The sequence below is a fragment of the Syzygium oleosum genome, unplaced genomic scaffold, assembly GCF_021117445.2.
Source record: "Syzygium oleosum isolate NSW1041296 unplaced genomic scaffold, Sole_v2.1 Sole_v2.38, whole genome shotgun sequence".
Lineage (NCBI taxonomy): Eukaryota > Viridiplantae > Streptophyta > Magnoliopsida > Myrtales > Myrtaceae > Syzygium > Syzygium oleosum.
The window spans coordinates 373,783-517,961 of NW_026607522.1; the positions used below are offsets into that span (position 1 = coordinate 373,783).

At 40.3% G+C, this 144,179-nt stretch overlaps 9 protein-coding genes, 1 long non-coding RNA gene, 1 other non-coding gene and 1 pseudogene across 14 annotated transcripts; 9 read left to right on the plus strand and 3 right to left on the minus strand.

Annotated features, from left to right (window-relative positions):
• Positions 1-17,405: 17,405 nt before the first annotated feature.
• LOC115676116 (uncharacterized) lies at positions 17,406-19,469 on the minus strand. Its single transcript, XM_056305630.1, has one exon. It carries the CDS (start codon positions 19,446-19,448, stop codon positions 17,406-17,408), a length of 2,043 nt encoding a protein of 680 aa, XP_056161605.1. The 5' UTR covers positions 19,449-19,469.
• Positions 19,470-43,564: 24,095 nt separating this feature from the next.
• Positions 43,565-44,347, plus strand: LOC130135833 (uncharacterized). The gene has a single exon (XM_056305631.1). The coding sequence runs from the start codon at positions 43,565-43,567 to the stop codon at positions 44,345-44,347; it is 783 nt and encodes a 260-aa protein (XP_056161606.1).
• A 3,750-nt stretch (positions 44,348-48,097) lies between these two features.
• LOC130135834 (putative disease resistance protein RGA4) lies at positions 48,098-49,889 on the plus strand. The gene is made up of 4 exons (XM_056305632.1): positions 48,098-48,388; positions 48,486-49,137; positions 49,366-49,593; positions 49,675-49,889. Exons 1-4 carry the CDS (start codon positions 48,098-48,100, stop codon positions 49,887-49,889), a joined length of 1,386 nt encoding a protein of 461 aa, XP_056161607.1.
• Positions 49,890-54,117: 4,228 nt separating this feature from the next.
• On the plus strand, positions 54,118-55,546 carry LOC130135863 (sodium/hydrogen exchanger 3-like). Of its 3 annotated transcripts, none has more exons than XM_056305676.1 (5): positions 54,118-54,534; positions 54,671-54,808; positions 54,897-54,959; positions 55,144-55,221; positions 55,306-55,546. In XM_056305676.1, exons 1-5 carry the CDS (start codon positions 54,256-54,258, stop codon positions 55,336-55,338), a joined length of 591 nt encoding a protein of 196 aa, XP_056161651.1. In that variant the 5' UTR covers positions 54,118-54,255; the 3' UTR covers positions 55,339-55,546. The 3 variants fall into 3 exon arrangements, with proteins under 3 accessions (XP_056161651.1, XP_056161652.1, XP_056161650.1); XM_056305675.1 differs by having other exon boundaries at positions 54,128-54,534; positions 55,144-55,224; XM_056305677.1 differs by lacking the exon at positions 55,144-55,221 and having other exon boundaries at positions 54,122-54,534.
• A 69-nt stretch (positions 55,547-55,615) lies between these two features.
• Positions 55,616-56,313, plus strand: LOC130135865 (uncharacterized). The gene is made up of 2 exons (XR_008815050.1): positions 55,616-56,147; positions 56,256-56,313. It is a non-coding gene; the product is annotated as an uncharacterized LOC130135865 (long non-coding RNA).
• A 5,467-nt stretch (positions 56,314-61,780) lies between these two features.
• LOC115691372 (acyl carrier protein 1, chloroplastic-like) lies at positions 61,781-64,940 on the plus strand. Its single transcript, XM_030617980.2, has 4 exons — positions 61,781-62,109; positions 63,434-63,547; positions 63,946-64,068; positions 64,630-64,940. Exons 1-4 carry the CDS (start codon positions 62,044-62,046, stop codon positions 64,756-64,758), a joined length of 432 nt encoding a protein of 143 aa, XP_030473840.1. The 5' UTR covers positions 61,781-62,043; the 3' UTR covers positions 64,759-64,940.
• A 1,502-nt stretch (positions 64,941-66,442) lies between these two features.
• LOC130135862 (classical arabinogalactan protein 26-like) lies at positions 66,443-67,069 on the minus strand. The gene has a single exon (XM_056305673.1). It carries the CDS (start codon positions 67,058-67,060, stop codon positions 66,587-66,589), a length of 474 nt encoding a protein of 157 aa, XP_056161648.1. The 5' UTR covers positions 67,061-67,069; the 3' UTR covers positions 66,443-66,586.
• A 6,178-nt stretch (positions 67,070-73,247) lies between these two features.
• On the minus strand, positions 73,248-73,319 carry TRNAP-AGG (transfer RNA proline (anticodon AGG)). Its single transcript has one exon. It is a non-coding gene; the product is annotated as a tRNA-Pro (tRNA).
• Positions 73,320-74,158: 839 nt separating this feature from the next.
• Positions 74,159-79,794, plus strand: LOC130135861 (uncharacterized). 2 transcript variants are annotated; one of them, XM_056305671.1, is made up of 8 exons: positions 74,159-74,439; positions 74,815-75,240; positions 76,251-78,400; positions 78,480-78,749; positions 78,831-78,911; positions 79,008-79,119; positions 79,214-79,280; positions 79,560-79,794. In XM_056305671.1, the coding sequence occupies exons 1-8, from the start codon at positions 74,313-74,315 to the stop codon at positions 79,654-79,656; spliced, it is 3,330 nt and encodes a 1,109-aa protein (XP_056161646.1). In that variant the 5' UTR covers positions 74,159-74,312; the 3' UTR covers positions 79,657-79,794. The 2 variants fall into 2 exon arrangements, with proteins under 2 accessions (XP_056161646.1, XP_056161647.1); XM_056305672.1 differs by lacking the exon at positions 74,159-74,439 and adding an exon at positions 74,688-74,742.
• Positions 79,795-83,051: 3,257 nt separating this feature from the next.
• LOC130135856 (peroxidase 3-like) lies at positions 83,052-85,921 on the plus strand. The gene is made up of 4 exons (XM_056305666.1): positions 83,052-83,330; positions 83,844-84,035; positions 84,597-84,762; positions 85,391-85,921. Exons 1-4 carry the CDS (start codon positions 83,115-83,117, stop codon positions 85,792-85,794), a joined length of 978 nt encoding a protein of 325 aa, XP_056161641.1. The 5' UTR covers positions 83,052-83,114; the 3' UTR covers positions 85,795-85,921.
• Positions 85,922-91,860: 5,939 nt separating this feature from the next.
• LOC130134685 (DNA topoisomerase 2-like) lies at positions 91,861-100,276 on the plus strand (annotated as a pseudogene).
• A 7,702-nt stretch (positions 100,277-107,978) lies between these two features.
• LOC115667147 (probable LRR receptor-like serine/threonine-protein kinase At3g47570) lies at positions 107,979-120,323 on the plus strand. Its single transcript, XM_056305633.1, has 6 exons — positions 107,979-108,245; positions 114,363-114,469; positions 115,726-115,848; positions 115,973-115,992; positions 117,155-119,764; positions 119,926-120,323. The coding sequence occupies exons 1-6, from the start codon at positions 107,979-107,981 to the stop codon at positions 120,321-120,323; spliced, it is 3,525 nt and encodes a 1,174-aa protein (XP_056161608.1).
• The last annotated feature ends 23,856 nt before the right edge of the window (positions 120,324-144,179 follow it).

The following is a 144,179-nucleotide window of genomic DNA, read 5'->3' on the forward strand; positions in this document are numbered from 1 at the left end:
GGGTCACTATTCTTCTTTTTGCCACAAAACAGGGACATCAGTTGATTTGAAAAATATTTAACAGAGAATAATAATTTGAGAGCTTTAGCATTTTGCAATACGTAATGACAATTGGCAAGCTATTTAGACGTCATATGTAAATTTTGACCATCACAAAAGAGACGAGATGTAACGTCCCGAAATTCGACTCACTTTCGACATCAATGAAATTGATGTATTTCTCATTTCATTTTAGTAAGTCTCGCCCGGAACTGATCATTCTCGGGATACTGACCAGTAGGGAAAGGCTAACTAGGAAAAATGGTACGTGGACCCAAGAACTCGACCGTGAATTGGGTCCGATCCTGAGGTACGACAAGTGAATATTTTGTGCCAATGTGGGCCGGTCTAAGGAGAGTGACGGATGCGGTTCGACCGACGACGTACAACCGGATAGCGGGTGATTCCGCATGACCGAGAGTACGCGCGACGTACGATCCCGAACTTATTCCGGAACGATCGCGACCCCTGGGACTAGCGATAAATCCTCGTGTTCTCTGGGAAATCGGGACCGTCACGACTCGAGTAGCCTTAGGTCGATACGCGTAACCCCTAAACAGCCGCCCGTTAGTGAGAAACGCTAAAACTGCAAATTGAGTGAAAACGATCGTGGAATTTAGTGCGAACTTCGGCGTCAATTTTCGTGGGCGTGTGCGACTAATTTTCAAGGACGACGTCATTTTTATGTGGTCACGCATATTTGGGATCAATAGAGTCAAAAATTGGAAATTTGACTCGGGACCGGAAAATTACCGTTTTGCCCTTGTACCCCTAAGTTGGAATTCCGAATTTTGGAGATTATTTTAAGGTTAAATATTGATTTGTTTCAGCCCAATAATGCTGGAAATTGAAGACCAAAATGCCCCCAAGAGTTTTGCCAAGTTTAAACCTCAACCTTTGTTTTAGGGGCAAAGTTGGCATTATGAATAATTGGTCAACCACTCCACTAACTCACTCTCTCTATAAACCCTCTAATCTCTCTCTCTCCTCTTCATTTCTTCCCTCACTCAGCCGGCTACCCCTCCCCCCACGACAGCTTCATCTTCTTCTTTTTCCCTTCTTGTTTGGGCCGTGGAAGGCCAAGCTCGCCGGAGGAGCTCCGCCGCCGCCGGGGCTGTTTCGCCACCACCGCCGCCTCGCCTAGCACCATCCAGCCGTCCCACTCCTCTCCCTCTCCCTCCCGTCCGCCGCGACCAGCCGCCCCTCCGCCTAGAACCGCCGTTGCCCTCAAGCCGCCATCGCACGCGCGCGACGGGAAGGTCGCCGTCGCCGCCGCTGCCCCGCCGCTGCCCAGCCTTCCTCGTCGCTTGTTCAGCCCCATTTCAAGCTTAGGACTTCAAGTGAGTTTGACCCTAAACCATAATTAGGATGATTTGCATTTCTAGATGGGTTTTACGGGTTAATTAGGGTAATTTTGGGGGTTAAATTGTGGAGGTGATTAGGGGCTGTTATTGTGGTCGATTCGGTGAATTAGTGTGATGAATTAGTGGAGGATTGGTGGCCTGAGAGGCGCTGTACATTGGCTGGACGGGTTTGAATCGGAATGGCCCGAGTTCGGGAAAGTTCGGGTTCGAGATGTGGATTATAGTACGCGCCTTATTTGATCTTGTGGTGGCTGATTAGAATGGTGTTTTGGGGAGTCTAATGGGGCATTTTGAAGATATTTAATGGCCTAGAATTATCGGACTAGTGGTTGTCCATGACGGGAATCGATTTGGGCGAGGCGCGAAGGACTTGAGGTTTAAGTGTGCAATTGCCGGAAATGGTCGCATTGATTGAGTAATTTGCTGAATAGTCCTTAATTGTGATGGACTTGGTGATGTCGTGACATGTTTAGTGTGGCTAAGAACGGAGTAGCTTGGCGAGCCTCAATTGCGCGGATTTATGTTGAGCTATTTGTGTGACTTATATGAGCGAATTGTGTACCGTGCATGAGTGCTTGAATTGATTCCATGGTTGTGCTAATATGTGGTTGGGCATATTAGAAATGTGGATGGTACATGTTGCGTGACGAATTGAACAAGTGGTGTAGTGATATTAAATGCTCTTCGTGAAATGCGTGATTGCCCAAGTGTGAGTGTATAGCCATGAATATGCATCGCGAGCATTGGCACGGCATGTGCATTTACAAGTGTGCCCGAGTGACATGTGCATTGTGATCACCTAAAATGCCCCGATGCGTTTTACGCGGGGTTCAGATAAAAATTGATACTTGTGAATGTGTGATCACAATAAACCCTGATGCGTTTTACGCGGGGTAGTGAACCCGTCCTGAGGCGTGTTACGCGGGACGATGCCCGGTTTACTGGAAGATGACCAACTTGAGGCGTTTTACGCGGGTAACGTGTCATGAGCCTGATTCGTTTTACGCGGGCCAAAGATCGATCTCGAAGTGGTGGACCTGATGCGTTTAACGCGGGTCGGAGGAGAAATTGATAAATGGCAAGAGTGCTAGTATGCAAGTGTGTGTTAATGCATTGATGAGGCATGAACATGAGCGCGAACATGAGCATATGCATTACACACGTTGGGACTGAGTGATATGTGTATATGTGCCGCGATTTAATTTCTATGGTACTGTTGTGATTATATATATAGAATGCCTAACTTGCAGGGTCAACTAAAAATTAGATTTAGGCCCGAGGGCCTGAGTTGTTTATGTTTCATATTGTGCTTTATTTAGTACTCGTCAGGAGGTGCACGTTAGCCTAGTTTAGGTTTAGGGAACTACTCACTGAGATTATTCTCATTGTTATATAAAACCATTTTTCAAACCCTCAGCCCTGAGATGCCTACCATTCCAGTGCGTTTTGGGATTCCGCATCACGTAGAGCGGACAAGGATGACACACCCCGTAGGGAACGGGGAGTCATATATTAGATATTATACCGTAGTTTGGGTAGACGCGGGGGAGTCATATTATCAGACTCATGAGTACGTGGCTTGGTGCTTCAGGGACGATCTCGGAGAGTATGGTCCTCTCCGTACTTTTGACGTCCCATTTACCGGGTTGGGCACCCGGTATCCTCTATGCCCTGATGGCGAGGTGACCGACCCTGGCTCTTCAGCCGAGGAGAGTGCAAGCTCCGACGGTGTACCAGTGGAGTACGAAGTAGACGAGTTTGAGCCGATGGACCTAGAGCCAGACGACGGGGACGCCGTTCCGGAGCCGATGGAGCCGGACAATGAGGAGATAGAGCCGATTGAGGAGGATCCCGTGCCGGAGGCCAAGCCTGAGGATATGGTCTCGGAGGAGGAGGCTGTAGAGGCCGAGTCTGAGACGGATTCATCAGGGTCCGAGGAGGAGATGCCTGACAGCTCTTCATCCTTGGAGTCTTCTGATTCCGACCCAGACTGGGCACCGTAGGAGTTAGTATCTGCCTTAGTTTGGTAGGGCCAGTACCTTTTTGACCAGTGCCCCACCTTTAGTATTAGACTGACCCCCGAGCCACTTACCCCTTTTTGTCAGTAGTGGCCTTTGACCCGTTTTTGGTTTTTGATGATCGGGCTGTACATGGATATTGCATATGGTTCCTAGTAGTAGTGCAAGTGTTTACTTTACAATTGCTGTTGTTCGTAATTGTGGCTATCCTTGGTTATGTGTATAATTTTATCCGGGTATTGTATTGCTTCCACGTGTGCTTTAATCTCTGTGTTGGGCGTTGGGTCGGCGACGCGTCTTGGGACGTCGCACTCGAATCGACCTTTGCGAGGGATGTAACGTGCCGAAGAGTGCGGGGCGTGACATGAGACACAAGACAACATAAGAAAAAAGACAGAAGAGTTAACTCATTGATAATAACGACGAAAACATCATTAATTTTGCCCCCCCCCCCCAAAAAAAAACTCCTAAATTGACAGAATTTAATATTTTCTATTTGTCCTTAAATCATGTTGGCACTTAAGAAATCGTATCAATAAAAGAAGTTGCATTCACGTTGCAAGTTTGAAAAATAAGTATTATTAGTAAGATTTCGATCAACTCTGCTCAGGATGTAAAAATAGCTATGAGTAACGCGAGTACTTAAAGCTACTTAGTAGAGGTGGCCACGGGCCGGTTTTGGCCCGGAACCGGACCGGAACTAGCCCGGTCAAACCCGGGCCCGGCCCGTTGACCGGGCCCGCGGTTCGGAACCGGAACCGACCCGTGGCATACGGTCCCGGTTCCGGTTCCAGAAAAATTTGAACCGGCCCGGAATCGCCGGTTCCAGGCCGGTTCTGCGAAAAAAAAATTTAAAAAAAAAAAAAGCTCCAGGCTACGCCACGACTGCGGTGCAGGTGGCTGCGCAGCCATGCCGCAGCTACCGCAGCAGCCTGCAGGAGAACGGGCCAACGGCCCAACAAAAAAAAAATAATAATAATAATATTTATCCGCAGCAGAGCCTGCAGACGTGCAGGCCCTGCTGCAGTGCTGCGCCGCAGCACCTTGCGCCCGTTGGGGCAACGGCTACGCCCCAACGGGCGTTTTTATAATAAATAAATAAAAAACACATAACCGTTGCAATTTATTGCAACGGTTATGTTTTATTTTTTTTAATTCTAAATTTTCTTCTATTTTTTTCCTATAAATTCTCTCAAATTCTCACAATACACACACAATTCTCTCAAATTCTCTCCAATTCTCTTCTCTCAAGTCTCAAATTTTCTCAATACTCGAAATTCTCTCAAATTCTCTGAAATTCTCTCAATTTTCTCAATCCACGCAATTCTTTCTTAATTCTCCCAATTAATCCGCTCAATTCTCTCAATCCATTCGAAAAATGGCAAGTGGAAGTCGAGTGCCAACTGGCAAAGGTAAGAATATCGCGACGGAATCCCATCATTCTTTTGATCCTCGTGAATATGCAGATTTTCAAGATGATGAAATCAACATTTTTCACGATGTGGAGCGCGTCCCGACGCAAGAAAGTTTTCATCCTCCTGCTGAAATATCTACAACAAAAGAAGCGGAACAGGAATTTACATCCGACATTTGGAATCACTTCACGAAAATGGAAAGGTTTGATATCGGTCAAAAAAGGTATGATATAATTTGTAAATATTGTGGAAAAATATATAAATATACAGGTGGACAAGGATATGGAACATTTAAACGACATCTTATGAGCAAACATCCAACCGAAACGGGAATCGATATCGGGCAATAACAAATTTCCGGGTACGTCAATCCTAACACTTCCCCTTTATTTCGTTTTAATGAAAAAACTTATAAGGAAGAATTAGGCAAATTTATTTCCGTTGAGCATTTAGCATTTAATTTTGGAGAAAGATTTGGTTTTAATGAATTTGTACAAAAAGCATGTGCTCCACAAGCAAAACGTGTTTCTAGAAATACAACTAAACGAGTAATTAAAGATCTTTACAAAAATGGAAAAAATGATTTACAAAACTTTTTTATGCAATTTAATGGATGCGTGCATATAGGTAGTGATATTTGGAGTGATCATTGGCAAAATCATTCTTACATGGGCATAACATGTCATTGGATAGATGATGAGTGGACTATTCAAAAAAGAGTTATTGCATTTAGAGTTTTCGATGATCATCATACGGCAAATAATATTTATAGACTAATTAGGCAAGTTTTAGAAGAATATTATTTGCTTAACAAAATTTTTTCAATTGGTTTTGATAATGCCGCAGCAAATCCCGCATCAATTGTCGAGTTAGAAAATATTTGTAAACCCGCTTTTGGCGGAAAATTTTTTCACGTTAGATGTGCTTGTCATGTTTTAAATTTATGTGTACAAGATGGTTTGAAAACTCTTGATATTTTTCTTCAACCAATAAAAACGGCGATTCAATTTTTATGGAAACATCCCAAAAAAATGAAAGAATGGGGTAGATTTTGTAGAGATAATGGCAAAAAGCCAAAAAGATTTCCAAGAGATGTTCCAACTTGTTGGAATTCTACTTTCCACTTGCTTAGTGAATCTTTAGCATATAAAGATTTATTATGTGCATCCATTTCTAATAATATACCTGAGATTAATTTATACCCACAAGAGTGGCATATTTGCCAAAAAATTTTAGATCTTTTAAAGGTTTTTAATGATGCAACTTATACTTTGTCTGGTGTTTATTATCCTACTACACATTTATTTTTAGTAGAGTGTACTAATATTGTCGGAACTTTTGATGAATATGAAAATGATGTTGAATTACAACATATTATAGTTGCAATGAAAATGAAATGGCTTCATTATTATAGTGAAATTCCCATGATTTATTTAGTTGCTTGTGTTTTTGATCCGTGTTGCAAATTGGATGGCTTAAATGATTTTTTGCATACGTATTATCAATGTTTACATTATGATGTGACAAATGTTACAACCATAGTACGTGAGGTTAAAAACGTAGTAATAGAATTATATAATGAATTTTATACTAAATATAATTTAGGTGATATTAGATCTTCTCAATCTACGGAGATACAAAATGACAATACAGGTAAAATTAGTAGAGAGTACCAACTTTTATTACATAGACAAAAAAAAACAAAAGGGAGTAATAGGAAATATTTCTGAATTAGAGAGTTATCTAACCATTTTATTTGAGTTTACTGAAGCCGAAGGTGGTACATATTTTTTTATTTTGGATTGGTGGAAGAGGCACGCAAGCCAATACCCAATCCTTTCTCTAATTGCAAAACAGATTTTTTCAACCCCTTGTTCCACAGTTGCGGTTGAACAAGCATTCAGTGCCGGAGGTAATATTTTGAACGAACATCGTTCAAGATTATATCCAGAATCAGTGGAGATGCAAGCTTGTGTTGCTGATTGGACGAAGGCTCAATACCGGCAACAAGAGATAGATCGGAATAATGAATCCGAATTCTTTAACGACGGAGATACTACCGCTACCACTATCGGTACTGGAACGGGTAGTGACAATTGAGGGTAAAAGAACTATTGGAGTTGGCAAATATTTCGGGAACTCTTGTTTCTCATACCGGGTACGCCCACGTGAGCTTAGGGAAACCGAAATATAATCCGACGATATGTGACCTCTGGTCCCCTGCGCACGGAATGCTTAGGTTTTGGGATAATTTTAGGGTATATATATTGTACTCTTTTTTTTTTTAAGATCGTTGTAACGAATTGTAATGTGCTTAATGATAATTTATTAAGTTGAAGCCCTCTCTTTCTCTCTTGTCTTTTTGTCCCCAAATTTGAGTACAATTTACATTTTAATCACAATTTATATTGAATAATGTTCTATCACAAGAATAGTATTTTTTTAATTTTTTTATTTTCATTTCTGTTTTTCCTTTTCTGTTTTTCTTCTTTTTCTTTTCCTTTTCCTTTTCTGTTTTTCCTTTTTCTCTTTTGTCTTTTTTCCTTGTTTCTGTTTTTTAAAATTATAATTTATATTTTTTTTTTTCTTCCTCCGCGCCGCCGGCCGGCCATGGCCGGGCCGGCGCGGAGGTCGCCGGGCGTCGGGCGAGGGCGGCCCGCTGGGCCGGGCGAGGCCGGCCTCGCCCCCGACGCCGGCGAGGCGAGGCGAGGCCTCGCCTCGCAACGGCGAGGCTCGACCTCGCCGGCGTCGGCGAGGCCGGCCCTCGCCTGGGTTGGGCGAGGCCGGCCTCGCCGACGCCGGCAAGGCTCGGCCTCGCCTCGCAACGGGCGAGGCTCGACCTCGCCGGCGTCGGCCGAGGCCGGCCCTCGCCCGGGCTGGGCGAGGCCGGCCTCGCCCGACGCCGGCGAGGGCCGCCTCGCCTAGAGGCCGGCGACCTCCGCGCCGGCCCCGGCTATGGCCGGCCGCGGAGGAAGAAAAAAAAAAAAAAGGAAAAGGAAAAGAAAAAAAACAGAAAAAAATAGGAACCGGACGGTTCCGGTTCACACTTGGCCACGAACCGGAACCGCCGGTTCCGAACCGTGGCCACCTCTACAGTACTTAGTGATTATGTAAATGAATTTCTCCGCATGTTAGCTATCTAAGAGTGAACATGCAAATACAATCTATTACAAATATCACTTGACTTATGAAATCAATATCAATATGTCGAAAGGAATAGTAGAAAAGTATAAAAAATAATAATATGAAGCAAGTCCATGTTAAAAGAGAAAAAAATAGGACATTAGCTTATTTGAAAAATATTTTGTAGAGAATCACAAAGTACTACCATTTGCAATCTTTCTTTTCAAAAGAAAACTGTGGGAAGAAAATAAATAGCATATAGACAACCTATTGAAAAATAAACTGATTCTATTAATATTTAAACTTTTCAATAATACATTTAAGGGAAATTACAAAACTCATCCTACTACTATTTGCTTGAATCCATTTTTGGTCAATGTACCATCTTTCATCGATGTTTTGTCTCCCAACTTTATCTCTAGTAACAATTTTAGGACAAAATTCAATTTTGCGTTAAATATGTACAGGACATGCTGAGTTTGTAACAGCCTGAATTTTAATGTAATTCCGGGATCAATAAATTGACCATATTTCGCATTTCATTTTAGTAAATCTCACCCAGAGCTGATCACTCTCGGGATACTAACCAATAGGGTATGGCTAACTAGGAAAATGGTACGTGGACCAGGGACCCGATCGTGAATTGGGCATCGATCTCGAGAAATGACGAGAGAATATTATGAACCAGTATGGACCGATCTTAAGGAAAGGTAACGGATCTGGTTTGGCCAAGGCCAACGATGTACCATCGGATCGCAGGTGATTCTGCAAGACCGAAAGTACACGTGGCCAACCAGTCTTGAACTTGAACCGAGCGATCGTGACCTCTGGAACTAATGATAATTTCTCATTCTCTCAATAATCGAGACCATTACGATATGGATAGCCCTAGGTCGATACGCGTAACTCCTAAACAGCCGCCCGTTAGTGAGAGACCCTGAAATTGAAAGTTTAGCGAGTTTTGTTCACGGAATTGAGCCCGGATTTCGAGGTCGATTTTCGAAGGCTTAAGAGACTATTTTTGGGAATCTGACGTCATATTACGCTGGCCACACACGTTTGGGGTTAGTACGAGTGAAAATTGAAATTTCGGTCCGGGGGTGAGAAATTACGGTTTTGCCCCTATGGGCACCGAGGCCGGATTTGGAGGCCGTTTGAGGTTATTTTTCGCGGCCAATGTCATTTTGGGGTGGCCACGCACATTTAGAGTGGTTTTGGCCAAAAAGTGAAATATCGACAAAAATTGGAAAAATAATATTATTTTATTCCCGAAACTTTGCAGTCAGTTTTCGAGGACTTAAAAAGTGAATTTTGCGATTCCGACGTCATATTATGTTGGCCACGCACATATGGAACGCGTGTGTGCGAAAATTGAAATTTTGACCCGGGACCGAAAAATTACCAAAATGCCCTTGGACCCATTTTTGGTAATTCCGAATTTTGGATTTAATTAGGGGACTAACCAAGGTGAGTTAGGGCTAAACCAGGTCTGGTCAGCTTGGGTTAAGGATCAATGACCATTTTACCCCTAAATTATTGGATGAGAAGGAAGGATAGCCCTTGGATCAAGGGCAAAATTGTCCAATAGCCTAAGATAATGACACTTGGAACCCACTAAATCAATTGTTGACCCTTATTTGACCAGATCACTCTCTCTCCAGCAGACCATTCGGCCAAATCCCCCGAGAATTTCCTTCTTCTTTCCCATTTTCTGTTCTGCAGTTCACGTTCTGCTCAAACTGGTACTGTTCACGCCGGAACAGTACCAGCCGGAGCTGTCCCCGCCGAGCCAGCACCACCAGCAGCCCTTTCCGCCCAAGAACAGCCACCCTCAGCCCATTTCCAGCACTGAACAGAAGCAAACAGCAGCAAATCGCCGTTTCCGTCGTCGCCGCGGACCGCCGGCTTGCATCGGAACGCCGCCGTCGATCCTTACCGTTCGTCGGTGATCGACCGCCCGTTCCCGTCGTCCCGAGTCGTTAATAGGCGAGTATAAACCCCAAACCCTTAATTAGTCTAATTGTGTCCTTAGGGGGTAATTAGGGGTTAATTAAGCTCATTTAGGACCTAATGATGTTTATTTGGGTGTAGGATGATTATGATAGGTCATTAGGGCTTAATGAGGTTATTTAAGTGTGGATTAGTGTTCAAAACAGCCCCTGTTCTGGTACTGTTCACAAAGTACCGAAATTGTGCATATTTGTCTAAGTTTTGCACTAATTGAATTCAATGATTCAAGGCTTGAAATTAGACAATTCAAGTGTTAATTAAGCTCATTTGAGGCTTAATTATATGTATTTGGTGGTTGGATGTTTGGGGTAGGTGATTAGGCCTTAATGAGATGGTTTAAAGGTGGTTTAGTGCCTAAATGTTAATTTTTCCTGGTACTGTTCATTCAGTACCGAAAATGCCTAATTTGTGCCCAAGTTGAATATTCTAAGAATAATGGACTAATGACAAGAATTTAGGCATTTTTAGGGGATGATTAGGACGTGTATAAATCCTATTGAATGACCCCGAAGTGGTGAGTAAAATTCGTAAACCCGGATTAGGACTGTTAGTGCGTTTTTCTGGACTGGTTTATGTATTATCGGTACAATTTGGACTGGCTTAGATAGTATCAGTGTGTATTTCGGACTGGGTTGAGGACGGATTGGTAGAAATTATCATTGGGAAATTTAGTGGATTAATGAGAATTATTTGGGGAGATTAATTGGATTAAATGACCAATTTAGGAGCCCGTTGGAAAATTACCGGGTATGTCCGGGTTGACTGATTGTACGTCAATTATGCTTAATTGTGGTTGATTTCGTACTGCTATGTCGTATGTGGTGTGGCTGATTTTATGGAGTGCGATTGGCCATTGTTTGGTTTATAATGATTTACTAATTTGTGAATCGCACATTAGGCCACACGGTATTAATTGGGCCAATTAAGCACGTATTGTGACATTGGGTGTCTGAATTATATTGGTGCTCGTGGTGCATTGCATTGCATAACATGGGCACGCATTGCGTATGCCAAGAGTGAGGCATGTGATGAAATTGTGCGAGAATGCGTGTCCACCATGAGCATGTGATCACCTAAAATACCCTGAAGCGTTATACGTTGGGTTCAGATAATAATGAGTTGTGTGATCACCTAAGAACCTTTGGGTCATGACCTTCGGGTCGATACCGTCCTCATGCACTTTGAAGCAGGACGATGCCCGGTACGTCCGGAAGACGACCATCCTCATGCACTTTGAAGCAGGCTCTGGTTCGTAAGGAGATCAGTGTTGCGCCTCATGCACTTTGAAGCAGGCTAGAGACACTGGGCCAGATCGGTTGCTGCGCCTCATGCACTTTGAAGCAGGCTAGATGCACCGGGCCGTGAAAAATTGATGACTCGAGTCGTAATAAATAATAAATTGGGCGATTGCCAGTGTGCCAGTGTGGGCCAGTGGGCCGGGAAATACACGTGACATGTCGACGACATTTGCATGCATGAACATGCATGGACTGGCATGCGAGTGTGTGAGCCTCGGTGCATGAGCATGTGATTGGCGTACGTGTGATAATGTGTGCCACGTACGTGCCGTGATTATTATATATTGAACTGCCTAACCTGCAGGGTCAGAGGATTATTTGATTGTTGTTGCACTATGGTTTCACATATTTATTTTCCGGTCAGGAGATTGCATGTTAGCCTAGCCTAGGTTTAGGGGGTCATACTCGCTGAGATTCGTCTCACGGTTGTGTAAACCGAAACATTTTCAGACTCCCAGCCGTAGGATGCCGAGGACACCACCACTTTTTGGGATGCTACATTTCATCCGGCGGTCGTTGAGCGTGCACCCCTGTGGAGACGGAGCAGATCGGAGAAGTGGCTGTTTGGTTATTCCTAGGAGTTGGTGTTTTATTTGAGTTGTTGGGAGCACTGTAAAAAGAGTTTTAAAATAGTGATATAAGTATGTACATATTTTCTGCGTTGATCGTTGTTTATTGCTTGGCTATCCTTAGTCTCATGCGATTTATTGTATGGGTGTATATATTTATTTATATACGTTGCTTCCGTATGTGTTTGATCTCTGATTGGGCGTTGGGTCGGCAATGCTTCCTGGGAGCGTTGCACCATAATTGACCGTCGCACCATAATTGACCGTCGACGGGATGTTGCGTTCCGGTAGAGTACGGGGCGTGACAGAGTTGGTACTGACAAATCGACACGTGGCACTTAAATGTACGAGTTTCTTATAAATTTATACTTTTAATCCTCGTACCTTTAGAAATGTTCAAATTTAGTCCTTGTGCTTTGTTTTATTAACATAACAAGTCCTTACATTACTTTTCCATGAAAATCTAATTTCTTTCATCACATCTCCATTTGAAATCTTAGGAAAATGTCAGATTAGGACCAACTACAAATTGGCGATTCCTACGCTGACAGGTGTGCCCAATCTGACTGATAGTCCCATTAAGATTATTTTAATTATATGTAGTAATGGCATTGTCGTTTTCAGTAGAGATTCATACATAATTATCTAGGACTACTTTTAACAAAAGTAGATAAGTTTTACTTATTCAAATGACAGCTTTAACTCGCTATCCTGTGGACAAAATGTTATAGACGATTCATTCATAACTTCATATCGAATCTTGTGAAAGGAACAAACGGTTGCAAATGGTAGGACATTTGCAAAACTTTTTTTTTTTTTTTTGCAAATGGCCATTTTTTATGCAATAAAAAAGGATGCCTGAGTATTGAGCATCATCATCTCTTTTGTGATAAAAAGAAAAAATTTGATTGGGACTCGTAGATGTCTCCGTTGCCCTCCTAATATGCTAGCCCTCGTCGAACGATTCATAAAGAAGACTTTTTACTCTATGCCAGGACAACATAAAGATCAAACAAAGGTCCATCAATCATTTCTTTCATAACATCAAAACATCGTCGAAATTGTACCGCAATCGGTATGATGTGAATCTCTCTCGAGCAGCTGCCCGGTATGGAAGAAGGCTTTAAACATGAAAAGATCAAACTCTGTATGATAGGCATTTTATACAAAAACAGGGCTGCTGTTTTGATTAAGTTTTACACTACTAAACAAAAAGATACGTGCAGTGATGCAGATCCTTTGTTTATTTCATTGCAGAATCGTGGGAAACTTCACATCTTTGCTCGGAAAAGTACAAATAAGACTAGCAATATGTCATAAAAGTTAGAACATCGGATAAGAGCCCTGGATTACCTTTAGCATGTCGGTGATCCCGTAATTGTTGCCCTTGGGGTTGCAGCACAATGCATTTAATGCTTATTCAGAATATCACCTCCTCCCCAAACGACAATTTACAACCAAATGTGGAAGTTTTGTCGTGGAACTTGGTATGACACTGAAATCCTCATCATATTCAAATGTAAAGATCAAATCACATGGAGAATGATTAGAACAGTCTGCATCAAGATGGGAACATTCCTATGAGAACCGTCACGGGACATTCCTCGTACTCTTTCTGGATGTGTTGTTCTGTCAGCACTTTTTTTGTTTTTTCTCCGCATTATTTAGTAGCTTTATGTTTGTTATGCTATTCTCTTGCTCTCCTTCACATTAGGTAGCTTTCTAGAAATTGCTCATCGGTAGCATCCGATAACATGTCACCCGACCGCTACGTGTAAGTTACCATGTGCACAATTAAAAGATGTGCATGCGAGATAAAATGACACTTCACAATCCCTCGTTAACAAAGTTTCTATATCAATTTTTCGCATTTGCATAATTAAACAAGTTAAAGATTTCATAAGGGTAAGAAGATTTGGATAAATGCAGCATGCACAGTTATCATGATGAAATAGGAAGGATGAGAGTATGAACAGTATCTGGAAAACAGAGTAAGATTCAAAATTAGTACAAAACAAGTATCTAAATCGCACCTGAACGATGTCGATCTTCCATGCACCACTCCTGGTAAAATTTTGTGCAGCCTCCTGCAAATTGAGAGCCGCATTGGCCTCCATTGGGGTTGCAGGTGAAGAAAAGGCCCAAAAATTAACTTCGGGTTGATGATCATCTCGTGTTCTACGTCATATTGTGGCTGAACCTCTGTCTTCGTGCATTCAATTCAATTTTTCACTCGTTTTCGGAGAAAAATTTTGCGGCTTCATCGTGACGAATCAGAACAATGGCCAAATGATTCCTTAAGCTATTGCTTTTCATTCATGTCTACGATTTACAGAATCGAATTCCGCTCGTGACACATCAATGAGTAGGCACTAATCGGACATAGAGACGCCGGCGATAGCTTATCCACCGACTTAAAATACAATATACCCAGAACTCTTGACTTCACTTATCCACCAATTTGTACCACTCATCCACTAATCCACAAGATGATAACTATGCACTATTTCAGGACAAGTTGCTACAAACCTCTTATTTCATGATGCCTTATTATTAAAATTTAAAATTCAATTTACTATGTGAGATTTTTCCATGATTCTCGCATGCTCAATTTGATTGTTCACATTTACGAGCGCACATATTTTTTCGGACGCAATATTGAGCGAACTTATTGTTTTACAATACCAAAAAGAGCATGAAAGGAACGCGCGCACTCTCCATATCTAATACACGCTATAACAATTTATGAACTATTAACCCCACCTCATGCAATAAAATCTCAAAAAAAAATTATTTTTTTATTAGTTTAATATGAAAATTGACTAAAGACAATGGGGATAGAAAAAGGAATAGAGAAAAGTAAAGGAGAAAAAAACGAACGAGAAGAAAACAGCATTTCTTGGGCCCGGGCAAATAGTTGCCCAGCTCCATGCATATTGAGGAATGGGCCCATTTTCCCATACCCATTATTGTAGAAAAGCAGGCCAGTAGGCCTACATTAGTATTTGCCATGTCATCGTATAATGCCACGTCATTATATTTATCACGTCACCATACTTGCCACGCCATTGAATTTTATTATGTCGTCAAAAATTGCCCCTTCATCTTAGTAGCTCACATTATCATAATGTGTCACTTTATTGAAGTTCCCACGATATTACCATATATCTAGACAATCACACAAACAATTCTAAACATATTGTATAAAAACCAATAAAAAACTAAACATTTCAATTGAAGCGATGTAGTCCTAATTCTTTGAGGGAAAAAACGTAATCAAGTCCTTTTAACCAAAATTCGCCGAATTTTTCTGACGTGACACCGACCGTGCTATGTTAATTTGTCTCCACAAGGTGCTGCGGGCTGATAAACTGGTTTATTTTTTATGACTCAGTGGAGGCCAACGACAAGACAACCACCCCGAGTCATGCCTCGAAAATCAATGTTAAGAAAATTTTCGTTGAATTTCTTTTTTAAACTTGTTAAAATTGAAAATGAGACACAACAATTCATTCTTTCAAATTATGTTATTATTGTTAGATTTATCCGACGATGCAGAAAAATTGTTGCACGTTCACCGTTGAATGAGCGACGTGTATGTTTAGAGTTAATTTTATAATCTAATTGTTCCACATGTCAACAATCTAACGATGAATGTGTAAGACGCTAACCGTGGATATAATAAAAATCCGAATTATACCCACCTGAATTAATTCAGAGGACTTTGACTTCATAGCAATTGAACAACGCAAAATCTATATGTTTAAGACAAAGCCAGTCAAATTTCTGGCCATGCACGTTAGACTTGATAATTGAACTGTTTTTGGGAAAGAAATTGGAAGGTGTTCTGATGTGAGAGTAGAAGATGATCAATATAGTTGGACATTGGAAAAATCAACATCCCAAATTACTTTTAATTAGGATATAACCGTATCATGTTTGATAATTTCATTATTGTACAATATATTGACACTCAATTTGGGGCTCAACTAGTGTATTTTATCATTTACCCAACCAAATGGACGATGAAGGTAAAATTTTGAAGCCGCTCCCAACTTAAAATCGAAAGCTCATTTAACATCTTAGATGAATGCGTCGTCTAGCACTTAACTACTCTGAATTTTTCAATACTCTAAACTCCCCCACACATACAGAAAAGTATTTCATGTGACAGACATGCCAAGTGAAAAAACTGACCAAAAGAAGGAGAATTCTTAAGTTCAAACATAAATTTAGTTGGAATAGATGTGATTGGTTGATTATGCCTAGTCAGTTGTGTGTCTAACAATGTAACTTTTTCATGCATGTAAATCCTTGAAAGTCTAACGGAAAATGGGAAGATGAATAAGGGATGTGAAAGATTAGATTACTAAGTCTCTTACCCAGCCCAGCACGATGTAGAATTTTGGGAAATCACCATCAAATTATCTAAAAACTTAAAATTATTGGACAAAAGCATGGTTCAATATTTCAGTGCAAATTGAGGAAATTACCCCAAAAGTTATAAAATTGTTGTATGAATGCAAATCCAGTCCTAAACTTTCTAATTTAGCTAATATAGCCCTAAACCTTTTGACGATTTCCTAATATAGTCCATCTAGTCAATTTAAATTGCAAATCGCTAGCATGGTGGTTTAGTTATGGCCAGTCGTGCTACGTGGCATGGCCAATGCCTGACGTGAAAGAAATGAATCGAAACGATGTTGTTTTGCAATTTTAAAAAAAAAATCAGAATTTTGTTTTTTTTTCATTTTCTTTTCTTTCTTTTTCCACACTACTGTTCATCTCCCTTATGTCTTCGTCAATGTTCATCGCCGAGGCCGGTGGGGGTCGTCGGCGCCTGGGCAAGGGCTTGCATGCCCTTGCTCGCCATTTCTTTGTGGATTGGTCTGGTTTGCACTAAATTACAGAATGCCATTTGCAGTACATCTTTGCCTCCGATATTTTTGGAAATCTCTTCCTTGGCCCTTACACTCCACATCTTCCCTTATGAGATTACTTTTGAATGTGTTGTCCCACGGCTGCTTCTAAAGTGCGAGTTTCCGTTGTACGCGTGTGATAGATAGCAAGGCATATTCAAATGCAATGTCTTTGGACTCAAATCAGAGTAGATAAGCTGTCAAAATTATATCTAGTGTTAAACCATTCATGATCACTCTTGATTTGATCAGGATACGAAGCAAAACACCATTTACAATCCTTTTAGACTAGAACATGTTTCAAACGAAGCAACGGATATTCTCTTATTTTGACTTAAAAATGCGAGTTTTTTTATTACCGGTACAACATCAAACTTGCGACACAAATATTAAACCAGTGCAATCAGGTGTATTTTGGGTGAGCTTCTCTCATTTGGTTCAAAGAAGTGCACAAAAGCGCAGGATATTAGAGAAATTGAACAGCTAGAGTTTTTAGGGGACACTTAGCATTGTGCGGGAAGAGCAAATAAGCACACTTGTCACAAGAAGAGAAGAAACAAAGGTGTAATCAAAGTGAGATACCTACCAAGAGATTTTCAATGGAATTTGCTCGTAGGAGCCTCATCTTTTGCCGACTTGGCGACTATCAATCAGTTCGCGAAAGCTGTAACTTCACCATGTTTTATTTGGAATTGTTCGCTCAAGCCAAGTTGTGCCATCAATAACCAAACCAAGGTGACAAGTTCTCCCCCTTTACTAAGTTGTCGAGCGTGCATGAACGGTTGGCAATGAATCGCAGCATACGCCAGCAATTCCACCCAAACTTCACTCATGATGTCCCACTTCTTGTCATGAAATTTCCGCAACTCTTTAGCGAGAATACACGCATCAAAGAGAGCAGACTGGCTTCTGTCTCCTTTCACAAAACCTGGATTCAAATCTGTAGGAACAGAAAGTAGGTTTTGGCAGGCGCTCCTCTTATCAAAGATAGTTTCATCGAAGAACCTGTCTGCCTCAGCACAAGTGTCTCGAAACCTTATTTGGCCAATCCCAGCCACTGCAGACATCATATCTGGTTGTTTGATCATAAGATGAAGCATGTAATCTGACAAGACCTTACTGGTTTTACGGTGGTCGTTTGTACTTTCATCAGTGTTGTAACAGAGTTCGGTGGCGATGTGCCACAGTAAAAGGCTCTTTCCATAATCAACATCACAGACGAATGGAAGCAATTTTTGGCAATTTTCCACTGATTTAGTATGCTCCAGAGCCCATTTACCTCGAGAAGCACAAATCTCATTTGTTCTTCGCAAAGATGCTTTCCGTTTCAGCTCATAAAAAATCAGTTCACCTAATTTTTCACTGTATTGTTCTACTCGTCCAAACTTCAAGTCATCAAAAAATTCCCTCAGATATATGAGACCAAGGAGTTTCTCAATCCATTTTGGCCACTTTCTCAGCTGGGTATCTAAAAAATTGTACTGGAAGATAGATTTAGACCATCTAGCATTTAGTATATGCAATGCAAATGGTGAACTTTCAGATTTGAATTTGAGGAGGAACTTAATGAAGATGCTTCCTTTAATCAAACTTCTACCAGGTTCCTTCTCAGATGCAGCTATTTTTGCAATTGTCCAGTCAGAGCAAATGAGCCTAACAAAACCTACAAATTCCAGGCCAATAGCTCCAAGAAGCAAGGTGTATGTAATCTGTATATCATATTCATGAAAATCATGCTTGTCCAGGACGTAGAAACTTGCAAAAGCTGAAACAACGGAACCAATTGAGATAGCTCGGAAAAGGTACCCTGTTGGACAGCGAATAACGGCAGCCTTGGTATAAAGAACATCATAAAAGAAGTTGAGCTCAGCCTCTATGACTCGAAAAGCATCCTTTGCGGTTCTGCCCCTGAAAAATTGATAGCTGTCTGCGACTTCATGAAAGCCGAAGATGAGATCCACAAGGAGGCCTTTGAAGGTTGTGAAGTAAAAAAACGCCTCTTTTATCGCTGTTCTGTCGTCCAAAATGTTTCCATCTTCCGCTCCAACATGTGACCAATGACGTTGGCCCTCTGGTAACATACGCAACATCTTGGTGGTATGGTATTGTCTGGCAACCTCGGGATAATTCGGTCCAGCATCAGCAGGCGGGAGCAAGGAGCCCCGGAATTGACTGAAGCTGGCGAGGTACAGAGCACGTGTTCGCTCTATGTATTTAATGGTTCCTCCAATAAATACGAGGATGGTTGGGACAATCAGCTTGCTACTGGGGAAGGATTGATAAAATACATAGCCTGCAGCGCCTAGCTGGAATAAGAGATTAAGCAAGTGCCTACGCCACAGCTCGTTATCCTCGAGCGCGAAAGCGGTTATGGTGTCTGGTCCTCCGAGATGCAGCAGAAGAAATGGAGCCCAAAATGCCAAAAGGTCACCATAGGCATCAGCCTCGGAGTCTGAAGTACCACCAGCGAATTGGGCTCTGGAAATGAGTCCAAAGGCATAGTTAGCGACCGAGTCGGCGACCAAGTAAGCTGACCAGATGAGCACCAAGATCCACCTGTGCGAACACCTCTTTCGAATGGGTGCCAAAAAAATGAGAAAGACTTGCAGAGATAGGCTCGTAAGGATCGCCCCTCGGACATTGAATTTCATCCACAAATTCTTGGCTTCTGCAAGGATTTCAATATTTCCCATTTTATCGTCACCGTCTCACCAGATCCTGGAAGGAAAATATTTTAGTCAGCATGAGTATTACAGTAAGGCAACAATTATTGAATAGATTCTAAAACTGGAGAACATAATTACAGAAAGGTGACTATTGAGGGCAGAGAGTCAATTATACCTTGAAATTTATTTATGATTAGATAGGAATAGATGTCCTGCTTTAGGCAACCGAGTGTCTAGCAATGCGTAGCCATAAAGGAGTTAGAGTCCGCTTGAAACCCGTGGAATGTAAAATCGAAGTACAATAGATACGCGATGGAAAGTGTAATATTTGGTAGGGGTGGTAAAAAAAGAAGAGGGAAGTTGATTGGTAATGTCACACCCCGAACCCGAACGAGCGCGCAATCATCCCTTTGTGGTCGTAATGTACGCGACATCCCAGGACTTATCGCCGACCCAATCAAAACACTAACGAGCAACGCATGCGGAAGCAACCTCGAACTCTCCAAACAACATATAAACAACGGGATAGTAAAGAGACAAAGAATACACATTAACAAAACACTTTTATAAACATAACATCGATTACAACACATACATTTGCAAGCCTTCTACGAGGCCACTATCTAAGAACCACGCACAACAACAAGGATCAGGTGGTTGGTAAGCTTAACTCCTTTACAAAAAGAGGCACTCAAAAGATGAGCTAACTCGACCTATCCTCAATCCCCGTAGTATTCTGGCAGCGTCTCCGGGTCAATCACGGTCGCGGGTCTGAAATGGTTTGGTTATACAACCATGAGAACACTTCTCAATAAGCAACTACCTAAGCCTCGCTTAGGCCAAAGCGTACCTCTGAACAATTCTAAACATGCAATACCGACATCCAACGTGTCATAACAATCACATGCGCCCTTACCTCGCCTCGGCACATACACAAGCCCTGCACGTTAGAATATCGCCATAACATGGCCAATTGCTCATCAAGCTTGTACAACGCAATTCAAGGTATAATCATGCATAATACGGTTAATAACCCAGACGTGCTCAACATTAAATTCAATCATGGCATTCTTCAATGCATAGCACACGTTTATAAATGTCCAGATTATTAACGACCCCTTGGGCCACTGAACTCCCGCCGGTCTTCTGGCGTAACCAGGCATCGTCCCGCTACGTCGGCGACGGCAACGTTGGGGATCGAACACCCCCCGGCAAGCCGGGTACCCAACGGCATTCCACTTAGGAGCATCGATCCGGCCTCCACCGCGATCGGCATCGTCTGGGATCGAACACCCCCCGGCAAGCCGGGTACCCAACGGCATCGTCTAGAACTCCCGCCTAGACGGAACGTGTCGTGACCATGCACACACCTCAGCAATCATTATCAATTTTTATCTTTGTAAATTAGCCCAATGTCAACTAAATCCGTCAAACGCCACGATAACATCGAATAGTCCCCGAGAGAGAGAAAACCGGATTTGCACACATTCGGGCTATTCTGGGCAGTTTGCGCAACAACCGAAATTTCTTTGAAATAAATATTAATTCAACTCCAAAAATTCTGAAATTTGCATATGTTATACAAAACATCTTGATGAACATTTTTCATGAAGAACACAAGATCCATTTCTGTCTAGAACCACCTCTTTTTGTCATCCAAAGTCGGACATAAAACATTTCATTCGGACTGGCCATCCGGCTTCCAAAATGCGTTTCAAGTAGTAACAAAATCTCCTTAGAACGATTTGAAATTTTTATATGTCATAGCCAAAAATGTCTCCAACAAGTTTTGTGAAGGAAGTATTTTGAAAATAGGTCTATAAAAATTTATAAAAATTCGAATAGACCCGAAGATCGGAGGAACAGTGTTTCCGGCAGACTTATTTCGGTCAAAAGATGGACTTGCGAATGGCACTAAATGATCTCCAAAAATTCCAGATTTAATATATGTCAAACTTCAAGATGTTATGAACAACTTTCATGCAGAACACTTCCTCAAATTCGTCCCACACAAGTCACAGTAAAAATAGCAAAATCCAGCGACACAGCAGCAACCTTACCGAAAATTAACCAACAAGCACCACCAAGCAAACCAAGCACAACCAGCCACTAATCCAACTATCCACAGTCCTTAAACCATCTCTAACATGTCCATTAGTCACCCCTTAGCCTAGTCAAGGGTTAGGAAGCCACTTACTCAAGGCCTAAGCAAGATTTTCAAGCTAGGGAGCCTAACAAAGCCAAGCCAAGCAAGCAGCAGTTGCTCCGGCGGTTGGACGGGTAGCTCGGCGATTTCCGACGACCTGGACAGCGGCGAGCGGTAACCAGACGGCTGAGGTGGTTGGCTGGTGGAGATGGACGAAGGTGCTGGTGATGCTGAGTGGTGGTGGTGACGGGATGGACGAATGGAAGGAAAGGAAGAGAGTGAGCTCGGTGGTGGTGTGTGGCTGAGATGAGTGGCGGCGGGTGGCGGCGCTCACGGCGGCTGAGGGTGGCTGAGCAAGGGAGCTGGTCGGTCTGGTGAGCAGCAGCAAGAAGAAAAGCAAGAAGCAACGAAGCAAAATGAAGAAGAAAACAGCAGCAACAGAAGTGAAGAAGCAGCGTTAAAAGGGCAGAACAGAAGCAGCATGTGAAGTTCATCATGGGCAGCAGCAGCAAAGGCGTGGGCAGCGGCAGGTCAGCAGAGGAAGTCAGCAAGGAGGAGAGGTCAACAAGTCAGCAGAAGAAGGGGTGTCAGCGGTTAGCAAGCAGAAGTAATCAGCAGCAGCAGAGCAGCAACGTGGGGAGTCAGCTGAAGCATGGGGGAGTGATGATGGCTGGTGGAGTTGGTGGAAGAAGTCAGCAGCAGCATAGGCAGAAACAACGTGGGGGAGGGCAGCGGGGAAAGAGGAGGAAGTCAGCGGCGTGGGGCAACGGCGACGTGGGGGAGGAGAGAGAGAGAAGAAACAAAAAGTCAAACGCACTTTAGCGCGATCCGACGATCCTCGTTCAAATCCGAAAACGATCCAACGGCCCATGAAAAACCCTAATTATAAATTAGAAAAAAGGCCAAAAGATAATAACTAAAACACATTACGAGAGAGGTCTACTAGTCCAAATTCACACCCGGTCCAAATTTCACTTTTCACTTATCCCGGGTAATATTGACACTGGCCACAATAATATCGACACCGTCCAATTAAATTCGTCACGAAACTCCGAGAAATTTGACACCAAAGTCCGGGCTCTAAATAATGGCCAAATTCGATCGAGTGCGATTCTAGCAAAATCTCTAATTTAAAAAAATAACCCGAGAGTGATCAGTTCCGGGCGAGATTTTATTATAAGCGCACTGACGAATTACACATTTTATAAATCTCAAAAATGGGTCGAAATTCGGAATGTCACAGGTAAAAAGGGACCAACAGCAAAAATATAAAGGGAAAGGATTGTTGAATTGTGTCTCGAATTTGAGCTTTTTAAAAAATCTGATCTGATTATATAAATATCCAAGTTTCAGCACACAAATAAATTCAAGAAGGGCAGCTTATGTTACGGTCAAAACAAAAGGGAAAAATTTTCTGGCAAGACAAAATTAGGGGCTCACATATTCTATTTCATAAATATATATTTTATTTTTTATGGTGTAGAAAAGTCTTTGTGAGAGAAGGAAAGTAAAAAAGCAAGGGTTTTGTTATTATGCTTCTAGCCAGTAGCCGCACACAAGGGAAAAGAATCGTGGGTTTTCCTTCGGTGAAAGGAACCCCGCAAGCCGAGAAGCAACATAGTATTTTAGAAAAAAAAAAAAGAAGAAGCAACATAGTAAGGGTGAGCCGCCGCAAGAAGAAAACGCGAAGAATGTACGACCGTTCTTGAGTCAGCCGTGCGAAGAGTTTTATTTTGGCCTTGAACATTAGGTGATTTTGTGCAATGCGTTTTACATCCAATTTAGTTGTTTGGCTTAATTTAGGTGTGGAAAACATTCAAGCGTGTCAGTGATTGTATCCGATTTTAGTGGATTATTTACCGTTGACTCTCTTCGTAGATGTAGGTACCACCACTCAGACCGAATCACGTAAATCTCTGATGGTCTTTATTATTCCTCATTTATTTTCCTGGTGATTTCGCTTTGACTTAAATTGCAAAATCATGTTAGTTTCCGCGTTAATATTTTTAACAATTGGTAGAAGAGCTTGAGGATTGGATTTTTTGGATAATTATTTGGGGCTTTTGCTTGTGTGATTATTATCTGGAAATTATGTTGTTGTAATTATGTCTGGAGCAAAAATAGAAATTGAAAAGTTTAACGGAAAGAATAACTTTGGGTTATGGAGCATCAAGATAGAGGCGCTATTAACAACCCAAGATTTGGTCGAAGCATTGGAAAGTTAGGATAAGTTGCCCAAAACAATGAAAAATGCCCAAAAGGACGTGCCAATGAGGAAGGCAAGGAGTATAATCATGTTGAACCTATTGGATGAGGTGTTAATAGATATAGTCGAGGAGAAGAATGCTGCGGGGTTGTGGGCAAAACTTCAGGCACTCTATGCAACGAAGGGTTTAAACAATTACGTGTACATGTTGAAGTGGATGTTTCAGCTTCGACACACTGAAGGTACGTCTATTAGATCCCACCTAGATGAGTTTAATAGACTCATGATGGATTTAAAGAACGTCAGTAAGATTTTAGATGATGAAGAACATGGCATGATGTTTTTAGCTTCTTTACTAAAGTCATGGGGAGCACTTTATTGATTCACTACTACATGGGCACACTACGATTACCTCAGAAGCATTAAAGTCCACCTTATTTTCTAAGAAGTGGCAAAAAAAGTTGCGAGATGACAATTTAGTGCAGGATATAACGCGGGGACAAGTATTACTTGATCTCCATCATCTACTACAGAGTGGAAGACTCCTGAGGAAGTATGATCGAGGAAACCTGTTAATTACTCCGGACGAGTATTCGAATGTCCTGTGTATGGTAAACTTGAGCCAACAGCGAAGAAGTACATATTTTTGGGTAATGTACATGGGGTGAAAGGCTATCGGTTATGGTGCACTGATCCCAAATCACCCGATTTTCTAATTAGCAGAGATGTGATCTTCGCCGAGACTACAATACATCAACAGAGGAGTCCTAAGAAACAACTAGCAAAGTAGACAGATCATGATGTCAGTAGTGAGGTGGAGCTTTAGGTAGAGACTCTGGAGACCTCGGAGGTAACACAATTAGAGACTACAAATGAGGTTGTGGTTCCTAAAGTCGGTGATACTGAACAACCAGTATAGCCATAGCACATTATAGCCGCAGGCAGACAAAGAAGGAAAATTAAACCATCGGTATGCTATAGTTATACAAATATTGATTATGCATTGACTGTAGCTGATGAGGTGACAGATGGGCATTCATCTTACTCTGAGACGATTGCTAAGAGTGAGTCGTCCTAGTGGATAGGGGCTATGAGCGAAGAGATGGAATTACTCCATCGTAATCAGACTGGGAGCTTGTCAAAATACCAAAGAGCCGGAAGATTGTCGAAAGCAAATGAGTTTACAAATAGAAAGAGGGCATTCCTGGTGTCGAGGCAACGAGATATAATGCGAGACTTGTTGTGAAGGGGTATATACAACGGGAGGGCATTAACTACAATGATGTGTTCTAACTAGTATTAAGGCATACTTCTATTCGTATATTACTTGCTTTAATTGTTACACAGAATCTCGAGCTAGAGTAACTAGATGTGAAAACAGTGTTTCTTCACGGTGAGTTGGAGGAGCTGATTTACATGAAACAGCCAGAGGGATTTGTTATTCAGTGTTGCTTATTAAAGAAATCTTTATATGAGTTAAAACGATCTCCTAGGTAATGGTATAAGCGTTTTGATACTTTCATGGCTAGTTAGGACTATTCGAAAAAGTCAGATGGATAATTGTGTTTACTTTAGGAGATTGAAGCATGGGTCTTTGATATATATGTTATAACGTATAACATGTTGATAATAGCTAAGAATATTTTTGATATTGATGTGCTAAAAAGGCAATTAAGTGCTGAATTTGATATGAAAAATTTAGGTGTTGTAAAGAAGATATTGGGCATGGAGATCTTGCGTGACAAGACTGTAGAAGTTTTACATCTATCTCAAAAGAAATATATTGAGAAGATTATAGCACATTTTAATATGCAGTCAGCAAAATCTGTGAGTACACCTTTAACGAAGCACTTTAAACTTTCTGATAAATTATCACCACAAAGTGAAGAGGAGGAGGAGGAGTGTATGTCCAGTGTTCCTTATTCTAATGCAGCGAACAGTAGTATGTATGCTATGGTATGTACTAGGCCTGACATTTCACAAGTTATAAGCGTAGTTAGCCGTTATATGAAAAGTCCTGGTAAAGCTCAATTGGGAAGCTGTGAAGTGAATCCTCAGATATTTAAAAGAGACAACAAACGTTGGTATAGTATATCGGAGGGACGGCAATGGTAGTGAGACTGTTGGTTATGTGGATTTAGATCCCGCCGGTGACTTGGATAAGTGTAAGTTTTTAGCAAGGTACATGTTTATATTAGCAGGTGGTGCAATGAGTCGGAAGTTGTCTTTACAGGATTACATTCCCTTGTCTTCAACTGAGGCAGAGTACATGACACTAACTTTTATAGCGAAGGAGGCAATATGGTTATAAGGTTTGCTCTCGGACTTTGGATTGGATCAGAAAAGTGTTGATATACATTGTGATAACCAATGTGCTATATATCTGGTATATAATCCGGTGTATCACAAGCAAACAAAGCATATCGATATCAGGTACCATTTCATTCGATATGTCTTTGCGAAAGGTAAGGTTGTTGGGAAAAAGATTGTTACAACAAGAGAATCTCGTAGATATGATAAGTAAGCATATTCCTTTAGTAAAGCGCAAGCATTGCTTAAGCACAATTGGTGTCTGTAGAGAGAGTAAGCGCCCGTCGAGGCATTGGAAGAGGAGCATGGATGACGAGCACTATGACTTAGCTTCAAATGTCCAACCAAGGTGAAGAATTGTTGAATTATATTTCGAATTTGAGCTATTTATGGAACTTGATCCAGTTGGATAAATATCTAAATTTAACTACACAAAAAAATTCAAAAAGGGTAGCTTCTATTACGATTAAAAAAAAAGGAAAAACTTTGTGACACTACAAGACAAAATTAGGGGCTCCATATTTTATTATACAAATATATACATTATTTTTATGGGGTGGAAAAGTCTTTGTCAGAGAAGGAAAGTAAAAAAGCAAGGGATTTGTTTTTATTCTTCTAGCCTGCAGTAGCCGCGCACAAGGGAAAAGAATCTTGGGTTTTCCGTCGGCGAAAGGAGTCGCACAAGTGAATAGTTGAGAAGCAACACAGTAAAGGGTGAGCCGCCACACGAAGATGGAGCAAAGAACGTATGACCGTTCTTGAGTCAGTCGTGCAAACAGTTTTGGTTTGGGCTTGAACACCTAGTGATTTTATGCTGTGCATTTTACATCCAATTAAGTTACTTATTTGTAAACACTTTGACTGCATTTGATCGTCCGGATTTCTAAATAGGATAGGACTGGATAGGATAGGATAAGAAATCCTAGGATTTCTTCATATCCTGTCCACTGTTTGATGGACTACGGATTTATAGTCGGATAAGATAATTTTTTTTTTTTTTTTTTGCTATTCACGAGTCCGGAGGAGTCGGTGAAGAAAAAAATGCTGAGAAATTTTTTTGGTGAAAGCGCACAAGATGTGGGGATAAAGATGACGGCGAGTGGAGCGTAGGGTTTCTGAAAAAATAAGTATTAGAAATCCTATCCGGGTCTATCCCTCCCCCCCTCAGATTTTTTTATCCGGGCTATATCCGGTCTATATCCGACTTTATCCTATCCTGGACCACCACCAAACACAGGATAGGATAAAACATATCCTATCCTGGCTTTTATCCGGTCGACCAAACGCAGCCTTTGGGTTTGTGCTTAATTTAAGTGTGAAAAATACCGGAGCGGGTGAACGATTGTAACTCTAATTCTCCGATTATAATGGATTATTTGCTGCTAACTCTCTTGTGGATGTGGTTCCGCCACTCAGATCGAACTATATAAATCTTTGGTGTCATTTATTGTTCATCGTTTATTTCTCTGATGATTTTGCATTAACTTAAATTGCAAGATCGTGTTAATTTCCTCATTAATATATATAACAAGGAAGAAGAAAAGAAAAGAAAGAAAGGGAAATAATTGCAGCAACTTGAAGAGGTCTCCAATCATGAGCTTTTTGAGTTTGGCAACATATATATGTGCAGTTCCTTCACTTGCTTAGAGATAGAATTTTCATTAATTATGGTAAATTCAAAATATTTCAAAGCACTAAACTTATCGGTACCTTGTTTGTCAGTATTATATTTAGTCTCCAAGGCATTCCAAATGTCTGTGGGATTTGTGTAAGATAAAAAAAAATTATATCGACAATCTGACATAACATTGAGAATTCTTGCTCAACATCTCCTTTCATCATCAATTGCTTCTTTCCAAAATGATGCATGTCTTGATGACATTGCCTCACTGAACGTTCTCAGATTTTTATCGAAGTGAAATTACATGGGTAATTTATTCACAAGATTTTTCATATCGTCTTCTGAGAGTTACAAAATCAGAATCGCAATCCTTCGTTTTCTTCACTTTTGGACTTCTCCTCGGCTCACTTGGAGAATCAAACAATTTTTTTTACTTGATGAAAGATATCTTGCGTCAATTGGTGTTGGTGAATATGCTAAGGTATCACTTAAATCTTTAAGAAATTTACGTTCAAGAAATTCGATATCTCTTGATTTCACAACAATATTAGATTTAATATCTAATAATCGACAAGCTCTAGAGTTTTCAACATATCCAACAAACACGCTTTTTAATTCCATTGATCCTAATTTGGTTCGCTTAGGCTCGGGAATTCTATAATACTCAAGGCATCCCCATACTTTAAAGTATTGCATATTCAGTACCATTCCTTTTCATAATTCATATAAAGACATCTTAAATTTCTTTGAAGGAATTTGGTTGTGAACATAACATGCAAGAAGTGCTTCTCCCCACAAATTGATTGGCGATATGCTTGTAAGATCATGAAATTAACCGTATCTACCAAAATTCGATTCTTTTTTTCTGCCATTCCATTTTTTTGCGGTATATAAGGTGCACTTGCTTGATACACATTACCATTTTCTTCACAAAATGCATAAAAATCTAACGAGAAGTATTCTCCTCTCCAATTACTTCTCAAAACTTTGATTTTTGCATCCTTTTGATTTTCAACTACAACCTTATATACCTTAAACACATCAAAAGCTTGATCTTTTGACTTCATAAGGTAAACATGAGTATATCTAGAGTAATCATCAACAAATGCAATAATATAACGATTTCTACCTCTAGTTACTATACCATTTAATTTACAAATATCATAATGCACTAGTTCAAGTACTTTAGTAGATCTTTCTACATTTGAGAACGATTTTTTAGTCTTCTTTTCTTGTAAACTTAGTTCACAATCCTTCTTATCCAAATCTTCACATGATATCATACCACTATTCATATATTTCAAAGTACTATAGCCAACATGTGATAATTTATTGTGCCACAAGGAAGATAACTCAAGCATATAACCAGTTGAACAACACGCTCCTGGGGAGAATGCCGATGCAACATTAAGAAAATTTGCTAGAATGAAGAAATCAGCAATTCCTAGTGATTACATTGTGCATCTACAAGAAACTGACTATAATGTTGGAGCTGAAAATGATTCTGAAACATTTTTACAAGCCATGAGTTGTGATATATCCAATTTGTGGTACAATGCCATAAAGGAAGAGATAAGTTCTATGGCATCTAACGATGTTTGGGATTTGGTTAAGTTGCTAAATGGTGTGAAGGCCGGTGGTTGTAAATGGGTCTTCAAAACTAAGAACTTATTGGGCAATATTGAGAGAGATATAAAGCTGGACTCGTTGCCAAAGGATTCACTCTAAAGGAGGGAATCGATTACACGGAGACTTTTTCTCATGAAAAATTCTCTTCGTATTGTTTTGGCATTGGTTGCACATTTTGACATAGAATTACATCAAATGGATATGAAAATGACATTCCACAATGGAGAACTAGAGGAGGAGGTTTACATGAAATAACCGTTCTCCTTTAGTAATGGTGAGCATTTGGTGTGCAAGCTTAAGAAATTTTTATATGACTTGAAACAAGCATCTCGCCAATGGTACTTAAGGTTCCATGATGTCTTCTTTGATTTAGCTAGCAATGATCACCTAGAGGAGGGGTGAATAGGTGATCTTAAACAATTTTTATCGATTTAAGCGGAAATAATTGACCACAGTTGAGTCTGAATAAAATTCAGATTCAAAACAGTTTATATAGACAGTGCTCTAGATGTGCAGTATGTAAAGTAAGAGATAAGGGATAGAAAAACTGCACACAAGTTTATAGTGGTTCGGCTTATAGCAAGCCTACGTCCACTCTCCCACGCTGACAGCCTACTGGCTAGATTTCACTATGTAATCAATGAGGAATTACATCTTTAGAGTGACAGCACTCTTGTGTATGATAGGACTCTCTATCTCACACTATCACCCTTACAAAGTATCCCTCAAGATCTTAATTTTTGGCTCAGCAAGACAAGAGAAAAATGATCGGAGTATGCTCAGACTTTGGACTTGTTGATTCTTGATTTTGTGCTTCCTTCTGCTGCTCGTTGATCTCCTTAAATACTCCTCTACTTCCAAACTAGCCGTTGGACAGCTATCAGAGGATCATCTTTCAATCTTCACCTTAGACAGATTTGTATAATAAGGATTGAGTAGCCGTTGGATGACTGGTCCGAATCTCGATTCTGGTCGCCCATACAATCGAATCTTGGTTTTCATAAGTAGAGTTTTATCCGTTGTAATGCATACTTGTCATAGTATTTGATTGTCAATCAATTATAATTATAGCCTTAGATTGAAACAATCAAAACTTTCCTTCTGTGAAATCCATACCAGATCACTAGCTGTTATGTTTTGTTCTGAATGAGTTTTGCTTCTCGCGTCTCGAAAGACTTCGCATCTAACGTCTCGCATAACTTCTGCGTGCCCGCATCTACATAACTTCGCATCTGCAAGGTACTGTTTGAGAACTTAGATTAGTGTGAGGTCTTCGGTAAAGTCTGAACTTCTCAATCTAAGTTTGAACTTTCTCGTTCTGAGTCTGAACTTCTCGTTCTGAGTCTGAATCGCTTTTGCTTGAAGTTCTTTCACAATCTGGACACGAACTAGATCAAGACTGACATATGCTTTTCTTCCAAAAATAACTTCCTGAATCAAAATACTTAAAAGCATTTATCAGACTTACAAAACACTCATGGACAGTTTTGTCAACTTCAAAATCTATTGGGAATTTTCCTTAACAATCTCCCCTTTTTTATGGTGACAAAACTTCCATGCAGATATATAGATTTTGAGATAATTTTGAAAAATATTATCAAGCATATAATGTAGCAGATATTCAAGATATCATATATGATCAGAGTAATTTCATATGGGATTTTTTATACTCAATTTTTGAATAAGACAAGGAGTATGACAAAATCTGAACCGTAAAAGAAATGAATCACAGTCTGTCTCCTTTTATTTGTATCCAATAATCTGCATATCAAACCAAATCATATCTGCATATTTCTCCCCCTTTTTGTTAGCATCACAAAAAGATATATGCATAAAATTCGTTAATGATTATGACAATATATGGAAGTATAATCACAACTCAATATTATGCATCAATTAAGTAGAATTAACCACTAAGCACATATGCATATTTACAATCTCTCCCCCTTTTTGTCATAATCAAAAAGTGATAGTAATGGAAAGGGTATCACGTAGAGAATATAATTTTAACTCATCTTCACATACTATCTTCAAAATATATTTGGCATGAAACACAACCTTCAAAAATATCATCTTTCGCGAACATAACATATATTCAATATAGCTCATGTTCTGAAGAATCAAATATCATATATATCAACGAACTCGTATGCACATAATAAATTTCACAATCTTTTTGTCATGAAAAAACGATAATATAAATAAGAGATTCGTTAATGACAAAAAGTAAGAAATACTAACCCGGATTGTGTAGAACTTAGCAAGTTCTAACATACATTACCTTTTCTTTCATAGTAATCAAGAGTGGACAGAAATTAAGTTGACTTTCATACTTGATTTTACGCTCCCCCTCAATTTGATACCATTTTGAGACGATTCTCCCCCTTTCTATTGCATTTTTTCACTTTTTGTTTTTCTCCCCCTGTCATCAAGACAGCTTTTGCAAATAACTTTCATTGCAGCTTGTGCACTTTGAACAAATTGTTGTTCCTCTATTTTCTTTGTAGCAGCAACATCCGCCACATTTGTTTGCATTTTGAAATTCGAGAAAGAAATTTGTTTTCTTCCATCAAGCTCGTCTCGGATTCAAACTGCATAAACTCAACAAACCTTTTGCACAAATTTGCAGTTAAAGATATAATATCTCACATAATATGTAATGCCTTTTCTTTAGCAATTAAAATAATATCAAATATTTAAACCTGAAGCAACTTATCCTTTCGTACGACGCATTAAGCGTTTGCTCATCGTGTTTTGACATGCCTCCAATAATTTGTCAGAATATTGCATAAAGAGAAATTTTCGTTCCTTCGGAAATGTTGCAGAATCTCCCCAATTGTGGGATCAAGCTTTCCAAACTTCACAAGGAAAGATTCTTTTACATCCTGCAAATACTTGTAAGAGAGATAATAATTTTTGCAAAATATAGAGAATGTCACGTACATACCTTGCTCTGATTTGCGGATCAAACTTGCTAATTAAAAAAAAATTCTAAGAATATAGCAAGTGATTCAAGATTGTAGGAATTTTCCTTAAGCGTGAATCTCATAAGCATAAAGATTATATGACATTAACGAATTTCGCAAAAGAAATGTTGCTATTAAATATATGCAATATCTTACACACATGGCAACAAATATTACCAATTTGTATCTCAACATGCATGTTCAGAATATACCTTTCCTCTTTAGAAAGAATTCATCACTTGAGATCCTTCGTTGATTGCATCATGACTTGCGTAGGTTTGCATTCATGCTTCCTTTGTATAATTGTCTGCAATAAACTCATTTCCTTTCTAGTATCCTTGTATTTGGATCCTTTCTTTTTGTTAGACGCAAAATAGGAAACTTTCATAGAAGCCCAAGGATACTTTCCCAACTCATCTCAGTAGAGTATTTAAGGGAAATATGCATAATAAAACAATATCTCGCAAAAAAAAATTTCTTTCTTTGTAAGGCATGACAATATCGGAGAACACATAATGAGTCCATAAAAAAATATTTCATTTCCAATAAGATATCAAACAATCTCTTTTATAAAATTTCATCTAAAAAATCCATCAAAATAAACTTGACTTTTATTACGACATTTCTAACACAACCAACGATGTAAAACATGCCATTTCAAGTCAAAATAAAGCAGAGCATGGAGATAAAATGTTAAGTCCAAAGAGAATTCATAGATATTTAAAGTACGTATCCAAAGCAAATTTAGAATTTGAAAAATATACCTTTACTTACCAAATTCTCTTTCCTTATTCCTTGCAAGAAAAATAATCTCATTTTTTCTTTGGTACCCAAATCTGCTTGGGTCCTTTTTGGTTAGAAGAAGCATCAAATCTCCAATTGATTATCTTGGATTTCTTCCAATCAGTTGGACATTGTTGCTTATAGTGATCACTCGAGTTCAAGCAATTATAATATTGAAATCCAATAGGCTTGACAAATTGCTTACCAAAATGATTTCTATAATACTGGATTGAAGGCCTGCGCTTTAATCTCTCCTTGACCTTCGGAAAGTCATTCTTGATCTTACTTTCATTTTCGAAACCGAGGCCGGATTTGTTGTGATAGGGGACTTGAATGGATAGAACATGCTCTAATGTCTTTGAGCCAAGAGCAAATTTTTTGCATATCTTCGGAATTTCTTCCTTATAGGAATCAGCTTCTTTTTGCAAAATATCCTTCTCTTCCTTGACAGAGGAATTCTCCTTTTCAAGCTCAATGATCCTTTTCTCATTCGTAATATTTTGTTGCTTCAATTTAGAGACTTCCTTTTTCAACTCGGACATCTTCTTCAACGCATTCTCATGTTCCGTGCATAACTCTTCAAAAAGATCATCATCATCGAGAATAGGATCTGAACAAATCACCTCATCTTCTTCGGATTCAATGTCCGACATTAAGCATACATTTCCTTGCTCAAGGATTTCATCATCGCTGGATTCAGACTCTGTGTCACTCCACGTTTCGGCCTTTAGAGCTTTCTTCTTCTTTTCGAATTTCCCTTTCCCTTTCCTTTTCTTGAATAAAGGACAATTGGGTTTTATGTGACCCATTTTCCTGCACTCAAAACATATCATATCCTTACTTTCATTGTCGTCTCTGTTCTTAAAAAATTTTCTTTCTCCGGATTTCTTTGTTGGCTTCTTCTCTTTGGAGTTTCTTCTCTTTCTCACAAGGTGTTGAAATCTTTTGATCAGCAACTTCATCTCCTCATCGTCGTCTTCTTCATCTTCTTCAGAATCTGTCTCATCAGAATCAATGTTAGATTTTAACGCAATTGACTTTTTACCTCTAGATTCATTTTCCTCATTCGGTTGTTCGGTCTCATATGATTGAAAAGTTCCAATTAGCTCATTCACTGATAGAGGCATGATCCTTTGAGTCTCTCGAAGTGATGTTTTGATATTATCCCACTCGCTTTTGAGCCCTCTCAAAAGTTTGTTGACTTTCATCGCATCTCGAGACCGGGTTGTCCTTGATATGCAAGACCGTTTACCATGTCGGCAAATCATGTCATACATATCAAGAATCGATTCTCCGGACTTCATTCGAAGGATTCATATTGACCAAGTAATAGATTGATCTGAGTTTCCTTGGCTCGATCTGTTCCTTCATATGTGGTGTAGAGGGTGTCCCAGATGTCCTTTGCTGATTCACAAGAAGCAATTTTCTTATACTCAACAGGTGATAAAGCACAATAAAATGAATAAATTGCTTTTGAATCTAAAGCTTCTCTTTTTGTTATCTCAGTTTGAGATAATGGAGGATCTGCTGATTTGTTTTCATCTTGCTTCTCTTTTGAAGCAGACGTAGAGGGTGTAGGTTTAATTCCTCTTATGACAACATCCCATTGCATGTGATCAATTGACTTGATGAATGCTTTCATCTTATTCTTCCAGACACTATATTCCTTGCCATCGAAATACGGTGGTCTGTTGTTGCTTTGTCCTTCAATGAGCCCTGGAGCACTCAAGCTAGCCATATAGATCGTTAGCTCAGAAGTAAAACACTTCAATGAATGAGCAACCTGCTCTGATACCAATTGATGTAGCTAGCAAGGATCGCCTAGAGGGGGGTGAATAGGTGATCTTAAACAATTTTTATCGATTTAAGCGGAAATAATTGACCACAGTTGAGTCTGAATAAAATTCAGATTCAAAACAGTTTATATAGACAGTGCTCTAGATGTGCAGTATGTAAAGTAAGAGATAAGGGATAGAAAAACTGCACACAAGTTTATAGTGGTTCGGCTTATAGCAAGCCTACGTCCACTCTCCCACGCTGACAGCCTACTTGCTGGATTTCACTATGTAATCAATGAGGAATTACATCTTTAGAGTGACAGCACTCTTGTGTATAATATGACTCTCTATTTCACACTATCACCCTTACAAAGTATCCCTCAAGATCTTAATTTTTGGCTCAGCAAGACAAGAGAAAAATGATCGGAGTATGCTCAGACTTTGGACTTGTTGATTCTTGATTCTGTGCTTCCTTCTACTGCTCGTTGATCTCCTTAAATACTCCTCTACTTCCAAACTAGCCGTTGGACAGCTATCAGAGGATCATCTTCCAATCTTCACCTTGGACAGATTTGTATAATAAGGATTGAGTAGCCGTTGGATGACAGATTCTGAATCCCGCTGATTCTGGTCGCCCATACAATCAGAATCTTGGTTTCCATAAGTAGAGTTTTATCCGTTGTAATGCATACTTGTCATAGTATTTGATTGTCAATCAATTATAGCCTTAGATTGAAACAATCAAAACTTTCCTTCTGTGAAATCCATACCAGATCACTAGCTGTTATGTTTTGTTCTGAATGAGTTTTGCTTCTGCGTCTGAAAGACTTCTGCATCTGCGTCTGCATAACTTCTATGTCTCGCATCTCGCATAACTTCTCTGCCTCATGCTTTTTGAACTTAGATTAGTGTGGGTCTTCGATGAAAGTCCGAACTTCTTAATCCGAGTTTGAACTTTCTCGTTCTGAGTCTGAACTTCTCGTTCTGAGTCTAAATCTCTTTTGCTTGAAGTTCTTTCACAATCTGAACACGAACTAGATCAAGACTGACATATGCTTTTCTTCCAAAAATAACTTCCTGAATCAAAATACTTAAAAGCATTTATCAGACTTACAAAACACTCATGGACAGTTTTGTCAACTTCAAAATCTATTGGGAATTTTCCTTAATGTTCTTTTCATTCAGTTTTATAGAAAATGTCATAGATCAATGTATATACCAGAAGATCAGTAGGAGCAAAATTTGTTTTCTTGTCCTACATGTGGATGACATTTTACTTGCAACTAATGATAAGGGGTTGCTACATGAAATGAAACAATTTCTCTATAAGAGTTTTGACATGAAAGATATGAGTGAAGCATCTTATGTCATTAGTATTAAGATCCATAGGGATAGACCTCGAGGCATTTTAGGACTATCTTAAGAAACCTATATCAATAAAGTCTTAAAGAGATTTCGGATGAAAGATTGTTCACCAAGTATAACACCTATTGTGAAGGTGACAAGTTCAATTTGAACCAGTGCCCAAAAAACGATCTAGAAAGGGAATAAATGAAAAACATCACATATGCTTCTACTGTCGGAAGCTTGATGTCTACTCAGGTTTGCACTCGGCCCAACATTGCTTTTGCTGTAAGAATGTTAGGAAGATATCAGAGTAATCTAGGTATGGACCACTAGAGAGCTGCAAAGAAGGTGATGAGGTACCTTCAAGATACAAAAGGTTACATGCTTATGTATAGATGGACTGACAACCTAGAGGTAGTTGGCTATTCGGATTCAAACTTTGCTGGTTGCGTTAATTCTTGAAAATCAACATCTAGATACATTTTTATGTTTGCTGGCGGAGCCGTGTCCTGGAGGAGTGCAAAGCAGACTTTGATTGCTACTTCCACTATGAAGGCTAAGTTCATTTCCTGTTTTGAGGCCACCTCACATGATGTGCGGTTGAAGGGACTCATATTAGAGCTTAGAGTTGTGGATTCCATTGCTAGGCCATTAAAGATGTTTTGTGACTATGTAGTTGTGGTTTTCATGGCTAAAAACAACAAAAGTGGTAGTCGAAGCAAGCACATCGACATCAAGTATTTAGCTATAAGGAAACATGTTAAAGAGAATAAAGTGGTCATAGAACACTTTAGCACTAAATTGATGTTAGCTATTTCTTTAACTAAAGGCATACCACCAATGAGTTAAAAGGATCATGTGGTTAGAATGGGAATTGGCTCTATCATGTAAATTTTCTTCATATGGACGAATTTGTGAAACTCTTATTCACTTGTAATGTTTTTCTCAAATATGGTGTACACATTCATTTATTCTGAGAATAACAATCATTTTTTACCTAGAATAAACATAAGGTTAATTCATTAAGTTATGTTATCACATATGGACTGATTTTGAATAGATAAGGTGTATTTTGATACATGGAAGAGAATACTCATTCTAAGAGGACTTATCGCCATAATTCATGTGTTTTATCTTCAACATGAAGTTTTTATGGATTTGGTTCAATATTTCGTTTGATGAAATGTTGGGATCAAGTGGGAGAATGTTATCATACCGATCGATAATGTGATCCCACATTTAGTTTATTATTGTCCACATTAATTAATTTCGTTGATGTTTTATTGTTCGTATTAAGCTGCGTGATATCTATGGTGATCGCCCAATTTTAAGATAATTGTCTTGATGGAAGACGATATCTGTAAGGGTGCGAATGAGAATATAAATAGGTCTAAGCCAATTCCTTCAATCTACAGAAAAGCACACCATCAACGTTGAGAGGGCAATTGGCTAGAAATACCCATTCACTGATCGTCCAAGTCTCTGCATATATGGTTTTTAACTTCGTCAATGGCTGAAGGTTAGTACATAATTTTTCATGTTTTCGCATTCAATTCTGATTATGCATGCATGGTTTTTTTCATCCATCAGTAGTCAGGATCTTCAGTCTTTCGCCAAATTCTCTAACATTTATAAGGTGTGGAAACTTCGATGTCAACTCTGTTCCTTCAACATGGCACTTAATGGGATGTCCCCCAACTAAGTGCTCGCTTCATCCGACTCCGAGCTCATTAAATCTGCCTCGGGACTCATGCTGTAGTTATATTGTGAAATCTACTTATTTGATTTTACAAGAAGTAACATACCTACACAGAGTCCGATAATTCTGGAAGTTGATAAGGAAAACTCTTATTAAATGAAGTGATGAAATGTTTCTTCCGAAAAAGGGTTCGGGTTTGCTTCCCTGAGAATAACTTTGTCTCGATTTGTTCACATAGAATTGGTATTTTTTATATTATTAATTGCGTGATGAAACCGAAGAATCATATGTTCACGGCTTTAAGGAAAGGATTGCTTGTTTGGTCGTCGGGCCTGCTTGAACTTGGTATAACTTCAACGAATGCATTTGTTTTCACGTTGCCTTGGTTATTCTTTGATTCTCTGTTTTCCTACTTTTCACACTGACACTATTCCTCAGTAAATAATTACTTATATTATAGTAATTATTCGAAAGGAAGCAACTGGTTGTGCTACACATCGCAACAGGAGAACTTACATTTATGCTTGATCTATATCACTAACTTATATATGGGTTTATCAAATGACACCCTGATTTATTTAACTTATATATATTTATACTATAATAAATACTAGAAAAATGAAAACTGACAACGACAGGCAAATCCATCTCTAAAAGCAAAAATCCACATTAAAATGGGCATAAGCGGCGGCTCTAAGTTTGAATGAATTTGGGGACAGCTTTGATGCATCTACATTCGATCTTCCATCATGATTACCCTGTAATGGGCTGGATAAATATTTGTCCCACTCCATATGTTGCCTAACAACTATTGCCGAACATATCGCTCGGAAGTACAAATCTACTTCCTTATAGTTTAACAATGGGCATCCTGGAGTTCCACTAGAAGTTTATTCTTTTAAGAGTTGTGTAAAATGCCGACTTGAGATGAATGTTCGAGTTTCAGACGTTATTTATGGTGATAATTGGCAATGGCCCCCTGCCAGACGTTGAAATTTTAAGCAAGCTTACGTGATTCAATATTGCCATGCTCTAACGCCATTTGCTGATGCTTGGGAATTAGTCAGAAATAGGGGTCCAAGTTGCTACGCCATAGACTTGTGGTTCAATCCTAATGGTCCAAAATTTGGATTAATACCCTGAACAAGCTGCTTACTAATAGACTCAGCCAATTTTGTTGTACAAGCAGCACTTGCTATCTATGTGATGCTTATCTTGAATTTAGGTGTCATCTTTCCTTTGAGTGCTCTCTCCCTAAGCCAGTTTCGGGAAACATTCTACCTTTTTGTGATGCTGACAGAGCTATTGGATGTGGGACATTGAACATTCTATCAGTAGGCTTTTCAATACCTTACAAGGGAAACTGTTTGGACAGAAAGGAACTCTGTGTTTTATGATGATCCTTCCCCTTCTACTAATTGGGTGATTAGTTATATAATATTTGCTATTACAACTCAAAGGTAACATTTTATCATTGACCATAAACTGATATTGTCCTCTGAACACTCGGGATTGTGCAGCCATTGGGGCATTTCGTGTGCTACTGTCGTTTTCTAAGCTGCGATGAGATAGTTGCAGTGTAGCCTTTGTAAGTGGATGGCCATTCTGACCTGTCGGCCAACGGAAATGAAAATTTGTGGCTTTGCTTCACCGAGACGTTATCTTGCCCTTTTTCTGGTCGCCTTTGGAAAAAAGAGAAGTTTGTAAAAAAGGAAAAGGGAAAGAGATGACACATCAAGGGCAATGATATGGTTCACCACGTGAAGTTCAAGCTTTACGCTTTCACAAATCTCAACAAAATATCTAAGGGCTGTGTGGATAGATCTTTATATTTTATTTTTGTTTAATCTAATTATGTCTCGACAAGTTTTTACATATATATTTTTTTGGGTTTGAAACATGTGAAATTTTCACAACTGTTAAATATTTATATGTAATTTATACATAATTTTGCAAAATATTTTAATATTTAAATTACATTTTTAACTTTAACTGGAAAGTGAAAAATTGTTTTTGCATTATAAAAAGCATAAATAAACAAGTTCTAAAAAAATTCAGTTAACCTTGATCATCATGATTACCTTCTTTCATTCTATTTTATTACGTGTAATTTGTGAAACCAAACTAATGCATATATATATGTATATATATATGTATATATATGCACACATATATTAATAATGAGAAAGTTAGGTAGAATGGAACTTAATAGTTGAGCCACATCATTACAAAATCCCATTCCTTCCCACTATCCTTAACATTATTTAGACATATTGCTTTACAATAAAGCAAAAAACCGAATCATCTCAATTAAGATAATGGTTTTAGAATACATCAACATCAACTTACCTTATTTATTAAATTAGATGTATATATATGTATATATATACATATATATATATATATAGGTTTTGCAATTGGTGTTTATCATTTAAATATTTTTTATTATCTACTATTACTGTACACTTACATAGAGAGTTTTTATACAATAAATGAGCTGGGTAAGTTTCATGTAATAAATGAGGGGATTGGCCATCAATTTCTAGAGTTCCAAAAGCGCCTCGTCTGTCTCTACATCTCCCAAAAAAGTGAGGAGAAGGAGAACCAAAGGAAAAGAAACAAAATTAAAGTGATGGTCAACAGTTAATCATGATGGAGTTAAGTTGCTTTCTAGCCATGTCAGACTTCTTAGTCATGTGGAGTACGACTTAATACGCATGACCCCTAACTTTAACTCTCTCCTCTCTCTCTCAAATTGTTACTCCGTCTCTTTGCGAAGCGCAAAAGCCAAATCTCATACATGTGACACTAGCACCCCCACCTTTCAATTCTTTTACTACTCGGCCGCGTGCCCAATGACAACTTTGTATATTACTTGTATTGTGTAACTTTTTGTTTTGTTTTATTAATTTGAATAGTTGATATATGCATATCGCTCTTTCCTTTACTTAGATGTTCTGCATAATAACGACGTGTCAAAAGTAAGGGCATGTGCTCAACAAAAGGATACAACTTTTTAATATCCCACCATAACAAAAATTATAAAAGATTATATGTAAAATCACGTGTCAAAATTTATACATGTTAAAATTTCAGATGTTACGGTCAGGAGGTAGATCTAAATCGATAAAAGATAAATCTGACAAACAAGGCAGTTGGAAGAACAAACAAAACTTATTTTCCAACAACTTTTTACTTTCCAACATAAAATTTTTTAAGAACTATTGTGAAAGACGCTTTGCGTAATCTAGCCAAATCTCAAGAATTAGTACCACCATCCACCATTAGACCTTCGAAATACGTTCGTAGCAGTGACAAGGTCTTCTCGGCCTGGTGTCGCTGACTAATAACTAGTGCCCAACTAGGAATTGCTAGGGTCTTGCAAATACTATTAGAAAACATCTACATGGAAATTCGGCAAAGATTTGATTGTGTATATTGAATAGAGCTAAATTAGAAGAATAATATATTAGGTGATAGAAATATGAGCCAGGCTTAAAAGATGAGAGAGATAACTTGTCTTATAGGAATTGATTAAAAAAAAAAGGGTGATAAATTTGAGCTAAAGGGTATTCCAAACTAATCGATGTGATTGCAATAGGAAACTAAAATGGTAAAAAATTTTGTATAAATTGTATATGCCAGAAAAAATTGTGTATGTCCGTCATTTTGCCCCTACATAGGAATCCTTTTGAAATTTATGAAAAAGGAGTGACGTGCATAAAATGCCTACATATTGGATTTTACATTGCATAAATGTTCAATTTTCACTATTGCCTAGCATGGGTAGAGATATTTAAGGCAATTTATTTATTTATTTAGAGAATAGGAAAAATAATGGAAGAAAGAAATAATGTAGAAGCATTATAGTAGGAGCAAATGATTTTGAAAGATTAGTAAGGAGAGTGAACTTCCTTAATCAAACAATTACCTTTCAGTAAATAATAGCAATAGGGTCACGCGACAGTATGAAGGAGAGTTTTGAACTTAGAGGTATAGTGTTCGCATCATAATGTTTACAAATCCATTATGTTATTTACGCATATATAACTTTCTATTTTCATGAAAAGAAATTCTATCCTAATGTATACTGCATATGTGTGTATATATATACACATATATATTACTTAATAGTTAATCGCAGCTCATATCTCCCAGTGCACGCATCGAAGCAAACTAATGTTCCCTAGATTTGTGACGTACCCTTTGTTGTCAACTGTCATACATTAAATCCACCCCAAGAATAGAAACAATGATTGGTCATCTTTTGACAAAAAAAGTAAAGCTTGATCCCACTTCCGTTTACCCGTGATTGTTCAGAGCCCCTCTACTCTATCCTTCTCTGTGGGTGAGCTGCTTTCCTCCGATATGTTTCGATCTTCCTCTGTTAGGTGCGGCGCTCATTGTGTTGTGCTTCCTTTCACTGGGGTTTTCTCTCTGCTTATCTTATTGGCTTCGTTCCCCCCCTTCTTTCCTTGTCGTCTCCTCTCTCCTTCTTTTTTGCACATAAGGTGTTTGTTGTTTTTCCCGAGTGAGTTTCAGTGTGTGTTCGTGTCCTTCGTTGCTGCTCATCCTCTCCCAGCCCCTCCTCACTGCTGTCTTCCTTCCCTTCATTGCTGTCTACTCCTTTGCTGTTGCTCTATCCCTTGCTCCCCATCTCGTTCGTATCCTTTAGATTTCCTTTGCTCCCCATCTCTCACCTATCTCTCACCCATCCCTTGCTCCTCTTTTCCCTCGCTCCCCACCACCTTCCCTTAGTTTTCGACCCCTTTCACTCCCTCTTCCTCTCTCTTTTCTTGAGCGAAGTTCTCTGTCCATTTCGCCTTTCTTTGAGCACATCGTCCTCCCCCAACACTCTCGCAGCCTACCTGCGTGATCGTGTCCCTGCCCAGCTGCTCATGGTGTGTTGACGCTCATGGTCCAAGTCCTCGAGCGCATCGATCCAACCCCTTCTAGCCGGAGGCAACGTTTCATATCGCCAGGAAAAACTTCGAAAATGGTGGTTAGAACGCGACGCAATAGAGGAGGCTCTGGGAGAGCCTCATCGTCGAACACAACAAAACTCAAAGCTCTATCCACCGAAATAAAGAATAGTCTCTTCAGTTCTGAAAAAGAGAAAGAGCAGCCTCTCCAGGGGCTGAAACAGGATTTGAAGCGGGCTTGCCAGAAACACTTTCTGTCGCCCTCCCTAATTGTAATGATGATATTTTGGCTGAGGTTACTTGTACCGTTGGAGACGCTGAATTGGGAGATGGAAATCTAACCGATGTTGTTGATGGAGTTAGCAATTGTACTTCTAATTCTAGAACAGCGGCTGAACCTACACATGTCCAGGCACACTTTTTGGTAAACTCTATTGCTACCACATCATGTATGTCTTGGAAAAACATTGCTATGGGTAATTTTGCCCAGTCTGCTGAATTAGAATTTCACCCACCAGTCAAGAGTGGCGATAAACTTATCGCCGTTCCCCCACCCGAGGTTCTAGACGAGGGTAAATCTCACTTTCAAAACTGCCTAGTGGGATACTTCCTCACCGCAAAAATATCATTCTATCAAGTCAGAGGAGTTATAGAAAAATTATGGGGCAAAGAGAACATTCTCGATATTACAGCCACGAAGGATGACTTCTTTTTTCGCTTCTCCAATATTGCGAAAATGGTGGAAGTGATGGAGGTCGGGGTATGGGACATTGCAGGAAAACCTATGTTTTTGCAAAAATGGCATCCCCATATAAGATTAGAGAGAGCGAAGGTCACCTCTGTGCCTATTTGGGTCCGTCTTTATAATGTCCCCCATGTTCTCTGGACCAAGAAAGGTTTAAGTTATGTCTATAGTGTTCTTGGTAGACCTTTATATATGGACTCGGCCACTGAACAAAAACGGCGGTTGTCTTATGCGAAAGTATGTATCCGAATGAATGTAGATAGCTCGTTCCCAAGGAAATTCGATATCGACATGGGTAAGGGTGGCTTCTTTGAGGCCACGGTTCACTACAGCTGGTTACCTGTTAAATGCAAGACTTGCAATATCTTTGGCCACAAAGATTGTAGAGCTACAGGTAAAGAAATCTGGGTTCCTAAGACCCAAAAAAATGTTGCCCCTCCTAACTCAGTGTCAACTCATCGGGGGACGACAGCTACCGAAGAAGTCGAACGGGTTACTCCGGTTCCATCGAATCCATCTCCCACCCCGAAGAATATTGCTAACCCCATGGTTACCCAGTCAAATGCCCATGCTGATGTAAGGTATGATCCTTCTTCCTTACAATATATGCTAGTTGGTAGAAAGGAAAGAGGATCAAACAGTAGAAACAAAGATGACAACAATACAGTGCCTTCTGATAATAGATTTGCTCCTTTGGAAGTGGAGGCTACTTCGGATTGTTCCGTGGATACATTGGGGGCGTTGGGGGATGTAACGGAGCCTCCTGATTTATGAATATTGTCGCATGGAATGTAAGGGGCCTTAATCATAGCCCCAAGAGAAGGGAACTGGTGGACTTTGCTCTATCCCTAGATTCCCAAATTCTTCTTTTGTTTGAGCACAAGATTAAAGAAGAGAATGCTGATTTTATAATTGACAGTAGTTTTAGAAGTTGGAGTTATACTCATAACTATATGTACAGCAACTTGGGTAAAATATGGATCCTATGGAAACTGTCCACGCTTAGTCTAACCGTTTTGGAGATTTCTGCCCAAGTCATACATTGTCTCATTGAAAAACCTGGGGTGGAACCTTTTTTGCTATTTGCCATCTACGGGTACAATACCGAAGTTGAGCGGAGGCTTCTTTGGCGTAATATTTCAAATTTTTCTTTTGGACAAACAAGAGACTCCGCCTTGGTTGTTAATGGGGATTTCAATGAAACAAGGGACACAAGCGAAAGGATTGGATCGACGTTCGTTGGACCTGCAGTGTATGGAGGAACTAAATACCATGATTGAAGAACTTGCACTTATTGAACCTCCGTCTACGAGACCTTTCTTCACATGGACAAACAAAAGCATGGGAGATAATTTCAAAGCGAGCAAAATTGACAGAGTCCTGATTAATGCAGAATGGCGTAACAAATACAACCACTATTCGATCGAATTCCTACTTCCAGGAGTTTCGAGACCACTCCCCATGCTTGGGTGCGACTTGACACCACATATAGGAGAAGGAAACCTTCTTTCAAATTCTTTAATTTCTGGACCACTAGCCCGGGTTTCCCGCCTTTGGTGTCCACTTGTTGGCAACAGGTTATCAAAGAATATAGAATGTTCACAGTGGAGGCAAAGCTCAAAGCACTGAAACAACAACTCAAGAGACTGAATAGATCTCAGTTTGGTGACTTACACTTAAAGGTCAAACAAGCTAAGGAGAACCTAAAACAACTTCAACAGGAGCTTGTGATTGACCCCTTTAATCCCATTACTCGGGCGGAAGAAAAGGCGCAACTGGAGGAGTTACTTGTTCTTAGTAAACATGAAGAGGTTTTGCTTAAGCAGAAATCTAGAAATCTATGGCTGAAGGAGGGTGACAATAATAGTAAGGTTTTCTTTGCCTCCATGATGCGGAGGAGTGCCCAGAACAGGATCAATCATATCAAACTCGAGGATGGCTCTACTATTACCGAGGAGGGTGCTCTCAAGAATGCAATTATAACGTATTATCAGCATCTCCTTGGAAATCCTAGTCTTACTAGCATTCCATACGAGAGATATGCTTCTTTATTTCATGAAGATATCAATACTCTTGTTACCTTTCCTGTAGTTCAGAGATCAGAAATCCTCAGAGTCTTAAAAGGTTTCAACGACTTTAAAGCTCCGGGTCCAGATGGCTTTAATAGTCTATTCTACAAAAGCGCTTGGCACATCATAGGGAAAGACATTGAGGAAGCTATCATGGAATTCTTCTCGTCAAAAAGAATGCTGAAGTCTATAAATTCCACGTTGATTACACTCGTACCGAAGGTTCAGAATCCATCTTTCCTCAAGGAATTCAGACCCATTTCTTGCTGCAATGTCATATACAAGATCATATCTAAGCTTCTTGCAGAACGGATTAGTTGCATGCTTCCGAAGATTGTCGGCCTCAACCAAACTGCTTTCATCAGCGGACGACAGATCTCGGAGAATATTCTGCTATGCCAAGACCTTCTACACAACTACCACAAGGGAGGAAATGGTAAACGGGTGGCAATAAAGATTGACCTCATGAAAGCCTTTGACATGGTAAAATGGGATGCAGTCCTCGGGGTTCTCAAAGCTATAAATACTCCTCACGACTGGGTTGCTCTGATAGCTTAATGCATTACTACTCCGACATTTTTAGTGAACTTCAATGGTGAGCAGGTTGGCTATTTTAAGAGTACGAATGGGCAGCGACAAGGAGATCCACTTTCTCCATACCTTTTTGTAATGGTTATGGAAATCTTTAACAGAATTGTTCGTGCGAAAGTTACTGCTTCTTCTTTCAAGTATCACTGGCATTGCAAAACGCAATGAATCACACACGTATGCTTTGCAGATGACTTGTTATTATTTTCCCATGGAGATGTAGATTCCGTCCTTTGCCTTGTAGACGCCCTAAAAAAATTTGCAACTCTCACAGGACTGCGTTTCAACCCGGACAAATATCAAATCTTTTTCTCTAGGTTGAATGAGGATGAGAAGCACCTTATATTGGACCACACGCCTTTTTCTATAGGTACCCTCCCCATCGATACTTAGGTATCCCCCTTGTTATCGAAGACTTACCGACACGCATCGTAAGAGTCTTACCGATAAGATCTTCAAGAAAATTGAAAATTGGGGCATGAAGCATATCAGTTATGCAGGGCGTCTACAGTTAGCCAAATCAGTCCTCATCTCCATATGCACCTATTGGATGCAAATGTTCCTACTTCCAAAGCACACTATATACGAGGTTGAGAAGAGGATTAGACAATTCTTATGGGCTGGTAATTCAGCAAATCATGGCTCGTACAAGGTTGCATGGCAAGTAGTATGCTCACCTAAAAGGGAAGGAGGTTTAGGATTGCCTAATTTGAACTTATGGAACAAAGTATTGCTAGGTCGCATGCTGTGGAATCTTATCAATCTTCCATCCTCTTCCCTTTGGAGTACTTGGGTTCACAACACCAAATGCAGAGGCACCCCAATTATGCAGCTCGACATCAAGGGCAATATGGCTTAGAGCTGGAGATGTCTCCTCAAACTGCAACCCGTTCTAACATCGATTATACCAAGCCCAAAATACTGTTGCCAAGATATATATGATGAACTCAGACATGTGAGACCAGCCGTGGAGTGGTATAACCTAATTTGGACCAGCGGCATTAGCAAACACAATTTTATTGGTTGACTAGTTTGCAGAGATAGACTACCTACAGCAAGAATCGTCGCATAATGGATACCTTCAGTTGATATTCAGTGTAATTTCTGTAGGGCTGGTATTGAAGACAGAACACATTTATTCTTCGAGTGTGAATGGACAAACAACATATGGCGTTGTATCCTAGCACAACATGGGATCAGGCGCCTTTTAGAAGGATGGAATGAAGAACTTCAATGGATGATTAGGGCAATAAAAGGCAAAGACTTGGCAAAGACTTGGCCGCAAGACTCCTCAAGTTGTCCTTTCTAGCAACCATATATTGCATTTGGATGAAGCGCAATAGCAGATGATTTCAAAACAAGTCAACTGACTTTCATATTCTTTTGGCTAAGGTTCATAAAAATGCCAGAGGTAGAGCTTCGCTCTACCAAAAAATTAAACTTTCCCAAACAAATGTTGTATTAGCTACTATATGGAAACTTCCTACCTCCATCTTTTTGAATTATTAGCACTTTTTGTAATGCTGGGAGATGCCCCTAAGCTGCTGTACTTCATCCGGTTTATAATACTTACATTCACACCAAAAAAAAAAAAGCCTTCGAAAAAAGAAGTGTTCTTGCAGGCATTGGATACGACCTCGGTGGGTCCCAGTATGGATTATTGATTTAGGCTTGCGTGGATGATCAGAATTCCAATCTTCAATAGCTCCAGTCGGTCATTGATGTTGATAATTAGATTCATCGGGCTTTGGATTTGCCAGCCTCAGGTGAGCATCAATGTTTACTTGTTATCCATGTTGTGAGAAGTCTCTAGCTTTGGACCGACTAGACTAATATCTTTTGATCCACAGTGAGACAGAGAACAAAAATGGCAAAAGCTGTTATCGGTATAGCTGGAAAGATTATTGCTAATCTGGTTCCTGAAGCAGTAGAAAAGGTTGGAAAGTTATGTGGCATCAAGCATGAACACGAGGCACTCAGGGACACAGTCTCCACTCTTTTGGCTATGTTGGACGCTGCAGAAGAGCAATACCACCAGATGCAAGTTCGGGTTGATCAACTGATAGAAGCTTTCTACGATGCACATGATGTGCTTGAAGAATTTAATATAGAAGCTATGCGACGAGAACTGAGGGGCCATAGTAAAATGATGAAGGAGGTAAGGACATTTTTCTCAAGTTCAAACCAGCTTGGTTTTAAAATGAAGATGAGTTGCAAACTAAGAGCAGTGAGGGAGAGAATAGATGCCATTTAAGGCTGATAAGGGGTTCCACTTTGACGAGTACCCCAAGGGAGAGCCGAGGAAAAGAGAAGAGACGCATTCGTTTATACGTGAGGGAGAAATTAGAGAGAGAGATGAAGATAAGAAGGCGGTCATGGAATTTTTACTGGATTCAGATGTGCAAGAGAACGTTTCCATTCTTCCAATAGTTGGTTTTGGGGGGATTGGAAAAACAGCTCTTGCTCAATGTGTGTATAATGATGAGATGGTTAGTAAACAGTTTAACTTGAAAATGTGGGTTAGTGTCTCTGATGACTTTGACATGAAAAAAATAGTGAAAAATATGATAGTTTGTGCAAAGAAGAAAGAACCAACTGAGGTTGCGATGGAACAGTTGCAAAGTGAGCTAAAGGAAGAGATTGATGGAAAGAGACACCTATTAGTTTTAGATGATTTGTGGAATAAAAATCGGGAAACATGGCTGCTCTTGAAAACTTTATTGTCGAGAGGTGCTAGAGGAAGCAAGATCCTTATAACTACACGCCTTCGTTTGGTTGCGGAGATCACCGGCACTACGCCGCCTCATTTTCTCAAGGGCTTATCTGAAAGTGCGTCTCTTGATTTATTAATGCAAATGGCTTATCAAAAAATTGAGGAGATACAAGATCTTGACATGCTAGCTATTGGTAAAGAGATAGTTAGAAAGTGCTCTAGGATTCCATTGGTTATTCGAACTGTTGGGGGTTTACTCTTCTTTAAGAAAACTAAACTCGAATGGTTACTATTCTAACAATATGAGCTCCCAGATGTGTCTCAAAGGGAAGAAAACATAATGTCTGTTCTTCAGCTAAGTTATGATCATCTTCCTTCACATTTGAAACATTGTTTTGCATTTTGTTCATTGTTTCCAAAAGATTATGAGATCAAGAAGCAGACTTTGGTCAATCTGTGGATGGCAGAAGGATTTTTTGAGCCATCAAAGAGAAGTCAGGATCTAGAAGACATTTTTCATGGATATTTCATAGATCTACTTTGGAGTAACTTCTTCCAAGATTTACAAACAGATTCATTCACGAACAAGGATACTTGCAAGATGCCTTCTTTGATGCATGATCTAGCCTGCTCAGTTGCAAGGTCCGAGTGTTGGGTGGCTTGGGTTGAACCTAAATTTATAAATAAAAGAATTCATCATATATCTCATGGTTTAATTTCCAATTTGATAGGTGACCCTCGAATCTCACACTTGAAAGCAAGTTCACTGAGAACGTTTCTTTCTGTGCCTACATCTCACGAAATGGAACAAAGAGATCCAACAACTGAAGTAGATCTATGCCAGCTCATTCAAAGTTTCAAGAGGCTGCGCATCTTGGATATGGATGCCCTAATTGTCAAGAAGGTGCCAAGGTCCATTGGTAGGTTGAAGCATGTCGCGACCTAAATTTCTCAGGCTAATGGATTATTAAGTCTCGACTTAACTCGGGCCCTCCCAAGCCCTACCAATTCGCAACTTAGGGTTTAAGTTTTTAACATGCAAAAGTTTTCATGCTTGGAGTCGCCACTAATCTATTTGTGGTAGATCGATTAGAAACCTAAATAAAACATAGGGAGATATGTTTTATTCATACGAACCAGAGATTCTAAGCTCGGGGACTTGGTTACGCTAGATCTAGTCTAACGCCCTTCGGCACCTTTTCTTTTCAAAAATATTTATACAAACAGTCTGAATCCATTTTATTACCTAATTACTAACATGTGAGGAGTTCATGCAGGTGCGCAAATCACCAATTTAACACCCAAGAAAGCAATAAATAAATTGCAAGATTAGGAGAATGACGTACCTTAGAGCAATGCAAGCATCTGCATTGTTAATAGAAAATCACACAGACAATACTAATATGATTTCTAATTAACAAAGCAAGGCATTCAAGATGTTCTTTAGGGTTTGAGCTTTATTAAAATGCAAACTAACATATATGCAATGACGTGCAAAAAATGACATGCGATTAATGCAACCTAACATGCGAACTATATGTCATGCGATGACGTGACCTAATTCTAATGACAGACAAATGATTTATTTTTAGTATTTTTCCAATGAAATTCGAAATAAAAAAAATGTCTAAATTAACATGCAATCTATCTTAATCTATCCTAAAGTGACTCATTTTTTTTGGGATTTTCATGGAAATTCGGAATCTAAAAATAACCTAAATAATCTATTAGGATTAGAATAACACCTAATTTAAACTACGAAATAAATTATCTCAAGTCCTAATTTAAATTAAATAATTATCCTATCTTCTAGATACATTTAGGGTTCCCTAAACACGCAAAACTTCTAATTTAAATCCTAACTAACATATTTTTGGATTTTCTTTATTTAAAAAAAACAATCAAACAAAGATAACAACCACATTCAAACAATCCACGCAATCCGCAAGATTCTTCTTATCAAATTTGAATTAGGAAAAGAAATCAAATTAACAGTTATATCTATAGGGTTATAGATATCGATGGAAAACTGATTATTCGAATTTGGAAAGCGAATAAAATCTATGATCGTATCCAAGTGATTATGGATAAGATAATGATTTTCCGTATCGCCATGTATTGTACCTTAGGGATAAGGTCAGATAGTCGCCCAAATACATTGCCAAATTAGAAAAAATTCCTAATTTAGGGTATCTTAGAATATTGCGGATATCGCAAATATTATCCTAAGATATCTGATCAATCACGCAAGATTCACGGAATATTCAAACTAAGAATTTAAATATTTTGAAAATATACCGGATAGAGATTTTTACCTAATTTGCGGATTAGTTTCCAAATTTGAATCACCGGCGGATCAAGATCGCGGAATGGCCAATGGCGAGTGACCGACGGCGGCTCAAGGTGGTGTTCTGGTCAACCGGGGGCGCAGTGGAGGACTCGCAGCAACTATTGGACACTCGTGCTCGAAGAGGATTCACGGCAATGATTGTCGATCTTGGACCACGATGAACGCTTTTGCCCTCGCGTTCTCCTCGTTTGTGAATGATTCAAAGTGCACCCCTTTAGAACCTTCTCGCCACTTCACTCACGAATCACACCTGCACACAACGGAAATTTCTTTCGTTTTTCTATTTTAGTAACAACCCTCCAACGGACACGACACCCAAAGATCTCCGGCACAACTTCGTGCTATTGGGATTGTCCCAGCGATTGGTTCGGTGAAGCTCGGCTTCGCCACTAGCAGCAGTGGGGAAGAGGCTGATGTTGATCTTTTGCCAAGGAAGAGCTTGCGGTAGTGAGGTTCTCGACGGCAGCAACTCGTCGTTGGTGTAGCAGGAGTGTCGGGCGTGAGATGCTTCGCGACCTGGCTGCTTCGTTCTCGGCCAGGGGTGCAGTGACCGTGAAGGTTGTTGGCGACGGTGAAAAGGCACGCCGGTGTGGAGGGTCTGCTTGGTCGTGAGGCTCAGCTAAGGGAGGGGCCAAGACTCCTCTTCTCTATTTCGATCCCTCCTCTCAATCTCTGCATCATATTTTTTGTCGTGCTTTCCCTGAACGTGGCACTGTCTCTCTGAATCGTGAAGCCCCTCACGATATCTTCTTCTCCATGTGCCAAACTCTCTACTGTGGCCGTGTATGTAAGTGGTGTGGCCTCCTCCTTGTGAACCCTTAACGAATGTATTTATAGGTAAAGTGTAGGGTTTTTTTTTGCTTGCAATTATTTCCTATTTTGATTCAAAGGAAATATTGCAATATCTCTGTGATAATATCAATTCATTCAATTTGAATCTTGATAATGTCAAGATTAACAAATCAATATTTTCCAACTCGACATTTTCCAATAAAAATTTTAGCTCTTATAATGTTCATAGGCTTGGCCAAGAATTTTCTTAAATGCAGGCTTAGTCCAATTTTATTAAGTTCAGAGCTGTTCACTTGAGTCCATCCGCCGCCAGTCCAATGCAAATGCAGTTATATAGACCTAAATACTAATTCAAATGCTCCTAATCTATATGCGATTTAATTAATTTTTTGTCTAGGGACTAGGATCGATTCCTAATTTTTTATGCAATGAACGACTAACTGGGTCTCCAAAATTTAGGTGTCAACAAAGCATCTCACGTATCTCAATTTCTCTCACAATGATGCACTCAAAAGGCTTCCTAACTCCATTACGAGATTGCAAAATTTGCAAACACTTAATCTCCAAGGTTGTTCTACCCTTGAAGAATTGCCAAGGGGGATAAGGAAGTTGGTCAGCCTTCGAAATCTAAACATAGATTATTGTTACAGTCTTAGTTATGTGCCACATGGACTAGGGAAATTGAGTTCTCTGCATAGACTAACACGCTTAATTTTGCCCAAAGGTGAAGCTCTTGCTAAGAATTATTGTGGACTTAGGGAGCTAAATGGGCTTAAAAGCATCCGTGGAAGCCTTAGCATTGAAAATTTGGGACACTCAAGACATGCATTAGTAGAATCCAGGGCGGCAAACTTGATAGAAAAGCATTCTCTAGAATCTTTGATACTTAAATGGGGCTATCTCATCCTTACCAAAAAAAAAAATGGGGCTATCTCGATACTGATGATGCAGTAATTGGCAATACAGATGAAGATATATTAGATGTACTGAGGCCGTACTCAAGTCTGTAGAAGTTGACAATCGACAGATATGAAGGTAAGAGCTTTCCAAAGTGGATGATGGATAGCGTCTCCTTGCAAAATTTAGTTGAGGTACACTTCCGGAGATGCGGAAGATGTAAACATCTCCCTCAATTGGGTCGACTACCTAACCTCAAGTCTTTAGCGATTTGGAGGCTCCCTGAATTGGAATACATCGAGTCAGACCATTCCTCCACTTTTGAATTGGAATCCATTGAGTTAGACTATTCCTCCACTTCAACAGCATCATTTCCGAATCTATTGAGATTAGAGATCCGTCACTGTGAAAACTTGAAAGACATGCCACCAACTCCATATCTTGAGGATTTGATTCTGAAGAAGGTCAACCAAAAGTTGATAAATCAGATATTTGGCCATAATAAGTTGAAGAGTACGGATATCTCGCAGATGGAGTTTCTAGATTGTTTTGCCGAGGAGTGTTTGCAAAGTCTCACTTCGCTTGAATGTCTTGGCATCAGTGAATGTCCTCGGTTAACTTCCTTCTCACACGGCATGCAACATTTGTCGAACCTTGTGCATCTCTCTTTTTCCAACTGTGAGGAGCTCGATTTATCCAAAGATGAAAGCGACAACATCTTAGATTTGCAAGGACTTAAGAGTCTCCGGTCCGTGGACATCCATGGTGTTCGCAAACTAGCATCTCTCCCACAGTGGCTTCTACAGGCCAGCAATCTCGAACATCTTTCTATTAAAAAGTGCTTAAATCTGAAGGCTTTACCAGAGGAGATCAAGGTCCTTCAGTCACTTCAAAAGCTTGAAATCTTCCGGTGCCCCTCGCTGACATCATTACCTGAAGGAGTGCAAGGGCTTGCATCCCTTAGTCACCGAAAAATAGCAGGTTGCCCAGAATTGGAGGAGCGGTGCAAAGAAGATGCAGGCGAGGACTGGTACAAGATTAAGCGTATGCCACACATAACTCACAAGCTCGAATACTATGAACGCCACTTATGACTAGAAATTCTCCACTTTTCTTTTTGTAGGTATGTGGACCATTTCTTCCCAGTATTTACATAAGTAATTACTTTCGAATTATGTTTCGATACTTGATTCAATTGGGGGACATGGACAGATAAAGGTTTGGACACATCGCTGGATGCAGGTACTTACAGGGCGTGGAAACATTGACATCGATGTGGCTGTTCCTTCAGGATAGCCCTCAATGGGATGTCCCTAAACAAAGTGCTCGCTTTATTCCCAAAAGTGCAAGAAAAACAAAGAAAATTCATACTTCTCATCCAACTCCGAGCTCATTAAATCTGGCTCGTGACTCATGCTGTAGATATAGTGTGAACTCTACTTATTTGATTTCACAAGGAGTACAAAACCTGCACAGTTCAATGATCTGGAAGTTGACATGGAAAAGTCTCACAGATGAAGTGATTAAATGTTTCTTTGGAGAAGGGCTTCTGGTTTGCTTCTCGTAGAAATAACTTTATCGCAATGTGTTCACATAGAATCAATATTTTTTCATCAACTGCATATTGAATACAGAAATCAAATTTCTATTTCCCTGATGTTTCGTCATTCTTTTTCGTTCATTTTCAGTCCTGGAAATCGATCAAGGTCAGCTCGACATTGTTGGGCTTCGTTCTGATTGGAAGAGCCACCTTCGTTTTTCCCCTATTATTCTTATCCAACTTGGTTAGGAAGTCTAAGTACGAAAAGATTGATTTGGAGCAGCAGGTTGGAGATTATAATTTTCTAGTTGAATTTTCTGCGTATGAGGTAATCAGCATGATGGATTTTCCTAATTTAACTCTGATATGTTCAGGTCACAATTTGGTGGGCCGAGCTTATGCATGGCGCTGTCTCCATGGCACTCGCTTATCACCAGGTAAGATGATCGGATAATGCACATTCCGGGAGACTTTCCACAAGGAATTCCATAAGATTCTTTCTATTCCTAGCAATACGATGAATGTGGTCGCCAGAGAAGCCTTTTTTAAGAGGTTTTACTATGTTTCCTCGCCTTAATCTGACACATATAATGCTCTGAAGTTCATTTTCTGTGCGCACAGTTTACTCAGTCCGACACGAAATTGAAAGGCAATGTGTTTATGATCGCAAGAACCATCACGGTCATTCTGTTTAGCCCTGTGGTAAGATGGCGTTTCATATGCCGAGTCTAATTGGTGGCATAACATGTACCTTATTCCTCAAGGTATCATTCTTCGATACAGGTGTTGGGGCCGTTGACTAAGCCTCTAGTGTAAATCTTGCTTCCCACGACCAAATACTTTGCCAGCACGAAACCTTCCAAGCCATCAAGTCCAAAATCCTTCACTCAGCCACTGCTCAGTAACGGACTCAACTTGGAGTCTCACCAGAACGGCAAAAGCATACTCCGACTGACCAGTTTGTGCAAGCTCCTGAGCACGCATTCTCACGCAGTGCACCATTACTGGCGAAAATTTGATGATGCCTTCATGAGGCCCGTGTTTGGCAGGCGAGGTTTCATGCCTACCCTTCCATGCTTGCCCACTGATCAAGACGATCATCAGTGGCTCCTACGAAAGCCTAGGATGAGATCAAGAACTGACGATTTTGTTTGATGGTTTGTAAATAGGACACAGATACACTGGTTTATCCAAGTGTGAAGCTTCCACGACTTTGACAAGACTGATGGCGTATACGGACAGTAGCGGCAATTTGTTAGGTGGTTTGTAAATAGCACGCCTTCTTTTATTCTTTCACTTTCATTTGCTAACTGCCGCAGTTCATTCTTCCAATTATTTGCGAACGTTTTTCTTGTCTTTCCCCCAATTTTAAAAAATACAATTGGTCCTTGTACTAATTTTTAGCAAACGACAATTGACTTGGTCCGCTAAGTATGTAGAATCCTCCTACTTTCGGTCTTTTCCTTGGACATGATTCCTGTAATTCTCGTGTCAGCTAATGTTCACATCTTTTTGCCATTGGTTGCAGGCATGTTTTTGCCACTTTGTCTTCTGTCGCCGAGATCTTCATCTTCCTTTACGTTGGAATGGAAGCGTATCGAGAAGTGGGGAGTTGTCAGCAATAGGTAATGACGAGTCTCTGCTACATTCTACATTTGCGAGGCGAGGTTGAATGACGGGAATCGAATTTCCGTCTTCCTGATGTTTCGTGTTTCTTCTTTGTTCATTCTCAGTACTGGAAAAATCGATCAAGGTCAGCTCGATGTTGTTGGGACTCTGTTTCGATTGGAAGAGCTGCCTTCGTTTTCCCCCCGTCGCTCTTGTCCAACTTGGCTAGGAAGTCTAGGTACGAAAAGATCCATTTAAAGCAGCAAGTTAGAGATTAGAATTTTCTTGTGGATTTTCCTGCGTATGAGGTAGTCGGCATGATCGAGTTTCCAAACTAAACTCTGATATGGTCAGGTCACATATTGGTGGGCAGGGCTTATGCGTGGCGCTGTCTCCATGGCACTCACCTAGAACCAGGTAAGATGATCGGATAATGCTCTTTCCAGGAGACTTACCATACGCAATACCATGAGATTCTTTCTATTACTAGCAATACAATGAATGTGGTCGCCAGAGATGCCTATTTTAAGAGGTTTTACTATGTTTCTTTGTCTTAATTTGACGCATATGCTTGCTCTGCAGTTCATTTTCTGTGTGTCCAGTTTACTCGGTCCAGTGTGAAATTGCCGAGCAATGCCTTTATGATCATGAGTACCATCACCGTCGTTCTGTTCCGCACTGTGGTAAGACGGCATTTCATATGCTGAGTCTAATTGATGGCATAACATGGAGCTTGTGCCTCAAGATATCCATTCATCAACAAAGGTGTTTGGACTGTTGACGAAGCCTCTAACAAGAATCTTGCTTCATTCGGCCAAATACTTTGCCAGCACGACATATTCCAAGCCATCGATTCCCAAATCCTTCAATCAGCCACTGCTCAGCAGTGCAACTCAGAGCCTCACCAGAACGGCAACAGCATACTCCGACCGAGCCGTTTGCGCAAGCTCCCGAGCACGCCTTCTCACACAGTGCACCATTACTGGCGAAAATTCGAGGATGCCTTCACGAGGTCCGTGTTTGGCAGGCAAAGTTTCATGCCTTATATTCCATGCTCGCCTACCGATCAAGACGATCACCAGTGGCTCTAAAGAAAGCCGAGGACGATATCAAGAACTAATGATTTTGTTCGGTGGTTTGTAAATAGGACACATTGATACACAGGGTTCTTTGAGGGTGAAGTTTCGACGACCTTGACGAAATTGATGGCGTATACAGAGAGCAGCAGCATTTCATTCGACGCAGCTACTTTGCATTTTTGTGACAGAGAGATCCAATTTCTTCTCCTTGTTTTTCTTTTTTGTTGTTTGTTTCTTTGGTCTTGGACTTGTATTAAGAGAGTGAATGGCTTTTGTAGTCTCCCCCTCACTTGTTGATATCAGAATGTCTGAAATTCATCGCTTCATCGGCTGCTTCTGATTTCCTTTCCAACACTATGAGCTTTTAAAGCTGTCAGTGTTTATGTGCATATCCATCCACCGGCCCGGCGTCGCGTTTAGACATCGATTTAAATGCGCACCGCGCCATGAAGTCGATTTTCCATCGATGCGGGGCATATCGCTATTCTAGATAGTAGTTAGGGAGTGAAGGATGGCAAATTTTGTCCGGATTTTCAATGGAACTCTCGTTCCACAAGTCACATAGTTCCTGGTAACCTAACTACAGCCATTCCTTTCAGCACAAAATGGCAAGCCATCGACATTTATGAGGCTTAGCCAACAAATGAAAGTTGGGATTTTGATCTTTAACTCCTTTTCCAAACTCGCCTAGTTCACATTTATGAAGTCACATTTAGACTTCTCTCGATTATAGTCTAAGAGAGAGACTAAAGAAGGGATACGGATACTTACCAAAAAAAAAAAGAAGGGATACGGCTAGACTTAACCTTGTTTTAAGCAGAATTGAGGCATCTCAAGTTATAGGGATCCATAATTTGAAACTAAACATTCTCACTCCTAACCCTGTGAGAAGATGGAGAATCGAACTCCCCACCTCTCCTTTTCAAGTAGGAAGGGCAAAAAGGCAGGGCAAAAGTTCGAGAGTTAGAGTAGGACAGACAAAAAAAAAAGTTATAGTCAAGGACATGAAAGAACAATGCAACTTCTTGTATGCTCCGCAAGTTAAGGATGCATTATTTTATTTTCATACTTTCTTTGGTATTTTTTTTTTTTTTGGCTTGAGGCCACTAGCTATGAAATAAGGATACAGTAATTAATCCATATAGGGTAGAGATGTAATTGTAACCTTGAGCTCGCGGCAACCATGGTTGCTTGATTTGAGCCCGCGGCCATAACCGCTCAAATTGGTGGTAGTGAGGAGGTAGGAATTTGAGCTCTAGGTTATGGTCGCTCAAGCTCAAGCTTAGAGCTTGTAGCGGCAATGGATGCTTGATTTTAGGTCGCGGCGACCATGACTATTTTAACTTTATGGTTCGAAACTCAACTGGTCATAGCCACCGCAAGCCCAAGCTCTCGTGACCATGCGGCCTCGAGGTTCGCAACTCAAAAAGATCTCACGGCCATGACCACGAGCTCAAGTGACCGTAGCGTCCATGAGTATGAACTTGAGCAACCATGGCTGCGGCAAGTTTAGGGTTTGAGCTCCCATTATGGTGGTCGTATTGGACTCCTCTCTCTCTCTCTCTCTCACACGCAGTTTTCTTTTTTTCTTTTTTATTATCTGATGTGATACACGTGGGATGACACATTGGAACTTTGACAATATTATTACATAGAAACTTAGTAGGGGCCAACTTTAAGTGGCGACTTAAAGTGGATACAAACGAAAAAAAAGGTTGGAGTCAAAATTAGGACCCGAGCCAAAATTGATCATTTCAAGGAGAATAGGCCCAGTTTCCAAATCCATTCGACCCCATTTCCATCTACAGTGTCCAGAAAGACCATGGAGCTTTCTACTCATTCAAATGGCTTCCACCTCGGTTACCAAACATGCTTAGGGAGCATATCCTCCTCTCTTTTCCCTTTTCATCGCCACCGAAAGAATCACCAGAGATAAAATTAGTAGTGTCATCAACGCCATGAGAAATGCTTTCCAATGCTTTTTACTGTGTTGCGTGAATATCACACGATAGTTTCCTGGTAATGTGAAAGCTTTAGCTTTTTTTTCCAATATGTAAATGATATTTGGCAATCTATTCAGATGCCGCATGTGAATTTGACCGTCATAAAAGAGCCAATGCTCAAGACAAATAAGAATAAAAGTCAAAAGACAATTTAACACAAAAACAGAATGATTGATTTTGGCCCAAAAAGATAAAAATCTTCATGTGATAGAATATAGTTTTATTTAATTGTCCTGATTTAGATACATTAATAACAAATTAAATTCCTATAAATAAAGTTCTATTACATGTGATCCCCATTGTTATCATTGGTAATTATTCAATCATGAAAAAGCATAGAAGTAGATCTACAACATCTGAGACTTGGAAATTTAAAAACAAAAATCTGAAAAGATTGATACACTTATGGTGTGAAAAAAGTTACCTGTCATTGTTGGGCGAGTACCACGTGTGCTTCGAGCTATTTACGAATTACGTAATTGAATTTTTCTACGTGTCAATTATCTAAGGGTGATCATGCAAATAAAACCTCTTATAAATATTATTTGGCTTCTGAAAGCAATATTAATATGTCAGAATGAATAATGGAAAAGTAAAGCACCGAGAAAATATACCAGTTGATGATAAAAGGGACAAAGAAGGAGGGTCGCTAGCCTTCTTCATACCCCAAAACAAGGACATCAGTTCATTTGAAAGATACTTAACAGAGAAGAATAATTTGAGAGCATATGCATTTTTCCATTATGTAATGACAATTGGCAAGCTTTTTTTAGATGTCATACGTGAATTTTGACCATCATAAATGGGCCAAAACGCAAGACAAAAATAAGGAAAAAGATTAAAAAAAGTTAAAGATAATGACGACAACATAATTAACCTTGTCACCGAAATATAAAGCTCATGAATTGATAGAATATAGTATTCTGTAATTGTCCTAATTAGATAAATTAATACAAAAGAATACCTATTACACGCGATCCCATCATAAAAAACTAAGAAGAAAATTTTACAATTTAAGCACTTAAGCAATAACTTTCGAAAATACTAATATAAACATATCATGCACAAGAAATCGGGTTAACAAAAGTAGTTGCATTCGATTTGCAAGTTTGAAAAGTAAGTAATATTAGTAAGATTTCGATCGACTCTACTCACGGTGTACAAGAAATTACACGTCGCTGTTGGAGGAGTAACATGTATACTTAAAGCTTTTCAGTGATTGAGAAATGAATTTACCCATAGGTCAATTATCCAAGGGTGACCATGCAAATAAAATCCATTACAAATATCTATTGACTTCAGAAATCAATATCAATATGTCGAAATGAATAGTGGAAAAGAAAAAAAAAACAATCTGAACCAGTACTCAGTCCACGTTAGAAGGGAATTATTAGGACATTAGTTTATTTGAAAAACGATTAGTAGAGAATTACAAAGTGATAACATCTGTGGGAACAAAAAATGCAAGGCATATAGCTATCTATTGAAAAGTAATTTGATGTTATTAATGTTTAAGCTTTTCATCAATATATTTAGGAGAAATTACAAAATCCATCCTCATGCTATTACGCGAATTTTATTTTTGTCCATATACTATCTTTCGTGCACATAACAATATAAGTTTAGGGTTGTAACAATTTAGTTTGTTCCTCACGTGCGAAATTCTTCAAAAATTACTGTTATTAGGTCACCAATTTCTGCACTACCCTACATGCCAACCTTTTGCACTTAGTCAACATCTTTTGTTTGCATTTCGACACAAAAATACGAAATTTGGCCGAAAATTAAGACTGAACATTAGTCTATGGACCGAATCAATTTAAGCATGGAGTACAGGGACCAAAATTAAGTATGGGCAATAGTACTGGGACCATTTTTAATTAATAAAAAGGAATGGAAAGCGACGACCAGCACTAGCAATCCCGTTTGGGCCTTAATCTCAATACTCGATTTGTCTATTCCAATTCAGCACCCAAGAGGTACAAAAACACAAAACGTCCTGAAATGTGCCCAAAAATTTTAGTTTTGGGGCCAAATCTATCACTTAATAAAGTACAGGGGCTTTAATCGAACATAAGTAACAGCACAGGGATTGCTTTTGTAATTTCCCATATAATCAGCATTTCATTCCCATGGCCATGGGCCATGACAATTGACAAGTACACAGTGATAATTATGATATCTTGTTTTTATTTTTTATTTTTATCTATCCTACTCTGACTCTCAACTCATTTTTAGATTTTTGCCTTACATTTTTGCAGAGCGTAAAAGTCAAAATTCACGTCTGAAACTATAAACGTCCCCACCTCTAGCGCAATGAAAATGTGAGAAATCGAATTTCCATCATCATCATCATCATCATCATCATCATCGTCGTCGTCGTCGTCGTCGTCACCATCAATTATGATATCTTGGTTTAATCCCCCTTTTTTTCCCAACTTCCCTCCCCACTGCACCAAACAGTAAACACAAACCGTGTCGGAATAACTCAAACCCGGAGCCGGGACACATAAAAATCCGAATCCAAACACTCCCAATTCGATACGAACAAGGAAGACAGGAGACAAGCCAAGTGTCTGCAGTGTGGAGCCAACGATTCTCAACAACGCACGAACGAACGCTGCCCTACAGGGGACAACCCAGCACGACACATCCTCTCTTCCTTATATAGCTCTCTCATTTTGCATCCCTCTCTCTCTCTCTCTCTCTCTATACCTTAGCGCGATTCATCTTTCAGGAATCTCAGATCTCTTCCTCTCGCTCTCTGGGTATATCGTTTCTTGATTCCAATTCTTGTTTTTTCCCTCCGTGTCGTTTCTTGGTTCGAATCGATGGCGTCTGCTGCTGGAACCTCCCTTCGCATGAAGCTCGTGTCGTGCTCTTTGAAGCAGACCCAGGTATTAATTTGTCCTTATTTTTTTCCGGGTATCAGTTGATCTGTTGTTTCGTGGCGAGATTCGCTGCTCTTTGTGTCGAAAGCTTTGATTTTTATCTGTTGGTGTGGATGAGCTTGGTTTCAGATCGATATCTTCGATTTGTGTCGCTGTTTCTTTGATTCAGTAGGTGGCGATTCTTGTTCTCTGTCTCTGATCTACGTTGTCCGTGGATATTGTTGTAGATGAGCCCGCTTGTTACGCTGTATCAAGATTCGAAATTATTAATATGAGATTTTGGCGGCTGGAAATGTGCTGGACTTTTAATAAAGGAACAAAAAAGATTTCCTATTTCACCCAAAAATCAAGAGTTTGTCTTATGAATCGAAATGTTTGCATGGGGCATTACTGATTATTCTTGAAGTGCTTATAAAATATTCACGATAATTGTTGTTTACTTTAGCCGTGATTAGTGGTTTATGTTTTGTTGCACTTTAGGATGACCCAGTATTTTTTTAGGCATGTAGATGAAGATTAGTAGTCATATGGTCCGGAGATATTTCTTGGTACATGACATGAGAGAGGATAGATTCTATTGGATAAATAATTTCATGAGACCAAGATTGGCTTGGCACAATGAGCTATCTATCATCTTTAGAGCCTTTGCTGCATGAGTCTTGTTCTTCCTCTGCCCTTGGTAGAAAAATCTTCATTTTTGCGCCAATGTCTACTAGCAACAGCTAGAATTGTACATAAGTCTAGGTGAGGTGAAATTTCTTGAGAGGCGAAATGAAGAGAGAAAAGTCCTGCAGGTCAATTCTCCAATCATGAAATGGGCTAAGAGTCTTATGTAGCTGATGCTGATGATTTGCTGTGTGTGTTGGCACTTATAAAAGAAATGGTTTTGTTCGTGGAATGCAGCTTTCAATTAACAATACCATTTTAAATTTTCTATTAGATAGCTTTTGTTAGCATGATCAGATTCTTTTTGTTAAGTGCCTGCCTTGGCATGATATAGAGTCTAATGAACCTTAACACATTTTAGCTGAGTGTTGTGATGAATCTGGGGGCTCATGCTTTAAATAAATACTTCCGGAAAAAATCTTGCTGAAGTGCTACTCCTTACTTGTTGGTACTATATGTGTCCTGCTCTTTTTTGGTTGCCGACAATTTTAGTGGCTAACTGGAGCCAGCAAGACTTATATTTATGACTCTACGTTAGACTTGTCTTGTTGTTTGTGGATTATTCTTTTTCTTTTTTGCTAAGCGTGGATTAATCTATTTTGCATGTGAGAGATATGGCTTTATCTTCTATATATTTACTTTTCTTGTCCGATGCTTTTTGTAGCCATCAAACAGCGGAATCTCAAGTCTGAGATCAGTCTCAATACCCATCAGTACGAAAGGCTATCCGTCTCTTGTTTCACGCCGAGGGTCTTCCCGCCTTCAGGTTTTCTGTGCGGTATGCATCATATTCTACTGTTCGTTTGCCATGTTCCTTCATTAAGGGGTTCAATATAGTCTACTTGCCATGATAATAAATGGAATACGTAATTCACTGTTCAAATGCTCTAAATAAATGGAATACATATGTCATCATTTCCCAGCTTCATGTAAGATTTTGGGTTTATCATGGATTTAGATGATCTCTTTCCCCTCTTTTATTAAAAAAAGTGAATGATATTCATTAAGTTGCCGGAATTTGGGGGATTGTAGATATCTAATTTGTCACTGGTGTCATGTTGCTTATGCTCCAAATTTGTGAAATCTAGTAACTTTTACTTGTCAATTCTGTGTTCAAGCAAATCGGTTCATTGATGTTGCTATTAGTGAGATTTCGAAATATCCATGTATTAACAGGCCAAGCCCGAGACAGTGGACAAGGTCTGTGCAATAGTGAGGAAGCAGTTGGCGCTGCCGGATGACTCTGCGGTTACAGGAGAGTCTAAGTTTGCAGCACTTGGAGCTGATTCTCTTGATACGGTACCTCTCTACTAACTTCCAATATGGTTTCTTTGCTTTAATTCTGAAATAGAATTAAGCATGATCCCTTCAACCTTTTTGGTGAACATCAATGCCCTTGGCACCGTTTCATCCCGACACTTGTCGTGTTCATTGCTTGCATCATGTGTGCATTAACGTTAGCTTTCTTGCGCTCCCCTTAGAAACATCTACATATTATTTGACAGTTAGTGAAGTGGTCACTTAAATATTGAGAGACTAGAAACCCGTGGCATTGGATGGCTATAAAATTGATCGTTGCATTGATTGCGGTCCATAATTGTCTCTTGGACAACTCCAATAGTTCGTTCTGTTCTTAATTAGGAAGCGTAACTTACATACTCAAGGGTCGAAATCAAATCTTAAAAAGATCATTGTCAAGCGTAGGTTGTTTTCATACCTCGAAATGCTACAGTACTCTACAATGAGATTTCCTCTCGGAGAAGAAAGTTATGGTGAAAAATCCGTCCTTTATGCGTATATATGTAATGTGTGGGCTCTATCATGATAGCTTTTCGTGGCTCACAAGTTCTTTTGGTTCAGGTGGAGATTGTGATGGGCCTTGAGGAGGAATTCGGGATCAGCGTGGAGGAAGAGAGTGCTCAGAGCATCACCACTGTCCAAGAGGCTGCTGATATGATTGAGAAGCTCATTGGGAAAGATGCTGCTTAAGAATTAGCTTTAAAGACTCCCCTAAGAACCAAGTACTCTTATGAAGATGATGTTGTTGGTGACTCTTGTGTGGCTTTGCCATGTTGAGGACTATCTACTTACTAGATATATTTGCAAGTTTTGCAAGGGATTTTCATCCTAAGTTATTATTTTTGGCCTGAAATGGAACTCTGCTGCTTGTGTATTGGGTTGTCTTTTCCTTCATCAGCATCCGTTGGCATCGTGTTCGTCAAGCATGTCATGAGCCGTAGGCCTTTGGAACTCATTTGAAACGCTTCTTATGCTCTTAATGCTACGATGGTCGGTGTGTTTCGAGCGGCTAGACTTGCTTGGACTCTGACCTGAGCCGACGAGACTCGAAGCACAATTTTGCCTTTGAGCATATGATAGTCAGCTTAACAAGCGGCACTAGTGCAATGAAATGCTTGCAGTTGCCCTGTGCTCTCCTCCTCTTTCGACATGCAAATACCATTGCATGTTTCACTCACAACTGGACCTTCTATGACTGTTTGCTCACAACTCCTCTTCAAAACAAATAATATGGTACGCATCGAATGCTGACTTTGACACCCAAGGTAGGAGGAGAGCGAAAGATAAAAAGCGTCCATCTTGAATAACTGAACAACGAGGCATATGCCGCAACGGAGGATAAGATTCTAATCTTCTCACCATCGGTTTAGATTTGAGATGATTTCTCCTTTAAATGGTTTGTAAATTTTTTTATAGAGCCAAAAAAAAAGACTGTAGTAAATCGTGTGACCTTTAAGGTTGGCGCAGTTAGTTAAGACATCGAGTCTCGGAATTGAAGACCACCCATTCATATCTCATCATTTGCATGCAAGCCATTCTGGGTCATGGCCTTTTGCACAGGCCAAAGGCTAGTCTTAGCTGGGCAGCCACTCGTTGATATCTCATCAACTGGGTACAAACTGTTCCGGGCTCAGAGCCACCTACATAGGCCGAAGGCTGATCGTAGCGGGTTTATTCGGCTTGCTGTAGGGTACTGTGAGTATTTAGGTAATCGGACTTCTGCACCCGTGCCTTTGGAATATCGAGAGAGATCGAGAGAGAGAGAATTCGGGTAATCTCGTGATCCTCTAAACCTATGGTCACACGCACACACCCCACATTGTGTTCCTACCGCTAGCTCTTTCACATGACATTTTCCATCGGCCCGTGCAATAATGCAGCTAGGCACCTAAGTCATAGTATCCTTATTGGATCACATGACCACCGACTCCTTTCTAAATCCTAAAGTATAAATATTGATAATAAAATCACGGTCAAATCCAGTTACCCAAACCTTGAATTATCGCTCTAATCATTGCACCAAAACAACTTTGATTAGGTAATCCCCACATGTGACCGACTGATTCCCCCTGCTTTATCCGGTCACCTAATTCACCCTCGCTTTCCCCCTTGCTCCCCAAAAAATGACCCTCAGGAATCTTAGCAAAAATTTTACCATGAAGTGCAAATTTTGCCTCGAGAACCGCGAAATCCCGGATTTGGTTTCTTTGATGATACAGGCGGACCTAATCGGGTGCCCGAAAATTAGCCCCGGCACCGCATCGTCGCGACTAAAAATAGACTCGAAAAGAAGTATGTGATTCGACAAATACCGTAGAACTTTTTTGTTTCTAAAAGAAGAGCAAATTACTGCACAAAAGAGGGAGTAAATGTACATGAAATCTGAATTACATCATAAAGGTAATGAATGTCATCGCTTTCGATGAACTGGTGCGCACCCACCATGCCCATATCAATTTAATTTTCCTAGTAATTACCCGAAAAGAGAAAAAGAAAAAAGAAAGAAGAAAAAAGAAGCTCACATTTTCAGAAGCTGCATTGCCCAAAGTGCTGCCCAAATGGACAATGCCACCACATTCATGGCCTCAATTGGCTTTGCGGTGATTGCGAAGGAAGCCATGAACGAGCTCTCCGGCGCGACCGCGGAGTCCAGGCCGAGAGGGTCCTCGTCCGGGTTCGGCGGGCTCGGGGTGGAAGGGATGGTGGGCATGGAGGAGGAGCCGCCGGAGGCCGGCGCGGCGCCCCCCGGGGAGGGCAGGAGCGGGGCGATGTCCGGCGAGAGCTCTTGGAAGGGCGGCACGAGAGGGTCCGACGACAGGGCGGGCGAGGACGGGATCGCGGCGGCTGCGGCGGCGGGCGGCGTCGCCGGGCCGAGCCCGGAAGGCAGGGAGTGCGAGGGCAGAGCGGCGAGGGACACAATGATTGCTGACGACACGAGCCAAGGAGACACCATGCTAATGATCAAGAAATGATGCCTTTTCTTGTTGAACATCCCTTAGCCGTGGAGGAGAGTGTCGATCGTTTCTTCTATCTTTCTTGAGGTCGAGCTTAGGGGGTGTGCTGGTGGGGTTTTGAGCCATCATGATCAAAACTCAAAAGGGTGTGCGACCGGGGAAGGGGTGGGGGCACGGCGCCACGTGGCGGGGGATCATTGGGCTGTCATGGGAGGATACAGGTTGGCTAGGTTTGGAGGGAAGAGAGACAAGGGAGGATGGGAGAGGGTGGGACTTTTGTTGTGATTCGGCGATTTCTCTCTCTCTCTCTCTCTCGCTCTAGCCACGCATGACCCGTGATGAGAGAAATGATAGGAGGATCGAGTCGAGGACAATTATTTGAGTTCAAAATGATGCGTTGGATCATGGGGGGATGTTGTCTGAGGGTTTTGTCTCTTCTTTGCATTGTCATCTCCCGAAGAGGTAATCATCCCCATGTTCGAGGGGCACAAGTGAAGCTTGCATTGATGATGATGGGTTTCATAAAGGTAAGATTAGTATAGTGGTTGCGCGTAATAACGGGAGATCCTGTTGATACGTGTGATTAACCAATTCGAGAATATTAATGAGGAGCTTTAATTACGTAAGATCTATGAATTATGCCTAATTTCATGCAACTCCATTTGGGGGTAGCTTGATCGGTCCGGCCAGGCCATAGGGCATTACATCTCGTGAAGCCGATGGAGGGCTAAAACTCGACTCCTTTGAGAATGTTAGTGAAGGTTTTTCCTTTATGGAAAAGCGAATAAGTGTGAGAATTTCGGTCAATCATACAATTGAGCATGGATGCAAACAAGAGTTTACATAGTTCTAGTGTTGTTCAGAATTCTACTGATGGTAACATTTTACTGCCGCGTTACTCTTTTTTAAGGAGAAAACCCCAACAAGATAACAGAGCAAGAAGGAAGCCATGGCTTCTCCTTCCTCTTTTTCACTCTTTCCCTTTTCCCTCGCCTTATTAGCTCAATATAGCCATACTAGTCCGGCTGGCTGACCAAATGCAGATGCTTCGCTTGAATTGAAGATTTCGATCCCAATGCTCTCTCCTTCACTTTCGTCTTCTCCAATCCTCGATCCAATCGTGCCGAAATTACTAGCAAAAGCACCGTGCTTAAAAAGAAATGATCTCTACTCAAGGATCGCAGCCATCGATCGACTATATCATTGCCTTCAGAAGCAATTGTGACAATGAGATGTAATTATGGTCAATGTTAACGCAACCCTTTGATTCTTCATAACTACTCTTAAACATGAATTCGTATACGACAAACAAATTTTGGCGATGAAATACTCATTGTTACTCAATCGATGACCGGGAAGGTAATTGTTATCACTGAATGCGTCAAATCAAACCATCCAAAAATAAAATATCCCATAGATAGTCCACATTCTTTAGCAATGACCAGTCGATCCAAAAATACAAATATCCAAGCAAGTACAAATGTCCAAACATTAATTCGTAATCAAGTTTCGATGTGCGGATCCCTAGGATGCCTTCAATAATGAAGGCGCGACTGAGAATATGTTCCACCGCGAATCACGGGTTCCAGCGAGCCAACCCATGAACAGACAAAATTCCACCCACAGCTTAAAGACAATGAGTGAGAAAGAGAAATTAATTCCATTATATATGCGTATATATTTATATATTTATCAATTATCGTTCACAGAAATTAAAATTTTCAAAAAGCATTAGACCTGATAAATGGATAAACCGACCCTCGTGTCGGAACAATATAAATTCCCAAATGCGGAAAGAAATTTATGAATATTTTTCGTTAGATCTATGAAACAGATTGGCCAGAAATTGCTCTGCCTAAATTGACTCATTTTTATGTAATACAACTTCGCAACCCGTACTGGACCTGACCCGACCCAATTTTTTCCCGTGAATATGAAATGTTTTCGTGTATCTATATGCTTGACTAGCTTGAGTGACCAAGTCAAGATAAATCGAAATTCTATATTCCCACATGAATTAATGTCTCGCACCAAATTTTTTTTTTTTTTTGGTTCGACCTCTCGCACCAAACTTTGGAAGCAAGGATAGTGACAACATTGATCGAGTGAAGAAACAATTAAATTTTTGCGGGGTCCTGCATGTGCATGTGTAGTTCTATTGCTTTTGCGTACTGTCTTCACCAAATAATGAATGTCAAGCAAATATTGATAAAAAAATAAGACGTTGGCACACCAGCCAAAAGGGTTGCATGAGACGCGACATCAGTCCATATTGGAGTGACTTACGAAGAAGGATCATTTGAGCAAATTGCAGATTTTTGGGTCTAGTATTATGGTTCAGGAAAAATTACCTAAAAAGTTTCAAATCTATTACATTTTTATCAATTTAATCATAAACCTTTTAATTAGAGGAGAGCAAGATGGACCGCCCAAACGGGGACCGGACCGGACCGACCGGTTTGGTCCGGTTTTTGGGAATATCGGTCCGGGTCCCGATTCCTAAAAGTGGAACCGATTTCCGAGTGGTCCGGTTCCCGGTTCTAAGGTGAGAACCGGACCAACTGGATCGGACAAGACCAGACCGACACATTTCAACAGTTTGCTTTATGGACCCTCTTGTAAAAGATGAAAATAAGCTGAAAAATTTTCAATGCACATGGCTTCAACCGAAGCTGAAGTGCAAGATGAGAACAGAGAACGGTTGGCCAACTATTAATAGATGCTAGTTTTCCTTGATTAATCGTGTTCTTTAAATACGTCAATCACAATCTATTGCCGATTTTACGTGATTTTCCCATATGACTTATGGAGAAAAAAAGATTAATTGATCCGATGAATAGCTCGGCTTTTCCTTTGCTTACTAGTATGAAAACCAAGAAAAAACTCAAAAACGAGATGGAGAAACGAATTGAGCCCAGATTCAATGGCACTTGACTGAAATGCATGTCCGATTGGTCCCATTGGAATCAGTCCACGGTCCCACGACTAGCCGGTCCGGTCCCCGATCCTAGAAACTGGGAATCGGTCCTCCCGATCCGATTTCCGATTCTTGGGTTGGACCGGACCGGACCAAAAACCGCTCACCTCTACTTTTAATTATGCCAATTGAGTTCATCCAGTCAATTTTGGCCGGAAATCTCTTATGTGGATGCTAACCATCGTACGTGGTTCGACCAATGCTGATGTGGATAATTTTTAATAATATTTTTAATTTATTTATTTATTACTTTTTTGTTTTTTTCTTTCTCTTTCTTTTTTTTTCCTTCCCTAGCAAGACTGGACCTCTCCCACCAACGGCGAGGTCGACCTTGCCAAAGGCGGGCAAGGCTCCCCCTCACTAGTGGCCGGCGGGGGCAAGCTTCACCAGAGGCCGATGAGGTTGACCTCATCGGCCCTTGCCTCTGGCCTGTTGTCGAGGACTGGCGGCCAACTAGAGGAAGAAGGGAAGATATAAAAATAAAAAAGAATAAAGAATAAATAAAATTTGAAAAAATAGTAAAATATTATTAAAAATTATCCACTTTAGCACCGGTCATGCCATGTAGAACAGCCGGTATCTACGTCAACGATTTCCGATCAAAATTAGCCGGATAGACTCAATTAGCAAAATGTAAAAATGTTTAGAACTTAATTGATATAATTAAAAGGTTTAGAATTGAATTGAAAAAAAGAGTAATATGTTTAAAATTTTTTGGACAATTTTCCGTTATGATTCTGGTCTCAGATGTGAGAGTTCTCAATTTCGATTCTCGTGATGCTTCATATGAGCGAAACCCTTCAATTTTGGATTGAACCACGAAAAGTTAATCAAAAGTTTATTTAGTCATCTACAAGTATAAAACATCACTAGAATAATAAAACCCGTTGGTTTAAGTACAACAGAATAATACAAACAATAAAAAATATTAAAGTAATGGATTCGAATTGCCAAAAATTAGAGGTTCAAAATCTAAATTTCATTCGGTAAATGAAGGCATTCACAAGCGACCTGTGCATAAATCGAGGCACCTATGATGGATCGATGATCAACAATTTTCAGTTAATTTTGGCTGATTTAATTTGGGATTTTCTTTTTGGATTCCGAGACTTGATTTATTTTAACAAGGCTATGCTGGGAAACAGGCATGAAGGAAGGATAGCTCAAAACCCTTTATCATTATGTAGTAAGGTTTTAAAAGGTATATATAATTTGGGATTTGAAAGGTCATTTTTTTATGGTTTTCCCATTTTTTGGTCAGAAGTGGTTTTCCTTAATAAGTGGGTTTTTCCTTGTTTAGCTAACATTTGTACTTCATTCTTTTCTTATCGATTCTCATAGCCATGTCATGGAATCACTATTTGACAGAAGCCCATTTGTTATTTTGCATAGTTGTGATAGAAATCTTGGATAATATTACGAGATTAGAGCATAATAGCATAAAGTTCAAAAGGTTAGGATTTAAATTTTTTCTTTGGTCGGAAGAATCCATTTCATTTTTTTTTTTCAAAGCGCAAACACAAGACAATGGCTTAGTCCCATGGGATGGATATCCAATTGTAAGGAAGGGCCTTAAATCTATGGGTTTTGACAATCCGATCTGTTAATTTATTAGACTCTTTAGGGCAATGGGCTATTTGGAAATCTGAAAACTGGACCGGCAGATCTTTGCATTTTATGATAAGTAGCGGCCAAGCTCGCCCTCATAGGTCGCACGAATCGGGTTAGAATTTCTTCGACTTTGTAAAATGTACAGGAAAAAAAAGAAATGCACAGGACTCAAATGTACTTCCTTAAAATCTTTGGAACTTTTAATGTACCTCTTCCCCTGTTCCATTCTTGTAGTACTATGAACATTGTAGAATGAAACTATGATTGGTAAGTAGAAATGACGTACAAAATGACAAATCGAGATTTTGTCTGCGAATAGAAAAATGCGTATCGATACACTGGTTTTATATAACTTGGTTGTTTGTATCGTCGTAGTCTTATTTTTTGAGTAAAAAAGAAAGAAAGAAATGAATTTGTTATGCCAAAACATCCATAAGTCAATCACTCGATGATTTTTAGCTAGTAGAGTAGACGTGGGCACTTACTTTATTGGTCGAAAATACAATTGCAATGCCCACCTAGGAATAGAGGCGTAATTAAGTCGAGTCAGGTCGATACAGTTATGAGCTCGAGCTCGACTTGACTTGCATCAAGTTGAGCTTGAAACTCAACTTGAGCTCGATGGATTATTACAGTTTTCCGTTCAAGCTTAACTCAACTAGAAAATTGAGATACTCGACTCAACTTGACTCAACTAAAATCAATTTATGAATGTACTTGAGCTCAACTTTAAAAAAGCTCGAATGATAGGGGTATGTTGTATAATTTTGTGGATAATCTTATTTACTTTTAATTATCTCTTTACAAAAATAATTTAAGCTCGATTAGGCTCACGAGCCTATTAAGTTGAGAACTGATAAAGCTTGAGTCGACAAAATATTAGAGTAGCTCAAACTCAAGCTTGTCTCAAAATCAAATGAGTCAATCACGAATACCCATTCAGTCGAGCCCGAACTACTCACTAGGGGTGATCGATTCCCGGTTCAGTCCGGTTCCAAGGTAGAACTGGGAACCGGTCACGTAGGGGTTAGTTCACATTTTACTATTTTTTGTCAATGAAGTTCACTTAAGGTTTAGTTTATATTTTACTAAATTTTTTTGAAGAAATAAAAAATAAAAAAAGCATATGTAGTCAGTTCGGTTCCCCCTTGGAATCGGAAACCAGACCACCCGGACACTAGTTTCACTTTTAGGAACCTGAAACTGGACCAACACTCTTGAGAATCGGACCCAACTGGCCAATTCAATTCGGTCCGGACAGTTCCCGATTTTAGCGGTTCGTTTTGCACACCCCTGCTTCTTGCGAGTAGCTTGATTCAGTTTCGCTCGTAATTAGGAGGGGCAAATTACTTGCTCCAGCCCCAAGTAGCCGGGTGCAGCGACCCTCTCGGGTCTAATCTTGGTTCGAACCGCTACTTCAAGATTTTTATTATATATAATAGAATGAGTCGAAAATCTTAAAATAATGCCTTTCTTGTCTTTTTTTAATTGACACAAGCTGTTGGACGTCCCATGTAAATAGCAAAACAAAAAAACAACAGGAGGGAAAGTTAAAAATATTCTACAGTGAAATAATAAAATAACATAAATAAACAAGACATGGAAAAGGAAAATGAAGGAAAAGAAAAAAGGAAAACGGGGCATTCCGAGAATTGAACTCGGGACCTCTCGCACCCTAAGCGAGAATCATACCACTAGACCAAATGCCCATTTTTGTCACAGAGAATCTTCCACTAATATATAATTAGTATATCTTATACAGTTTTTACCAACCATAATCAGTTCGCAAATGGTCGGGCTCTCTCACCCAAGAACCGGAAACCAGCTCACCTGATCCTAGAACAGGGAACCGGCACACCAGGTCTCGGAACCGGACCGGACCGGACCGGTCCTGGATGGGCCAATGGAACTGGTCGCATGCTTTTTTTTATTTTGTGATTTGTGGTTGTTATTATCTTTTTTCTCTTTCTGCTCTCTTTTTCCAGTCAACGTGTTCTGTACCTACTCATTTCCTTTCTGGGGTGACATTTTCTTTGTGGGTTTTCTTCCGTGAACCAGCCATTAAAATTTCCTGAAATTGCTGGACCGCACGCCATGTGCTGCGCCATGGTCAAGCAAAGCTCAGCTTAGCACTCAGCAGAACAAATTCGTCAGCATTCAATCTAATTTGATGCAAAAGATGCTACGTTTCAAAGAAAAAGCAGCTTGATTATGAACCCCCCACCCCACCAAAAACAAATTGGAAAGCAGCTTGATACCAAGTCTTGGTAAAAAAACTGAATGAATTTTCCCACTCGGGCAAAATGCATTCATATCGGTTCGGTCCCAATGGAGATTCAGCTCAGGGAATTGAAAACCGGACCGAAAATTACCAATTCCAAAAGATCGGAACCAAAAACCAAATCGGTGCCCTCAAAATTACCCTGAACTGGCCGGTCCAGTCCGGTCCGGTCCGGTCGGCTCCTGGTCCGGGTGGTCTTTTTGGACTTGCGAATCCGATGGTGAGGGGGCACAGAGCATTCCCTCCAAAATCGCCTCCCACTCTCACTTTCCCTCCAACTTACCTCCAAACCCTAATCCCTCTCTCTCTATCTCTCTCTCACATAGTGACCATCAACGCACACCATTGATTCCTCCGGCGGTTCTCGGTCGCGAGCCCAATCCGATGACGCCGCCGTGTACCTGCGGCTGAAGCGGAGGAAATGACCTCGGTCGTTGACGGCGGCGGCGGCGATGACGGGCAGCCCGACGCGCCGATCCCCAATTCCGATTCCGTTGCGGCTGGAACCCTGCCCACCGATCGCGAATCCTCACGCTATCCGTCCCCTGGTAAGCCGAGAAGCCCCTTCGTTTGTGGGTTGCGGACTGTTCTGTGAAATTACTGTGAGGAGATATGAAATTTTGCAACTTTGGGGATGATTCTTGCATTTTGAATGTGTTTCGGCAGGATTTCTCTAAGTTTTGCAACCAATATCTGGGAAAAAAAACATCTTTTTGCGTCTTTGCGATCGTATGGAGGATCGCAATCAATCAGTTGGATTTTGTTTGGCAGGGTTTTCCCTAGTTCTGGAGGAAAAGAGAAAGTTTATAAAATGAGTGGGATACGTCTGCATGTGAATGTGTTTCGGCGTGGTTTGTTTCGATTGTGTTATCCGTAGTTGGTGTTGTCCGAGCTGTTCTGATATGCTGTGTTGCCGTCGACAGAATGCGGTGACGCGATGAAAGGAGAGACCTTGGACGAGGAGCTCTATGTAGAAAGCACGATGCGGTTCGATGATACTATGCCGTTAGATGGCGTATTCGAGACTCAGATCCTAGATATGGGTGGAGAGACCCAATTGGTCGATTTTGGCGGTGAAACTCAAGTAGTTGATTGCGAAGATGGCATCGGGAATGTTGAGACACAGATCTTATTAGATGCATATGATACTCAAGTCGTTTTTGATAGTCAGAGTGAAGATACCGGTGGAACTGAAGTCCTGGGTTCTGATGACGAGATATCAGATGGTGGTTCGCACAGGAAAGGCGGTTATTCTAGAGATGAGAAGAAGATGTCCCCCGGTCCGTTTAGCAAGGATAGCAAGACCAGGGAGCAATCCGCTGCTTTAACTGATGAACCGTGCAGTTCAGGTGAGCTTGTTCAGAATCTACCTGAGCTTAATGTCTAATCATATTCGTAAGCCATACAAACGACTTATGTCCGTCTTTTCTGCCTAGTTGCTAGGTGGATTTATTTTTGTTTATTGCATAGGATGGATTGTTTGTTGGTTGCGAAATCATCCCAAGAAACATATCATTGTGAAGATTGACGAAACATTAGTAGCAGGGAGATCTTTTATTGGATGCTCATTCAGATATATTATCTTGTACTCACCCACTTTGAAAACATGCAAGTTCAGCAATGAATCCACTTTATCCCTGTCTTGTGTTCTCCTGAGTTTATCATTTCCTCTCAAGTCTGACATTCTGTTGTTGCTTTGCTTTTATTTCTCTTGTACCACTATGGTATGAAGGTACCGCACCGTTGGTGGTTAACAGTATGTTTTCGCTCTCGTGTGGAAAACTTACATGCTATTTTCTTTCTTAAAACAAATCGCATAGTTGAAATTTGTGTCTAGCAATGAATTTAATCCCCGCCAAGAATGACAATCAGGTTTTTGAGATTCTTGGCTGTCACTTTTGAATGAATTATTCACATTGCTGCATCACTTCTTGTTATGGTGTGTCATGTCAAATATTATTCTTATTCTTTTTTGCAGGAATGTCAAATAGTATTCTTGAGACCGTAAAGATGACTGATTAACTCTCTTTGTTTAGTAGGGAATTGTATTTCCAAAATGCCAATTTCTGGCTTAGGTCCTTATAAGCATGGTTGAATACTGAATCTGTGAATGTTCTGTTGCAGCTTTTTTGTAGTAATTATTCACTTCCATGATGGTGCACCTATGTTGTTTTCTGCCATTTCAGATCTTGATCATCTGTGTCAGTGTGATACAGATTAGGAAATTAGGAAGTTATTCTTCTTTCGAACTTAATGTTTTAGTTTGTTAATAATGGTTAATCTTATGGTATGTCAGTGCTCCTGCCTTGTAATTGTTGTACTGCTTTCTTGTTCTTTATCCTGTCCTTCTCTTGCTTAGGTTCTGTCAGAAGGGGATTTACTTCAATTCGTGCAGCATCTCTCCGAGCATCTGGTTTAGCTGCTCGCAGCATGTACCTGAATGGTGCTAGCAGTGCGTCATGTTCTCTCCGGAGCATGAGGCAGTCTTCAGAAGAACAGGCTGGTGAAGATAATGGGACATCTTTCCGAGGTGCTTCTCTTAAATCTGGTGAAGAATTTGATCAGGAATGTGATGCTGAGACTTCTATTGAGAAGACGGAGGAAATGGAACATGGGAAGAAGTGCAAAATTGGGAGTTGCACTGTTAGACGACTCTTTGCAGACGATGTTGACAATATGCCTGATGAGACAGCTGACTCGAAGGAAGTTCCTCTTGGAAATGACAAACTTGCTGGATTAAGCTATGTAGAATCTCAAGAACCAGGAGAACTTTCACAGGCAAACGCACTTGATTTTGTTGACAGGTTTCTGAAGGACAATGCCGAGCAACTTCATGAAGAGCTTGACTTTGGAAACACTGTTGGAAGAAAACCATTATCAATCTCGAGTGCAAAAGGGCCACAGAATTTGGCCAAGAGTGCAAGTAGAATAACTGTAAGAGCAGAGGTTTTTGACTGGGATGATGGACGCGAGGATGAGGGTGGTGGAGATATTTTCTGCAGGCGGAAGGAAGATTTCTTTGATGGTGGGAGCAGTAAGTGCAGATCCGTGACCTTGCCCAGGAAGCACAGAAACAGAAAACAAGATGGTCATGGAGAAAGGGACGAACCATCAAGTGCTCCCTGCAAAATAAATGGCGTACTTCATTCTGATTCAAAAGCAATTTGGAGAATGGGTGGAAAAAGTCAGATGGTGGCCAAAGCGGCTGAAATGAATCTCAAAAGGGATCTTGCAAACCAGTTGGATGAACAGTCTAAGATAGATTCTTCAAGAGACAACTCGGGGGCAATTGCTGGTGATGCTTGTGTGCCAGACATGCTCAATGTAGGCTTTGACACTCAACTGGCTGCAGAGGCTATGGAAGAATTATGCCAGGGGGAGGCCCTTCCTAGGGAGGATAATTGTGACATCAGCATTTCTACAAGAAAGTTGAGAAGCACAAAGAGAGATGATAATGAACAAAGTAAAAAGCCATCCATCTCACTGCAGAAGCATTCTAAGGATAAGAAGAGGTGCCGCAGTCCGGGACAAAGAACTCACAAGTTGGATATGACTGGCCTTACTGCCAATATGAGTGAAAAGTTGAAAAAATTGCCTTCTGAGAACTTACAGCATAAAAACAGGGAATCTCTCAGAAGACGCCCAGCTGGTGAGTTTGCTAAACGACATGTCACCAGAACAGCGAATGGAGTTACTTTCGCCAGCAAGCAGCAATTACTAGGCAAAGGTGGTTTCTTAACACCCATAGCTAGGCGAACCAGATCTTCCTTGGCAGTTAATCAAGTGCAAAGGACAGAAAGTTTATTAAGTAACCACAAGAAAGCAACAGATAGTGCAGAGAATGTTGGGGTCTGTAAAAGGAAAAGAAGCACCCGAGAAGGAAGAAGTAGCAAAAAAAGTGATGATGATTCAATGGTCAAGGCGAGAGGAAATTCACCGGAGCAGGTCCTTGCAGTAGAAAGGGGCAAGAGGTCTGTTAGACAAAAACGGATGAAATCTGATGCTACTAGTAAGGGTGATCTGGAAGTACAGTTGCCAGCTCAAAATTTTGAATCAGGACTAGAGAATGCAGCTAGCGAGACCACTTCTTTCAAGTTGGATAGGGAACTGTTAGCTAAGGGTTTAAACATGACTGACGCGATTGGGCTGTCTGAAAGAAACGGAGATGTGGGCGCCACATCATCCACTGAGAATACAGAATCAAATGCCATGTTAGGTCATACTCCAAGAGAAAAATGTAATGGAAATTCAGCTCATACTACTCCTATTAACTGTTTAACGCCCTTCAATGATGCTTCGCCGGTTTGTGTGGGGAATGGTTATATGTATCCATCGTGCAAGAAGAGCCTTTCAAGATCATACCTCAGGAACGAAATTAAGAGCTTAAATGCATCAGGACCACGACCTTCTTCAGCATACAAGGATATGCGGAAGAGGAGAGACATGAGTGACATTAGTGTCTTGTACAGCCACCACTTGGATGATGATATTATCAAGCAGCAGAAAAAGGTATTAGCTGTGATTTTCTGATTTTTTTAGCAAGGAATCACATTTTGTTTAAACTGTATCTTATGGTTCTCTTCTACAGATTTTGGCTCGTCTAGGAGCTTCTGCAGTGTCTTCTATTGCTGAAGCCACGCATTTCATAACAGATAAATTTGTGCGTACAAGAAATATGTTAGAAGCAATTGCTTCTGGAAAGCCGGTAGTTACCCATTTATGGCTTGAGAGTTGTGGACAAGCTAACTGCTTTCTCGATGAGAGAAATTACATACTAAGAGATGCCAAGAAGGAGAAGCAATTTGGCTTTAGTATGCCTGTTTCATTGGCGCGCGCATGCCAGCATCCACTTTTACTGGTAAGGTTTGATTCGTCTTTACCTAGGTCATCATAGGATCATTGTTATTTTGTCAGCTCATTCAAAACGGTATCTCCGCAGGGTCGAAGAGTTTTGATCACCTCAAATGTAAAGCCTGGTAAAGACATAATATCAAGTCTAGTCAGAGCAGTTGGTGGCCAAGTATGTAGTACATAGCTCATCTGAAGCATTTTTTGTTAACAGCACGGTAATGTCAGTTCAAATTCTTATGTTATTCTGACTTTTGAATGACTTCAGCCAGTAGAGAGAATTGGAAGATCTGCTTTGAGAGATGATAAATTAGCAGATGATTTGTTGATTTTATCCTGTGAGGACGACTACGACATGTGCCTTCCTTTCCTTGAGAAAGGTCAAGAGTGATGATTTTTTTTTTTTTGGGTACTGTCTTTATCCCTTTAGACTGCAACATATAGAGACTTGATCATGTTCTCTTGTACATGCAGGTGTAACAGTATATAGTTCAGAGCTACTGCTGAACGGGATAGTTACTCAAAAGCTGGAATATGAAAGGTCAGTTTCCTCGAACGTACTACTGTGAACAAAAATGAAATGTTTGTGTGCAAGAGAGTTGGAGGGTGGTTTTTTCATCTGTCTTAGAATTTCTTTATCATTATTATTCTCTGGGGCCATTATCTGTCTTCTAACTTATTCTTGTTTTTAATCCGTTTTAAGTTGTTCTTATGCCAGAACATCAATTATCAAATTTTAGAGAGCTTGAAATGAGTATTTGAATGCTACAGCAAGTTTTCACTTTGGTGTTCCTAATATACTTGCTTTACATGATTGCAGGCACCGTCTCTTTGCAGATCATGTTAAAAGAACTCGCTCGACAATTTGGCTTAAAAAAGATGGTCACAATTTTGTTCCTGTGGCCAAACATAAATAGAGGGGGTAAGCCTCTTCTGTCCTAACGCCTGCATATGGTGGCCTTGGCTTGATACTATAGCTATGCAGTGTTATGTACATAGTATGCTGTACCGAGTTCACACATGTTGTTCAAATGAAATTATTTATTTGTCTAGAACACTTTATTATGCAAGAAGGGGGAGGGGGGGGTTTAGGACTACCATTCAATTGATTCTTTCTTGTTTTGCAATGAAATGGATTCTAAAGCTGCTATCAAAATGAAGTGAATTGCAAAAGAATTCTCCAACTTTTACTGGAATTAGATTGTTATATTTTCTGCTGCTTTTACTTAAATTTTCAGCATTCCTAAAGACGAAAAGATTGCTAAGTGTAGATTTATTATGGTGTTTATTGAACTGTGGAAGATGTTATGGGTAAATTTCTTCAGCCAAGGACACCACGTAATTGTTTATGGAATAGATTGTGCCAATCCACAGTCCATTTGGCAGGGAAGAGTTTAACCTGCCTATCCATTCTAATTAATGGGCAAGAAAGCCATTCTCTTTGGACGGTAGTCTTATGAGTCATTTGGATTCATTTATCTTTGTTAGAAAACTGAATGTTGTTATGTGGATCACACAAGTTGAATTCATCCCTTGTTCTTTTCCTTTTCATTCACTCAAATCTCTTCCCTTTCATCGATTTTGTGTGGATCCTTCTTCTTTTGAAAAAAGAGAAGTAGAAGGATCTTCTTTGGTGGATCCCTGTTGTTCCTATTTAGTCCTCTTCGTTTCGAAAGTTGTTTATATTTCTACATCTTTCTCTTTCTTGCTGTCCCCATTTTCTTCCGTTTATGAGGTTTCTCTAAACTAAGTAAAAATGGGTGACGGTATTCTGCGTGTTGTGGTGGGAAGCGACAATGGGTAATACCCGAGCATGACACGAACTTATTGAGAGAAACTCAGAAATTGACCAGACACCAACACAAGTGAACTCGAAATTGACGCGGAGTTGACATGTTTTGATGAATTTTACTAGAAGCAGCGATTTATCATCGTGTGGGATGAAATTTGCTGTTCTGTTTCGGTCGTGATGTGAACCGATGCAATATCTAATGACATGGCATGAATTTCCCACACCCTTTGTTTTTTTTTTTTTTTTATCGGGCCACACCCTTTGTTGTCTAGGTACGTTATTGCGCAAGCCTTTCCAATCTGCTTATTTGATCATGAATTGAAAATTATCAGCTCTTACGGAAATATTACATGATTGAGATGAGAGGTACGACACACTTTGGCACTGTGCTGTAGTAGGTCGAATCAATTTCCTTCACGAGGCAATCTCACTTATCAGTTGTCATTCATGGATGGACTAGAAGGCTATTTGGCCGCCGTTCCTTCTCGTTCCATTTACTTCCCGCGAAATCGACCAATGGCATTCCTCCTATTATTCTTTCAGAGAATCAATTTCTTTCACCAAAATGCAGGAGCTTGGGACTTCCCATTTGCCAAATACGTGCTTCATGATGTTGATACTATGTTATGTCCGCGGTCACGTTCTCTGTTTCCAGTCCAGTGAACAATCCGATAGGCATGTCTGCAAAAGAAATTGACGACAATGGCGAAAAGTTCTTCATTAATTAGGTAGATGAGTTGTGCCTAGTAGAAGTATCGATTAAGGTGAACTTCCTTTTTCAACCTAAGGTTCCTCGTGACATTTTGAAAGTTGTTTTTGTGATTAGTCTTTTATTAATTCTGTGATCTTTTGTTAATTTATGACAAGTTGACCACTATAAGAGCAGTTTTGACGAAGTGACGCATCCAAATTAATCAAAATTTTATATTTGGAAAGGTGTCTAACGTCCTCTGAGTTGTGTTTTCATTACTTCAATACGTTGTCTGCATAAATGCTACGCACCTTCTACGAGGATATCCGGGAACGTGTTTCTTTTTAACGGACCAAAGGATATTCGCTTCGTCGTGGCCTATCCTGTGATGGAGAGATCGAAAGCATTAGGGTTGTAGCGTGAATGTGAAATTCCCTTCCTTCAGTTTCTTTCTTTCTGACCAAGTCTAGGAGCGAAAGCAGCTCGTCCTAATTCATTAAGTAAGGAGAGGGATGAAAGTCGGAATGGGCATGCTAAGCCTAATTCATAAGGCAACGAGAGGGACTTTAGTATGTTCTAATATTCTCACACATGACCTAGCGTCGGACGTGGATGTTGCACTTACATGTCGCTACTTGCTTTATTGTCGTCTCAGTATATCTTATGAGCTTAGATTGCAAAGTAAAGGTAGGGTTTTACTTTTATTAATTACCCATGTCTTTGCCAAATCGAAGATTTATGTTATTTTTCCCTTTGCTTTTCTACCGAGCGCGACGTTGAATGGTGAAACCTCACCCTGGACCGACATTACTTGTTCAAATGAAAATGCCCCCGATCTATATGATAACGCACGATGAGAGAGCTATATGGTCTCCACATTTTGGTATACACATAGCATGATACACTTTTTTTCTTTATAATTATATACCGGTCAAGTCGTATACGACCCTAGACTTATATATGATTTGTACGACAAACTCGGTGTTCTTAAAGAAAGCTATCGTACTGGAAACCACTTAGAGACCTCGCAGCTACTGTCAACTTTGACTTGCCAAACCTCGGCTTCTGGTGGGTCATTTATCCTGATACTGCACTGCCGTTGTTATCCATGCAAGAGAAGTCCGGCGGACGCAACTAATACGTGTGATAATGACGGGGGAACAAAAAGAATGGGGGATTTTATCATCATTTCAGTGCTGATCATATTCAACCTTGTTAGGAGGGGATTTGGTATTCACAGTTGGCACCAACTAGAAGATCCATTAGGTTATATATGTCATCGAAGAATATGAAGCCATGCATGTCACCACGAGCTTTTTATGGGCGACTCGCAGATTTTAAAAGGACGAAACGTTGAAATGCTGCGTCTTTGAACAGGAAGATGGATTTTTCTTCACCTGCCACAAGGAATTCCGATCCCCGGCGAGTCGTTTTCCAGAAGCCCTAGTAGCATAGTCCCACCGTAGTCGCTATCGCCATTTTTCACTGATTTTCGCACCGCCAGTTTTTCAAACCAGCCATCGTAGTTTAGGTCACCCTTTAACCAAATACACTTCGTATCTCCGCAGACTTGGAGCAACACGACAAGTCAAATTAAAGCTCTTTTGACCATGATCGGGCTTTGCTTGCTTTGTGATCTCACCTTGCTTCCCCACCTTTTTAGCAAATAACAATGATGTAATCAGTGAACCCTGCGAAAAATGGAAACCCTGTTGCTTTGTTTTGCCTTTGGGTCCCCTATATAAAGGATGAAAGTATGCATGAACATGCATGCCTTACTAGTTGATTGATTGAGAGAGAGAGAGAGAGAGAGAGAGAGAGAGAGAGAGAGAGAGAGAGAGAGAGAGAGAGAGAGAGAGAGAGAGAGAGAGAGAGAGAGAGAGAGAGAGAGGATGAATACAATGAGCTTAGCGTTGGCGATCACTGTAGTTGTCTTCTTTGGGCACATAGGAGATTCAGAAGGAGGGGATTTAAGGAAGAATTTCTACAAGAGCGCATGTCCTCTCGCTGAGGAGATAGTGCAGAATATCACGTGGAAGCATGTCGCTAGCAACTCGGCTTTGCCCGCCAAGTTCTTGAGGATGCACTTCCACGATTGCTTCGTCAGGGTACGTTTGTATATACACACACTATATCATCCATGCATAGATTAATCCCGACGCCGCACCTATGCTGGGACTCTCTCACTAGGCAATCGGCAATCTCTCCATCTAAAAAGAAGATGATATTGAAATTATATGCACTTGACTTGCGTGAGTAAAACTAGTTATACGAGGCTATAGTATGACCCGATGAAAGTCACCTTCATTCAAGGATGCATGCGAGCGCGACGGGCCGGTGAACTCGCCTTGTGCATGAATTACCATCTTTTGATCTACTGTCCTACACGGTCATCCAGAGCATATATATTTGTTCATGAAATACTCAAGTTTTGTGCATACACGAGTTTCGTGCTATGTCTAGATTGCACCGAGAACGGATATATTTTTTAGAAGAATCATTTCATTGTTCCATATCATCGCGCAAGGTAAAACATGTATGCTTACATGCATGGTTGCAGAAGGAGAGTTTCAAGCGGTAATATTTCATCTGTGTTTGATTGCATCGCTTCATCTGTGTAGGGCTGCGACGGCTCGGTTTTGCTGGACTCGACGGCAAACAACAAGGCGGAGAAGGCGGCCGTTCCGAACCAGTCGCTAACGGGGTTCGACGTGATAGACGAGATCAAGGAGAAGCTGGAGGAAACATGCCCATGCGTCGTCTCCTGTGCCGACATCGTAGCCTTAGCTGCTAGAGACTCTGTCTCTTTCCAAGTAAGACTTTCGGGGTGATGAAAACTTGAGTTTGTTTCGGCACTTTAAACTTTTCAATGTGAGTTAGTAGAACTTTGATAACCTCATCAACACTCCTTTCACACGTGCCCTTGAGCAAAAACTATCGTGGAAAAAGCTTTTGGACCATCCAATGGCGACACTAGGCTATCTAGCTAAAGTTCATCTGTCTTTTTTGATACTATTTTCGACCCCACAAGTACATCGGCCTAACCATATTTTGATTCGTGATCAATCTATAGGTAGATAATAAAAAATATATAGACATCCTAACTTTATCGTAATCCAATTGAATGCTTTTTGCTTCTATAAAATGTATCACGGCACGGTACTATGAAAAAGTTCAGTAACTTCAATCAACTTTAGAAACAAATCTACATCTTTTCTTTTGAAATTATAATTTTTATTTTCCAAAATTAAAGTTTTCTCTTGCTTCTGGCTGTTGAAAACTCCCACTAATAGTGGATTTATATCACGATTTACATTAATTTGACATTTTTGTTGGATCTCACATTATTGCACCAATCAATTGTGATTTTGCAGTTCCAAAAGTCGATGTGGGAGGTGTTGACAGGAAGAAGAGATGGGAGAATCTCCCGCCAATCAGAAGCACTTTCCAATATTCCTTCTCCATTTTTCAACTTCACATCTCTCAAGCAATCTTTTGCCAACAAGAGCCTCACTCTCCATGACCTTGTTGTCTTATCAGGTACATTATTAAACAAACGAATCACGTTTCATATGGTCAAAATTAGCCATGTTATCTTGGGCAGGTAATAATGTCTAGTAAGTCAATATTCTGCTCTAGGATACCTATCTTTTTGTAAAAAAAATTTATGTAAAAATACACAATAATTGTACCAGGTTTTATCTCTAAAAAATATAAAATAGAAACCCCCTTTTTTTTTTCAAAACAAAACAAAGTATTCTAGCATTGAAGTCCACGGCAAAATTATTCGAACTCTTTTGTTCAGGTGTAACAGAGGATCATTACAAACAATTCTTTCATTTGGTTGCTTAACATATGCCGTTGCTATTAATTAGTAACGGTGTAAGTTGGACCACACATTCTATTTTATATAGAATGGGCAACCGGAGCACGATATTCGTGGGCGAAGATTAGTTTCAAATTTTCATATTTATGTAGATTTTGGTTTCTTTCAAGTGAAAGAAAAACACTCCATGGAAAACACCCAAGCTTTTCTCGATATGAACAAGACACAGACTTGGACATTCACTTGACATTACACGAGGACAAAGTAATCACTAATCAAAATTAGAAGAGAAGATGAATTGATTAGTTAATTAATGAAGTATGCTGGATATCTGGTCATCAGGTGGGCACACAATTGGGGTCGGGCACTGCAACTTCTTCAGCAACAGGCTCTACAACTTCACCGGCAAAGGAGACCAAGACCCTTCCCTCAACCCAACCTACGCCTCCCAACTGAAGGCCCAGTGCAAGACGCTCTCCGACACCACCACCACCGTCGCGATGGACCCCGGGAGCTCCCTCTCCTTCGACAGCCACTACTACACAGCCTTGAACCAAAAACAGGGCCTCTTCCAATCCGACGCGGCACTCCTGACCGACGAGGAGTCGAGCAAGATCGTCGACGAGTTGGTAGACCAGGACTCCTTCTTCACCGAGTTCGGCCAGTCGATGAAGCGGATGGGCGCGGTTGAGGTGCTCACGGGGAGCAATGGCGAGATCCGGAAGAAATGTAATGTGATTAATTAGAAGTCTTGTGGAAAAATGTGGGTTTTAATTTGCTGTGAGCTTTTATAGTTTCTTTTTCGGTTATGTATGTGTTTTGAGAGCAAAAGGTTAATAAGAAGTAGGAGGAGGATCATTTGCCTATGGCAATGTGTGATTTATGTAAGAGTTTTTTTTTTTACGTGGGCTACACTAATTAATTGTAATTTACCGTTTTACGGGATTGGTCTAACAAGCTAAGATATAAAAGTTTTTAATTAATCTAATATAAGCCTGACTTGTGTAGGCCGAGTTAAACTCGACCCATGATAAGAGGGTATGGCTAGAAATTTTAAAAATAAAGCTGAAATCCCTCCTCTAACCCTGATGAACAAAAAAAAACTCGCATAAGGAGCAATTACATAATTGTGGCGTAAGGGGCAATATCACTGAGCTAGTGATTCAAAGGGTAACAGAGGAGAAGCACTTGAGTTTTGGATCATTGCCATTTCGCATTAAGAATGATGAATTCTAAATCAGGTTCACAAATCACCTTTAATCCATTACTGTATTTCTAGTTTCCAGCTATAGTGTTCTCGGGATGCCTTGTTTTTTTTCTTTTTGAACCGACGGGATGCTGTTTACGGTGGCCAACAATTCACTATTGCAATTGCGTGGCATTTTCTCCCTATTGAAGGTGTGTTGATTATGCATGACAGAGTTGAGCAGCTCTATGCGCGTGTGTAGAATCGAATCAATATATAAAAACATAGAAAAAAAGAATAATAGATTGAGAGTTGCCTTAAGAGAATAGTTACTGCTTTTAGTGGAAGAATGAGTGAGGACAAAGCCCAATCTCCCATCAAACAAGCCATAATCTTTTATCGAGCGCCGTTAGGCTAACAGTCACCATCGTTCTTGATAATTACGGAGGAGGACGTCCAGCCACAATTTTTGAATTTAGAGATGGGGCCAACCGAGAGTTCGAGCGTGGTCCTTTTTTGTCTTATTTCAGCCAGTCTTTTCTGCTTACAATAATTTAGCTTAGGTTAGGTACTTTAAACCAATAAAATAATGTTCAGACACATCTCATATTGGTAGTGCTGCTACAGAAGAACTCCCCCGCCCAAAAAATAAAATGTGAAACACGCATTACGTGCTTGTTCTATGTCAATGGATTTTTTGTAATTATGCAGATCTAATATATAGATGTAATGAAATGCAAATCTTTACGTGAGAAGTAATGAGCTAAAACTACTAGAGGCAGTTATGAGAAAATTATCCAAAAAGTCATAAACTTATTGCACTGTTGCCAATTTAGTCATAAACTTCTTAATTTTGTCAATTGAGTTCTAAACATTTTCATGATTTACCAATTGAGTCCATTCGGCCAATCTTAGCTGGAAATCGCTGATATGGACGCTGGCCGTCCTACGTGGCGCCGCCGACCATCCTATGTGGCATGGCCGGCGCTGACGTGAATAATTTCTAATAATATGTTTTTCAAAATTTATTTATTATATTTTTTCTTTTCTTTTTCCTTTTTTTTCTTTTTTTTTCTTTGTTCTTCCTCCTCTAGCCAGTCGCCAAGGCTCGGTGACCAGCCAAAGGCAAGGGCTGGCCTTTGGCAAAGCTTGCCCTCGCTGGCCACCAGCGAGGCTTGACCTCGCCGTCGTTGGAGAGGCCCGAAGAAGAGAAGAAAAAAATAAAAGAGAAAAAAACAGATAAATAAATTCAAAAAATATTAAAATATCATTAAAAATTGTCCATGTCAACACCGGCCTCCTACGTGGCACGACAAACGTCTACATCAGCGATTTCCAACTGAAATTGGTCGAAAGGACTCAACATGCAAAAGGTGAAAGGTTTAGCACTCAATTGGTCAAATTAAAAATTTAGGATTAAATTGGTAAAAGTGCAATAAGTTTAAAACTTTTTGTTCAATTTTTTTTGGCAATTCTTGTTCATGATTCCACATGATGTTAGGTTAAATTCACCATTAAATAGGCCAATTAAAGCATGCCTACCGAAATGAATCATATCAGAATAATCAATTAGAGCAGAACGCATTTATTATTTTGGTAAATAATGTGGCCCACGGAATTTCTTATATTAAATCATACATGCTGGTCACTCCAACTAGCGAGTGATAGGTTTCTAACATGTTTGAGATAATATTCAATTTGTAAAAATTCTCCAAACACAAAAGTCAGATGATTCATTGGAATACCACATAAAATTCCATAGAGTCAGATCAGTGGGTGAAAAACGAATATGCTTGCATGAGACGCGCGTCGTAGAAATTTTGTGTGTTTTCTTCAGAAATATCTAAAAAAGAAACTAGTTTTCAGAATTTTATAATAAATGAAAGGATGAAAATATCAGTCACAAATCGTTTGCACCAATCGCTACATAACAAGCTTGTAGATAGTCTTCAAGGGATAACACGAATAAAAGAATTTTTTAGAGAGATTACTACCAAAAGAAAAGGTTAATAGCACCAAAAACGAGGAAATAAAAGAAAGGCGCAGCTGGAGCTGGAGCTGAATATTAGGGCTTCAATCTTCCTCAACACTTTGTCCCTCAAGCAAATCGCGCTCTTACTCTCACTGGGGACACTGGACAGTCACTTCATCATTTCCCGTTTTCATAACACAGAATTTTGGGGTCCAATCTGCGATCAGTTATTTTCGACACAAGCAACCTAGAGCGTGCGCTGGAGCATGAGCAGCGGGCGAAAGTTGTCTCGAGGCGAGATCTCATGTATAATCGAGGTAAACCGGGATTGTAAACCATATACGCGAAGACAATCCTTGTCCGTTTAGTCATAGACTCTCCCGAGCCGTCACCGCCATTGTTCACCTTAATTTCCATAACTTGCTCTACCGGTTGCCTACAAATCGAGCATCTATTCGTCTGAAACTCGGGGACCTTGGCACAGCCGCTGCACATACACTGCACCAAGAGACGAAGGAGAACAAGTATAATTGGCAAGCGGGCAAATGTGCTACAGAATCTAGTCTCCAACGATGGTATAAAGGAGAGCTGTCATAAGCGTATGATTTCAAATTACAATGAACAAAAGTACAAGCTAGTCAATTCCCTATGACTGCAGAACGGGCCAGAGAGTATGGATTACAGAATTTGATCACCAAAAGCGGTTTAGATAATGCTCAAATCATCACCATTTAATGGAAAGAGCTCAAGAGACGCAACGATGGATCGAGACTATGATTAATTTCTTTGGCTCCGCTTGATCGGTCGCTAGTAGTAGTCGTGCAATGCCCTAGAAAGAGTCGCTAAATTCATCAGAAACCAACGAGATACACACCAATTTGTCGAGAACACAAACATCGCATGCTAATTATAAAAGGCTTAACTCCAAAATCCACACCAACACCGAAAATTTCGGTAAGAAAATTAGCTAATTACTTCCGAAAGCTAATCTTACAGAACAGGAAATGATTGAAGGATAAGGTGATTTAACTTCAACTGTTGTTTATCCCTTTTTCTTCAATCAAATGGAGAATGCTCCACAAATTCATGAACAAACTCTTGTCTCTACACCAACTTTTACATTGACAATAATAGTCCTTGGCTATGCAATGGTCTCTTTGTAAACATACGGGAACAGTGAGATTTAGATAATAGTTGTACTCCGAGTACTTGAAGATGTAGTGACAACTTTTATATGGACATGTCATATTCACGTTGTGCATTTCATCTGGTTTTTCAGCCATAAAATAAATCAAATTGAATTATCAATCGAATAAAAGGAAATATCTAATAACAACAGTTTTCAAGAATCCAAGATGAATTTCAAAAGAACACAAGTTATAGATAATTCAAAAAGTATAATTAAAAGGCCAAAAATTACGTATCTTTTGTGAAACGTGGCGTGCTTTCCTCATAATAAAGTTTTTAACATCCTTGAAGGACTAATTTCAAAACGCATATTGAAATACCTTCTTTATATTAAGGAAAAATAGGAGTTCGTCTCACTTTCCAATTTTCCATGAATATACCTACATAAGTGCGGTAAGATAAAGGCCGGTTCTATTGCCACGGCCAAAAAACGGCTGAAGCCCCGGCCAAAGTGGAAGTCGAAAAGAGTTTGGTGAAACATAGGCAAGCCCCGCCTTCGGGAGACCCGGGCAAACCTGAGAAGTTTCACCGGCATGAAGTCGAGGAGACAGTGCATGTGCTTGGAGATCGCTTTTTGCGAAGGTAAATGTTGTTCGCATTGCTGATCCTTCTTTCGAAGTTGTTCCAGATATTAGATGCAATCAAGGTAAGTGTTATACGGGTATTTGTGTCTTCTTTCAATCGGAAATGTTCAAAACTTCTATCTTCTCCTCTCAGATTGAGTTTGAAGCACTAGATTCTGGTCAAGGGCTATTTAGCCTGCTCAAAATGGTTTGAATCTGGTCTTCTTTAGAGCGCATCGACAACTCAGTAGTTTTAAGGGGCACAGGGCAGGCTCTATAGTTCACAGTCTGTGAATGGTCTCGTGATAAGAGCAGCCGAGGCTATTTCAAAACTTGCTCTAGGGAATAGCAGCGCCAGCATCCTTGCGAGGAATCTTTGGCTCCGCAACATTTAGATAGAGGCAGCTTGTACGACAATTCTATACCCGGCTGGGCCGGCACCGGGGCTTCGCCGTGGATATCCTTCGACTCTTGTTAACCGGAATTAGCTCAATAGTTGTGAGCTGTCTCTCTCTCTCTCTCTCCCTCCTCTGCGTGCAAATCACACAGCCAAGCAAAAAAAATCGTGGGTTTAAAGCTTGTCCTGCTTTAATGTACCGCCCAAAAACTGCTGGTTCAGTCCGGTTCAAGGGTCCTCCATGCTTACCCTTAGCTCTAACAGCCCGTGTTCACAAGTTTTTCATTCCTTGATTATCGACAAGAAATATAGAACATAGGGTTAACAGAGATATATTAAATGTGGATGGTTTTATAGAAAGTAAAAGAAAAAGTTTAGAGTAGACTTAGATATTTATGGGACAAAAGAAAGTTTTGGATAGAATTTAGACTTGAGTTAAAATTAGATATTTTCTTTTGGGTCAATATCACAAAAATACTCCAAACTTGTATATTTATAGCAAATTTACTTTAAACTAATTTTTTTATCATGAAAAATCCAAACCGATACACATGTGATAATTTTACTTTCTGTCCTATCAAATTTTTGAGTTGGATAATACGTATCAGTTGGCGAGTGTACCAGTTTGGAATTTTATCTTTCGCCTGTTATAGAAAGTACTATTTCATAATTTTTCGTGATATTAATTTAATTTAATAAAAATAAATTTATTATAAATATATTAATTTAAAATTATCATTTTGAGATTTTTGATAGGTATATGCATTTGGGATTTTTCGGTGGTAGGCCTCACGTTCTTACATGACATGTGAAATATTGTGAAAGCCTGTTGGATTTGACATTTACTATTCGCCGATCAATTGAAAAACGACCAAAAAGAAGAGGGTGATTCGCAAATCTTCTCCTCCGGCTCTCCTGACAGGGTAAATAATAGCTGATTTTTGGGGGAAGCAGGAGGGAGGTTGATTCGCAAATCTCTCCCGTCTATCTGAAGTGGCTGTTTTCCGCATCTCTCTTCCTCACCCCCACCTTAAATCCTGTTCTTCTCTGCAACTTCAACTGCAACCGCAACTTCTATGGAGGTTTCACACTGCAGGCTGTGAGGTAGCGAGCGAGGGGTGGGCATGGCGAAGAGAGAAGAAGAAGAAGAAGAAGAGGAGGAGGAGGAGAGCACGAGCTTAGCTTGTCTGAAATGACCCAGATGAAAGCTCTCTCTTCATGTACTGCCGTGTATCCCCGAGCTCGTCCTCGGGTCCTTGAGCTTGAACCGGCTCGGCCAACTCCTCAGCCTCCAGGACAAGCTCCATCTTCCGGCGATGTCCCCGACCACTCCGGCCTCGTCGACTTCTAGTCCCTCTACCTAAACGGCAATGCCTTTCTCCGGTGGCTTCCCCCCGCTACCCTCGTGCTCGCCGGGATCGCATCTCCGGCGAGATACTCGGCAGTCGAGGGCACCGTGAAAGAACCAACTACCCTTTCATTAGTTTTCAAAAGCTTCATGTCCGCATGGCCCTTCGGGCGCTCCCAATGCTGAAGGGTAAAGACCATCGAGGAGACCCACCAGAAGAAATTCTCAGGTCCGCCCTGACACCTACATCGGCTCCGTCAAGAAGCGCCGCCAGACGCTCTGGTTGTACGAGAACGACGAGATGGTGCACCGCGCCATAGCTTACGTCCCCGGAGATCCTCGTCAACGCCGCCGACCACAAGCGGCGTGAGTCGACGCGGAGAAGAATATGATCAGCTGTGAACAACGGGGATGGCGTGCTGGAGTTGATTTTCGGGCGTTTGCTGACCGGTGGCGGTAATGGCCTGAAGTACGAGCTAAAAACTCATTTTTGGGAGATCATGCTGGAAAAATCTCTCCAAACCAGAGAGAATGAATGTTGGGTTTGTTGGGTTGACAGTTCGTCTCCAATAGTAGCTAGTTGGGGCTTCAACTACAGCAAGGGCTTTAGGCAGCGACGTGCTTCGTTAGCAGCTGTTGTCGTTTGGCTCTCGGTTTAAGTTGCCTTCTTCTTTATTGGAGTTCAGCTGCCCCTGTTTGGTCAGGATGGTGCTGTTTTCTTTAGAAGGTCATATAGTAGCTTCTGCTCAAGGTTTTTGCTACTCTTTTAGGATAGCAAAAGCACCCATTTTGGCTTTCAGTGGAATGTTCTCGCCATTTTCATGGGGTTAGCGGGATTGATTTGGTTGAACTCCCATACTGATCTGTTCCACTGATTTAAAGGTTTTTCTCAGCAAAAATCGAGATTGAAAGGTCCACCTGATATTAAGGCATGCGAGTGTTGAGCGACAGAGGCGCGGCAACAATATTGATTTGATGAAAGGAATTTTTGAAGGTGAAACAATTGCAATTCGCGTCTTTCTATTGCATGTCTCAATTACAAGAGAAATAGACTATATATAGACCATAGTTTGATTCGAAATAGGAAACCTCTTTCTATGAAACCTATTTTAATTAGGAAATCTAATTGACTTAGGAAACTTTCCTAAAATATAACTAGAAACAATATCTCACAATATCTATCAAGATATGGAAATACGAACAAACTCAAAAAGGAAACAAGTACTAACAAATTTGGTTTAATTTCTAACACTCCCCCCTAAACCAAATTCTCTTCCATCTATCGCTCCAAGCAGGCTCTTGAACTTTCGAAAAGCATCGATCTTGAGAGGTTTAGTAAAAATATTTGCTACTTGATCTCCGGTCTTCACATGCAATACTTCAACTTCATTCTCTTTAATCTGTTTTCGGATGAAGTGATATCGAACATCGATATGTTTACTTCGTTCATGAAAAACAGGATTTTTCGCCAAAGCAATAGCAGAAATATTATCAACAAAAATCTCCGTTGCTTTCTTCTGCTCCATAAGAATATCTTTGAGTAGTCTTCTCAATCATATTGCATGACAAACGCATGAAGATGCAGCTACATATTCAGTTTCACATGTCGACAGAGTAACACTTGATTGCTTTTTTGATGACCACGTGAAAGCAGTGTCGCACAAGAAAAATACAAATCCCGTGGTGCTTTTTCGATCGTCGATATCTCCACCATAATCACTATCTGAATAAGCTCTAAGTTTGAAAGATTCAGAGCAATAATAGTGTAAACCATGAGAAATAGTACCTTTGATGTACCGAAGTATTCTCTTTGCAGCTTTAAGATGAGATGATTTCGGCTTCTTCATGTATCGACTAACAATTCCAACACTATACATAATATCCGGTCTCGTGCATGTCAAGTATCTCAAACTCCCAATCAAGCTTCTATAATATGTCGAATCAACATCGGCACCATCATCAAACTTCGAAAGTTTGGTTCCACACTCCATTGGTGTATTGACTGGCATACAGTTCTTCATGTTGAATTTTTCAAGGATATTTTCTGCATATCCTTTTTGGGAAATAAAAATCCCATCGGCACTTTGCTTCACTTCGATACCAAGGAAATAATTCATGAGACCATTATCGGTCATCTCAAATTCTTTCACCATCGATGCCTTAAAAGCATCAATCATCGCCGAATTATTTCCTATAAAAACAAGATCATCAACATATAAATAGGCGAGTAGAATATCACATTTTTCTTGCTTCAAATAGAGTGCATGCTCGTATGGACATTGAGAGAATCCATTCGCCTTGAAATATGCATCAATTCTGGAATTCCATGCTCTCGGTGCTTGTTTAAGCCCATATAGAGCTTTTTTCAACCTTAGCACTTTGTCTTCACAACCTTTCATAACAAACCCCTCGGGTTGTTCAACATAAATTTCTTCTTCAAGGATGCCATTCAAGAATGCTGATTTGACATCCATTTGATAAATCCGCCAATTATTTTGAGCAGCAATGGAAATAATCAATCTAATCGTTTTCATGCGGATGACAGGAGCAAAAACTTCATCATAGTCGATTTCGGCTTTTTGCTTGTACCCTTTCGCTACTAATCTAGCTTTGTACCTTGTTACTTCACCTTTCTCATTCTTCTTGGCCTTGCACACCCATTTAACACCAATTGATTTCTTGTCCTTCGGAAGATTAGCAAGCTCCCATGTTTGATTTTTCTCGATGGCTTCAATTTCTTCGTTCATGGCTTTCCTCCACTTTTCTTCTTTGGCTGCATCATCATAAGCAAGTGGTTCATAATCTGCAAGAAGACATATAAGATGAATCTCTTCGGTAGCTTCGTAAATTTCAGACAATCTTCTTGATCTTGGCACTAGCGGTTCATCGACACTTTTTGAAGAGGATGGTGTTGATGAACTTGAATAAGATGTTGGAGAAGAAGGTGAACGTTGATCTTTCAACTCTGTTTGATCGGAATCATCACGAACATTCGCTTCTTCTTTTAGATTTTCTTCCCACATTCCATCTTCATCGAACTTGACATCTCTACTTACATACACTTTCAAAGTGTTAGGGTCAAATAATCGATAGGCTTTGGATGATGAGTCATACCCGATAAAGATGAGCTTTTTGCTCTTGTCTTCAAGTTTCGATCTTTTTTTATCCGGGACATGAGCATATGCAATGCTCCCAAAAATTCTCAAGTGCGAAACACTTGGTGTTCTCCCGATCCATGCCTCTTGTGGAGTTACGCCTTCAAGTCCATATGTTGGACATCTATTTTGAAGATAGACGGCACACGAAACAGCTTCTGCCCAAAGTTCCTTGGACAAATTTTTGCTCTTCAACATGCTTCGAACCATATCAAGAATGGTTCTATTTTTCCGTTCAGCCACACCGTTTTGTTGAGGAGAATACAGGGCCGTCAAGAAATGCCGAATACCATGATTTTCACAGAATTTGTTGAATATGGCTTAGGTGAATTCTCCACCACGATCAGTCCTCAAAGCCTTGATAAAATAGCCGCTTTCCTTTTCAGCCAGGTTCTTGAATTGTTTGAAAATATCAAACACTTTTGTCTTTTCTTTCAAAAAATACACCCAAGTTTTCCGAGTAAAATCATCAATAAAAGTAACAAAATATCGATGATTACCATATGAGTGAGGATTGATCGGGCCACACAAATCAGAATGAATCAACTCAAGCGGCTTCTTCGCTCGATAAGTCGCCTCCTTCGGAAAGCTAGTTCTGGAATGCTTGCCGATAACACACCCTTCACATAATTGATCGGGATGATCAATATGTGGTAAGCCATAAACCATCTTCTTGCGAGAAAGCAAATTAAGTCCGCCAAAATTGAGATGGCCAAACCTCAAATGCCACAACCATGAAGGATCATCTACGCACGTCTTTAGACATCGAGACATCTCACTCTTTATATTAAGAATAAACATCCTGTTCTTCGACATCTTCACATTTGCAATCAATTTATTATTTCGATCTCTCAACATAAGATTAAGATCTCTCATATGAACAGTATAACCTTTCTCCAGAAGTTGTCCCAAACTCAAGATATTGCTTGACATTTTTGGAACATAATAAACATTAGTAATAAACTGACATGCACCATTCTTTAAGCGAATCAAAATTGTACCTTTCCCTTCAACAAGAATTTTAGAGTTATCACCGAATGAGACATTCCCTTTAATTGTCTCATCTAACTCGGCAAACATCTCCTTTCTCCCACACATGTGATTACTTGCGCCGGTATCCAAATACCGCGTATCGCTTTGACCTTCTTCATCTTCTTTGAATGCCAATAAGAGAACTTGATTATCATTATTTACCAAGTTCGCCTTTTCGTCTGGTCTGCTACTTTTTTTATTCCAGCAGTTAGAAGCATAATGGCCAAGTTTATTGCAATGATAACATCGGATTTTAGATTTATCATACCATTGGCTTGTCGAGTTCTTTCCTCTTCCACGAACACCTCTTTGGTACTGGTATCCTCCATCACTTCGAGCAGGATTTCGTCTGCTTCGTCCGCGACCTCTTCCTCGAAAGTGACCTCGGCCACGACCTCGATCACGATCTTGATTTGTCCCGCGATTTTGTACGGGATCTCTTCTTTGCTCCTTTTCATCTCGTATGGTCAACTGCGTTTGGAGAACTTCCTCCACCGGTTTAATCTTTTTCTTTCTAAACCTTTCTTCATGGGCTTGTAATGAACCCATAAGTTCATCGACCGTCATGGCATCCAAGTCTTTGGATTCTTCTATTGCAACCGCAATATAATCATACTTATTGTCTAAGGACCGAAGTATTTTCTCAACAACACGAACATCGGAAACTTCTTCTCCGTTTCTTTTCATCTGATTAACAATTGCCAAAATTCTCGTGAAATAATCAGCAATCGATTCAGATTCTTTCATACGAATTACCTCGAATTCGCCTCTCAAGATTTGAAGGCGAATCTTCTGAACTTTCTGAACTCCTTGATGTGTGTTTTGAAGAATCTCCCATGCCTCTTTAGCGGTAGTGGCGTTCGAAACTTTTTCGAACATGGAATCATCTAACGCTTGATAGATGATCGACAGGGCATATTGATCTTTTGTTCGAGTCTTCTCCAAGGCATTCCTCTGATTCTGGTTCAACGTGGCTTCATCCTCTGGCTCATCATAGCCAGTGTTAACAAATTCCCACACACCATAGGCGCCGAGTAGAGCTTTCATTCTAACAGCCCAGTTACCATAATTTTCTTTGGTAAGACGAGGGTATTGAAGAGGAAGCTGATTGTTCGTTGAGGCCATGATCACGAACCGTAAGCTCTGATACCAATTTGTTGAGCGTCAGAGGCGCGGCAACAATATTGATTTGATGAAAGGAATTTTTGAAGGTGAAACAATCGCAATTCGCGTCTTTCTATTGCATGTCTCAATTACAAGAGAAATAGACTATATATAGACCATAGTTTGATTCGAAATAGGAAACCTCTTTCTAGGAAACCTATTCTAATTAGGAAATCTAATTGACTTAGGAAACTTTCCTAAAATATAACTAGAAACAATATCTCACAATATCTATCAAAATATGGAAATACGAACAAACTCAAAAAGGAAACAAGTACTAACAAATTTGGTTTAATTTCTAACAGCGAGGAGGCGGGCGAAAACCGGACCAAGGTCTCCATCAAACCAGACTTGGCAAAGTTTAACATGACCCGCCCTGAAGATGATGTGGTTGCTTTGATGAAAAAGCTGTGTAATTGACTTGGCTGCGTGGGTGTCTTGGAAAGACAGCGAAGATCGAGCTGTACGTTTCTGTTAAAACATTTGCTGAGCGCTTGTTCTGGTCTATTTTCATAGGCATATTTACGCTCTCAGCAAATGTTTTAACAGGAACCCTTTTCCTGTACAGCTCGATCTTCGCTGTCTTTCGGAGACACCCACCCAGCCAAGTCAATTACACAGCTTTTTCATCAAAGAAAGGAGAGAACCTTGGGAGGAGGGAGCGATCTGGTCTAGTACTGCCGAACGAATTTAACATTGTGAATTCTAAAACAGGTCAGCTTGGTGAATGGAATAGCTACTATTAAGGGAGGGACACAAGTGGATTATATGACCAATCAGATTGCCAACCATGTTTTGAGTGTTGTGATAAGTGTGAGAATACCAATTTCAAAGCCCCACGAGAGTCATTTATAGGTTTTTGTCAACGCCCTCATTGACAATCCTGCATTTGACTCTCAAACCAAGGAAACTTTGACACTTCCTCTTAGCAGCTTCGGATTGGAGTGTGACAAGTTCCTACAGAAAGGTTGGACACTCTTTAGTGAATTTAATGAAATTGATCGATTGATTATTAGGGGACTTTTGTTTATACTTGCTATAATGCAGTGGTAGAGTCTGTAATTGTTCAGTCACTCCTCTCACCGGAAAATTTCGAGCAGAGCAAAGACCTAAAGATAGCTTATGGGTCGAAGTGAGAGAACCTCTATGGGATTCCCAAGCTTGAGGATGCTTTTGAGGCTGGAGGTAGAAACTCTCATAAGTGCAAACTGATGTTGACAGAAGGGGATTCAGCAAAGGCCCTTGCAGTAAGTGCTGGTACCTTTTGGATGTGTGACATGGAAAGCTTCTTAAATTCGTGGCTGAACACTCTCAAAGAGTTGGCTAACCAAACTGAGTTGATGCAGATGGCTGGGCTTTCTGTTGTCGATTGAGATCATTATGGTGTGTTTCCTTTGAGACTTAAATTACTCAATGTGAGAGAAGCCCACCCTAATCAGATTTATGAAAAACAGAGATATACAATGCATAATGAAGATTCTTGGGTTGGAGCAAAATGAGGATTATGGCAGTGTCAAATCTTTAAGATATGGTCATTTGATGATAATGATGGACCAGGTTTCGCACTTATATAGCTTTTGTTTTTTATCATTTCTTTGTCAAGCATGTGCCACTGCTGTTGACGCTCCTCATAGTATTGTAAATAAGCATATATTGCTTTCTGGATGTGCATTTGCAGGATCATGATGGCTCCCCCATTACAGGCCTTTTAATTGACGTCATTGATTTTTTCTGGCCATGTAATGCAGGTACGCTTTCGCAATAGGACCAACTTGTTATTCATTTTACCCAATGCGGAAGCGTTAACTAATACTGGTCATGTAATGCAGGTACATGCCTGTCTTACCTCTGGTTCTCGTCAATGGTAGCGAAGGAATTGGAACTGGATGGAGTTCTTACATCCGCAACCGCAATTCAAGAGATATTATTGCCAACTTGAGACGTTTGTCGAATGGTGAAATGATAGAGCCCATGGATCCTTGGTATCGTGCATTTAGAGGGGCCATCGAGAAAACAAGTGTCAGCTACCCTGTTTATGGAATAATCGAGGAAGTCGATGATACCATACTGAGGATCACGGAGCTTCCAATACATCGATGGACTCATCAGGTATACAGGGAGTTTTTGGAATCATTATTAACTGGAGAGAGATAAAACAAAGGATCCTTTTGTCAAGGTCATGAGCTCTCAAGCAACCCAACCTTGTATATCACTTCTTGTCTTTGAACATTGTTGCTAAAAGGTAATTGCCAATTGCAGGAATGTGTGCAGTACAATAACGATGTAACTGTACAATTTGAAGTTAGGTTGTTAGAGGAGAACATGATGATAGCAAAGCAAGAGGGTTTGCTGAAGAAATTTAAGCTGACCTCAACAATTAGCATGAGTAACATACACCCGTTCGACTCAAACGGAGTGATTGAGAAATATGACTGCCCTGAACAAAGTATGCTAATTTTGATGCTTAGCTCACGATCAACTGTATTTTAGTGGGATTATCACTCATACGTGGAATTCTAGTCCATGTCTCATTTTAAATTTATCATCTCTCTTTCTGCAGTTCTAGTGGAGTTTTTCCGCCAAAGGCTCGAGTATTATGAGAAAAGAAAGGTAATCTCAGTGAAAGCGAGGAAATGGTTTCAGTCATCTGCTTGTGCTGTTGGGCTTTTCATATGTGACTTGGTTGCAAATAGCATATTATGAGTAGTACTTATCTGTTTCTCGCTTGCAGAAATTTTGCTGGAAAACTTGGCATTAATCCTTCGAATATTGGAGAATAGGGTCAGATTTATTCACGGCTTTATCCGTGGGGAGTTCATTGTGAGCAATGGAAAGGCTTTTTCTTTGGCAGATGTATTCCAAGAGCTGCAAGCGAAAGGCTTTTTTGCTCCCTTTAGGAAGGAGATAAACAATTGAAACAGCGGCGGCTGGGTCAACATATGATTCAGAAGAAAAAGAAGAGAACAAAGAGGCCACTGATTGCGAGTATTTGTCTCCATGACAATTGATATATCGGCGCTCGAGAAACTCGGAAATTCTGTGCTGATACACATAAGCTTGCTAAGGAGGCCGCAGCCTTGAAAAAAGAATTTGTATTTCAACCACAAAGAATGTGTGTTTGAAAGATCTTGCTACTCTAGAGCTGCCTCTAGAGCAGCAAGTAGAGCTTTCTCGAGTGTCAATGTATCAATTGTCACGGAGATTCCTAGAATTTTTTTTGTAACTCGGAAGTCTACTATTCTCATCTTCTTTCTATTATATTGTGTTTGTGGCCATGGCCAAGGTCGGGTTAGGTTGCTTTTTTTTTTCGGTGTCGAGTCTGTTCAGATCATGGTTGAAAGAAAAAATAAGATGAACCAATCGAATCAGATTATCAAAATGTTCCGTTTTGTCAAACATTTGACGGACATTCATGAATTACGAGCTTCATATTATATTGCAGCATGTAAAAGCATGAATAATAACCATGAAACTCCAAACGATGGAAAAGAACTGAGAACCAGAGTCAATCGGTAGAATGCTACAAAAATGAGTCCGGATTGGCCGCGAAGCGGGGAGGGAAACGTGATAAGAAACAATGGTTCTTCACCATACAACGATGGTTACTTGCAGTATCGTGAACGGTTCATGTTGGATTCCTGGGGACAGTTCGATTCTGTTAGAAATTAAACCAAATTTGTTAGTACTTGTTTCCTTTTTGAGTCTGTTCGTATTTCCATATTTTGATAGATATTGTGAGATATTGTTTCTAGTTATATTTTAGGAAAGTTTCCTAAGTCAATTAGATTTTCTAATTAGAATAGGTTTCTTAGAAAGAGGTTTCCTATTTCGAATCAAACTATGGTCTATATATAGTCTATTTCTCTTGTAATTGAGACATGCAATAGAAAGACACGAATTGCGATTGTTTCACCTTCAAAAATTCCTTTCATCAAATCAATATTGTTACCGCTCCTCTGACGCTCAACAAATTGGTATCGGAGCTTACGGTTCGTGATCATGGCCTCAACGAACAATCAGCTTCCTCTTCAATACCCTCGTCTTACCAAAGAAAATTATGGTAACTGGGCTGTTAGAATGAAAGCTTTACTCGGCGCCTACGGTGTGTGGGAATTTATTAACACTGGCTATGATGAGCCAGAGGATGAAGCCACGTTGAACCAGAATCAGAGGAATGCCTTGGAGAAGGCTCGAACGAAAGATCAATATGCCCTGTCGATCATCTATCAAGCGTTAGATGATTCCATGTTCGAAAAAGTTTCGAACGCCACTACTGCTAAAGAGGCATGGGAGATTCTTCAAAACACACATCAAGGAGTTCAGAAAGTTCAGAAGATTCGCCTTCAAATCTTGAGAGGCAAATTCGAGGTAATTCGTATGAAAGAATCTGAATCGATTGCTAATTATTTCACGAGAATTTTGGCAATTGTTAATCAGATGAAAAGAAACGGAGAAGAAGTTTCTGATGTTCGTGTTGTTGAGAAAATACTTCGGTCCTTAAACAAGAAGTATGATTATATTGCGGTTGCAATCGAAGAATCCAAAGACTTGGATGCCATGACGGTCGATGAACTTATGGGTTCATTACAAGCCCATGAAGAAAGGTTTAGAAAGAAAAAGATTGAACCGGTGGAGGAAGTTCTCCAAACGCAGTTGACCATACGAGATGAAAAGGAGCAAAGAAGAGATCCCGTACAAAATCGCGGGACAAATCAAGATCGTGATCGAGGTCGTGGCCGAGGTCACTTTCGAGGAAGAGGTCGCGGACGAAGCAGAGGAGATCCTGCTCGAAGTGATGGAGGATACCAGTACCAAAGAGGTGTTCGTGGAAGAGGAAAGAACTCGACAAGCCAATGGTATGATAAATCTAAAATCCGATGTTATCATTGCAATAAACTTGGCCATTATGCTTCTAACTGCTGGAATAAAAAAAGTAGTAGACCAGACGAAAAGGCGAACTTGGTAAATAATGATGATCAAGTTCTCTTATTGGCATTCAAAGAAGATGAAGAAGGTCAAAGCGATACGCGGTATTTGGATACCGGCGCAAGTAATCACATGTGTGGGAGAAAAGAGATGTTTGCCGAGTTAGATGAGACAATTAAAGGGAATGTCTCATTCGGTGATAACTCTAAAATTCTTGTTGAAGGGAAAGGTACAATTTTGATTCGCTTAAAAAATGGTGCACGTCAGTTTATTACTAATGTTTATTATGTTCCAAAAATGTCAAGCAATATCTTGAGTTTGGGACAACTTCTGGAGAAAGGTTATACTGTTCATATGAGAGATCTTAATCTTATGTTGAGAGATCGGAATAATAAATTGATTGCAAATGTGAAGATGTCGAAGAACAGGATGTTTATTCTTAATATAAAGAGTGAGATGTCTCGATGTCTAAAGACGTGCGTAGATGATCCTTCATGGTTGTGGCATTTGAGGTTTGGCCATCTCAATTTTGGAGGACTCAATTTGCTTTCTCGCAAGAAGATGGTTTATGGCTTACCACATATTGATCATCCCGATCAATTATGTGAAGGGTGTGTTATTGGCAAGCATTCCAGAACTAGCTTTCCGAAGGAGGCGACTTATCGAGCGAAAAAGCCGCTTGAGTTGATTCATTCTGATTTGTGTGGCCCGATCAATCCTCACTCATATGGTAATCATCGATATTTTGTTACTTTTATTGATGATTTTACTCGGAAAACTTGGGTGTATTTTTTGAAAGAAAAGACAGAAGTGTTTGATATTTTCAAACAATTCAAGAACCTGGCTGAAAAGGAAAGCGGCTATTTTATCAAGGCTTTGAGGACTGATCGTGGTGGAGAATTCACCTCAGCCATATTCAACAAATTCTGTGAAAATCATGGTATTCGGCGTTTCTTGACGGCCCCGTATTCTCCTCAACAAAACGGTGTGGCTGAACGGAAAAATAGAACCATTCTTGATATGGTTCGAAGCATGTTGAAGAGCAAAAATTTGTCCAAGGAACTTTGGGCTGAAGCTGTTTCGTGTGCCGTCTATCTTCAAAATAGATGTCCAACATATGGACTTGAAGGAGTAACTCCACAAGAGGCATGGACCGGGAGAACACCAAGTGTTTCGCACTTGAGAATTTTTGGGAGCATTGCATATGCTCATGTCCCGGATAAAAAAAGATCAAAACTTGAAGACGAGCAAAAAGCTCATCTTTATCGGGTATGACTCATCATCCAAAGCCTATCGATTATTTGACCCTAACACTTTGAAAGTGTATGTAAGTAGAGATGTCAAGTTCGATGAAGATGGAATGTGGGAAGAAAATCTAAAAGAAGAAGCGAATGTTCGTGATGATTCCGATCAAACGGAGTTGAAAGATCAATCTTCACCTTCTTCTCCAACATCTTATTCAAGTTCATCAACACCATCTTCTTCAAATAGTGTCAATGAACCGCTAGTGCCAAGATCAAGAAGATTGTCTGAAATTTACGAAGCTACCGAAGAGCTTCATCTTATATGTCTTCTTGCAGATTATGAACCACTTGCTTATGATGATGCGGCCAAAGAAGAAAAGTGGAGGAAAGCCATGAACGAAGAAATTGAAGCCATCGAGAAAAATCAAACATGGGAGCTTGCTAATCTTCCGAAGGACAAGAAATCGATTGGTGTTAAATGGGTGTACAAGGCCAAGAAGAATGAGAAAGGTGAAGTAACAAGGTACAAAGCTAGATTAGTCGCGAAGGGGTACAAGCAAAAAGCCGGAATCGACTATGATGAAGTTTTTGCCCCTGTCATCCGCATGGAAACGATTAGATTGATTATTTCCATTGTTGCTCAAAATAATTGGCGGATTTATCAAATGGATGTCAAATCAGCATTCTTGAATGGCATCCTTGAAGAAGAAATTTATGTCGAACAACCCGAGGGGTTTGTTGTGAAAGGTTATGAAGACAAAGTGCTAAGGTTGAAGAAAGCTCTATATGGGCTTAAACAAGCACTGGGAGCATGGAATTCCAGAATTGATGCATATTTCAAGGCGAATGGATTCTCTCAATGTCCATACGAGCATGCACTCTATTTGAAGCAAGAAAAAGGTGATATTCTACTCGCCTGTTTATATGTTGATGATCTTGTTTTTACAGGAAATAATTCGGCAATGATTGGTGCTTTTAAGGCATCGATGGTGAAAGAATTTGAGATGACCGATAATGGTCTCATGAATTATTTTCTTGGTATCGAAGTGAAGCAAAGTGCCGATGGGATTTTTATTTCCCAAAAAGGATATGCAGAAAATATCCTTGAAAAATTCAACATGAAGAACTGTATGCCGGTCAATACACCAATGGAGTGTGGAACCAAGCTTTCGAAGTTTGATGATGGTGCCGATGTTGATTCGACATATTATAGAAGCTTGATTGGAAGTTTGAGATACTTGACATGCACGAGACCGGATATTATGTATAGTGTTGGAATTGTTAGTCGATACATGGAGAAGCCGAAATCATCTCATCTTAAAGCTGCAAAGAGAATACTTCGGTACATCAAAGGTACTATTTCTCATGGTTTACACTATTATTACTCTGAATCTTTCAAACTTAGAGCTTATTCGGATAGTGATTATGGTGGAGATATCGACGATCGAAAAAGCACCACGGGATTTGTATTTTTCTTGTGCGACACTGCTTTCACGTGGTCATCAAAGAAGCAATCAAGTGTTACTCTGTCGACATGTGAAGCTGAATATGTAGCTGCATCTTCATGCGTTTGTCATGCAATATGGTTGAGAAGACTACTCAAAGATATTCTTATGGAGCAGAAGAAAGCAACGGAGATTTTTGTTGATAATGTTTCTGCTATTGCTTTGGCGAAAAATCCAGTTTTTCATGAACGAAGTAAACATATCGATGTTCGATATCACTTTATCCGAGAACATGTTAAAGATAATGAAGTTGAAGTATTGCATGTGAAGACCGGAGATCAAGTAGCAGATATTTTTACTAAACCTCTCAAGATCGATGCTTTTCGAAAGTTCAAGAGCCTGCTTGGAATGATCGATGGAAGAGAATTTGGTTTAGGGGGGAGTGTTAGAAATTAAACCAAATTTATTAGTACTTGTTTCCTTTTTGAGTCTGTTCGTATTTCCATATTTTGATAGATATTGTGAGATATTGTTTCTAGTTATATTTTAGGAAAGTTTCCTAAGTCAATTAGATTTCCTAATTAGAATAGGTTTCCTAGAAAGAGGCTTCCTATTTCGAATCAAACTATGGTCTATATATAGTATATTTCTCTTGTAATTGAGACATGCAATAGAAAGACGCGAATTGCGATTGTTTCACCTTCAAAAATTCCTTTCATCAAATCAATATTGTTGCCGCTCCTCTGACGCTCAACAGATTCAGGGAAAGAGAAAACAACGAGCAATCGCAGCTTGAACGTCCCTACGGAATCTGGTGTTCGGATCGTTCTAGACCTCGACCTCAAATTCCAAGATCAAAGCTCCGTCTCCTTTGACGGCGGTTGTACTCAAGTTTCCGGTTCGCCGAACTCCAAACGACAATCGACTGGCAAGCCCGGCATTTCTCCGGCTCTTGCAATTTCGGCGCGAATACACTCAGTTGAAACTTCAATTTATTAATACATAAGAACACAACTTAAGAATTGAGATACAAGAAGTTCCTAAGCGAACCGGTCAAATTAAGTCGCAGTGCACACAATATAATCACGAGTTTTCCCTTGGTTCCTGATACATCAAACTATAAAACACTAATCAGGGATTAACTCTGACACAATACCTCTGAATTCGTCTCTCGTAAATAGGAACGCTCGTGTATGTGAAATTACGAGAGTGCCCCTTAAAAACCTGACTTTGGATTCTCGGGACAAGTCAGTTGACAAAAAAACGTAAGGCTGGAAAAAAAACGATTTAATTTTAGGACTACTAATACTATAAAAAATTCCAACCTGGTACACAATCAAATTTGGGCTATATGTGGCACGATCAGATGTACTAGTTTAGGATTTTTGATGTCACGAAAATTAGTTCGGGCTAAATGTATCACGAGTATACCGATTTGGATTTTTTTCGCGACACGACAATTAATTTGGGAAATATATGGCACAAATATACCAGTTTAGTATTTTTCTTTTTTCGTGGTATTAACCATTAATATTATCTTGAAACTCACTAATAATAAATTTCTCGAGAAAGTATATTGAAAATTTAATTTGTGAAAATATCAATATATATATACAAATAATTTTCGAAAACATGCATTTCATTTTGTAAAACAGAAGTATTCTAGAAGAATTACTTTCACTAAATATTCATTGGCTTAAAAAGTAAAAAAAAATATTAATACCACGAAAAACCCCAAATTAGTATATTTGTGACAAATTTACCGCTCACTCTCTCTCGAGATCTTCTCTGCTACAGGGAAGAAGAAAACCCAACAACAAATTGGATATCGACCTGGAATGGCGACGTCGCTGGATGCCGCCGGAGGCCTGATCCTGACGTAGCCTTCCTTAAGTGCAAGTAGAAGGACCCAAACCCTAAGAGGCGCCTCGAGAAAGGCCAGCAAGTCACCCGCTGCGTGCTTCATCTGTGAGCCGTGCTTCTTCTTCTTTCTTGCTGCCTCCCGATTCAGTCACCCTTTGCCTTCGATATGATTGTTGTTGTTGTTGTTGCCGCTGCATCGTCTGTTCAGTTGTCTAAAATGCGAGCAAGTGTAGAGAGCGTTTGCTTGGGTCGTTTGCTTGGTGTGTGTGATTTGGGGAATGTTTGCTGAGAAAACTTCGAAAGAGTAGAGCCTTGGAGTTTCTTAGTTACCTCTGAATGTTGTCAAAATGGGCAATGGAAATCATTAGCAACTGAGGATAGTAGTGGGAAAGGTTTTGGTATAAGATAGTTTGCATACAGGGTATACGAGATTGTTGTCAAAATGGGCAATTGGAATCATCAGCAACCGAGGATAGTAGTGGGAAAGGTTTTTGATGGGTTTTGTGAATAAATGGGCTGCCCATGATGGGCTAACCCAGTCCATGAAAGAAAATAACCGCAAATGGCAGTTATTTTATGGGAACAAAAGTGAGAAGAATAAAACTTACGTGAGTTTTTGTAAGTGCACTATCAGAAACACTTACTCTCACTTGAAAACAAAAGAAAAAAAGCGACTTTGCTTGACAATCGAAGGATCGCTTTCTCTCTCGAGGCTGCAATAGGTGCACTTAATCTGTGGCAAAGAGGAATGTTTGTTTACGTAATATGCTTCGTTCGATCGGTGATTCAAGTATAGGATGGGCACGTTTTTCGCGTTTTTTGCATTATGTTTAGGAATCTGTTTCCTTCATTGGTATCAAAGCATGTGTTCTTGTTTCCTGATCGTTTTAATGTGTTTATAAAATGGATTGTTGGCCGGAATTCGTGAAACGGCGCCGACGAACACTCGGGTACGAAAAACCGAGACCCGGCCGTACTGTTCGAGGTCATTTCTCGATTTTCGTGCATCAAAATTTATTTTTGAAAGTGTAGGGTCGTAGTGCTCGTCAAGACGAGCAAAATGACGGGTGGAATGTCGAAGGTGGAGGCCGAATGCGCCTCCACGCGCTGCCGCAAGCGGCGGCTTCACCGACACGTGCGCAGCGGTTGCTGTGCACACGTGCGACGCACGCACCATGCATGCGCGTGTGGCCCGGCAGGCCTAACCCGATCCGACCCGGGTTCTAACCCGTGACCCGACCCTGCTGACCCGTTGACCTAACCCGGTCATCCGTTGACCGTTGACCGTCATTTGACCACCGTTGATCGGCGTTGACCACCGAAAAAAAAAAACTGAAGGGGGGCAGAATGTGTTTCTTGCAAGTATCATGAATTAAAAAAAAATAATCATTTGATTTTTTCTGCATATGTTGCAGGAAAGATGGTACGAAGATTTCGAACCTCCATTATGGCTAGGACGCCTGAACAAAAGGCAAGACTTGCAGCATTGAGAGCTGAATTAGATGCTTATCGATGGGAAAATGGTGATTTGGAGAATCACGTGGTCAAGGTCAATAAGATGATACAGAAAATCATCTGGAATGGTTACTGTATGCCGGACTTCGAGAAGTTGAATGTTCTGATCAACACTCTTCCATCTGAATGGAAAAAGGTGTTGCATCGCCTATGGGAGGTCAACGTGGTCCCAACCTACAAAAAACTTGCAATGGATTTTGTGAGAGAATATTATAGGATTGAGACAACAAAGACTTCGACCCTAGGGATGAATACAACTTGGCGAAGAATGAATGTGCCATGGAGAAAGCCTAAGGGATACCCGACAGTCTTTTCTTGGTTGCCAAAGAAGAAGTTTGGATTTTTTAAGAAATTTAATAAATCTTTACCTGTGTATAGGAAATTGATAAACCGTTGATTTTTTTTTTTTTAGTTTGGTTTTAGATATCTTAGGTGGATATTACTATTTGTGTTGGTATTCATGTTTCTTTCCTATGATGGATTTGTTCATCATGTAAATAGTTTTTTTTAATGAATAGATGTTGATAGATATTTTCTGTTATGAATAGTTTATGGTGCTATTATATTATAATATCTGTCTTATTAATATCATGTGGTTGAGTGGGAGTTCTAAAAGTTTTAGTAACTTTAAAGAACGTAATTTTACCTTAATGATTATATTAACGATAATTTCACATTAGGATTTTAGATAATGATTGGGAATATAGTGAACTTTCGAATTTAAAAACTATGTGAAATTACTCATTAATATAATCAGTTTGTGTAAAATTGATGCATAAATGAGTGGCATTAATAATTCGTGCTATATGTCTGAAATGTTCAGATACCATGGCTTCAACAAGCAAGAACATAGTGGCTGAATTGAATAGAGGAGAGAAATTGAACGGTGAAAATTATGAAATATGGAACATGAAAATCCAATATGTGCTAAAAGAACAAGAAACACTAGAAGCTTTTAACCAACTTATGGAAGAACTTGAGGATGGAAACACTGCACAGCATAAGAGAGATAGAGATGCATTTGCTGCATGGAAGAAGAAGAACTCGATTGCTCGCATCACGTTGCTGAGTAGCATGGAGAATGATATCATGCGAGAGTTCAGGCGGTTTGAGAATGCCAAGGAAATGTGGGAAGCATTAGCAGCAAGATTTGGTCATACGTCGGTGACCAAGCTAAGACAGCTCACTATAAGGTTTGACTCGTATAAGAAATCTCATGGTCAGTCCATGAAACAACACCTGAGAAAGATGTCAAACATGATCATTAAGCTGAAGGATGCTGGACACATTCTGATTGATGACCAGCAAGTGCAAGCAGTGATCCGTTCCTTGCCTCAAAGCTGGGAGCACAAGAAGGTGCACCTGACCCATAATGAAAACATCAAGACCTTTGAAGATGCCATGCGCCATCTTGAGTTAGAAGAGGATCGCCTCATGGCGGCGAAACCAGAAACCGACATCTATTATGCTGGTTCTAGCTCACATGGGGCTTCGGGCTTCAAGCGCAAGCACGTCGAAAGGTTCATGAAGTGGAAAGGCAAGGGAGCAAGTTCTTCAGGTAAGAAATCAAAATTTAATCAACAAGACAAAGGAAAGCGTTCTTTTGTTAAGAAGATGTCGAGGGTGAAATGCTACAACTGTAGCAAAAAAGGCCACTTCGCTCGCGATTGTGGCGAGCCAAAGAAGGTAAACTCTCCTTACATTTTTTAGAACTTTGTCTATGTGTCAAGTTTTGTATTTTTAACTGAGTCTAATCCTTTGTGGACCGTAGATTCGGGAGCAACAGACTATGTAGCGAAGGACAGATATGCCTTTGTGGAGTTCCGACGGGTTCCGACTGGGACAAAATGGATCTATGTAGGGAACAACTCCAAAGCTGAAGTTAAAGGGATTGGCACCTGCCAGTTGATGATGCGTGGTGGATGCACATTGTTCCTGCATGACGTATTATATGCTCCGGAGATTCGTTGGAATTTAGTGTCTGTATTAGTATTGGTTAAACTTGGTTTTAATTTGAACTTCCATAATAGTGGTGTTGATTTGTATTTGAATACGAATTACTATGGTTGTGGATACTTTTTGGATGGTTTTATTGTATTAAATGTTAACTGTGGTGATGTTAACGTTTGTTATTCCCTATTTGTATCTTCCAATTCCTATGAAAATGATGTGAATGTGTGGCATGCTAGACTTGGTCATATTGGCCAATAACGAATGCAAAGATTAGCCAAAGAGGGCTTATTAGGCAATATTGAAAAAGTTGATTTGCCTATTTGCGAGCATTGCCTTGCCGGGAAAACAACAAGGAAACCATTCGGAAAGGGTGCAAGAGCTAAGTTTCCTTTGTAACTAATCCATTCTGACATCTGTGGTCCAATGAATGTAAGAGTAAGGCATGGGACTGTGTATTTCATCACATTCATAGATGATTATACTCGATTTGGATATGTCTATTTGATTTCCCATAAATCTGAGGCATTAAGTTACTTCAAGAAATTTATGAACTTGGTAGAAAATCAATTAGATAAGAAAATAAAAACGTTTAGATCCGATCGAGATCGAAAATATTTATCTGATGAGTTCAGAAATTTATGTGATGAAAAAGGAATAGAAAGACAGTTGTCTATTCCATATACTCCTCAACAAAATGGTGTTGCCGAGAGGAGAAATAGAACCCTATTGAAAATGGTTAGGTCTATGATGGCACAAGCTAAATTACCTATCACTTTTTGGGGTGATGCTTTGTTAACTGCTGCCTATGTACTTAACCGTGTGCCTTCTAAATCAGTTACTTCCACTCCGTATGAGTTATGGACAGGTAGAAAACCCGATTTAAGTTTTCTTAAACCTTGGGGTTGTGCTGCTTATACTCACGAGCCCTCTCATAAATATGAGAAACTGGGTCCCAGAGGCAAGAAGAGTATTTTCATAAGATACTAAGAGCACTCAAAAGGGTATGTGTTTATAGGTAAGCAAGAAAGTGGGAGTATAACTGAATTAGAATCACGAGATGTCACATTCTTAGAGAATGAGTTTCCTAAGAAGGGCGAAATAGGTGAGGACTACTCACTATTTGAAACGTTGGATCTTGATAATGAAATTGATGAAGTTCGTCCGAGTGGGAGCAATGTGAGAAGTGAGGAATTAAATTCGACTCAATCTCAATTGCAACCGTTTGATGAGACGATACCGTCATTATCTAATCCAAGTGGGAGCGTAATGGAGAATGATGTACCACGTGTGCAATCTCTTGTACGGCGAACAAGTCGTAAAAGTGTTCCCCGACGACGTTTTGACATTCAAGGGGAAACTTTCATGGTCGCTCCACAAGATGAAGATGAGCCAAGGAATATAAATGAGGCTCTAAGTTGCCCTAATAAGGTAAAATGGATAAATGCAATGGAAAAAGAAATGGAGTCAATAAAGTCAAACCATGTTTGGGAATTGGTTGATCTTCCAAAAGGACGCAAAGCTATTGGGAACAAATGGGTTCTCAAAATAAAGTGAAAAGCTGATGGCTCAATAGAAAGATATAAGGCTCGCCTCGTGGCGAAATGGTATAATCAACAGGAATGAATTGATTATGAGGAAACTTTTTCTCCTGTAGTGAGATTTACCTCAATTCGACTTATTCTGGTAATAGTGGCAAGTATGGATCTTGAATTACATCAAATGGATGTAAAGACTGCTTTTCTAAATGGAGAATTAGAAGAAGAAATTTACATGGAGCAACCTGTTGGCTTCATTGTGAAAGGCCAAGAACCAAAAGTATGTCGACTTTTGAGATCGATATATGGCCTTAAGCAGCTTCAAGACAATGGTATACACGTTTTCATAATGCCATAGTGGCCTATGATTTTACAATGATTGATGAAGATCATTGCGTATATATCAAAGGATCCAAAGATCAATTTGTGATCTTATCATTATATGTTGATGATATACTGATTGCCGGAAGCAATATGGAGTTGGTTAATACTGTTAAGAGTTGGTTATCGTCCAATTTTGAGATGAAAGATATGGGTGAAGCTGCATATATTCTTGGAGTTAAGATTTCAAGAGATCGTTCCAAGAGATTATTGTCTCTTTTGCAAGAGACTTATATCAACAAAGTTCTTGAACGATTTTGTATGCATGACTGTAAACCCATGGATACTCCTATTGCAAAAGGTGAAGGATTGAGCTGTAGGTTGTGTCCTAAGACTCCACAAGAGAAGGAACAAATGAAACACGTTCCTTATGCTAGTGCTGTTGGGAGTTTAATGTACGCTATGATGTGTACAAGACCTAACATATGTTTCGCAGTTGGAATGGTAAGTAGATACCAATCCAATCCAGGTCAAGCACATTGGAAAGCCGTCAAAAGAATAATGAGGTATCTAAAGGGTACTGCTGATTATTCTCTGAGTTATCAAGGAAAGGATTTGCGACTTAAAGGCTACTCAGATGCTGACTGGGGAGGAGATTTATATGAAAGGAAATCTACCTCTAGATTTGCATTCTTACTGAATAATGGCGTCATATCTTGGAGCAGTAAGAAACAAACATGTATAGCATTATCCACCATGGAAGCTGAGTTCATGGCATTATCAGCAGCAGTACAAGAGGGAGTTTGGCTTAAAATATTTTTGGATCATTTAGGTGTTGTTGAGCATGCTGCAAGTTCATTGTTAATCAATTGTGATAGCCAAGCAGCAATAGCATACACCAAGGATCCGAAATATCATGGCAAAACCAAACATATAGATACCAAGTACAATTTTGTTAAAGATATGGTAGCATGAAAGATGTGAACTTGCAGTACATATCTACGCATAGAATGATAGCAGATCCTATGACGAAGCCAATTCCTAGAGATGTTTTCAATGGTCATGTAAAATCTCTAGGACTGCGTAGATGTTGATGTACTGAATATTGTAATTTCCCTGAATGTTCATATTTAAATGAAATTGTTATATCATTGTTAATGCCTATGAGTTTTTTATATATTTATGCATCTTAATACTTAGTGTATTATGTCAAGAAAGTATGTCGGACAGATACGATTAACCCACTCACACGAGTAATCGCCTCTATTTACTGTGTAATAAATAGAGATGAGACAATTTTAAACTTATTATCTAGGTGATAATCGAGAGCTCAAGCTTAAAATAAAAATGTCGCCTTAACTAAGTGCTAAGATGAGGACATAACATTTACTATGTCCGAAAGTAAAATAGTCCACATATTTTACTTTATCTGTCTTTGATGCCAGATGTGAGTTCTAATGGATTCTTTAGAAGAGCAGATACGTGAACTCAAGTTTAGACATTGAGTATGTCTGAACTATCATCTGTACGGTATTGAATGTAAAGACATACGCTCCACGGGAAAGGAGTTAATACCGTAATACGTATACATGAGACGACCGATAAGAGTGGCAAAAGTTTTTTTATCTCAACTTTATGCCGTGTGAGACTCTTGAGGATATGAGTTCCTCATTTAGTGCCCTCACGACTCTGACTTATTCTCAAAGTTTCTATTCAGTGTTCGCTATCTTAGGGTGTTGCCAATGGTCATGAATGATTCGATCTAATGGGCCATTTCTAGAAAAGCGAGCTGGACTGAAATAGAGAGGTTTAAGAAAAGAGGAAGATAAATTTATTTATGATGTCACATCCTATTTTTGTATTCACAGGTCGACCAATTATGATTTTGAGTAAATCATAGTTGTGAATACAATATACGAGATACTAAAAGAGATCAAAAGAGATATAAATGTGACTGATTGATCTAGGGTACTGCATACTATATCTACTCGAAAACGTTATGCCCAATTTGAGCTGCTATGTATTCCTAACAGATGCATGGCAACGAGCTCTCAAAGTATGCTGGTCGCACGAATTATTTGCTAGTATGAACATTGCAAAGAAGAGAGAGTTATGTTTAGCCCACCATGTGCGAGTGGGAGATGATGGGTTTTGTGAATAAATGGGCCGCCCATGATGGGCTAACCCAGCCCATGAAAGAAAATAACCGCAAATGGCAGTTATTTTATGGGAACAAAAGTGAGAAGAATAAAACTTACGTGAGTTTTTGTAAGTGCTGGTTCACTATCAGAAACACTTACTCTCACTTGAAAACAAAAGAAAAAAAGCGACTTTGCTTGACAATCGAAGGATCGCTTTCTCTCTCGAGGCTGTAATATGTGTACTTAATCTGTGGCAAAGAGGTATGTTCGTTTACGTAATATGCTTCGTTCGATCGGTGATTCAAGTATAGGATGGGCACGTTTTCCGCATTTTTTGCATTATGTTTAGGAATCTGTTTCCTTCAGTTTTGGTATAAGGCAGTTTGCATACTGGGTATACGAGAATATTGTCAAAATGGGCAATTGGAATCATTAGCAACTGAGGATGGTAGTGGGAAAGGTCTTGGTATAAGGTAGTTTGCGTATGGGGTATACGAGTTCGTAATGTAGTCATGATGGTGAGGAGAGCACAGAACATGGTATCGGGTATCTGACATTCCTTCGCTTCACCAATTCTCATATGGCCAGTCTTTAGCTGTCTATGTTCTTACGCGGTTAAACATGCCAATCTTTTGAAATGGATTTCGACGGACAATTTAATTTTCTTTTATGCCAACATTCCACTCAGTGTCTAATGCAATTGTGTTAGAATAGGAACTAGCATTCCAACGGAATGCCCCTTGCGTGTGTTTTCTCTAATTCGTCTTTTCCGTAAAAGTAAAAGAGAGAGAAGGAAAGGTACATTAGGGAAAAACAAAGGCTCATTTAGCTTTGCCAGTTCAATGCAAGGGTCATTCGAGTGGAATGGAGAAAAAACACAAGCAAGGGGCATTCCATTTTTCCATCAGAATCAAACATTAAGAATATTCTCCTTTTGATTCTATTCTTTTCTCGATGCCGACCATCCTTATTTCATTCGTTCATACAAAATGTACCACTGTATAGAGTACTTCACATGGAGCTCCTTTCGTAACTGGCTGAAACCTTCTTTCCTTAGACCTCTTTATTGGCTGGCTTAAATCAGATGTAGTTTAGAAGAACCTCAGGTTTTAGTTCCGGATCAAAATTCCAAATCTCTTGGTAGAACAAGTAATTCTGTTTTGAAGGTAGTCATACAGGCTTTTGTTTTGTGCAGCATTTAAAGATTAATTGCTTCAGAATCAGTGCGTTTAAGTTTCCTTTCCATAAGTAATAATAAAGATGTGGTGTGCGGGATCTAGCACATTTGCTTGGATCGGTAGACTTTGCTTACACAAATTGATGAAGGGGATTTCATATTAGATACTTGATGATCTTGATATAGAGAGCACTTGGCTTTGTGACTGACTTATGGGCTATGCACTTTCGACTTCGAGTGAGAGGAATGCAGTCTACTTCTTTTCGCAGTTTTAGATGCAAACATACTCGTGGGCCTCTTAGTCATTGCATTAATTAGTCTGTCTTCATTTTTGGGCTGCACAATGCTTACATTGGCAAATAAACTAACTATAAGCTTTACTGTCAATGATTCATGACGTTTGCCCACGGAAGTATACAGATGCAAATGGATTTTTTAGAGGCTTAAATAGAGGTGCTGAAAAAATTTGATACCCCTTTCAACTGATAAAAGTTGCAATTTACATACCTCTTTCCATTGTAGTATCTAAACCATGTATTTATGGCTGCGCAGACTGAAAGATCTTCACCAGAGGTGTACAAAAGAGATGGATGCTTATGTCGGTTGCATGTATTACCACACAAATGAGTTCGATTTATGCCGCAAAGAGCAGCAAGCCTTTGAAAAGGCATGCCCGTAATAACTGGCCTTTGGGCTGGGCCCTATTATACAGTAAGGATTCGAGGTGTTTCTAATAATGAACTAAATTCGATATTATAACTTTCCATAATTGGGTTTTTCTTTTAATTCCTTGATTCAGGGTTAAAGAGCAAAAGAAAGGTTAGACAGATGAAACACGTTCCTACGAAAAACGACTTCTCCCATTTTCCCACGTTAAAGAGCAAACGAAAGGTTGGACAGATGAAACACGTTCTACGACTTTTCCCATTTTTCCATAAGAGCAAACGAAAGGTTGGACAGATGAAACACGTTCCTTGGACTTCTCCCATGTGAAGTGTCAAAAGAAGTTGGAGAAGAAGGATCGTTGACTTGACTCGAACTCTCACACTTCTTCAATTAAATATCATCTGCCAACTGCAACTTTTTTTACTTTCTAACTAGCCGTATACTCCGAATAAAAAAAAACCAGCCGTATGCATTTCGATCAAAAAAAAAAAAACTGGCTGTATACCTTGGGACTATATTAAAATGTTAAAGATCATAATATAATAGAGTGGACTTTGTTATTATTAATTAATAATCCATCTAAAAGTGTTCAAGATGCAAAATGCAGTTTGCATATTGGTATAACAAGTTTGAAGCGGGTACAACATGAATCTAAAAGGTAATATTTTGAAATAAATTCTTCTTAAGTATAGAACAGATTTTGATCTCTTTTATGTATGAGCACTATTTTCGATTTTGTAATAACAAACGCTATTCCAAATTGTATAATTTATAGAAAAGATATATATTATAATTGACAAATAAAAGTAAAGTTGATTATAAATTGTGAAATAGACCTACTTACATATACGGTCAATAGTGTTCTGCTTCGGAGGACCGGAAAGTCAAGATTTTTGCGTGCGGAGAAGACTAGAATCGTCACCCCTACTAAACGGCCCGGTAATTCGGGGATTGGAAAGACATAGTTGATGAAGAACAAAACTAGGGCCCCATGGTGTTTCAGCTTTCGCAGACTGACTTGATCATCAATAGTTTCATTGACTGACTTGATCATCACGGCCTTGTAATTTTCTCAACTTGAGTGGCCCATAAACGATCTGTCAGATTGTGCTGATGACATCAACGTGTCTTAGTGTGGAAGATCATGTTGCCTACTATTATATATTTCGCAAATTATTCCGCAACAACGCCACACAATAATCGAAAGAGACTCGAGCTGAGAGCGCTTTGCTACAAATCCACATGGACCTTCCCAGTAGAGATCAGATTTTATCCGGGTCATTGTCATGCTTAACTACCATCATTCTTTTGTTAGGGAGTGTCTTGGCTTTGGTAGAAGCCAGCGGGAACGAGACCGATTGGTTGGCTCTGCTGGAATTCAAGGCCCGAATAGCCGATCCCGGTGGGGTTTTGAGTTCGTGGAATGATACTAGCAAAATTTGTGAATGGTACGGTGTCACATGTGGCCATAGACACCACAGAGTCACTGTATTGGACCTCAGCTCCGAGAACCTAGATGGGGTCATGCCACCCCATATTGGTAATATGAGCTTTTTGAGGGAAGTTCATCTGCAGAACAATAGTTTTCGCTCTGAAATTCCCCCGCAATTCGGCCGCTTGTTTCGGTTACAAAAGTTGTTCCTTGATAACAACTCGTTTAGCGGACAAATCCCTTCGAATCTCTCCCATTGCTCTAATTTGCTCGTTCTTAACTTAGGCTTCAACACGCTTGAAGGAAATTTGCCTGTGGAACTCAGCTCCTTCAACAAGCTCCAAACGCTTATTTTTCAATCCAACAGCTTGATGGGAAACATTCCGGCGTCATTTGGAAACTTATCCTCTCTTCAAGTCTTCGGTACAACATTAAATAACCTCGGTGGTACGATTCCAGAAACTCTCGGCAGGCTGAGAAACCTAAATGCCCTCGCTCTTAGCTGGAATAAATTCATAGGTACGATTCCTATCTCAATCTTCAATATATCCACTTTGACAATCCTTTATGTGTCCTCAAACCAATTAAAGGGGGGCTTACCTAGTTACTTAGGCTTCACTCTTCCAAATCTCGAGGAAATCTATTTGGATCACAACCACCTCACTGGACCCATTCCTAAGTCAATATCCAATGCCTCTAACCTCGGTGAATTCGTAATCAAGTCGAACAACTTTACTGGGAAAGTTCCTTCTTTCTCAAAGATGAGAGGACTCAGTCGGTTTATTATTAGCCATAACGGCTTAGGAAGTGGGCAATCTGCAGATTTGGACTTCCTCTGCTCCTTAACCAATTCCACAAACTTGAATATATTGGGTGTAGAGAGCAATGCTTTTCGAGGACCAATCCCCGACTGTATCGGTAACCTCCCTATCACCCTTTCGCAGTTCGGGTTAAGTTACAATCGCATTTCTGGAACCTTACCTTCTCGAATCGGAAATCTCATCAATTTGGAAGTTCTGGTACTGGTGGACAATAACATCTCGGGAAACATTCCTTCCGAGATTGGAAATATGAACAAACTAAAGGTTTTGAGTCTCGGCCAAAATAAATTCTCGGGGCAGATACCAGAATCTATTGGGAATTTAAGAATGTTAACCCAATTGACCTTGTATATCAATAATCTTCGAGGCTCAATACCATCGTCTCTAGGAAATTGCCAGAATCTACTTCTCTTGGACCTTTCGACCAACAATCTCAGCGGTAGCATACCCCCAGAAATTATGGGCCTCTCATCTTTGTCGATTTATCTGGACTTGTCTCGAAATAGTCTCACCGGCTCCCTTCCAGGAGAAGTTGGAAACTTGAAAAATCTCGGTGTACTAAGTACTGACGGAAATAGATTATCACAACAAATTCCAAGTAGTATCGGCGATTGTATAAGCATGGAAAGCCTATATGTGCAGAATAATTTCTTTGAAGGGCCCCTACCATCGACTCTGAGTTCAATGAGAGGCCTTCAGGTTTTGAATGTTTCCAACAACCGATTATCAGGTCAAATACCGGAATTTTTAGGGTCGCTGAATCTGACAAATTTGAGCCTTTCTTACAACAATTTTGAGGGTGCTTTACCAACGAGAGGAATTTTCAAAAGTGCCATTTCAACTTCAGTTATTGGAAACAAGAAGCTTTGCGGGGGTCTGCCAGATTTTCAACTACCGAAATGCGATTACAAGGAGTCAAAACTGAAGAGAATAAGCGAAAGTGCAAAAATTCTGATATCCACAGTCTCTGCTGTTGTAGGAGTAGCCTGCATATTCTCTTTGCTATACTTCTTTCGGTATAGACGCAATAAGAAAGCATCAGCTTCGAGCTCTTCTGAAGATGGGCTTTTGCATGTTTCTTATCACAGTCTACTGAAAGCGACGGGTGGATTCTCCTCCACCAATCTGCTCGGTGTGGGCAGTTTTGGGTCCGTGTACAAAGGGATTCTTGATCAGACTCAGTCGATCGTGGCCGTCAAGATTCTCAACCTTACATGTCAAGAAGCTTCCAAGAGCTTCATGGCCGAGTGCAGGGCCTTGAGAAATATCCGACACCGTAATCTCGTAAAGGTACTCACGGCATGTTCTGGATTTGATTTTCATGGAAATGATTTCAAGGCACTGGTCTATGAATTCATGTCGAATGGGAGCTTGGATGAATGGTTGCACCCAACAACACCGCAATATATAGCGAGAAGCAAGTTGAGTCTACTTGAGAGAGTGAATATTGGCATTGATGTTGCTTGTGCATTAGATTATCTCCATCATCATTGTGAAACGCCTATAATTCATTGTGATCTAAAGCCTAGCAATGTCCTTCTTGATGATGAAATGACCGGACATATAGGTGATTTCGGGCTTGCCAGGTTCCTTCCAGAAGTAACGCATAACAATTTAGCCGATCCATTGAGCTCTGTCGGGGTAAAAGGATCTTGTGGCTACATAGCTCCAGGTAATGATGCAACAGTTAGGTCTTTCGGTTTATTTGCTTATATCGAACACGTAATTTGAAGACCGATCCTTGGAAAAAGGCATAAACATGAAACATGACCAAGACTATATTTTAATCTCAATTATTGACTATGCATCACTACACTCTATTGACTATTGTAGAGTACGGCTTCGGAAGTGCGGTATCCATGGAAGGAGATGTGTACAGCTTCGGAGTCCTCATTTTGGAGATGTTCACAGGCAAGAGGCCAACCGATGACATGTTTGAAAATGGGCTAAACCTTCATTGCTTCGTGACAGCAGCTTTGGCAGACCGAGTGGAAAAGGTAACCGATCCTGTTTTGCTTCAAGATTTTGAGGAGTCGAAGAAGAGACAAACAGTCGCTCCGGAGGACAAGAACAAAAGCTGGTGTTGTATTCATGAATGTTTGGTTTCGATCTTTGAAATAGGAGTCGCTTGCTCTTCTGAGTCTCCCGGGGAACGAACGGACATCGGTGATGCATTGACTAATCTCCAAAAAATCAAGAAGAAACTTCTTGAGTGCATTGTCATTGCCTAGTTCATGTAAAATCCGAACTTCATATGGAGTCATGTGGTCTTCATGATCATTACTTTGTCTGGAAGTGGATATGGAATTTTGCCATGCAAAGACAATTTGAATCTGGCAATAGCAAAACCACAAGTAACGGAGACTAGTTACTTAGCAATCTAAGGAAGATCTATGAAAAATAAATGTACTTTGTTTTGCTTTAGCTTCTAATATAAGTACCTCCAGACATCTAGTAACATGGACGTTTGTCTTGCTCTCTTGCAAACTTGACCGGTTTGTTTTGGATTTTAAAACCAAAAAAAAAATTACTAAATGACTTTCCTCTAAAAGTTATATAATGGTTAAATTTATAAAAGCTTATGACAAGGAATATGTGATTACATATATCAATATTTGTTCATCTTATATCTATAGATAAAGCCGGACCTTAGAGAATATGCACTTTTGTGATCGCCACATGGCAAACTTGGCCTATTTGTTTTGCATAATCATGCCACATGGCCCACATTCGTTCAATTAGAATTAGTTTTGTAATTTGTCATCCTCAAGCGTCTATTTTTTATTATATTTAAATTTAAACTTTAGAATGGATAGAAAGCAAATATATTATTCTTAAGTGGATTCGTCCAATAAAAGAAATAATATAAAATCTTGAATTACATTTCAATTATCCTTTTCAAATATTTATCTTCTTTCGACTTATTTCATTGATTTTATATTTGAAAAAAAGAAGAAAATAAAGATAAAATGTTTTCAAATGTAAAATTAGTCCTTTTAATCTGAAAATAATTCAAAAAGAGAATAATATCGTCTTAAACTAACAACACTCATAATTTGAAGTATAGTTCTTGTTAACTACGTGAATAAAAGCATCAATTGAAATAATGTGAATGATATATTACTTTATTACTTGAATATATTTTACTTAATATTCACTAAATTGGGCATTACATTCAATTGATAAAAAATGAAAATCATTTGAATTACTTTGCATTTAATATTATTACTTCTTTTAGAATGCGCTTATTTTAAATTTCGCTTACTTTAAATATAGCGTATATCATCTGAAGCAAATTTGTTTAGTACTAAATGAAAATGACAAATGAAAATATTCTTTACCAAAATCCACTTAATTTGACAAGGAGGTCAATTACATCTTTCCATGTGAAATTTGAAAAAGATTGGATATCCCTTTTTAATTCCAAATTACGTATGGAAATCTTAAACATGTTAATTCAAGTACGAGGATTAGAGGTGATCAGTTCCAGGGTCAGTTCCCACCCTTGAACCTAGCATCGGACCGGTTAGGGTCGGTTCCCAATTTATGGATCCGAGAATCGCCCCTCCTGATTCCAAGGTCAGTCCCGAAACTGGTGATTTCTTCTTCTTCTTTTTTGCTTCTTCTATTCCTTACAAGTGGAAGTTTCCCAACATTAGAAGAAAAAAATAATTTACAAATTAGAGTTTGCTTCAAAATAAAAAAATAAAGAAATATTGGCCAGACCGGTTATTCCCGATTCCAAATTTTTTGAACCGAGACCCACCAAGAACCGGATCGGGACCAATGCATAACCCTAACGAGGATAAAGACTCCTTTCCTCTTTATGAATGGGGGCTCTCCATTTATGTCAATACCTAATAGATGAAGACATACGGAAAATTTACAGAATTATCCTTTCTTGAATATGGAATATTTTTCACCAACGCAAAGCTCATTCAAGGTCATCATGACCCTGAGGATTTGAAATTTTTTATGATTAAGTTGAGATAAATGCCATTAATGCCCTCAATTTTTCAGCACTTAATTTTCAATTTTATCAATGTTGAAAATGAAATAAGATATGTTTAATAATAAGTGAACATTGAATGCCAAATAATAATAGTTTGAACTAATCAGGAGTACTATTACTAAGTTTTTGCAAAATATTTAACAAGACTTTGAGTACCAATAGATATCTTTTTTCTATCCAATGAATTAAGTGGCCTTTGTTACCTAGCAAATTAGTGATTTTCTAACTTAATTAAACCTTTTAAGCTTAACCTAGTATTGATTATCAATAGTGTTTAATTTTATTGAGTGCTAAATATTTTAGTTTTCGCGACTTAATCGAGTTATCAAACAAGCTGTAAATTTGGAAACTACTCTCTTCGGATTTACTTTCAATAAACACCGTTTACTATATTATAGCATAGGTGAAGATTTTGGTAACTATACATAAAATTCAAATTAGTGATCACCATGACATTGAAATTCAAATATTAGATAATTTATGCAGACTTCAGGAAACTTAAATGTGCAATAATAAATTCTTTTATCATTAAAAAGGTGGAAATAGGCAGCCAGTAGATGTCAAATCTCACAGCCATTACGAAATATTGAGTTTGACCCATGACTTTTCAATCCACCCGTATCAATATGAGCATGTCGAGCTAGAGATTCTTCCACAACATGACTTGATGGTGATCGCAGTGTGACTCTTTTATACCGGGCATCACGTTCAATGGTAGGTGAGAAAGTGTCTTGTTAACGTGAAGAATCAACTTATTGAATATTTTCTCACATATTCCATTAATAAATACCACATATATTGGACATTGCCAATACCAGATAATCATGTATGGAAATTATGCTTGTGTTGACACCCAAAATTACCCATGGTGGGAGTGGGCCGGTTGCAAGTCACAAAGGACATAAAACACGACCCACATAGCATAAATCCGGAGAAAAGCCGTGAGTCAGGCCTAGAGGCATTGGAAAGATTTGAAACAATTATCGACAGGACACGTCATATAAGTGTCGACAAGTCCAAGATCATGAGCCTTGCACGTGAAGTCGACAAATCCAAGATCACGATCCTTGCATGTGACGTCGACAAGATCACGAGCCTTGCACGTGACGTTGACAAGTCCAAGATCACGAGCCTTGCACGTGACGTCGACAAGTCCAAGACCACGAGCCTTGCACGTGAAGTCAACAAGTCCAAGATCACGATCCTTGCACGTGACGTCGACAAGATCACGAGCCTTGCACGTGACGTCGACAAGTCCAAGATCACGAGCCTTGCACGTGACGTCGACAAGTCCAAGAACACGAGCTTTGCACGTGATGTCAATGAGTCTGAGATCATGAATTAAATACACGGTTTCACATAGTAAAGAAATTCATTTCCACGTGTCAAAAAGTGAAACGTGGGAAACAGCAGGGAATAAAGAGATACGTGGAAGAAAATCAGCCATTACGTGATGCCCAAGGAGCGTAAGCAACATCAATAAGTCAGGAAACGGTTAAAGCGCGAAACGTAACGAAGTGGAAAACAACTTTTAAGGAGAAGTAGCCGGTCAACAGTTATCAGGTCGCTCTATAAATACTCAAGGATTTCCGATGTAGAAGCCCCCCCCCCAGAAGAACACAACAAATCTCTTATTTGTCTTTATTTTCAGCATATTAGGAATAGTTGTAGCTCCCAGATTCCAAGTCGTAGATTCAATTCCGGCGGGAGTCTTTATCCGGTCCAGCATTGTTGATTAAATTCCAGTATTGTGCCACCAGTTCAGCGTCGTCGATTTAATTCCAGCATTTTGCTTGAAATATAGTTGTTGATTGGATTCCGGTCATATTCTCTCAAGTCACGTCATTGATTAGATTCCGGCATAGCTGGGTCTCGGTATTTGCAAGTTATCATCCCATTGTTAGTATTGCCAAGTTAGGTGTATTATCGAGTTGGGTTGTAAGACACAAGTTGAGCTTAATAAATGCATTTGACATTCTCTGTCCGAGCTTGATTCAAGACCCTAGTCCCCTCTAATAAAATCTGAAACGCAGCGTTCGGTGAAAGATTTTCGACGGGATAAAACCGGCGAAACATCTTTTTGGCAAACCTGATGGGACCCTTATTGAGTTAAGTAGAGAGAGTGCTATGCCACGCACTCGAAGTCGGACCAACTCGGATAATACTACTGACGAGCAAGCTGCATCGATGTCAGAAGATAATACCCGCACTGAGACATCATCTGCTCAACTTCTTCATACCGAGGCTCCTAACCAATCTCGAGAGGAGGCCACAGATATGTCGAGACAGCGCGTTGAAGATAGAAGGCAAACTGAGCTCACACCAGTTGCACTTTCTACCATGAGGCGGACTATTGAGGAAACTCAGAATGAGTTCGCTGATTATGTGGTAAGGCGTATGACTGAGGTGGTTAGGCCTTTGATCATCAACACTTATCATGAATGCACTCAAGGTCAACATGGAAGGTCCATCGCACCGACCCAACTGAAAACAGAATCTCCGTCAGCATTAGGAGGTCCTACAATACAATTTGGGACAATGATGCAAGGCACGTCGACAATCCCGCCCATTCGAATATTACTGAGGGGAGAAACCCTGCTAGTAGCACCCAGTGAGGGATTTCCTCAGGCTAACGTGGACCCAAATGGAGGAGTTGCTCAACAGACGGTGATCGATGAAAACCTCCAAGGAGGACATCAAGTTACTCAGGTGCAAGGTCCTCCTGTGATCCAGGTAAATCCTCCACCTATAGTCCTAGATGTTCAGAATCCTGCAGCACCTTTGCCTAGGGCACAAGAGCAGCTCCAACAGATAAACATGCAACCACAACGTCAGGCACCCCAGCCTGCAGTGCATAACGTAAATCAGCATTTTCCACCCCATATGGGTCCAAATGTTCAAGTCCAGCTACCATTGCCAGCACAGTTAAACCCATCAGTCAATCCACCTATGATTGCTCACAACGTACCACAGATTATGCAGCCACAACCTCAACAACAGCCACAGTTACCACAGCAGCCATTCTACCAATTACTTCACCAAAATCTGAACCAGCCATTGCCACCTAATTATGTTGTAGCTCCTGCGCCCGTCGTGGGTCAAGTACGAAATTAGTTGGTAATGGACCCTGTGATAAGGGGATATGGTCATGATATGGGATACTTCCCAAACGTTTATAGAAAATCATATCCTGATTGGATGGATACCATACCATATCCAAGGGGTTTTAAAATGCCAGAGTTTACATTGTTCACCGGAGAGGAAGATCAGTCCACTTTTGAACATGTTAATCGCTTTCTGGCGCAATGTGGCAATGCAGCTCATGCTGATTATTGGAAGTTGAAGTTATTTCCCTTATCCTTGTCAAAAACCGCGTTTACCTGGTATATTGCTTTACTTGCAAATTCGGTTACATCTTGGGAACAGATGGAAAGGTTATTTCATTGGCAATTTCAAAGGGCTGTGCCGAATTTGTCGGTAGCTGATCTCTTGACTATAAGACAGTTAGCCAATGAATCTGTTGATCAGTTCATTTCCAAATTTAAAAGGGCAAGGAATAAGTGTTTAGTCCCTTTACCTGAAAAGACTTTTGCGGACCTCGCTTTTAACGGACTGAAGTTTGAAATCCGAGAAAGAATGGTTGGACAACCTTATTCAAATCTGTTCCAGTTGTCAACCAAAGCTACTAAACACGAAAGCCTCCTTCAGGAAAAAGACAAAAGGTATGGTCGACGGGGTGAAGTTTGTTGGGCCGATGCTATCGAGAGCGAGGATGAAACTGAGTCAGCAGATATAACAGATATGGCTCTCGCTAAAATGGTGATTGATAAGCCATACGTCTGCCAAGCTCTAAAGCCAGCAAGAGTTAAAGAAAAATCCAACCTCATGACCAAGGCTAAGGAACCCATTTTTTATTCTTTCGATATCAATAAAACAGAAGAAATATTTGACTTGTTGTTAGCCAATGGACAGATTAGACTAACGGAGGGTCAAATTTTACCCATCAAAGAGGAATTGGCGGGAAAGAAGTATTGTAAATGGCATCATTCATGGAGCCATGCCACCAACCATTGCCTTGTATTTAAAAGAAACGTCCAGGAAGCTATTAAGGGCATTATCCGTATCGTTTTTGCGAAAAGTGTAAATGATTGTTGGAACGAAAGAAACATTATTCCAGCAGTCGAAGACGTCTGCCCAGTGAAGTTGTTGACGAATTCCGTGATTTGGTCCTCACTGATTCATATGATGAACGAACTCCTTCTAAGGGTGTCAATCGTCATAGGGGCCGTCGAGGCCGTAATAAGGCCTTTAAATCATTCAAGCAAAGGTACGAAGAAGGTGATCCGACCATTGGTACTTTGGGAGAGCCTAGCAATAAATTTGATTACTATGTTAGTTATGCTCCACCACCTTCGTACAATGGGAAGATTGAGCGAAGTGGATGGGGCTTTAACTTCTCTGATCGAGAAGATCTCCACACAGACCTTCATCCACCACGTCGACAAACTCTGAAAGTACCGAGAGACCCACTTGTGGGTCAATGGTATGAGGTCCGCAGAACTCAGAATCGCAGCTCAAATCTGACACGGACTCAGAAAAGGAGAATGCAGAGGAAAAGAAAAGAGTATCAACTCCAACAGCAAGTGAGTCAAGTTCACATCAAACAGGTTAAGCCGACCCTAATCGCAGTACAAAGAGGTCAAGCGAAAGTACCCTAAGCGTGGAAACTTAGTCTGGAAGAGAAAACCAGGAAATCAAGCGTCGACATCTGGTCGACCTCAGCAATTTTCACCAAAGCAAGACGTTGAGCCTGCACAGAGTGAACCACAATAATTGTCGAGATCAATCTCATCACTGAGCCTGCACAGTATGCCTTCCATCGAACCTCCGAGTTATGACGGTGGAGCCAGATCATCTTGCAGAAGTCACAATGGATGAGGAAGAAAGAGCAGAATTTCACTTTGATATCGAGGAAGTGGTTGAATTTGAGAAACCTCCACTCAAGGGTTCAAACCACTTAAGGGCTCTGAATATTAATGCAAAGATTAATGGTCGACCTGTGTCTCGAGTGTTAGTGGATGGGGGATCCACACTCAATCTCATCCATATCGTTTCTATAAGAAACTGAGAAGGCGCGACGAGGAGATTATCCCATCGAACATCCAATTGTCTGACTTTACTGGAAAAGTCTCAGAGGTTAAAGGAATTTTCATCGTTGACCTAATCGTTGGTACCAAAACTTCCAGGAAGTCCTTTTGTGTGGTTGATGTAGATGGATCTTACAATTTACTATTAGGCAGAGATTGGATCCATGGTAATCAGTGTGTACCATCGACTCTCCATCAGATGCAAGCATTTTGGAATGGGGATAAGGTAGAATACGTCAAAGCAAACATCAAGTCATAGGCAACCTACGCACATGCATCTCCAACTCACCAATTGGTACTGGAAGACAATATATCCATCAGTAAGCTACCTCTCATTGACCCCAATAGTATTGCATTATGCCGTTTCGATAAAGGGATCGTTGAGTGGGTCCCGAAGAGTCAACTGGCGGGGCAATTAAATAAGATTGTCCATGGAGAACCTTACATTGTCAAAAGACCTCATTGAGAGGTACTCGGCTTATTAGGCCGAGCTCGCAGAGCAATCCACAGAAGCTGTCGATGGAATCATTGAATTTGAAGAGTCACCCATAAAAGAGATTGAAAAGTCGATTGAAGCTCAAGACCCGTTACAGGAGGTGAACCTTGGGCTAGGCAATGAACATCGACCTATTTACGTAAGTTCATTAATCGATGATGACTTTAAATCCCAGTTGGTAAGACTCTTGAAGAAGTATAGGGATTGTTTTGCCTGGGACTATAGAGAAATGCCAGGATTAAGCAGAGATGTCGTCGAACATCGACTGCCCATAAAAAAGGTTTCAGGCCTCATAAACAGCTGCCCAGACGATTCGCTCCGGAGGTTATCCTTAAAGTCAAAGAAGAAGTGGAGCGATTGCTAGCTGCTGGATTTATTAGGATGGCGTGGTACATCGAGTGGTTATCTAATATAGTCCCAGTAAAGAAAAAGAATGGGAGGTTACGTGTCTGCATCGATTTTCGAGATTTAAACGCAACCACACCTAAGGATGAGTATTAGATGCCAATGGCGGATATGTTAGTTGATTCGGCTTCTAGGAATGAAATTATGTCATTAATGGATGGTCATTCAAGCTACAATCAAATATTCATTGCTAAAGAAGATGTTCATAAAACTGCATTCAGGTGCCCTGGGGCTATTGACACCTTTGAATGGCTCGTCATGTCATTTGGATTAAAGAATGCAGAGGCAACTTACCAGAGAGCCATGAACTTCATCTTTCATGACATGATTGGGGACTTTATTGAAGTCTACATCAATGACATTATTGTCAAATCGGACCAGGCATGTCATTTAAATTATTTGGAACAAGCTTTTATTATGATGCAGAAATTTGACCTGAAAATGAATCCATTGAAATGTGCTTTTGGAGTAAGGGCTGGTAACTTCTTAGGATTCCTAATTAATCAAAGGGGAATTGAAATTGATAAGAATAAAGCTAAGGCCATTTTAGAATTACCGCCCCCCATAACCAAAAAGCAACTTCAGATGATTTTATGAAAGATAAATTTATTGCGTCGATTCATCGCTAACCTGTCAGGAAAGATTGAGGTGTTTTCCCCATTATTGAAGTTGAAGAATCAAGAAGAGTTCGTATGGGAAGAGAAATACCAACATGCTTTTGATCAAGTCAAGTGGTACTTGGTTAATCCACCAGTATTGATACCGCCGAGAGCGAGTCAACCGTTGAAATTGTACCTGGCCACTACCGATACTACCATCGGATGTATGCTAGCACAAGAGAATAATGAAGGCAAAGAGCAAGCAGTGTATTATTTGAGTCGGATGTTGAATGATCCTGAAACAAGATACACTACAATTGAGAAGCTATGCTTGTCATTGTTTTATGCATGTACAAAATTACGTCATTTTATGCTGCTAACTACGGTACATGTGATATGTAAAACAAACGTGATTAAGTACATGTTAACCCGGCCTATTATTAAAGGCCGAATTGCCAAGTGGGCGTTTGCTTTGACCGAAATAAATTTGGTCTATGTTCCACTTAAAGCAATAAAAGGACAAGCTATAGCAGATTTCATTACGGAATATCCTGGAACACAAGATGAAAATAATGAGAGATTCGTTCACGTGGTCCCATGGAAGCTCTACTTCGATGGATCTAGTACCCCTGGGTCAGCTGGGGCTGGGATCATGATAATATCCCCTCAAGGACAAAAAACGAAACTCATGTTCAGGATGAATTTTGAATGCTCCAACAATCAGGCCGAATATGAGGCCTTAATTATTGGCCTAAACATCCTGGGCAACACGAAAATACGTTTCGTCAAAGTCATAGGGGATTCTCAATTGGTGATAAAGCAATTATCTGGGGAGTACCAGTATCTTAATGAGAATATTATATCTTATTATTCACTGGCCAAAGAGCTCATAGATTGCTTTGACGACTTTGAGCTGGTCCATATTAAAAGAGAAGATAACACAGAGGCCAGTGACTTAGCGCAAATGGCTTCCGGTTACAAAATATCAAAAGAGCTTGCTGACCATATTATTACCCAGACCAAGACTCTACCGTCGATGAACAACAGAATCATGTTTACCCAATCGACAGAAAACCTTGTCGACAACGCGACTGTCGACGAAGTAGTAACTCAAGATTGGAGAACTCTATTTATAGAGTATCTAAACAACCCAGTCTCTAGCGATAAAAATTTCAAAAGAAAAGCCTTTAATGATTGGAGATGAGTTATATCGCAAGACTGTGGATGGATTATTGCTCAAATGTTTGGGACGGCAAGAGTCTGTGATAGCAATGGCCGACGTTCATAAAGGCATATGTGGAGCTCATCAATCAGGGATAAAAATGAAGTGGTTGCTTCGTCGACACGGTTACTTCTGGCCAACTATCACTTAAGACTGCATAAGTTATGCTAAGGGATGCGAAGCTTGTCAAAGGTACGGTCTCATTCAGCATGTTCCTGCGGCCGTAATGAAACCTATCATCAAACCTTGACCGTTTAGAGGCCGGACAATAGATATAATAGGAAAAATCTACCCCCCTTCATTGAGAAAACATAACTTCATTTTGGTTGCCACTGATTATTTTACCAAGTGGGTTGAAGCGGCCTCATACAAGAATATAACATAGAAGACAGTGAAAGAGTTCATCGAGGAACGTATTATCCATCGATTTGGCATCCCAGAATCTATAACTACGAACCAAGGCATGGTCTTTACTGGATAAGAGGTGATTAGTTTTGCCAAGGGTAGAGGCATCAGGATGATTCATTCAACTCCTTACTATGCCCAAGCTAATGGTCAGGCTGAAGCCTCTAATAAAGCCATCATCGCACTGATTAAACGACACCTAGAAGATAATCCCAGAGAGTGGGATGTGCTATTGTCGACTGTATTTTGGGCTTATAGGACATCTAAAAAGACTACTACAGGAACTAGCCCATATGTGCTCACTTATGGACAAGAGACAGTTCTCCTTGTTGAAGTTACGGTTCAATCCCTACGAGTCAGACTTCAAAACAAGTTGGCTAAGGAAGAATTCGACGAGTTAATGTACGCCAACGTCGATGAATTGGGAGAAAACAGAGCGACTGCCTTGGAAAAGTTGATCCTCCAGAAAGATAGAGTTGCCAAAGCATATAATAAATATGTAAAGCGTAAACAATTTGAAATTGGTGATCTAGTCTGGAAGACCATTTTGCCGACAAGTTTGGACAATGAAAAGTTTGGTAAATGGTCGCCGATGTGGGAAAGACCATTTATGGTAACCGAGGCATTCGTTGGAAATGCTTATCGATTAATGGATATCGAGGGAAAGGAGTTTCCCCATACTATCAACGGTAAATATTTGAAAAGGTACTATCCTACTATGTGGGAGATGCGGGAAATAGAGGAAACAGAGACTGAAGATTCCGAATAAGTCTAATTTTATTCATAAAAAAAAAGATTTTTTTTGTTTTCTTTTTCTTCTCCTTCCTTCCTTCTCTCTCCCTCTCTTTCTTTCTTCTTCTTCTTCTCCTTCCTTCCTTCGTTCTGAGCCCAGACCCGCCAGCCGCTTTCACTCCCCCAGGCCAAGACCAACGTGTTCTCTAAAGTGAGCCACGAAATGCTGCATCCGGTCCTCCAGGCGTGATTCGCCACTTCAGCCCGCTCCTTGGCCTCCTCGAGTTTGGGGAGCGTCTCCTCCAGGTTCGACAGCCGTTTATTGAGCCGTCGGATAAGCTCAAGGTGGGACCCCACCAGTTCATCCGACTTCTCAGCCATTGTGCCCAAGGACGTGGAAGTGGAGTTGACAAAAACTTCACAACGGGAGTCCATCGAGAGTCCAATCTCGATTTCATCCCGTTCGGGGCAAGAAACTCCTCACCTCAATCTTTTCTCCGCCCCCCCCCCCCCGGATCCGTTCAATAATTGGCTCTCGATACCTGTCGAGGTACCCTCAGGAGGAGTAGAGTTTGCCCTGCACATCACAGAGTGTGTTGTACACTACATCCGCATGCTCGATCTCCTCCTTGAGGCTCTCGAACATGCGTTCCGCAACGAAGTGTGCAGTGATGACCCTCTCATTGGCTCGGAATTGGGACACCCTGTACTCGAAGACGGTCATGAATTCCTCGTAGTCAGCAAGGAAAGGATGATCGGAAGGAAGGTCTTCAGGCTTCCCTTTGCGAATCAGCTTCTTGACCTTAGCCACCGCCTAGGGTTTGATGACCAGGACAGCGTAAGTCAGGTTCAGGTAGGAGATAATCTCCTTCCACAAGGCCTTGAATTGGCAAGCGCTCAGGGTTGGTGACGAGGCACTGGATTCCATTGTTGCTGGGCACGGTAAAAGAAGAAAATTTCTCTGAAAGGTGAGAGTCAGAATTCAAAGTCGAGTGGTGAAGTCTTGACCACAATAGACCCACTATTTATAGCTCGCGACTGGGGTCCCAATTCTTCGCGAATCGGTACGAGAAGATCAACCGACTTCACGAATATCTCGGCTGCCGTTCATACCCGTTTGATCAGTCCAAGATACAAGGATTGGAACATTGTGAGTAAGATTCGAGAAAAAACATGCCGATGGTCACTCCCAGCCGTTCGATGATCTACACGTGTACTGATGGGTTTCAACTATTACTCAGGCGCATGCTAATGCGACAGCAATTGAATTTCATCGGTACAAATTGATTATGTTTCATACTGATTCATTAAATGCAAGTGCAGGAGGTTGTACACAGACGTCTTTTCGAGGGCATAAAGAAAGGGTAGTTTGGTCAATAATACTGCACAAGTCATCAAAGCAGGCACAGACTATGATTATTCAAATAATATTTAAGGAAAAGGAAAAGCCGAGCAACAAAGATATTTATAGCAGTGCCACTCTCGGCATTAATGACATTAAAAAGAAAGAGACAGATGGTGCTAGCTGTAAATTAAATGAAATGTTGTTCAAAGCCTAAGATGAAGCTGTGAAGTTGGACTTCTCGATCACAGTTTAATTCCAGAATTTCATCCTTTTTGGCCTGGCTATCCTCCACCTCAGTGCTCAGGTGCTTCACAATCGCTTCAAGGTCTAATATGACCTTGCTTTGATCAAAGAGCGTCGACAGAGAAATACTTTCGTCGACACGGAATGCCTCAAAGACCTTACGGGCCTCATCCAGCTCTTTTCCTTTGAGGCACAAGGCCTTCTCTTTGTCATCAATGGCATTGACATACTCAAGCCCTGCCTTAAAAGCCTTCACAGTTACATCAAATGAATCAGAGAATTCATGAAGAGCAAAGTCTAGAGCTCGACAAGGCAAGGGGTAAGGCAAACTGGTCATATAGTCAAGCAAGGACCTGACTTCGCTTTCGAACTCCGGGACGTCACAAATAACGTCGTACCCTTCCTTTAAGAGCTCACAAAGTTGAGCTCCCTTCGTTCGAATTTCATCATAATTAGTAGAAAGGAAAAGGCTGCCTACCGAAGGACATTTACCTCCAACGACTCGAATGCTGTTAACCTGAGGAGTTTTAAAAGAGAGATGATCCAGGGTAGAGCTCACTTCGTCCATCGATTCGCTTAAAAATTCGTCCATAGTGGAGAAGGATAACGATGGCGTGCTTGGAGATAAGGGCATGTCGGACATAGGAAACCTTCTGAAAGGATGTAACAATCCCATTGGGAGCAGAGTTATCCTTGACAAGACTGAATCCAGGTCTTCAGGAAAAATCAAGACCTTATAGTCATCCCACCATTGATTAAATGACATTGAACCATATGGGGTGCTGAAATTGTCGACAAGCGTGAACTGTCCCAGGATATATTTAGCAACCTCATTGTAACATGATAGAGCATCATTCCTTGGAGACAGGGGAGAAGGAAAGTTCACTGAGTAGACAATTGGCATGGGAATAACTTGGACCAACCCAAATTAATGGGCACAGTAATGAGGGTTGTATGCCTCGAAACCAATAAGAAACCTTCCTCCAAAAGTCAATTCCAGTGGAAGATCGGTGTGGATGAGGACGCTTCCCCAAAATATTGAAGTGTCATACTGAGCAGTTGATGGGTCACACACGAAGTTTACGCCGAACCTATGAAAAATGAAGTCTTTCAGAGTAAGCAGAACACCCAAGAAGTACTCCAAGATCGGAAGCCCTCCGATTGACCGGACGAAAATGCTACAAAATTTCCAGGGGCCAAAAGCAGTCTCCATAGGCTGTTTATGTGCATCATACCAGTCGACAGGTGTAGAACCATAAGACATTAACAATTGAGGGAAGTATGATCATACCCAACTATGCAATATCCACAGCGGGCCAAAGAAAGGGTTAGGATGTGCATTAAAAAATGAAGATTGTGCATCGGAAAGGCCTTTATACAAAGTAGACAAGGCCATTCGACCAAACCCAACATCAACACCCTGAGTGATGGCATATGCGATATCCACGAGCCCACATGATATGGAAGTGGTACAAAAGATATATCGACAAAGCCAATAGAGCAGGAATGCAACATGTTCTTGAGGAGTTATTGGTCCGTCTGACTTGCTAAACTCTTTGATGAAGTCATGAAATGAGAGATTAACGAAAGAAGTACCATAAAAATATGGACATGACCACGACTTCTGATTATAAAATTCCACAAAATGTGATAAGCCGGTCAGCGACCACATATCGAGCAAAGTGATGGTTACCGGACCATGGGGCCAAAAAAAGTAATTCGTCGATGGTGACCAGAGACGGCAAAGAGCTCTGATGAGCCCATATTCCACGGGATCTATGGAAAGACAGCTTAGTGACAAAGCCTCCTCTATCTTCGTTGCCTTCCAGATGCCCGACATCTCTTGTTTCATCCTTTGGTACCACCGAGAGAATTGCTCGTCATAGCATGGATACGACTTAAAACGAGAATTCGGTGACACCCAAGTGGAGATGCTAAGTCGGGTTTGACTTATGGGAAGAACCTCCTTATAATAACGTGAAAAATACTCGGTGAAGATGGATGGTGGAGGTGTTGATTTGGGATGCAGGCCTAGGATCACATGACGAGCTTTCACATCATAATCCATAAAGGAAAGGGAGAGGCGCCCTTGTCGTTCAAAACTCCGAAGGTTCTCGAAACAATTCAGGCGAAGGATAGCTTGAGTATTGGTTGGAGAGAAGGAAAAGTTAGCCATTGTGATGGACCGAGTGATGAAGCTCGACTACGGCTACTAGGTATTTATACTAGTCTATGAGTTAGGCTCACTAACTGGTAACGTGCACATGAACGAAGGCGCAAGGCTCGGGCCTTCATCTCTCGCCGTCGACGGAGCTTCATCTCTCGCCGTCGACGAGTCTCTTCGAGGGCTGCTGCAAGACGTCTTTCCTTTTCGACAAGGACACCTATTTCGTCTGTAATAACCCGAAGAGACTCGCAACAGGTGTTTACCACCACACTAGCCTCCTTCATAATGTCAGCTGGCTCTTCATGTATTTCTGCAGGAATGGCCGCCTCTTGTACGTGGCCCAGGAGTTGTCGGTATTTATCGAACATAGTCTGGAATTCCTGGGAGAAAGCCTTGAGTCGATCCCTGAGTGCTGAAGGAAGTATAGACCCAACTTCAGCATTTTCATTTCCAAGGCGATCGATGAGGAGTTTGAATTGCTCTAAGGCTGTAGCATCATACGACATTCTCGCGAATCCTCCTATAGAGAAGTCTAAAAAGCGCGTCAACTCCATCTTCTTCTTAATTATAGCCAATTTTGATTGGCTAGAGTGAGGCGACAAGTCATATGGATTAAACGCCAAAACGAATTCAGCTTCGTCTATGGCGTGCATTGCCTTGCCCAGGTATACGGCAGATGAAGTGGCCGACTGATGGATAAGCGAAGGAGTTGATGAGACAGGCATTGATGATGAGGCCTCAGCAAGATTAGTAGTGGAAGTCGAGGCTACGAGCATTGGAGTGGGCGTCGATGGTGAGGCTGTGGAAGGATTGACCACAGTGGCTGGAGTAGTGGTCCGTTGGACCGTGACATTTGTCGATGGACTACATGCTATAAAGCCGGAATGATATCTCAGTATCAGGAAGAAAAATAGAGATTTACCATCAGTAGGATTTTTAGCGGCATCGATACCCTCTGTGATGGAATCCTCTTCAGTTTCTGAGTTAAGGAATTGGAAAGTTAGGAGATGCACCGGATTGAAACAAAAGAGGAACGTAGAGCGGTGATGCCCTTACCTTGGATAATTGGCCTCTTAGAGCCATTCCGCTTCACACGATCAATCGCGAACTGGAGGGCCTCCTCATATGCACTTTCAAATGCAAAGGAATACCACCAGGTTTGTCATTCAGCAAGGTGTCCTGGGTGGGCTTTGAAACCATTGGGGAGGTCTGCACTATAACGGGCACGCATTGTGTTGGCGATCTCAATACAACAAAGAAAAGGATGTCGGCTCTTGAGGGAGTATTCTTTCTTCTTGGTTTCCTCCGAGAAGCCCATTGAATAGGAAATTGGCATGGGAATTGCTTGCCTGAGTCCAAATTGTCTAGCACAATATTGTGAAGAATATACCTCAAACCCAGGATAGAATCGACCCTTTAATGAAGTCCATATGGGAAGATCTATTGCAGACAAGGCACAAATCTAGAAAGACCTATAGAAATTGAATCGAGCCGGATCGAATAAGTAATCAAATTCTCCATAGCCGTATTGAAAGAAAACGACTTGGTCATGGTTCAGCTCAAGAAAGGCTCGAAGATAGAAGATAAAAGGAGGCGCTTGAGAAGCAATATGCTAAGGGGCATGACTCAACAATCGACAGCCCAGGGGTAAAGGTAAAGGTCTTCTATACCCTTACAGAGACAGATGCGGAAGATGACGATCACCTCTACTAAAAAGAGAAGGGAAATACAGAGCCATCCATGTTTGAAGTATCCAAAAAGCACCCGAGATGGTTCCAAAATCCCCAAACTTCATTGCCCGAGAAGCGTGAGTAAAGCCTCTGTACAAAACTGCAAGAATAAGAGGGGCCAATGCAAGGCGATTTCCCGTGGCTAAGGCTGCGGCAATTTGTAGATAGTCTTTGCAAACTTTAAGGGCAGGACTAAAGAACACATATTTTGATAGCCAAAAAAGCAAGAAAAGGAGACGCTCGTCCTGGGTAACGGGACCCGAAGTTCAGTAAAATCGAGACAAGAAATTGTTGTATGCCAGAGCATCCTCAGAAATAAAAGGAGTGGGCAGTACAGGCAAATCCTCAACAGGATGACCGACCAGTTCAAAACCCGCTATGGCAAATACATCGAGCATAATGATGGACATGTGTCCCTACGGAAAAAAGAAGCAATTGCTGGAAGAAGACCAGAAAGTGATGGCGGAGCCCAATAGCCCACGTTTCAGGTCATAAGATGACATATTGACCTCGAGAGCGACGTTGATTCCGGCAGCCATCCATAAAAGTTGAGTTTCTTGGTCGGCCTTCAAGCGAATAAACCATTTGTGAAAATCATCTTCGTAAGAAGGGAAACTTCGAAATCGAGAAGACCCGGTAGACCACACATCCGTGATGGAAGAATGTTGCAGTGCCAAAGTCTCACTGTGCTTATACGGGAAATGGAATTGGAGATTCACGGGAATATTGAGATGGTCTATGAAGTTGGGGCCCAGAGAGAAACAGTTACATTCATCCTCGACAGCTTTCAATAAATGGAAAGAGCAATTACCATCGTGCGGATCTTCTTTGAACTTGTCAAAAGCCGCGATGTAGTCACTGGCAGAATATTCAGACTTTTTGGACGCCATGAGAAATGATGGATCAAGATCGAAAAAGGTTCAAAAAGGGATTTAGGGTTTAAAGAAGAAGACGCGACGGTGAAACGAAGCTCTTGCAAGAATACAAGATGAAGAAGATGATTTGAAAAGCCGCGACTGTTTGAAGAAAATACAAGGTAACGTGTCCAAAGAATATTGGATGAAAAATTCATATTGACTGCTCGAAAGGACGTCAGGGGACAGAAAGGCATGATCATCGCCTAGGGATTCGTACACGAACAAGGTACATCTTTAAAAGAAATAAATTCAAATTTATTCCTTTTAAAAGGGGGCATATGTTGACACCCAAAATTACTCCTAATGGGAGTGGGCCGGTTGCAAGTCACAAAGGACATAAAACACGACCCACATAGCATAAATCCGGAGAAAAGCCGTGAGTCAGGCCCAGAGGCATTGGAAAGATTTGAAACAGTTATCGACAGGACACGTCATATAAGTGTCGACAAGTCCAAGATCACGAGCTTTACACGTGAAGTCGACAAGTCCAAGATCACGATCCTTGCACGTGACTTCGATAAGATCACGAGCCTTGCACGTGACGTCGACAAGTGCAAGATCACGAGCCTTGCACATGACGTTGACAAGTCCAAGAACATGAGCTTTGCACGTGATATCAATGAGTCTGAGATCATGAATTAAATACATGGTTTCACATAGTAAAGAAATTCATTTTCACGTGTCAAAAGGTAAAGACATGACCGTGGACATAAAGATCAAGGAAGCTAAAAAGTGAAACGTGGGAAACAGTAGGGAATAAAGAGATACGTGGAAGAAAATCAGCCATTACGTGATGCCCAAGGAGCGTAAGCAACATCGATAAGTCAAGAAACGGTTAAAGCGTGAAATGTAAGAAAGTAGAAAACAACTTTCAAGGAGAAGTAGCCGGTCAACAGTTATCATGTTGCTCTATAAATACTCAAGGATTTCCAACGTAGAAGCCCCCCCTCCCCCCGAAGAACACAACAAATCTCTTATCTGTCTTTATTTTCAGCACATTAGGAATAGTTGTAGCTCCCAGATTCCACGTCGTAGATTCAATTCCGACGAGAGTCTTTAACCGGTCCAGCATTGTTGATTAAATTCCAGTGTTGTGCCACCAGTTCAGCATCGTCGATTTAATTCCGGCATTGTGCTTGGAATATAGCTGTTGATTAGATTCCAGCCATATTCTCTCAAGTCACGTCGTTGATTAAATTCCAGCGTACTTGGAATTGCAATGTCGTGTATTAGTTGTGTCGTTGATTAGATTCCGGCATAGCTTGGTCTCGGTATTTGCAAGTTATCATCACATTGTTAGTATTGCCGAGTTAGGTGTCTTATCGAGTTGGGTTGTAAGACACAAGTTGGGCTTAATAAATGCATTTAACATTCTCTGTCCTAACTTGATTCAAAACCCTAGTCCCCTCTAATAAAATCCGAAACGCAGCGTTCGGTGAAAGATTTTCGACGGGATAAAACCGGCGAAACAGCTTGTTTTTATAAAAACAATGTTTTTAAACAGGTCAATCTATTGACACCATCACTTCGTGACCAAGTTCATTTCCTCGCTTCCGTCCGGTGGCTGCTTAAACTGAGAGGCGTACACAGAGAATCAGAGAGAGAGAGAGAGAGAAGATGAGCTTCGACGGAGTCAACCATGTCCAAGACTCCCTCTCTATCGACTCCGTCCTATCTCAACCCCTTCGTCTTTTGCCTCCATCACTACGTCTCCAGGTTGCTGCATTACCAATGCCTCCCGTCATGGCTCATTGTTCACAGACTCTGCTGCATTTATGCTGGCTTCATCTGTAGCCCAAGCTTCGATTCGGTCCCTCTTTGTCTCCTCCGGCTCCCAGGAGGTTTCGTTTGCAGTGAGTTTCGATCTCTCCTGCTCCTTTTGCGCCTTCGGCAGACATGGTGGTTCTGGTGGCGGTGATGGCAGCGGAGTTGACAGTGAGGATGGGAAGGTGAAATCGGTCGTGGATGGAACTGAGGAAGCCTCAGCCGTCTCCTCTGATGTCATAATTCTCGACGTTGGAGTAATCCTCTCTCTCTCTCTCTATCTCTCTTGCACTTCACGTGAATGTACAAGCTAAAAAGTTTTGATTTTGTCTATGCATGTTCAACTTTGCTTCCATCATATAGCTGATTTCGTGGTGCATACCATGTTCAGTTTGTGCCGTCAATTGAATGTCTATGTTTCGTCTCTGCAGGGAATGACTTGTGGGGAATGTGCAGCGAGTGTGAAGTGAATTCTGGAAAATCAAGTGAGTTTACCATTGCTTTTGTTTTTCTCGTAGTTCTTGAAGAGAGTTTGCTTTTATGTTCTCTAAGGAAACTCTAGGATCGTCCATTTTTTATATGAAGAAAATCATCATCAACTTGAATTAGACTTAGTGTGAGAGAAACAAAATTCCAAGTTATTAAAAGAGAGAACAAGGTTGACCAATAAGGTTGCTCGACTCACCGAACAAATATCGATCGAAAGAGGCATCGGTCACTAGGGGTGATCGGTTCTCGGTCCGGTCCAGTTCCAAGGTGGAACCGGGAACCGGACAGAGAGAACCGGTTCCCAATTTTGGGAACCGCGGACCGGACCGATTTGTTCTAGGACCGGGAACCAGATCGGACCGCCGGTCTAGTCCAATGGAACCGGTCACTTAGAGTTTAATTTTTTTTTTGGTCAAACACTTAAGGTTTGGTTCATATTTTACTAATTTTTGTCAATAAATTTATGTCAATGAATTTCACTTAGGGTTTAATTCACATTTTACTAATTTTTATCAATGAATTTATGATAATGAAGTTCATTTAGAGTTTAGTTCACATTTTATTAATTTTTTTAAATACAAAATGACAAAAATATATATTAAATAGTCGGTCCGGTCCGGTTCCCCCTTGGAATGGAGAACCGGACCACTCGAAAACCGGTTCCTCTTTTAGGAACCGAGAACCGAACCGATAGTCCTGAGAACCGGACCAAACCTGTCGGTCCGGTCCGGTCCCGGTTTGGGCGGTCCAAGTTGCTCACCCCTATTGGTCACCTTACTGCCCAACAAGGGAGACTGACGGAGAGATTGGATCTGCTCAACCAAGACATCCTCCTTTATGAGAACCTCATAAACAACTTGAATAGTCTTCTCCATCTACACTCATTAATTGGTAGGCATTACCACTCGAGACATCGGTCACTTGGTACGGTCCTTCCCACGTTAGAGACCATTCACCGAACCATGCCTCATGGACAAAATAAATCGTCAATGACAATCTGCTTTGCTTTAACATGCATATTATATGTCTTAGCTACTCTTCTCTTTTAAGTAATGACATGATCCATGCCGATGATTTTAGTTCATCAGTGTTCACGTACATCAACTCTTGATATTCTTCAGGTGATAATTTCACTCCGAAAACGTACCCTTAGAGATTGAAGAGTTGTCTCTAAAGAGATGACCGCCTCTTGACCGTATGTCAATATGTAGGGGCTTACTTTTGTACTTGATCTTTTTGAAGTTTGGTAAGCTCATAATATGATCGACAACGTCAAATCCCATTCTCTAGGGTTCTCCTTGAGCTGTTTCTTAATGAGATTGATGATGATCTTATTTGGGGCTTCTGCCTGACCATTGGCTTGTGCATAGTAAGGTGTTGAGTGAATCATCTTGATTCCTCTAGCCTAAACAAAGTCCGAGACTTCCTTATCAATAAAGACAGTCCCTTGGTCTGTTGTTATGGTTTCTAGTATGTCAAATCGGTGAATAATGTGTTCTTCTATGAACTCTCTCACCGTTCTTTGATTATGTTTTTGTATGCTGCGGCTCCACCCACTTCATAAAATAATCCGTGAGAACCAAAATAAAGCTATGCTTCTTGGTCGATGGAGGGTATATCATGCCGATGATATCTATCACCCAACCTCTAAATGGTAAAGGCTTGACGATGAGTTTTAATATGGACGCTGAAAACATGCTCAATAGGCCTATGTATTTGACATGACCAACACCCTTTAGCGTAATCAATGCAAGCCTGAGTTATCGTCAGCCAAAAATAACCATGGCGGCGCAATAACCATTTCATCTTTATTCCTACTTTATGTGCACCGCAAGTGCCCTCATGGACTTCGACCATCGCTAGCATCGATTCTTCTTTATTGAGGCATCTCAATAGAATTCTTTCAACTGTTCGCCTATATAATTCATCTCCCAACAAGATATACTTGAATGCTTGCCTTTTGATTTTCTCGTGTTAGGAATTTGGATTCTTTAGATAATTGACAAAAGGTTTTCTCTAGTCATTCTCATCATCGACCACGTTAGTGTCCACCATCATAATTCGTTCTTCGATCAATGGCAACACCCTCGTCTCAGTGACAATAACTCAAGCCAGATCCCTCGTAATTCTATAACCGGATGCCATTTGTGCGAACTAATTGGCCTCCGCATTTTCATATTTTTTAATATAAATTAATTCGTATTCAAGGAATCTATCCAATAAGTCCTTTGCCAAAAACATAAAATCCAATGATGTTCTTGTTTCATACATTGATATTCCCCCTTTTAATTGTATAATAACCAAATCTGAATCGCCCATCACTTTGCTAGAATTGACATTCATATCAGTTAGGATATATAGGTCAACAATTAATGCCTCGTACTCTGTTTGGTTATTGGAATATGCGAAATCTAGTTTAAACATGAATTTCGTCTTATGTCCTCTTAGGGAAACTATCAAAATGCCAATGCCCGATGATCGACTTGTACCAGAATCATCAAAGTATAAAGTCCATAGGATCAAGAAGAAAAAAAAAAGTCCATAGGACCACTTGTGCATAATTCTCATTTTTGTATTCTTCAACTCACAGGCATGGGTATTCAACAATAAAATCGACAACTGCTTGTCCCTTAACCACTTTCATCGGTACATATATTAATTCAATTTCGGACAAAGCAAATGCTCATTTTGCAACCGGACGTGTAACAATAGGTCTAGTCAACATATATTTAATAACATATGCCTTACATATTACATGTACAGTAGTCAGCAACAAATAGTGCCGTTGTGATGCCCCGGGATGTCATGCGCGACACTTGTATTATATCCTTTATTCAGTAATAGCATGCAGAAGCTCAATAAAATTTTCACATTCATCCTGTACAAGAAATAGCACAAGTTAAATGTGGATATTATCTTTATTTATATTAAACATTAGCTTTACAACTTCAACACATCATTCAAGCAAAATACAAAAGTCCTAGGAAAAGGTCGGGTCAACTAGCGCCATTACACCCATAGTAACCCCAAGAGCGAGCCTTCCATTATCCAAACAACCAACCTACTGAGGGGTTGCTGGCCTCTCGTGTCATCTCGTCCTCTCCATCGTAATGCCTAGGGAGATCGTCGAACCCTCTCAAAGGTCCAACCGTCTCGCCATTTACATTAGTGTAACATGCGTTGAAATAGTGGGAAGAAGCTCAGGTAACCCTACATCCACCCAGACAGTGGAACTACACTTAACATACACCATATCAATTCCCGGTACAAGTATTATCTTGGTATTCCCATTCTATATGTAAGGGTACTCCAAAACGTGGCACATAAGGTGGATCTGCCCTACAATTCTAAAAAATAAGGGGTGAGTCAAAACCCAATAAATGAAATTTCTAGGTTTAAGTTAGGATCATCTTACCACTCAATCTGGCACAAAACAACGGAAATGCATAACAAACCAGCATATATGCCGAGCACATGAGTAAATGTTTTACCTATCCTATTTTGATATGCTAGAGTAATCTAATAACAACATTACACCACATTATTTCACGTGTATGCATGCGGATGGCATAATATATTTTGATGCAAGGTAACCACCAATTAGTTCATTCATTGACATGAGTGCCTACATGCATTTATATATGCACAGAGACATGCATTATGTTTGTTACTTCTTCTCCCAAATACTCCCGGGGCATCCCGGCACATTGGGCATCTCAACTTTGAGGCATCCCAACACACGGGGCATCTCAACTCCCGAGGCATCTCGGAACACTCGCCAGGGCATCCCTACACACGAGGCATCGTCACCATTAAATTATGAGTGACGGAAACATATTATTCTCATACAAGCCATGATAAATAATAATTATATGCATTTCAACAAATATAACCTTCTTCTTGCTTCACTACGCAGTCAACAATGCAATAAAATGCATTAGTCAAGTAACCAAATAATGACCAACATGTATTTTTAATCGGCATATAGATATCAACGATAAGTATAATGGATATAAGCAGAAAAGTGGTAATACTCAAGTAGTAATAAGTAAATATGATCAGTATAAGAAAGCGAATGAGTAAAGGGTGGATATCACCAGCAGGTATAGGGTGAATACGATCAGCGGGTATATGATCAATATTTGTAACAAGTGAATATTATTAGTATGTGAGTATACTCGGTAAGTGTCAAAGCTATGAAAATAATGCTTCAAGTCCAATTTCGTTATTATCACATATAACATGCTACCACACCTCAAAGAAATCAATCAAACATAATTAAGCATGTAAGAATCTCATCAAAACAATTCCAAGTTATCACCGCGTCTCAACATACACTATTGTAACTTACTCACCTTCTTCGATCAAATTCAACTAGGACTAAAAATTAGTAAACACCACCCAAATCAAGTCA

Excerpts from the sequence above, each read along its gene's own strand:
- LOC130135856 (XM_056305666.1), top strand. The coding sequence starts at position 83,115 with ATGAATACAATGAGCTTAGCGTTGGCGATCACTGTAGTTGTCTTCTTT. Across the intron at positions 83,331-83,843 it reads TCCACGATTGCTTCGTCAGG|GGCTGCGACGGCTCGGTTTT; the intron begins GTACGTTTGTAT and ends TCATCTGTGTAG. Across the intron at positions 84,036-84,596 it reads GAGACTCTGTCTCTTTCCAA|TTCCAAAAGTCGATGTGGGA; the intron begins GTAAGACTTTCG and ends GTGATTTTGCAG.
- LOC115676116 (XM_056305630.1), bottom strand. The coding sequence starts at position 19,448 with ATGGGAAATATTGAAATCCTTGCAGAAGCCAAGAATTTGTGGATGAAA.
- LOC130135863 (XM_056305675.1), top strand. The coding sequence starts at position 54,256 with ATGTGGCTGTTCCTTCAGGATAGCCCTCAATGGGATGTCCCTAAACAA. Across the intron at positions 54,535-54,670 it reads TCTTTGGAGAAGGGCTTCTG|TCCTGGAAATCGATCAAGGT; the intron begins GTTTGCTTCTCG and ends GTTCATTTTCAG. Across the intron at positions 54,960-55,143 it reads TGGCACTCGCTTATCACCAG|TTTACTCAGTCCGACACGAA; the intron begins GTAAGATGATCG and ends CTGTGCGCACAG.
- LOC130135861 (XM_056305671.1), top strand. The coding sequence starts at position 74,313 with ATGACCTCGGTCGTTGACGGCGGCGGCGGCGATGACGGGCAGCCCGAC. Across the intron at positions 79,120-79,213 it reads CCTTCCTTTCCTTGAGAAAG|GTGTAACAGTATATAGTTCA; the intron begins GTCAAGAGTGAT and ends TTGTACATGCAG. Across the intron at positions 79,281-79,559 it reads CAAAAGCTGGAATATGAAAG|GCACCGTCTCTTTGCAGATC; the intron begins GTCAGTTTCCTC and ends ACATGATTGCAG.
- LOC130135834 (XM_056305632.1), top strand. The coding sequence starts at position 48,098 with ATGGCAAAAGCTGTTATCGGTATAGCTGGAAAGATTATTGCTAATCTG. Across the intron at positions 48,389-48,485 it reads ATAGTAAAATGATGAAGGAG|GCTGATAAGGGGTTCCACTT; the intron begins GTAAGGACATTT and ends ATGCCATTTAAG. Across the intron at positions 49,594-49,674 it reads CTCAGTTGCAAGGTCCGAGT|GTGACCCTCGAATCTCACAC; the intron begins GTTGGGTGGCTT and ends CCAATTTGATAG.
- LOC115667147 (XM_056305633.1), top strand. The coding sequence starts at position 107,979 with ATGGCTAGGACGCCTGAACAAAAGGCAAGACTTGCAGCATTGAGAGCT. Across the intron at positions 108,246-114,362 it reads AAAAACTTGCAATGGATTTT|TTTTGGTATAAGGCAGTTTG; the intron begins GTGAGAGAATAT and ends TGTTTCCTTCAG. Across the intron at positions 114,470-115,725 it reads GGGAAAGGTCTTGGTATAAG|ACTGAAAGATCTTCACCAGA; the intron begins GTAGTTTGCGTA and ends ATGGCTGCGCAG.
- LOC130135862 (XM_056305673.1), bottom strand. The coding sequence starts at position 67,060 with ATGTTCAACAAGAAAAGGCATCATTTCTTGATCATTAGCATGGTGTCT.
- LOC130135833 (XM_056305631.1), top strand. The coding sequence starts at position 43,565 with ATGGTGGAAGTGATGGAGGTCGGGGTATGGGACATTGCAGGAAAACCT.
- LOC115691372 (XM_030617980.2), top strand. The coding sequence starts at position 62,044 with ATGGCGTCTGCTGCTGGAACCTCCCTTCGCATGAAGCTCGTGTCGTGC. Across the intron at positions 63,548-63,945 it reads GCCTTCAGGTTTTCTGTGCG|GCCAAGCCCGAGACAGTGGA; the intron begins GTATGCATCATA and ends ATGTATTAACAG. Across the intron at positions 64,069-64,629 it reads GAGCTGATTCTCTTGATACG|GTGGAGATTGTGATGGGCCT; the intron begins GTACCTCTCTAC and ends CTTTTGGTTCAG.